A 134899-nucleotide genomic window follows, 5' to 3' on the forward strand; every position below is an offset into this window, starting at 1 on the left:
GATAACACTGAACTTGGATCACGTCGTACGTTATCGGATCGAGAATTAACGATCATGGCCTACATTCGCAAAAATCCCTACCCTCCTCCCCCTATTCTCCCCCGTCGCCTTTTATTTCTCACACGTTCGATAAAGCCTGCCACGTTCTCGCGCTTCGCGCGTTTACCCACGTCTACGTATGTCGAAACGCGTTGAAATGTGACGAACTGTGTGTGTCGATTCGACAGAAGAAGAGTATCGAAGACGGATTATATAAGCTGTCGAACGGGAGACGAACGGAGTACAGAGGGATAGTCTGAAATTCTATTTCCTCGATAGCAAGAGTTTCGCGTTTAGAAGGAATCTAGGCGAAAGCTCGAGGATAAAGGGAGCAGAGGATAGAAACGGAACGTCCTCGCGCGATAACGGTTCGCTCGGTCTAGAGCATACGTTACCGAAAGGTGCTGATTTTCGAGAAGGAACACGGCAAGAGTTCTTTCGTGGCTGGCTATCGATCGATCGATCCTGGATTATCGACGATTGATCCGTTTACATTGGTGCTCCATTATCGTCGGACCGACTTTGGAGGGTCAGGAGCCAGGGGGTAGACGGGGATGGGGAGGGGGAGGGGTGGGCAAGTCTAGGACGCTCCGAGATGTTCCCCGATAGCTTTGTGCGAAGAATCGGACGTATTATGTGCTCCTATCCGCAAACTCGTAAATCTCACCGAGTGACCGATGAATTCTTAAGAGACGATCCCTTTTCTAACGATCCTGCTACTCGAGAGGGGAAGCCTCCGATGGAATAAAGGAATTTGACCCGCTATAAACTTTGGCTAACGCTTCTCCGTCTACACGTGCATGTATATACATATATATTATCCTCGCATTCGATAATTGCTATCGGATATATTTATTTATTGCCTCGCGTGGTCAAAATCCTTGACGGATAGATTCTTTGAGAAGGAGACTTTTCCGATGCGGAAACGAAATGAGATACGCGTTCGAAAGTTCTAATATAACGACCACAGGATTAATTGTATAGTCACCCTCGCGCGATCTCGACGTGTGGTTTTTTTTTAGAACGATTTACGTCGTTCGACGTTACGCGTACGATCTTTTAAACTTTTTTATATGACATATTAATGTACACACACACGCATGCATATATATATATATACATATATATATATATATATATATATATATATATATATTTGATCCGGCCGCGTACGTAGGTATGTATGTAAAAATGTGTGTAAAAATGAGAAGGGACTCGTTCGAACGAGAAACGCCGGGATTATAAAATCGATCGATAGGTTTACATCGATGCTCCATTATCGCAAACGACTCGTCCCGAGGGTTCGATTCCATCTATTCGAGGATATCGAGGATGCGGCCAAAATTAACACTCTTATAGAAAGAAAAGCGTTTGCCGAAGGACGAGCGAGAAAGAGAGAAAGAGAAAGAGAGAGAGAGAGAGAGAAAGAGAGAGAGAGAGAGAGAGAGAGAGAGAGAGGTGGATAGAAAGAGTTAGAAGAGGCGATAGAGGGAGAAATTTTCTCCCTATAGGGCTCGAACTTTCAAGGCTTGAATTTAACTCAAGCATTCCACCGACGAGCGGTCGATCCGGGATTACCCGTCGGTTGATCCGTTTACATCGGTGCTCCATTATCTCCGATTCGACTCGCGCGATAAGGCGAATCGAATAGCCGAGAATAGAGGAGAGAGTTTGTCCGGGTTTCTGTTCTCTCTCTCTCTCTCTCTCTCTCACACGTCTCCTCCCACTCGTTACCCTCTGCTTGTTTCCTCTGTTCTTCGTTCTCGTTCGAACGTTTAGGCCTCGCTGAAAAATCGAGCGTGCATTCGTGCCTCGTGTACGTTGACGCGACCCGAGAATGCGATTACGTGCCAGCGCAAAGGAGATTTACATATCCGACCTTCTCTACTTAATGCCTCCGACGATTGACCGAGAAGAGTTTTCCTTTTTCTTTTTCTCTCTTTTTACTCTTTAGCTAAAGTCTCTAGAAATACCTTTTCTACGATAAGGAAGCACCTTGATTTTAATTGCATTTTTTCATTTCGATAATGGATTTAACTTTAATCCTCGCATCTTTACGTTCTTTTTGTTCGGTCAAACTTTTTCCAGCTACATTAATGGATCTTGCGAATGTCTCTTCATTTATGGGTTTACATGTACCGTTAATAGATATACCACCCTATTGTATTTCATTCTTTTTCCCTTTTATTAATTTTTATAGCGCGCCTGTAAATACGTATCTAAATTTTATGCGTTTCGATATCGCGTAACACGGATCAACATTACGAATCTAAATATCCTGGCACGTTCCACATGGCAAGAGACGGTAAAATTTTTAATTTATCGCAAGATTTTTAATTCCTCGCAGAACTTGGCAATAACGCAAAAATCCGAGAAGTTAACGCGAACCTACGAGTAAAGAAACCGAGAACGACGAGTTTAATGTAAATGAGAAAAAAAGCACTGCTCGTATTTACGTTGGATGGATCATGAATAGAAATTACGTTGTTACATCGTTCAAAGGTAAGCCGCCGCCGCCGCCACCGCCGCCGCTGTCGACGACGAGGACGAGGACGATATGAATTCGGAGCCGATCTCGAGTGTTTCGTCGGTACTTCTTTTTAATCATGATTTTTTAATTGTTCCTTTCTTCTTCTTCTTCTTCCTCTTTTTTCTTTTCCATCTTGGAGTAATAAGCGAACGCAAAAAGAAGAATGTGCTCTTGTTTTTCGAAGGGAAAAGAGGACAAAAATAGACGAACGAATGGATAGAAAAAAGAGATACTAAGAGAGTTGTGCCCGAAAAAAAGAAGAAACATGAAAACGGGGATCGTTTGTGGTTTTCGTTTTACATAACGACGAGGTAAAATCGCCGATTTAATCCCGATACGGATTTACATTCGTTTGAAAAGTATATAGGACTCGCTCAACCGCGTCTCGAGTCGTTTCGTTCGACTTTAACGTCATCGCGCTAGCAATAGAGTTCCGTTATTTCGACGGAAGAGAGTTTCGACGCTTCCAAGCTTCCATTCGATTATTCTCCCAGCGTGAAAAAAAAAGAAAAGAAAAAAAAACAGGAAAAAAGGTGAAAGAAAATCTACTTGAAAACATATCGAAAAAAAAGTCAAAGATAAATATTCTACAGAAGAAAAACGTTTCGATCCATTGGCAGGATCGTTCCAATTTTTGAGCCAATAGCAATAAGCATTCCACCCAAAGTGGCGGCTTTTCGGTAATATGATCTAGTTGCGACTTCAAATTATACGATCTATCGTTTGACGATTTTCAAGTGGATTTCCGAGTTTTTCGACAATCCCCGAGATAGGTCGCGGCAATTAAACGCGAATTCTAGCGAAAAAAGAGAGAGAGAGAGAAAGAGGGGGGGGGGGGAATGGTAAACCGTTAGTTTCCAACCCGTTTCTGATCGAACGCGTAGGATTTCTGGCGGAAAATTCGATCAGACAGGTGCGAGCGTACAACGCGCGTGCACGTCCCTCCGAAATGATCGAAATAAAAGGAAGGCGAGAAAAGGGGAAAATAGCGCAATAGCAAAATAGCGGAATAGCGGTACGGCTCGAAAGGGCGTTGTGCTACAAAGCAAAAGAAATTGAAAAATTTCGATACATTTTTTTCTCCGCCGTAGCAAGCTTATCCGTCAGGATAAGCGTACAAGCGCCGTCCCCTACTAATATATAGATATACTTCTGTTTTTTCCCCTATATACGTACACCTACGGTAAGATCGATAATCATCGCTCGTATGGGGTCTATCGTAGCAGCTAAAAATCCGTTCGATCGAGCAGTTAATCGACGCAGACGTCGTCATCCGACAGATATTTTCCGCGCGCACGAATTCAATTCGACGAATTTTTCCAGATAAATTCGGCTAATCCCTGGCGTTTTCCCTTCGAAAAGAAAAGACAAGCAAAGATCGATTACGTCGCGCGCACTCCCTCTCTCACACGTTAGAGCAGATGCGTACGCGTGGTATGAAAAAGCGATGATTTAAATTCCAAATTTTCTCCCGTTTCTCTATCCAGGACGCGCGCTTTCCACGCTCGAAAACGCACCGACACGAAAACTTGATTAGCCAAACGGACGAGGAAATAAACGCGATCTACATTCGCGAGAAGCACGGAGCTATACCGCCGGACCGGAGTAGTTCTTTCCAAAAAAAGGGAGGACCGGGTTGAGAACGGGAGAGAAAGACGAATGAGAGAGAGAGAGAGAGAGAGAGAGAGAGAGAACCGATCCGAAAAATATTGACGTTGGCTACCAAAAGTCCTTTGACAGTCGCAGAAATATGTATTATTTGCACGCGCCGACGCGACGACGGTGCATGCTCGAAACTTTCCAAACGAGATTCCGAGCTTCTCCTTGTCTCTTTAATCGCGCATATTTGTCCTCTGGCAAACCATCTGCCCCGTCGTAACAAAAGTATGACCCATAAGGGATTATTTGTAGCGTACTCCCGGCTGCCGGTTAATTTGTAAGCGTTGGCAGAAGTAAAAATGATCGACGACGTGCAAGGCACGGCACGTAATTTAAACGTCGCGAACGCGCGCTCGCTCGCTCGCTCGCTCTCATACAAATTTATGACCGTACTCGAATGATTACTCCTGTTAATGCGACGAGCTCGCTTTCACTGTGATTCATTTAACTCCTACCGTTCGATCCGCGTCTATCTCCGCGTTGCGAATCCTTTTATTTAAATTCTCTTTGTATTAAACTTTTTGCTCCGATACAAACGATTCCTTTGTAACGTCAAATTCAACGACACGAAAATAACTCTGAGATAAATACAATTCCGAAAGACGAAAGCGTATCGAATTCGAAAAATCCTACGGCTCGCTGATATTACACGTAATCCCGGAGAGTTGTTAGTTCGAAAGAAAAGGTACCCCGAGGCGCGGCGAAACGACGCGGCAAAACGAAACGGTAGGCGCAGATTTCTCGAACGAATTCTCGTGCCGCGACGGATGCCGTCAGCCCGATGCAATCTCTCGCTGGTGTCTCTTTAAACGCGTCATTTGTATGCGCGTCGGCTGCATAAGAAATTCGCGCGAGTGTTTGTCTCCGTCGTTATAGCGGCAAAGTAAGAGATGCAATCCTCCTAGAGGAAGCCAGAGATAAAGAGACGGAGGGAGGAGAGAGAAACGGGGCGAGAAAACTTCTTACACGTGGCTTTCTCTCTCCCCTACGTACGATCTACTACCCACCTACCTATCTATCTATATACCGCGATAACCAAGCGCCCAAACGCGGAGGGAAAGGATAACTCGCAGATAGGACGTGTATCTACACCTGCCGCCTACTATACATCGGAAAGACGCCGAAGCGAAGCGACGGGACGCCGAGATTAATGAAATTTCAATCCCTTGGGATCGGATACGTTCGGTATAGCGCGAGCTCCTTCGAATACATTCGACTCGATATACCTAGGTATTCCCGAACGATGCGTTAGGATTACCTACCACGCCGTATATATCTACGACGAAGAGCTCGCTCAACCGACCCCTTTACCTGAAATGCTCGTCGTAGAGAGATATATATATATATATATATATATATATATATATATGTATATATATATATATATTTTTCTTATTCTTCGAGGCAGCGCAAGCTATTTTCTAAAGGATAACGTAAAGTAACTATTCCAACTAAAATTCCAACTATATTTCCATTTCAAATGGATATTTCTAATAAAGACGTTAAAGGACTCGTCATATACCCACCTAAGTTTCCATTCCCGTGAACAACTGAACACAAAGTCTCGTATCTTTCTTCCGGATAAACAAAATTCTCTACGGATGTTTCTGAAAAAAAAAGATTATAAAAAGGAGAACGAATTAGGGTAGCGCGTTACATCGCGATAAGATATCAAAAAATTCCCTTGGATAAATTCTTAAGCCATGCCAAGGATTTTCCACGATTTACAATTTATTTGCGCGCAGAACGAGAGAGAGAGGAGCAAATTTCTTTGAATCAAAGATACTTATCCAACGCCTTCGTAACCATTCATGTGTATTCGGTCGGCTAGTATGTACCCTCCCGAAGAACGTTTCTCTTTGATCCCAAAAGAAGTAGAGTAAAGAAAATCAAAGAGATGAAGATCAAGAGAAAATATATTAATGGAAGTTAGTACCAAAAGTCCAGAATGAAATGATGTAGAAGATTTTCGTCCGTTGTTCCTCTCTCTCTCTCTCTCTCTCTCTCTCTCTCTCTCTCTCTCTCGCTCGCTCGCTCTGATAGACGATGGTGAATTTTGTTGGAATACCTATAGGTATGCCTCGAGGAAAGTCAGAGGAAATAAGAGAAAACGGAGAAAAAGAAGGAGAGTCATTATCGTGCGAAGTGAAACACCTGAACAGAGAGAAATTACCCCTAAAGAATCGAAATTGCTAGCGTACTCGCCCTTTGATTTCGTAGCTACTATCGCGTTGCTTCGTTCGCTAGACGTAACTCCCGAGGTTGGCCTGGAGTAGTAAGTGAAGAGGGATCGGACTCGAAACTTTTCATCGTGTCAAACGCTAGTGCTTCTTTGAATCGCTTTCCAAAGCGATTTCCAACTCTTTCCTTTGAGAAAAAAGAAAGAGAAATGCGGGGAAGAAGTGTGTGTGTGTGTGTGTGTGTGAGAGAGAGCGGTTAGATGGGGCGATAAAGAAGTGGGTGGAAAGAAAAAGAAGAGGAAGGGTGCGAGGGAATAGAGGCTAGCTCCGGTTCACTGTACATTTTACGTGCGAATGAACTTGGTTTGTACGCGTAACCGGACACACGTATGCTATGGAAAGAGCACGCGCTCGGACACACACACACGGGCGAGCTCACGTTCGCGACGTCCTGTGTGACAGGGTGAACGAGCAAATTCGAGCATTCCAAGCTCGTCTATGCTTGTGCAAGCTGCGAGAGAGAAGACAAAGGCAGGGACGTATCGTCGAGAGCTCGTGTCGTATACCCAATTTTCCTTTTGGTCGCTTCATTTTTATTCTAGCACTTTGATCGGGATTAACTTAATCTTTTGCTCTGCTACACCTAATAAAGGGTTGCAAAAGCTGGACCGTCCTACCTTTTATCACCACCGTTGAGAACTTTTCTCTCAAATTTTCCGAGGTTATGCCAAACTATTAAATTTGTCTTCGTTCGAGAATTCGAACGAGAATTCGAACGAGAATTCGTCGTAAATAAGATTGTACAAGTTGCGAGGAGAAGTTGCGAGATGAAAGTAGAATTCAATAGGCGATTCTCGCGTATCGGGTATCTACGGCCCTGAACGGTCGAACGATGAAAGCAAGGATGGGGCGACGGAAGCGAAGAGCCAGATAGAGAGCGAGTGAGAGAGAGAGAGAGAGAGAGAGAGAGAGAGAGAGAGATGGGGAAAGTGAGGGAAGGAGAAAGAGAAAGAGAAAGAGAGGAAATCTGCTGGAATATACGAGCGACGCGACGTTAAAGGAGAAGTAGAAGAGTAAGCAACCCCTCTCGTTGACGCGCAACGTTGCGATTAGACTCTTCCGAGCGACGATGATGCGTGAGAATGAGTGAGATACGGATAGAGAGAGAGAGAGAGAGAGAGAGACAGAGAGAGAGAGAGGGTGCCCAGCGTACAAACAAAGAAAGCTTCCAAGCAAAAAAGTCACGTTTCATCACCTTTGACGAAACATCTCGACACCGAGAACACGAATATGTCGTTAGTAAATTCGTCGTAGAAACTCGAAGGATCAATTTCCTTGATTGTATTTCTAAAGCACTTACTAAAGTGTGTACGATGATCGTTAAAGGAGAAAATGAAAGAGTTTCAAAGGAGTGCATTCTCTTCTCTCTCTCTCTCTCTCTCTTTCTCTCCCCCCCCCTCCCTTCCATTCTTTGTGTTCCACGGTAAAATTTGAGCTCAAAGCTTGGCTCGCTTGACCATCGATCACGCGCACGCTCGGCCGTTCTCTACTCTCTATACTCTTTCTCTCTCTCTCTTGCTCTCTACTCTTGCTACTATATTCTCGCTACTTTTCTCTTTGTTACCTCGAAGGAAAAGTTTGAGCGAAACTTTTTAACCGTCCTGAGATTTCAAAGTTGTAGGACAAGAAGACTCGGTCTGGCAAACGACTCGGTACTCAAACGCAAAAGTGCGAAGTAACGGTCGAACGTGAATATCGGCGTGTTTTTTCGCGAAGCTGCGAGCTCTAAGGGGAACGCTCCGTTCCATTCCCGTTATATTATGGTTTTTCTCTATTATCGAAACTAGAAAAAGATTTGCCGAGAGATGAAGTTTTCGAACGGAGCGTGCCGATGGCCAGGAACGACTATCGATTCGTCCACCATAGTTTCTTTAGATCCCAGAGACACTTGAAATTTACTTTTGCCTTTTTCCTTTGTCCTTTCGTGTTACAGGCTTCGCGATTCTCCTTCGAGGATCACTGATTTAATCGATCAGTTTAGAAATAGCGATTTTCGATTGGTGCCGGCGAAGGAAAGCTAGATAAAACGAGATGTACCTTTCCGTTATCAGAATTACCGCGTAATTGAATTTCCTTGGAACGTACTTTAAAAGAAGGAGACAAAGTTTTGCGCGTGACTCGTTCATGATTTTACCAAGAATATTATTTTTACCTCGAGAGCACGGAGAAAAAAGCGAGGCTAGGAAGAGGAAGAAGAAGAAGAAGAAGGAGAAGGAGGAGGAGGAGAAGAAAAAGACGAAGAAGAATGAAGGAGAAAGAAGGAGAAACAAGTACCGCTACCTCTTATTTCGAACTAAGAAAGATCTTAAGCTGGAAAAGAGCAAAGTATAGGAGGACGAAGAAAAGATACGGAGCGTCGTTTGATCCTATCGGAACAGTACCCGAAGCTAGCTGACGCGATCGGTTCTAAAACGCTCGATTGGCTCTAAACAATCAGTTTTTTTCTTTTCTCAAAGTACGAGAGCGCACTCGACGCGATACGAGCTCGTTAGCAATAAGTTAAGAATTTCCTTTCGAAATCTTTATTTTAAAATTGGTCTGATCTTTTTCGAAAAAGGAAAAGAAAGAAATCCGAATTTTCAAGAGCAGATCGAAACGAAAAGAAGATATTTCCTTCGTACTCGAGAAACACCCGTCTCCCGATAATTGCCAGTTTTTTTTCTAACGGCTGAAGGAAAACAATTGACGCTAATTATCATGACGACGGCAAGTAACATCTAATTACCAACGTCGGTTTCTCGCCTCGCCCCCGCCTCGGCTCCCTCCCCCTCACTTCTCTCCGGCACTTACTCTTCTTTCTTCCTACCTCTCCGGACGCCTACTCTTTCTCCCTCTCTCTCTCTCTCTCTCTCTCTCAACGGACGACCAACTCGGTGTCTTTTTTTGTGGACCAAGAGATGATTTATCGAACGCTCGAGCTGCGCGTGGCTGAATACCGTCGTTTTTTCGATGTCTACGAGAGAAACGAAACTGGACGAAGATAAGAGCCGTAGTCGTCGTAGCCATGGACGTCCTCGACTCTGCGCTTGCTTTTCTTTCGCGTTAATTTCTTCTACCCTTTTCTCTCTGTCTCTCTCTCTCTCTCTCTCTCTCTCTCTCTCTTTCTCTCTCTATCTCGCCCCCTCCAACGCTATGTCCTTAAACCAAAGAAAGGTCTGTTCGAAATTGTTTCGCCACATTTTTTTCGACCCTCCGCACGTCGCCGTTCCTCTTTCATTTATTTTCTCCTCGCGAGCTCTCTTTCTTCGATCAAAAGGAAGAGCGCGCACGCGCTTGTATTATGTACGTGTGTTCGCGCATGAGAAAAAGAAAGGAAGCGAGAGAAGTTGATAGAGCCGAGACCAAGAATGAGCGCTCTCTCTCTCTCTCTCTCTCTCTCTCTCTCTCTCTCTCTCTCTCTCTCTCGAGGCGCCCCTTTGTACGATGGAATTCAGAGAATACACGGACTCGAGTAATTCGCGCTCGTTTAACGTGAAATTTGAGAAAAATAGTAGACGGAGAAAAAGGAAAAAAAAATAGAAAAGAAGCTTTACATTTTTTCCTCGATGTGTAATTTGAAAAAAGGAATGGTTACCTTGAAACAAAATAGGCGAGGAATAGCGAGAGGGATGGGACTATTAAGGTCTCCGTATGATGACCCTTAAGGATGCAACCGTTAAGATCTTAAAATCGTTCCAAGTGCATTTAAAAAGGGATAATCCTATATTTACGAGGAAACACGTAGGTATCATTCGTTGCTTCGTATTAACGAACGATTTCGTTCGATCGGCTAAAGGGAGGGAGGGAAAGAGAGAGAGAGAGAGAGAGAGAGAGAGAGAGAGAGAGAGAGAGAGAGAGAGAGAGAGAGAGCTAAAGAATGATTCCTTCGGAGTCGTATTGAAAAAAGAAAACAAAAACTATTTATTAAAGCACTCGCGTGCGGTATAATTGCCTGGAGTATATCCAGTTTTTTCCTCTTTTCTTTTTCGAAAAATAATCGCAAATACTGGATGAGAGCTGATTCAGAATTAGTCGAATGGGAACAACGAACGGACAACGAACGTACAACGAACGGACAGCGAACGAACAACGAATGGACAACGAACGAACGTGGAGGAGGAAGATGAGTGGATAAAGTGTGGGTTGCTCGACGTAATTAATTAAAACGCGAATCACTTTGTCGGTGGATATCCTATGGGCGCTCGCCGTGCGCGATAGGTACGTTGAAACGATTATTGCGACCGAATGAAATACAATATTCTTCATTCGACATCGATTAACCGATACTGCCCGCATAGAGACACGTCCTCCCCAGTCGTCATCACCCCATATCTTGTCTTTTGCGACGAATTATTCGCGCTGTATTATTTTATCAAGTTGGAAAATCGCATTAGAACGTCTCAAGCACGTTACCCTTCTGCGTTGAGCGTCCTTTGTGCGACGACCAGCTTCCGCGGTGGTGTCCTTCATAAAGGAGGCGCCGAAGCGAACGCGCTGTAATTTACAGTCGCTAAGAGGAGGTTTATAACGTTGTCTCGGGAAAACTGGAAATAGAAAGGGTCGATTAAGGGATCGACCACACGATGGGAGGGAGAAAGAGTTTAAAACGATCTTAATCATGCATGTAGGTAGATAGGACGCGGTGAAAGGTGTACGTACATTGGATGGAGGAGAAAGATGCACTTGCACTCGGGATACTCGGGAGAATGGGAACGATAGACAGAGAATTGGATATCGGAGAGGGAGGGACGGTTATCAATTAATTTTTTCAAAGCGCGATCGATGGAGTCGTCCTATATGTCACCGAATGCATAAATGTATGAGTGGTGTAGATTCGCTTCGGCAACGCCACGTCGACTTTAAAGAGCAATATGTCTCCTCCGTAGAAGGAGTACGATTCGTCGCAGTAGTATCGATGGGAAGCTGGACTACTCTTTTGCTCGGGCGCCGGGGAAAGGGGAGGGAAGGAGAGCTTGGAAACAAGGTGGATCTCTCGACGCTGGTGCAATGAAAATTTCAAGGAGAGGGCTCTTGGAAGGCTTTGCCCTCGATGAGTGCCGTCGACCGCGGTAGTTCCTAGTGCGACACGAGTACGACGATACATCCCGATACTTTTTCCTCTATTTTCCATCTCGAACACGTTCCTAACCTATCCTATTATGTCTAAGAAAAGCGTCTAAAGGGAGACCGAGAGAGAGAGAGAGAGAGAATTTTGCAGCAATAGCAGTTTCGACAATAACGGATCGCAGCTTGAAAAATAATGGCACGAGTAATAGGACCTCCGTTCCCGATAATGCGATCAATCGTAAGAATAAATTGCCAGGGTACAAAATAAGGGACTTGCAACGAACGGAATATATAGTTTGATGAATAGAAATTTAATAAGGGCGGGTAATCGGACGGGTGTCGCGAGTACGTTATTTTCCTTGACTTTTGCACTGCAGAACATACGGATGGATCTTTAACGATCGACGAAAAGAGACTGAGGAAGAGGAATACGAAGAAGAAGAAGAAGAAGAAGAAGAAGAAGAAGAAGAAGAAGATAACGTTGGTGAGAAGGGAGACCATTAGGAAATATAGGCTCGTTAGGAAAATAAGAGAGACGAAAAAGAGTATCGCGGCTCTATCTACCTTCCTGCTATACATCGATTTATTCTTTTCTTTCTCGAGAAACGTCATTCCTATTTTCTTTGCTAGTTGATCTAATAACGATGCCAAAGGAAGAATAAAGAAAGGTAAAAGAGAAACGTATGCTCGTCCTTGCCTCCCGAAACTCCATTTAATTGGTATTACGAGCAGCACTCACGGAGATATAGAGCCCGCCAGCAAATGGTATTATATCAATATCGATACTTTTCCATGCATCCCATAGATTTAGATCCCTATCCTCTCCTGGCTCCTCGAATATAATTTCACGAATTAATTCGCGTTCGAGATTACCAACAGATTTTACGTCTAAGCTCGTTTATCCGCTTATAAGCTCCTATTTGACAAGAAATATCACGAGGATGTGGTATCTGGCCGTTAAAATATCTATATACCACCGCTTTTATACCTACGGGCCATTTCGAATACCTTCGTCGTTTTCTTTCCTTCCCTCTCTTCCCTTATGCTTTCGCGCGAGACGCAAAGAACTTTTATTTTCTTCTTCATATACTGACCCGCTCGCGAATACAAGTGTATATTTTATCGCGATGTCGGAAGTATCTTTGCCTATTCGAACGTGGTAAAATATTTCTCTTCGTAGACGGGTAGCAACGGGGACCGACGTTCGAGAAAAATTCTCGGTAAGCCTGGACACACGCTACGGAGAACTCTGCGTAGAAAATATCGGACATTATCTACGTGCGACGAATAAAAAAGAATGACCGGTGAAATAGAGGAACGGGACAATAGTAGCGTGCAAACAAAGCTTCGAACGGAGGAAGCGTAACGTTAAAAAAAGAAAAAAAAAACCCGCACACACGGCGCAAAAGAGCAAACTAAATAAATCGTGGAAACGATAGCCGAGATGAAACGTCGAAATGGTATTCGCGGTTATTATTATAAACCATCTCCTTTTTATTTTCATTTTTGCCTTTTCCACCGTGGGTCAAAATCTAACATATCAATGAAACGTTAATAGCGTGTATATAAAAAATGAGATGCGGGACGTGCCGGGAAAATCTCATTAAGCTATCGACCCAGCGCCATCAAATTGAGATTGCAAAGCGCCCAAAATTCTATTCCATTTCGTTAATGGAACTTGATTGGTCTCATGCCCAATTATGAATGATTGTCACGGCAAACGCGTAACGATGCACAATGCTTTCGATATTTTTACCCTTCTCCTCTATTCCCCATTCTCTCCAAGGGCTTTAGGTGCTGGTTAATTTCCATCGTCATATACACCTAAATCTGTGTATGTTTTAAAATAGTGCTGATCAAACGAATTTCTAACTCGTTACTCCTTCCGATAAGATAAGAATTTAAAATGTGGTGTCGTATCTAGAAGAAACACTTTCTCCCGCGAATACATTTCTAGCACTAAATTTTTCCAAACGTTTCTGCTACACGTTCATGCAAAATAAAAGTACTCGAATGACGGAAGACGAGAGACGTTGGGTGATATCCAAGTGGATCGACTTAAACGGATTAACCGAGAGAGGTCGGAAAGTATATGAGAGGAGTCGTGGGAGGGAGAGAGAGAGAGAGAGAGAGAGAGAGAGAGAGAGAGAGAGAGAGCCCGTGAGATTCGAAGGGAAAAGAGTAAAGAAAAAGTAGGCCGCGTAAAACTGGAACACCGATTGTTGCTATTCTTTCCTTTGCGCTTTATACTCTCTGTCACTCTCTCTCTCTCTCTCTCTCTCTCTCCCTATCTGTGTCTCCTGTATAAAATAAGAAAAAACAAATATATAAATCAGAAAATCAGCCAGTTATGGATTCTCGACTCTTCGCACCCTTAAGATCCAAAGTGTTAACCCAAGTTAAGTGTTATATTAGCCTTCGATGAGCCGAATGAAACTTAACTTTAAGAATTTTAACGTGCCATCGGAAAAATTATGGAAACGAACCAGCTGTTCTTTTCGGTTCGTTTCTGTTTTTCCTGGAATCGGCATGGTCGCAAAAGAAAGAGATAGATAGATAGATAGATAGAGAGAGAGAGAGAGAGAGAGAGAGAGAGAGAGAGAGAGAGAGAGAGAGAGAAAGAGAAGAGAGAGAGAGAGAGAGAGAAAAGATTCGATGGAAAAGGAACGCAGTCAAGGGTGCGTTCGTCCGTAAAAGATTGTCGTTTTCTACGATGATATTTGTCGCCACGAAAGACTTTGAAACTTTATTCTTCCTCTCTTTTCCAGGCCTCTCTATTCATGTAAGAGAAAAAGAAAGAAAGAGAGTGAGAAATAGAGCGAACCGATTCGACGGTAGGTGTCGAGTAAAAGGATAAAACCGTGGGATACTTGCTTTTTCTTTCTTCTTTCTTCTTTCTCTTCTTTTAGGGAAACGCAATGGAATTGAAAGAGCCGCATGCCTTTACAGCACTTTACTCGCACTTGCTTCAAGCTCAATATTTACCATAAATTTATCTTTTAGGCATCGTCGATCCAATTTTTCCAAAGTAGATCGAAACAAGAGAGAGAGAGAAATTTGTTTCGACGCGCAGAAGATAGGACTGCACCTCGTTAAATTTCATTCCGTCTATCCGTCTATCGCCCTGTTATATTTAGCCATAAAAGTGGCGTTATTATTCTCACTTTAGCGGAACGTACGACAGAGAGTGGCGGCGAGAGAGCGAGCGACGGACGGAAGGTGCCTTTAAGCTGTCCGATATCCGGTTCAACATAGATACTGGCACGTGGCACGTGTCACGAGTATGTACGAGCGAAAAGAAAGGCAAAGACGAAGCGAGGTAGAATCATTCTCTATGTTCGCGTCTTCATAAATTTAAAGACACGTCAAATATAAAATGTAACGATTTCGGAAATTTATTCCTTTCGATGGCACGTGCTCCCTCGGGTTTCCGCGATATTACATCTGCCAGTGATATTTATCGAGAGTCGGTTTTCTATTTACGTACAACGAAATAAACGAGCTCCTCTTCCTCTCTCTCTCTCTCTCTCTCTCTCTCTCTCTCTCTCTCTCGTTCTCATTTCTTTCATCAAATGGATACTGTGGTGGGTGCAAACTTTAGCGGTCATCTTCTTACGGCAAATCGTTGCTAAAGTTCTTTCCCTGTCCAAAGTATAAAATAAGTACTTTGTTCTTGCGATTCTCGCTGCAGTCATTCTGTAGCGCAAATATAAGCAGCTTTTTCATTTTCAAGCGTTATAAATATTTCATCGAATTTTTTGTTTCGTAAGAGAGGTGGATAAACTTATAAAATATTAGAAAAGCGGGCCAAGAGATAAACGTGCACGCGCGCGTGCGAGATAAAGCAGGCCGTTGTGAAAAATGTTAAAACGACCGAAAGATCTCTCGTACGAGTAGGATTCCCTTGGAAATATATATACACACATACACACACATACACACATACGCGCGCGCGCATATTTTTTCTGGTTCTCTTAGAGCGAGTTTGAATAATGCGACTGGCTAATAGTTGCAGCATCGAAGCTTATTTTTTGGCGTTTATTCGTGGATCAAAATCCCTTGGCACCTTGGCTTTCGACCTACCCCTTAAAGATATCGACCCCAAGTCGAACGTTATAGAATACGCGTAGAATCGGGAAGAAGAAGATGCGACCTTGTCGAAAAATTTAGACGATTTAGGAGAGAAAAAATGTTAAGGACCGAATTACCCGCCCGCCCATTTCAAGTCCCTTTCATATTTCTAGATAAGAAATGAGCTATTCTCTCATTTTTCTTCCTCGATCGTCGTTAAGGACGGAAAGATTAGCATCGGTCCGTAAGTATCGCACGTACGATCGAGTCGTAGATCTTGTACGCTGCTTACGGTTATCGCCTTACCCAGCCGAGCACAGGTAGGCGTGTACCGTCGCACCCTCTTCGCTCTTATGAATAATGCCTAGGATATATCTCCGTCGTGGAACGTAGGAAGCTCGCGTTAACTTTGATATTTTTCCCAAACACGAATTTATCACGAAGCATAAAAGGACAGCGAGCTATCCCTTTGAATAACGGAAAACTCGAGTTCGACTCGTGTCCGAGTTGACGCGCGAGCCGTCCAACTGGCGAATGGCCAGATCTTCTTTTTCTCTTACGTCCGTGCTTCATCCATCGTTTATCGAACGATTAACGAACTTTCGTTCGTACGGAGGAGTGGGCAGGTGCGTGCCTCTTCTATCCCCGTTTCTTCGAAAGAACGAAAATATAGATTTTAAATCGAGTTACGATATGATATCGGGGAATGCCTGTATCTACAAATTTCTTTCTTCGAGAGAAAAAAATGGCCGATTTTCTTCTTTATATCCAACGCCCTATGAATACTTTCTAATACGATGCTTTCCTTGCCTCCTCTCTGATCCCTATTACTCCCGTTTACTCCCGTTTACAGATTCCTCTTCTTCCTCTCTTCTTCTTCTTCTTCTTCTTCTTCTTTTTATCAAAAAGTTCCTCTATCGGGATTTAGTAATAGAGGTTGCCATCGATTCGATGTAAATTTTACAAGAATGAAGAGAAAATTAGTCTCCGTGATAACACGCAGAACGCAATACTCGTGATAATTACGGCGTATATTCAATTTCTCGGTACTTCATCATTCTTGTAGCCGAGTTCTTCGTTCGCGAGGATTATTGGACGCGTTGATCGTTGTTATACGAGATTGCTCTGGAATATTTTCTGATTAACTCTTGTCCGGTCTCGTTTCTCTATCCTGACACGTGATACAACGATACTGACAAGAACAAGAAGAAAAGCGATGCGAAAAAAGGGCTCGAGAGGCAAAAGAGTTAATCTTCGAAAGAAGAATAAGCAAAATGGAAAAAAGAAGGAAAGTCCGAAAGAATCGATTCGAGAAGCGAAATAAAAAGAGGGAGATGTGATACTTTGTAAGATTCATCCAGTAGTACCTTTTTTTTCTTTTCGAAAAACAATCTAGCAACCTGCCCCCCCTCTCTCTCTCTCTCTCTCTCTCTCTCTCTCTCTCTCTTGCAAGAAGTGCACGCGTGACAAAGATATATCTATTCGAAATCGGTCGACTTTAACGCGGAAATGCGAAATAAACGAGCCTGTAAAAATCTCAATTCGGAAAAGAAATATATAAACGGTGGATGAGTGAGAGAGAACAGCTTTCATATCGTGCCGTCGATTTTGCGTAAAATTGCATTCCTACAGGCGACGACTCGACTCTAACGTTGCCAGACGTGCATTCGACCGCGAGTCACACGAGTATTTACTTTTAATATGAGAAACAATGTCTCTCGAATTTTCGATAATGAAAACGTACTCCTACTCGATCAAATCAAGTACGATCCTTCTTGGAGTTTTCGATAAATGAGGAAAGAAGAAGAGGGGGAAGAATGCTTTGTTTCGCCGGACGCGTGTAAGAAGTTGGTCGGAGGCACGTTACGCGAGAAAAACCGTAGAGGTCGAGTATGAAGAGGAAGAAAGACACACGGGGGGGGAGAGAGAGAGAGAGAACAAGGGTCGTTCGTCGCGTTCAATACGCATGCGAGGTAAAGCGTGTGCGCGGGCGCGTACAACGCGGGAGGCCACTTTTCGATCGACGTAGCTCGCCACGTCGACGACGACGACGACGACGACGACGACGACGACGACGACGACGACGACGACGACGACGACGACGACGACGACGGCGACGACGGCGACGACGACGACGACAAACACGACGAGAAAGAGGACGACGTGGACGTCGAGGAATAAGAAGAAGAAAAAGAAGAAGAAGAAGAAGAAGAAGAAGAGGAAGAAGAAGAAGAAGAGAAGAAGAGAAGAAGAAGAAGACGAGAAGGAGAAGAAGGAGGTGGGAGAGAAGAAGAAGAAAGAGAAGGAGAAGGGGTAGAAGAAGAAAGAGGATCCACGAGGAGGACGCTGCTGATACTGCGGCCGGCGCCAGTGGCGTTAGTAGGGGTGCTGCTACCGGCGGTGGTGGTGGTGGTGGTGGTGGTAGTAGCGGTTAAACCGTTGGTGGGGGTGCCGGCGGCAGGTGAGCGCATCGCGGAGTGCGCCGTACACACGACTCCGTTCGTTTCAGACAATACGCTCTCGCGAAACGTGTACGTGCGCAGGAGGGTTTACGTATGTGTGCTTCGAGGGAGAGAGAGAGAGAGAGAAAGAGGGAGACAAGGAAATCTCGCCGACGGCGAGTGGCGCGCATTACGTCGTTGTCGTTCGAGTACCGCTACGTTTTCGCTCCATCGCTTGGCGGCTGCGTGCGAAAGAAAAGAGATAAATATAGCGGACTAGACTTGCGTGCGTAAAAAAGAAATTCGAGCGATCGGCTCTTTGGGTGAAAAGGAGGAGGGAGAGGATAGAGAGAGAGAGAGAGAGAGAGAGAGAGAGAGAGAGAGAGAGAGAGAGAGAGAGAGATAGGGGGGCGAACGAACGGGAGGGAGGGCGGGCGGGTGGGCGGGCGGGGAGGGAGAGGATAATAGTGCGTATCGTGCGTGTGCTTTTCGTTCCTCGAGAGAGCCGAGAGCAAAGGGAAAACGTGTCTAGGTCGGTGCAACGATGCAAGAATAAAGAAACTCGAAGACGTGTTCGCGAGTTATTTTCTCGTTTCCCCCTTGGAAAAGTGTCTCCCGTGAAAAGTTTTTCTATCGCGAAATGACCGAAAGGTGCGCGAGATCCACGCTGCTTCTCGGAGGTGATGGTGATTTCATTTGAAAGGAAAAACTAGAACGAGAAATGTGCGGTGAAACGTCGTTTTACGATTGCGATCGGTTGCTATGATCGAGCCGCGAAAGGTTAACGTCGAACGATCATGGTTTACCCGAGGCTGCACGTCGGGAGGAGTCTACGATCGAACGCAAACACGAGATATCTCCACGTCCTGATCGTGCCGCTCTTCCCGCTCTGGATTATCGGCGCGTTCTGCGTCAAAGATGGTAAGTGAATCCTCGTGTCGGTGTCGAAATAAGACTCTCTCCTTTACTCTTCTATCGTTCGTTCCCTTTTAAATCCTTGAACTTGCCTCCTTAAGAATTGAATTTGGATTTTTCGGAACGCGGAACGTTGTTCTAACGCGGCATCGAGCTCGCGTAAAAGAGTCCCCTATCGCTTCTCTATCGCTTTTCCCGCGAACGAAATGCCGCAAAATATACAGACTACAGACGGATACCGAATAGAGGCGAGTGCGCTCGGCAAGTTCTCGGATAGTAATATTTTTTAGCACCCACGGATCGAAGCCAATACTCCTGTCTTTTACGGACGCCTTCTACGGAGCTAACGCCGACGGTAGAAGTGCGTTTACACGCACTTCGATGAAACGTACCTCTAATCGGCTCTTTTTCCGTCGTACCACCACCATCACCACCACCGGCTGGCTACGTTCTCTCGTCGATCGCTATTCTCTACGTAAGATCATCTCTCCTTATCCTTTCAAATGGATCGCCGAGGCACGCGTTACCGTTGCTTATTTATTAACGAAATGGCTCGTCGCAAAAGGGAGCGATTTCTCTTCCTCTCTTTTCCTTCTTTTACCCTTCTTTGCGCCAGACGATTTTAAATCATCGGCGAAACGAGGAAAAAGAGTCGACCACGATGTAAGAAAGCCGTGGAAATAAATGCGCGATCGTTTATCCTTGTCGACTACGACGAGACCACCTTGATGTATAAAAGATAGTCGACGCTCGGTTTCGAAGTAAAAAGATCGTATGCAATGACGAGGACGCGTCGGTCGACGCGTAAAAGCGTCCTTTCTACGGGGAACTCGACCGAGAGTCTGTAATTTGTTCACGAAATTGCATAGACCGGAATATGGTCAACGGTGCTCTCTAATCTCCCAGGAACTGCATTAGCTCGACCAGCAAATCGATGGCAAATAGATCCAGAGAGAGAGAGAGAGAGAGAGAGAGAGAGAGACGCGATCCAGAACGACACTCGAGAAGTTTATTAAGCGGGCGTTACAACGGGAATTAACATTTTTCCCAATATTTTGGGATTAACGCTTCGGATTACTAATAACGTTCTTTAACGAAAAAACGTTAGTTTTCTCTAGACGCGAGCCGAAAGACGTAAAAGAAAAATTTTCGCGCTGTACTAAAATTACAATGATAATATTCGTTCCGGTTCGAGGCTTAATGGTTCTCACACAACGATGAAAACGTTAACGAATGGTTCCACCGTCGTTAGGATCGATCGAAAAATTCATTCCAAGTGGATTACACCAAAAGATTACGGCGGAAGAGATATATACTATGGACCGTCTTTGATTTTGTTCTCGCATTGAAACGCGAGATCAAAGAATAGAGTAAGAATGAGGGACGTCGAGAAGAAATAAAATGCAAAAAGAAAAAAAGAAAAAAAGAAAAAAAAATGTTCGAGAAACATTTATCGGCCGGGATATATGGGTTGTAAATGTTTCTCCAAAGTTACCCAAGTCCTCGTCTCGCTACATTTTAATAACCTTCGAAAAGTATCTTTACGAGTAAACTTTTTAAAAGGCTTAGAACTAGAGTTCGAGTTCCTAAATTCTTTTGGAAGTCGTCGAAGCTCTTGTCCCGAACTTGAAATCGAAGGAGAATGGAAAATGCTCGGCAAGAACGCAAAGCGGCGGCAAGTTCCTCCTTTCGAATGAAGTTGCACGAATGCTTCTTTAAAACGACGATATCGATCTTTTCTCGTCTACGACATTTCTTGGAGTCTTAAAAATAATTTTCTTGGTTTGTTCTCGCTTACAAATCTCGTTACAAATCCCGTTCCGGTGTATCAGGAAATAAGAGAGAGAGAGAGAGAGAGAGAGAGAGAGAAATCTATCGAGCCGATAACGAAATTGCCTTTGCAAAAAAGGAAGCGGCAGAGCGCTTTGATCGAATTAAGAAAGTTGGCAAAGTTATCGAGGTAAGAGCACTCGCGAACAATAGCGCAATTTTATTAAACAATCTAGCCGTAAGAAAAACTTGCTTCCAATCTCGAGGATGGCGGCCTGCTTAAGAAGCGATAATTCATTACAGGCAGTTGGCGGATAGAGGCGCGCGCACGCGGAGAAGATCGACGAGAAGATTAGACGGTCGGTTTATCAGGATGAAACTTGCCAGATCTCAGGAGATCGTTCCTTCGACAAACAGATTCCAATCTAGCGTACACCTATCTTCTCTCCGTCCATCCATCCGCTCGAGGTCCCTCCGCCTATCAAAGTCAAGTCTCGCGACTATATTCTATTAAATCGAATATGGTACGTCCGAGGAATGACCCTTGTAACGCTCCATCGGCCGTTGGCCCGCGACTCTTCCAATTTCCGATTCATGGAATTTTAAAAACCCGGCTCGTCGCCGTAGAGAGTAGACGCGTAAAGGTAAATATCGGGTTCGACGCGTTTTCCAAAGTCATCTCCGAGACAAAGTTCGATCGATCGAAGGCGGATACGCGCGAGCGTGCGCGTACCCACGCGATACGACTCTTCTCCAGTCGTACACGCGCACGTACAAACGTTCGGGCAAATTTCTAACGCTCGTATTATGCGTCCGAACGTCGCTCGACGCGTCCGCAACACGCAAGACAAGTTCGATTGATTTTTGAAAGTCGTTTAAGCGTCGCACCGTGAGTCTTCGCGCTTATTACCATGTTTCCTCGAAAAGAGAATTCGAGCACGTTCATCTTTTTTACCCCTCTCCATTTGCCCCTTCACGCGAGATGCTTATTCCTTGCAATTATACGGGGCTACGTTTTAATCGGCGATTTCGAAATTCATTCTCCTTTCTTTCTAATTCTACAACGATACTCGCGGCGTTGTACCGTGCGACCGTTTCATTAGTATGCTAATTTATGCGAGCGCGCAGTCCGTGCCCCCTTCCCGTTTACCGTACCTTCTATGCTCGTCTCCGACAACTGAATTTCTATTATATAGTAGTATCCACCTCGTGTCATTTAACCGCACGATATCTGTTCGTTCCCAATAGATTCTCATTGAGAAAATATTTTATTAGCTACCGTCATCGCTTTTATCGAAAGATCTCCTCTATCCTTATGCATCGAAATTGCGTTACGCGTGAATGCCCGTTAAGGAATGACTCGTTCACGCGAGGGCTGCATTCATTTTTTTATATGACCTAGAGATCCTGTCGAACGACTTTGCGAATAATAGTCCTTCTTCCATCCACGATCCGTTGTCTCGCGTGGCATCTTTGAAAAAAACCTTTTAGCTAAAAGTACTATTAACCGAGAGACACGAATAAAGACTTAAATTATTACCGCGACCACGACATCACCCTATTCTTAATTTAACGCGCCGAGTGCCGTCAAGCGTTGAATATTACAAGCCTGGCTGAGTTCCAAACCCTGTGGCTTTGCAGAATTAGTGCTACGTCTAACGGGATGGGCGGAGGGGGTAGATCGCGACGATGAGGTATCCATTTTCGATGAGACAGTTGCCACTGTCGTTGCGCGTATCTACCTAAACCCGACATCGCCATTATTAGAAGATGGAGGAAAGGTAGAAATGGAAAGGAAAGAAGTGCAAACGGTCGAGGGGAGAAAGGGGAAAAGTCATTGCGTTCTTACGGCTCTTTCATTCTTCCGTTCGTTCCTTCCTTCCTTCCTTCCTTCCTTCCTTCCTTCCTTCCTTCCTCCCTCCCGCCTCCCTCTCGCCCTTCCGTTCTTCCTTCCTTTGACACGAAAAAAAAAAAAATCTCTTTACGCTTGCACGCACACCTCTCTCGTCGTTATTTCTTCGTTATTATTCGTCCGCTCCAGTTACTTAAAGGCTCGAGAGTAGTACAAGGAACGCAAACTATCTCGCGTAACAATACCACCCCCGACAACCTACCCCTCGCCTCGATTTACCCCCTCGTTCCGATTTACCAATCCTCGAGAATCCTCGCGTTTGGCCATCCTCGTTCTCCTCTCGCGCGACCCATTACTCGCCTTATTTTTTTCAAGTTTAACACCGCTTGTACGAGCATTATTCATCCCTCTTATTTATCGTTCTTTACTACATTCTATACGATTTTACCTTTCGATCTTACTTTTCGATCTTATTTCGATTTTACTTTGAATAAGAAAATAAACAGGAAAGGGATTCGCTTGTTCCTCGAGGATTCTTGGAAGGTAGGTACGAAGAATATCCTATATCGTTTTCGTAGTTACACGCAGACAGGCGATAGGCCGATGGTAGAAGTAGTGCCATTCACCATGAAACGTCTCGAGATCTCGATCACGCAAATTGCTTCCTTCGGTTCCCCTTTCTTTCTCCATCCGCCGATAACGAGATTTCAAGATTTTCTCGGGTCAATGGCTAATAGCCGACGGAATAATTCACAATGGTCTTCTAACGAAGAACATTTCACGAATAGTGAGTCGCCGCGGGGGAGGGGGTGGGGGGGAATTCTATCGATGATGAGACCCCTTCTAAACGTTATTATACCCGGCGTTAATCCGGAATCTCATACTCGTTACGAGAGTTTTTAAGAACGAGAGACAGAGAGCGAGAGAGAGAGAGAGAGGACGTATACAACGCCCTACTTATTTCCATCGTGCAACTCGCTTTAGCAAGCGCTTCTCCGTCATCATCGTATCACGACGTTCCTCTATCCAGCTAAGTTTACCTATATCTCGCGCGCAACCAAACGAGTTATTCCCTCCTTTAGCGTGCCTTGGTAAGAAGAAACGGTCGAGAATTGATGGAGGACAATACGCCGAGGGCATCGATAATCTCTGTATTACTCTCTCAGAGACCTACTTGCGCTACGTACGCAACGTAATGACCCGGCCCATCAAGCGCTAATCTTGCCAATCTTCATATCCTATAAGTACTCTTGAACTCGGGCTAAGTACGAGAGGTGCTTACTCGGCTCCTGGCGATGCTATCCACGATCGCGTTACACGTCGCAGCGACAGCTAGTACCCGCTCGACGGTAATTTCTCGAGAGTCCTTTCGCGTATCTCACAAAGAGAGACAAAGACACCGACGTCTAAATTACGTTCAAGATGGATGACGCGATTCAAACGCTATCCGAGAAGACGAAAGATGGTCCGATGTCGTCGAGGCTACTTGAATTCTACGCGATTTCAACGACGGGTAAATTAGAGAGAACCATGTTGGCATTACAAACTCCTTTTCCACGAAAATCCGATAAATAATGAAAACGTTATCAGCGTAAATCGAGCCACGAAGAAGAAGGAATCCCTAACGAGCGTTTCACCACGAGTCAAACTCGCGAGCTAAATTCGCGAGCTTTAATGCCCTAAAGTGTCGGTCGACGTCGTAGCAAAAGTTAACGCCACGCGCGTAAGCAGTGCTAGCTTAAACCGCTGCCACCGTCCTTTTCCCAGAATTTCCTTCCTCTTTCCTTCCTTTCGTCCCTCGTACTCGTACGTTAATGAGCCAACCCTACTTTCGATGGAAACCGAATTACTCTACGCTCGGATGCTCCCATTCCCGTTCTCTCTTTCTCTCTTTCACATCGCTCGCTTTGTCGTAGACGGAGTTTCATTCGATGGCTAGTCGACGAGTTCTACGAGCGAATTTGCCCGATCGCAAAGTTAACTGCAGACTCCTACGTGGCAAAGGTCTCCGGCAAACTATATATATATATATATATATATATATATATATATATATATATATATGCGCAAGTATCATTAAGGAACGAACGAGGTATTCGTTACGTAATATCTAAAATTTATGATAAACTACAAGTCCATCGCGAATACGATGGAAACTCGTTGAAAAGTTATTTTTTAATCCAAACGATATATCGCACCCTACGCGGGAACATAAAGAAAAACGAGGGAGCGAAAGACGAAACGTCGATGGAACTTGGACTTTAAGCTAGCTCGTAAGTATTTCAAAGTGAAATGCAAACTGAAAGCAAACTACTCGGAGAAGATCGCTCGCACGCTCCTTGCGTACTCCCATGGTTATTGTTCGAAGCTTATCTTTGAAACATGCTACAACAGAATTCTAGCTTTTAAGGCGTCACGAGACGCTTCGTTATTTTTAATAAAAACAGTAATACTAACGTCACTGCTCGATACCAAAGTCCGCCGAAGCCTATTATTTCCATGTGCATCTCTTCGTCAAACTTTGCCAAGGCGAATAGAAAGTAATGGGATAACGAATAAACGATTTTGCCGAGCGGAAGATGGAATATAATTTCTAATTTGGTACGCGTCTCGAATGAGAGAGAGAGAGAGAGAGAGAGAGAGAGAGGGGAGAGGAAGAAGGAAGAAAGTAATTCTCTCATCGTACCTAACTCTTATATCCAGAGCAACGGATACGAGCAGGGGGTAAACGGCTTTTATCCTTCCACAGTTCGTTCCTTCGGCGAAATATTAGAAAGCCCGAGGAAAAAAGTCGTACCGGTACATATTCCCACGTAAAAAAGTACACGAACGCAGAGTTCCTTACTCCGTAGCTAAACGCATGATTTATTTCCCTAGACGTAGCCACGATTCATAGTGCAAATACCTTCGAGTTCCGCGCGCACCTACTCGGTTCGCTCCACGAAAAGGTCAAATACGATCGTAACTCAGAGGTAGGCGGGGAAGTGAAAAAGGGGCAAAAGGACGTCCGCGCGCTCGACTACGCCTGCCTGCCGTTTAATGTCGCGACAACACGGGACTTTAACCTATAAACGCTTCGCGAGTAAGTGCCGTTTATGTGTGCGTACTTACGACCCGTTAATGCGAACGTTCTATGACGGCAAAGCACGGAAACATATTCTCTCCACCCTTGACTGTTATCCACATCGTGTTACTAACTTTTTCCTCCCTTTACGCTAGTCTGTATCCAAAAAGATCCAACTACGATTCGTTTAATTCATTTCGCGGATCTCTCCCTCTTTTCGGTTTAATGAAAAACGTACGTATTTGCAGCGAGCGAAAAAATACCTAGGAGGTAACTTGAAAGGAAGGTGGATCGAAAAGAGAACGAGTCGCACAACTAATTAGGCGATTAGAACCGTCCCTCCTCAAATCCACTCTTCGGGCTCGCTGTGTCTTGGAAACTCCAGCATCAAACTTCGTCTTTACGGAGAACATTAATCTTAGTTTCGAGTAACGTGCCCTCGTATGTACAATCGTCCCGTCTCGTCTTCCATCTCGGACGTTCGCCTAGCGTCAATTACGTTTTATCGCTATAAATTCATTCCCGCGCGGAAAAGTACATATATACATAGAAAAGTATACATATATATATATATATATATATATATATATATATATATATATACATATATATACGTGAGAGAAAATCGATTCTTCGATTTCCAAGAGTTTGCACGCGAGTCGCGAGGAGAGCCTTTTATCGGAAGAGCAAACCAGACGATTTACATGCTTTTCACGAGGGATAACACGGAAGTAGGCGATGAAAGGAAAGGATACCAAACGAGCGGGTTTCCTCGTGGCTCGTAAAAGAGTCAAGCCTGTCGCTCTACTGATTCATCGTTCCTTCGTTATCGTATGCTGTGTCAGGTGAAACTGGCTCAGCGTAATAAAAAATTCTGCGTCGCCGAAAACTATTGGAGAGACGGACGGACGGACGGATGGACGGACGGACGGACGGACGGACAGACAGACAGACAGACAGACAGACAGACAGACAGAAAGAGAGAGAGAGGACAAGGTAAGAGGAGGTCAAGCTTCGTAAGGTTGAAAGAAAAAGGAGAGAAGAAAGTGCAGGCTACAGCAACCGTCGAGGACGCACTTGTGGCGTCGTAACGACGTTCTTCTTGAGCAAAAATGGGAAAAAAAGGCACGTTCTTCGACCATATCGCCATTTACACGTTAGTCGTCTTCTTCTTTTTCCTCTCTTTCTTTTTCTAATAGGCATTGTTAAATTTAGTTGTGCACCATGAATGAGATAAAGGTAGAGATAGAATAATACGCTGCAAAGATGTGCGCGCTTTGCTCCATTTTACGGCTCTACTCCGTATCTAATTGTAGATTGTATTATATTAACCATTGCACCCAACGTAATAATCCAGCGACGCATCGGGTTTACATATACTTGACGGCACTCCCCTCGTCTATCAATTACAAACCAACGGCACTTGTAATTCCGCTTAGTCGCAAGATCATAAACGTTTTACGGTGGACGAGCCAGAGCTCGGCTCGGATTGCACACCGGTGGCCCTTTCTACGTACATATGTATACCCGATGGTACGGCTCGGAGAAGGAATATTTATTATAAATACTTGTAAGAACGCCATTATACATTCATCCAACGATCTATATCAATCGAGATGAAAATTTATCGATTTCACATACTCGAGAATCTTGAAGCAATGTAATTTATTCGCGAGAAAGAATCTAACGCGAGACAGTGGCACGTTAGCGCGCGAGTTACCTCGACGATTAACCGGAAGTGACGGGTTGCGGTGTACGCGGCGAACCGCTCGCCGTCGCTAACAGCGCTCAGCGCAAATCGTTCTCGATGGAGAATATCGCGAATGCTTTGCAATGACATTCGAATATCTATATGGTATATTGACTTACGCTCTTACGCGAAAGAACGTACTAATTTCCTTTTGAACATTTTCCCAAAGAATCTTAACGAGTAGGGATCTTTCAGCAGAGAGCGATGAAAAAGAAAAAAGAAAAGAAAAGAAAAGGAAAGAGAAAAAAAAGGAAAAAAACTGAAAAAAGCTAAAGGAGAACGAAACGTCAAATTTCAATCGGATTTCTCTTCGTTTTCATTCAAATTTCTCCAATGGATAGGAGTTGCTCACGCTTTTACGAATGCCCGCGTTGATCTTTTGATACTATAGGACTCACCTCCATAGAACGTATTAGAAACGATATACGTATATGTAACCTATATATATATATATATATATATATATATATATATATATATATATATCGGTCGTGCGAAATTGTCCGTTTGCGCTATCCTTTTTCCCCGGTCAACGAGCTTTTAGCTTATTTGACTCTTTTACGAGGTACGAGGACGATGACGGCAACGACGAGGATGTCAAAACGAGCGCGTTCAAGGCATACCTCCCGTTCATTCGCAAAAGATGTTAAATAGAGGAACGAGCAACCAAATCGATACGCTCCGATTCCCATTCCACTTTTGTTTTACCGTTAATTCACATCAGGTCACTCTACTCGGGCTCGAATGCGATCGTAATCGTTTTGATTATAAACCGAACGACGATGCAAATCATTTCTTTCGTTTCCCGCATCACCGAACAACGATATATTTACGGAATTCTATTCTAAACGGTGTTAACGATTCGAGATTCGTTATTTCCTCTGACAAAAGTTGTCGGCGGTGTCGTGTATATCGATCTCTCCTTCGACGATTTGAATTTCGAAGCCGCATCCGAGAGAGTCTGACCTCTTCGACTCCATACCCACTAGGATAATATTGAGGTGTGTGTGTGTGTGTGTGTGAAATATACACACGTATATCTAACAGTTTCGTATTCGCCCCGGTTACCTGCTGCTGAATAAGAGGGAGGGAAAAGATATTCTATCTGAGCGCGCGTTAACTCGCGATTCTCCAGCCGCATCGGAGATGCTTGGGAATACTCGAATATTCCAATATACGTATAGCCTACATTCGGCCATTTCTGCCGAATGGAATTGCGTGTCACGCGCGCCTCGTCGAATCAATTTCGAGCTACGGCCGAAGCGTCGCTCGAAAAAACGATACTTTTTCATTTCGACTATATTTCTAGATTTGCCTCTATATTTTTCTCCCTGTCGAAGAAACGTGAAATCTGCCTTTGTAATTCTACGCGCTATTCGAGTGAAAAATTAGAAGCAAATTTCAAGAAATATCAGGTGCGATTTTCATAGAGAAAGTAGTAATTGAAAATTAAATCGACTCGTGATCCTTCCGATTCACGTCCAACGAACGACGACGAGTCCCCCAACTGTACAAACGATCCTACGTATCGCCTAAAGAACAATGCCAAGGAAACGATAAAGGACGGAACGGAATGGGGAGATATATCGACGTTCCCGAGATATTACTCCTCGAAGTAGTAGTCGAGAAATTCTTGTAAAATTAAAATAAAATTCATCCATTCGACTATTATTATCCATTTTCCCAGATTCCGAATAAGCGTTCGATGCGTCGGAGAAGAAGAGAAAAAGAAAAGAAAAGACGCATAATTTTATGTAAAATATGCCTGCGTACTTACCGATTGGCCGTTGAAAAGATCGATAAAAGAGCGATAGAAAATAACCATATATATATATATATATATATATATATATATATATATATATATTTCGAAATATTACGCCTAAATTACATCGCCGACTTTTTCGATCCGAACCTATCGGCGACATAATCGAAAATCCACGTGTCTCATCGTTCTCGTCCGAGACAACCCAATTTCTCCAAGATGAACTCGGCCCCGTGTCCTGGTATCCATCATCCGAAGTGTTCGAAGGAGACCAAGAAAAAGGATAAGAAAAAAAAAAGAAAAAACAAGAAAAAAAAGAAAGAAAAAGAAGAAAAGGAAAAGCTTCGAATGTCGATATCGGATCTACGAAGGCCTGCCTCCTACGAGGGTGCATAAACTTTTCTCTTAAAACTATTTACCAAGAGACGTAAGGGAGATGCGGTCGGCGAAGTAAAGGGGCTTACTAAGAAAGGAAGTAAGGAAGAAAAAAGGATAGAAAGAAAAATCTTCGAGCTGAAATTGTATCGCTTGTGATGCATTAAACCTTTATCGTTACAATAATAACGTCGTCATATCATATACGTTGGTACAACAAATTATATCGAATCGAAATGGTTTTTGGATATCGTGATTTTAAATAAAATCGAAATTATTTCGGTACGCGTTTAACAACGAAAACTGATATTTTTCGTTAACAGAAATATCATTTTCGATGTAATACTTTTCATTTCAATCCAAAAGAGACAGATCATTATCATAATTATAATATTAATATCGAAGATTTGAAATTTTTATCGTCATTCCAATTTCATATTATACGGATATTAATTATGAATATTAATTATCTATAATGTGAAAAGTAAAAATGTCAGTACCCAAATATCATTGGTGAGAGTTTCTGATCGAAAGTAAACGAAGATGGACAGCGGGAGATAGGAGGATGAAGACAGAGATAGAGAAAGAGAGATATAGGAGGCATCGAAACGAAATACACAATTTCACTAGAGGAGGTTATCCCCTGTGCAAGCGAATACGAGCTGGAAAGGTGGATGAAGCGCAGGGCTGAATAAAGGTGGAGTAAAAAGATCATACGGAAAGAATTATGGAAATAAAGCGTGGGCTCCAGAGTAGCTCGGGGCGCTTCCCGTCTCGCTCTCTCTCTCTCTCTCTCTCTCTCTCTCTCTCTCTCTCTCTCTCTTGCGGCCCAGCAGAAAGAACTGGATGATGCTGCAGTGCAAGTTGCAGACAGCTTGCACGAACCGCTAAGAACGTATCGACGCTTAGACGTTCGTCGTAGCCGCAACGAGGACGGCAACCACTGCTACCACCCATTTACACACCGCTCTTTTTATTCCTACCTTTCGTCGAACTTTGAAACTTTATAATTACTATGCGGTTACGTTACGCGAGGAATATGGGTATATCTATATTTTTTACCATTCGTGTCTATAAATAAGAGAAACGTAAACAGACAAGGACATTTGAGATATTTTAGCCAATTTCTGTCTGTTTCAAAGGAGACCTTATTTCTTCTAGTTTCGAGGAATCGTCGTCGACACCGTAATAAAATACGTTTCTCCTAATTACCTTCGTTATTTCTATCGAAACGCTTTTATCGCTTGGCATACTTTGAATTGAAAAATTCCGTGTATTATCGCTCCGATCTCGTTTATTTCGCTAGTCCAGGATCCAACTACCGATTGTTTAGACTTTATGGATAACTACGCAGTTACGAGGCTTTACATACATAAACAATCCCCGTGATATTATTCCATAGCTTTCCTATTCGCGTACTCTCGTAGCCGCGAAACGTTCGAATTTATCGACCACGGACGTCGACCAATGGGCGAAAAACGCATTCGAGAGAGTTCCACAGAATTCTCCACAGAATTCTCCACAAAAGCCACGGCTCGGCCGCCGCGCTCGTATCGGTTACCGGTGTTTCTCGAAAGCGAAATCTCGATTCGTCGAAATATCAAGAGTCGGAGGAAACGCATAGAAGGCGGAAACGTTCCTGAAAAATCCAAATCGCTAGGTTAGAAAAGTCGATGGCCGACGAAAAAACGTAGCGAGTGAATAAATTATGGAAATAAAGCACGGCTCGGTGGTCAGCGATTTTCGCTCGGAAAGAACTCGAACGATGCGCTTCCAAGCGTAGAGGAGAGAGAGAGAGAGAGATAGAGAGAGAGAGAGAGAGAGAGAGAGAGAGAGAGAGAGAGAGAGAGAGAGAGAGAGAGAAAGAGAGAAAGCTATTGTAACCAATGCAGGCAGAGTTCGACGTAGCACAGGCATAGGCCGTGTACCTCCACAATTAATATCGTCCGTGTTCTCTGTTCACCGCTACTACCACCGCGTCTATATCCACTATTTGATAACGCTCTGAATAATGGCTTTATTAAGCTTCGAAACGGAATGCGATTTATTCCAGTCGGTTTATCAATTAAATCCGTTCGATTGAAAAATACTGAATTAATTCGACGGAAAGAGACTGTCACGCGAGGAACGGAAATCGACAACCTGTAGATGTCGGCGTACCGGTAGGTGCACGCACCTCTTCCTCTTCGTGCGATTCCACGCTCGTTAAACGCATCCTGTTGACCTTTGAGATTCCCTATGTTACGCGGAGCACGATCACACGATCAAAAGGGAATTTACGTTCCTACAAATTTTTCACGAATCTCGGAAATGTTTCACAATCGTGTCATGGGATCGAAAGGCTCTCGTCTTTTTTTGTTTCTTTTTTCTTCTTTTTTCCTTCTTCACTTTCTTTTCAGCATCTTCTTATATAATATTTAGCGTCTTAGTTTCGACATAATTGGCTTTGCAAATCGTATTGGCATTCGGTGAGTAAAGTTATTAAAGCCTAAGTAAAATATAAGGCAAACGAGTAGAGTTGAAAACCGCGACGAGACCGACCAAAAGGTTCGGCGAAAGCCACCAACTAACTCGTCCATTAACGCGCTAATAGACTCGGACGTGGTTGTGGACGTGAACGCCAACTACGTATTTCAACTTACTTCTTAGTGGTTTGAAAATCAGTTCGAGAGTCGAGAATGCCTAATTTCCTTTAATTCAAACTGGAGAAACAAAGAAGGAAGAATAAGCAAACCCTAGAAATCGATACCTCGAACATTAGCCATCTTTTTCGTTTGGTGTTCTCCGCGACCAAAACTCACGTGTTCGTTCGCAATAAATCGAGGTTGCGCGCAAATACCAATAAAGAGAGAGAGAGAGAGAGAGAGAGAGAGAGAGAGAGAGAGAGAGAGCGGAGTCGAGCTCGTATATCACTCGAAGAACGAAGGTAAGAAGGTGTACTGCTCGAGGATCAAGGGGTGGCTGCCTCCTGACCAGCAGATACTCCGAATTCTAAATGCTACGGTAGAGCTTCGCGACGATAACCGAATCGAAAATACCTTGGAGAGGTGCGAATGGTAGAGAGAGAGAGAGAGAGAGAGAGAGAGAGAGAGAGAGAGAGAGAGAGAGAGAGAGAGAGAGAGAGAGAGAGATAGTAAGCGAGATGTAATAAATATACGATGCACATGCGGGTCTATGCATCCGGAGAAATTCAAAGTTGGGCTAACGATCTCTGAAAGCCATATTTCACGGTCCTTACTTATGTACTTTCGAAAAGTATCGAGTACCGATCGCACATCAGCCCGCCATAGATTTTCCCTTTAAACGGTCTAACCGTTTTGCGATAATTTCTCTTTTCGATGATTCGACATACGGGCGCCCATTGTGTTCGACTTAACCGATTATTTCGCGAATGTTTCCTTATGTAACGAATTGAACGAAACGTTATCAACGAATGAAACTTTTAACCGGCGAATTAAAAATTTCGATAAACAGAGTTTAGCTGCGTTCGACGATACGAAGACAATGTTCATCGAGCGAGTAAAAAGAGCTCTCGTCGTATTTTACAATTTTTATTATTAGCTATTTGAAAGCTTCCTTCTAACATCCCACGCTTATTCCCTTCCACCATTCTAAATTTACCTGCAAGATATACCTTTTCCAAGTGATCGTTTATACCTACATCTTATAAATAACAAAGAGCTACGTTCGATTTCACTCGGTAATACTGATGTAATATAACGAGTTGTGCGGGTCATAATCAGAAATTGTAGTAGCGCAAGTTTAACGAATAAAAGATAAAGATACGCGCGAATATACTTGATACGGGAAATGAAAGCGCGCGTTCCATCCCCATTCAAAATGCAACGCTTTACTCTCTTCTTCTTTTTTCCCCTTCGCGAGTCGCGTCGTTTTTTCATTGACGCAATGAAATAAGAAAAAGACAAAGGGAGAAATTCTCTCGGAGAGCGTTTTATTTCGTCCCGAATAAGTATTTGGTCAACAACAGCTTCGTTCCTTTACGGATATCAAATTTTCTCTACGAAAGATCTATTACCCCGGTCTTTTCGCTCTAACGCCTAATTCCGTAAATTCCTGAAAATCCCGTGAAGAGTACATGGATAACGACGTAAAGGAAATTATTTTCATATTTCCTTGGTTAACGATTAAACTTGAGCTTGCTTATAATAAAAATCCTCGCCTCTACCTACGTTCGGTCATTTAACTTTTTCCATTACATCGAGAGAACTCAACGGCGTGCTCTACGAATCCCTTTCTCTTTTCTATCCTCTAGTAGCCGGTGGTACTTTCCGTAACGCGCCTCTCCTTCCTTCCTTTCTTCCTTCATTTCTTTGGTTGCTATCTACACGCGTTCCTCATTCTACTTCTCGTGCTTTGCCAGAATCACTTCGAGGCTCCAATTACAGAGAAACATCGCGCGGCCGAGAGCAAACAACGACGGGTGGTGGATTAAGGATTTCCCAACGGCGAGAGTAACATTCTTCGATCCTACTACTACTACTACTATTGCCAGAGGAGTTCTCTCGTCGAATTTCATCCGTAAAGAAGGCCTGTTATAATCGAAAATCTTTCATATCTCCATCCATCTCTCCATCTCCTCTCGAAAGCGGGAGTAACGCGAATTGCAATGGCGTCGATGCGTTCTTGGTTACTCTCGATTATATATATACATATATATATATACATATATATATATATCTGCTTCTAATTATCTCCGGAGCACTTAAACGATCCATCATTCGCTGTGGCCCACTCTCTAATGATAATTACCGGCAAATTAGGCGATCGCAGATTTAACTCGAACGATCGATCGAACCACTTGCGCGTAACCGTCCGACGCAAAGTCAGTCAAACCTTCCACTTTTCAAAGATTCCTTTTTTCATTTTCGCGTTTTGTTTCGTTTCGATGCCGACGCGAGCACCAAAAGGACGAAACGTCCTAGCGATGAGAAAGGAGACTCGTTTACAAGCGCATTTTCGGAGTTAATTAGCCAACGATTTATAACTTTTTCGAGTCGGTTTTGCGCCCATCTTTCGTTTATAAACTTTTGATCTCGTCGTCTATCGTCGTTTTTCGTTAACCTAACTATCCGACGTTCCTGCTGAGTATTCGATGAATCCTTATTGGTTTAATCGTTTAATTGGCCAATTTTTTTTTGCCAAAGTCGAAAGTCGCTTTAATAAAATTGAAAAGTTCGTCGTACGAAGTACTACGACGTGGCTTTTCAAGCGGGAACGAACGTAAGATACGAGTTAACGAACGTTCATACAATCTTTCTCCCTGAAACTCTGAGGAGTATAGTACTGTCGCGATACTACGTCGTTAATTCTTCGACCGAGAAGAATGCTTCCTTTCGAGCTTCCCGAACGAGGGATAAAAAAGGGAGATGGGAAATGTGTTCGTTTCGATGGACGATCGCTTCATCGGTCGACTCTTTTCAATTTCGATTCGCGAGAATTACAATTAAAAGCTATTTTATCATCTTTACTTACTACTTAATTATTATTTAAGGTATTAGTCGTTTATTTAAACGTTTTAATGGTTCGGAAGCGGCCAAATACGTATAACGAATGTTCGGCGATAAGCGAGCATAAAAATCGTAAATTTTGTTTCGCAACATATATTATCTATGCGTTAATACGGTACGAACTGATAATGCAGTACTAACTGTTATCATAATGACGTATGCATATGTATACGCCGCATACCCCTTGTTGAGCCTGCTCGCGTCATCTCCTGTTTATGCACGCGAATATATACCTATGCGGACGGAATATTTCCAGAGCGTATGCGCCGTGTGCACGACGAATCGCAAACGAGGAGCGCTCGGTGCTGCTATTCGAGGAATATAACGAGTCGAGTCGATCGAACGAAAGAAAGTCGAAGAAATTCACCACGAAATCGTCCAAGTTTACCCCACTTGTCGGTACCTTGACGATTGAATGAAACGAAACAGATCTCTCCCTCTCTCTCTCTCTCTCTCTCTCTCTCTCTCTCTCTCTCTCTCTCTCGCTCTCTCGCTCTCTCGCTCTCTCGCTCTTTCACCTTGATTCGCCGGCGCCAAACGAAAAAAGCGAGCACCGAGCGAATTTCTCGAGAACGCCCGAGGATATTTCGTCGATGGCGTTTGCACGAATGAATCGCGTATCGCCAAAACGTTTTTGATTATTCCGAGCGACGCGACGCCTAAAAATTCTACTTCCGAAGCGTCGATTCGTTGGTGAATTCGTTAACTCGAAATAGAGCCGAGAGAGAGAGAGAGAGAGAGAGAGAGAGAGAGAAAGTCAGTTTTCCCATCCATCTCTATCACCTTCATTCTATAATATACCTTTCGAATGCATTTCGAATATCTGTCGAATACCCGTCGAAAATAAAACTTCGTAAAGCTTTATTAAAGCGGATCGTTCCTTGTTTCAAGGCATTATTCGTAAGCTCGTCACTTTGGAACGATCCAAAAAGTGAAGATCTGGAAAGATCCTGAACGAGACCCGTCGTTGCAACGTAAACGGAGTGGAGTGACAACGCGAAGATTCAGAATTGGGCAGAAACGTAGCGAAAGATGGTGAATAAAGTGCCGCGGCTGCAGGGAGGTCCGTTGCAACCATCAACCGTTATTCGCCAACGCAGCGCCTCGTCGAAATGACCTTTCCGCCTAATGAACAAATTCTATTAATGTCCGTATTAATATTCGTGTTCCGTGACCGAATGGATCGAGACTCGATTTTCATAGGATAGGATGGAAATAGGATGGAATAAGAGCGCGCACGCAATTCGATAATTTTGCGTTAATGCGCAAGTGGAAGGGTTCGCGAAAAAATGCATTGCAGTTGCGAGGAACAATCCTCTCGACGCACCTATTTGACAGCCCTTGGATATCGATTAAAGATCAGGTTAAACAGAAGATTGCTTTCGTTGGCGTAGAACGATCGATTAAGCCGAATCCAAGATTGTAGGATCGAAAACGCATCCGAAGGTCCTAACGTCAAGATAATTACGTATTGCGTGCTCTCTCTGTGAACGTTTGCCAATCTCCCTCTCGATAATCGCCCTTCGCGCGTAGCGACTGCGAATTCGATGAAAATCTTGATAGCGCTTAATTAATTGATTTTCCCACGCCACGTATCGGGCGAACGACGATAAGCTCCGCGCTACGAGAAGAAGCTCGACGGGAGGAGAGGGAGCCGGTAAACGGCTATTAAAATTTAACGTGCCCGATAACACGCGACAACGACGAGAAATATCTCACCGGCGAACGATACGGAATGGGAACGAGAGGTGAGAGCTAAAATTGCGTTTATATTCTCATTCGTTCAACGAGTATGCGCTTACAGCGTGGAAACTTTGACTCCGCGGAAACTGATCCAACGTGCACAAGCGTGCGTGTATTTTTCACGACTAATTTAACGAGCGAGCGAACGAACGAACGAACGAACGATATAAAAGAGGGTGTCGAGATGTAAAAGAAAGGAAGGCAAAGAAAAAAGAAAAAAAGGATATCTTCCGTGTTCGCGCAGTCTCGGCAAAAAAATATATTTTCCTTTCCTTCTTTTCGTATGAATTTTACATTCGCCATACCGATCTCTCCCGTGCTTCTCGTTAGTTTTTCATAAAGGAAATAAAAGAATTTATTTATAAACGACTGGAAACAACTAGAAAAGCACTATGAAGCGCAACGATCGAAGCTACTTTTGACGAATGCGAAATTGAAAGGCTCCTTTTTTTTCTTTTTTTTTTTTTTTTTCTTTTTTTTTCTTTTGGGTAATGAAGGCGCGCTTGTTTAATCTTTACTCTTGTCTCTCTTCGACCATATTATCCGGCTAAAAGATATTCTGAGCTAATCGTCGCAGAGTGGTCTTTTGGAAAAAAGGAAGAGAGAGAGGGAGAATACATAGAAGAACATAGCCGAGCGAGCCTTAATATTTTACTTCTCTCTACTCGTAAATATTATGAATTACTCTTCCACCGGCTAATTCCAACGAGTCCGCACATTTTTTTCATTCGCAAACGAGGAAAACTCGTTCACGGCCAATTTAGCGATACGACGAACCGGCCAGCTTTGCGGGTATAACGCATCAAGAACACTCTTAATCGTTTAATCCGCGAGAGCGTAGTAGTGGTTCGATATACAAAGAAGTTCGATATATTAGAGAAACTAATTACTTTTTATTTCTTTCTTTCTTTCTTTTCTCTTTCCTTTCCCTCCCAATTTATTGCCTATTATCGACGAGGTCCATTCGTCGTGCTACGAATCATAACTATGGAAATGAAAGACATACGTTATATGAAGAAATTTCAAGAAATTCAGAAAGAGCCGATTCAATAATGAAAACCAAGCGTCCAAATGAAACGTAGCTTGAGAAAGCAGGAACCGCACGGAGAATACAACGCGGAACAAAATTACACGCTATCCAGGTATTTACAATAGTTTCATTTTACGGACGCCGCCTATCGCTCATTCGGTTTAGTACGCAAGGGCGGCGAATAACGGGCACGTTGCCACGGCGAGTCCACCCCACACCTTTGCTCGTCGGCTCACCCGTGGTAACGCAGCATGAGCCAGCCGCATCGAACGGGCAAAATTTTGTTGCCCGGCTTAACAATTACGCGATCAGTTACACGATTCCTCCCGTGGGATCGGCTGTGCGGTGGACAACGAAATCCATTGGTAACTCGATCATTGATCGATTTTACGCATCGACCGTACCTACTACAGCTTTTATATACTTTTTCTCTCTTTCTCGCTCAGAAGCGTGATTGTCGGAACACAAACGGTGTTTAGAACGACGAACGGATTCTATACAATTTTATACGACATGGACGACATACGGACTCGAAGACGTTCTTTGCACCTCGAACGAACAAAACTAAGGCTAAAGCATGCGATAGATGTCCGAAATAAAACGAACATCGTCGAGATGCGATGTTCTTTCGCTAAAATTCCGCGATCGGCCGTCAAGTGGGAAAGAGCGCGAAATAAATGAATGTTGCAGTTAACTGGCGGCGGCACATGGAAAACGAAATTTCAAATTAATTACAAGGAGCGACTAACGAGATAAGTTCATTCTCGTCAATTCAATTCAATTCGACGCTAACTGTCTCCCAATGAGTTATCGAAACAGCGTCTACGACGTTGCTCTCTCTCTCTCTCTCTCTCTCTCTCTCTCTCAGACAAGGAATTTATTACCAACGATAAAACTCGCGCTTTGTTTCATCAACGAGGATATACAATTAGCGAAATTACGATGATCGATAAACTCTGTAAACACGGCTAAAGAAAGTACACCGTATATTATCGGCAGTTAGCGAGGCAACTCAAAGATTTACATTTCCTAGATTGCAGTCGCGTCGTATATACCTACGTTCCGAGCATGCACTCACGCAACGGCGGCAAGAAAAAAGGGACGCTAAAACGAAAGAAAGAAAACGAACGAGTTTACGAGCGTATCCTTACGAGCACCTTGTGCGCACACCTAAAGAGGTAATTTTCGAAGGGAAGACACATTGCTAATTAAAGTATAGAACAGTTCCGGACAGTTTAGTCGGCCCGGTACTTTTCGGTAACATCAGCAGAATATATTTAAGCTGGCCAAGAAAACCACGTTACGCTTCCGTTGCTTTTCAGTCTAATAGCTTATCTTCGTAATAGGTGGTAGTAGGTTTAATCAAAACCAAGGGCTAGGGAATGAGAGAGAGAGAGGGAGAGAGAGACTCGATGCATAAGGGATCGAAAGTTTTTCCAGAGTCTTATTCATAGAGGCTCGTATCTCGTCGACATATCCATTTGCTTGGAGAAACACCTAATCAAGATTCCAACGAGGCGCAACCATAGTCGTTTCAGGATGATGCGCACGAGACTGGAACGATAAGAAAAAGGAGAGGAATACTGCGCGCCAGAATTGTTGGAACGAGAGGAGAGAGAGAGAGAGAGAGAGAGAGAGAGAGAGAGAGAGAGAGAGAGAGAGAGAGCCGTTCGAATTACGTCTCATCAGTGCGAGTAACGTGCAATATTCAAATTATCCTGCCGAGTGCCGGCACCTAATGAGAATGTATGCAAATAACCACGGTATCCACCTTCGACGCTGATGCCAATCGACGCGCAGCATCTGCCGAGCGAGAGAAAGAGTATAACCCTCCGGTTATACCATTCTAGATCGTCCTCGATCAACGATTATTTGCTTTCGCTAATTATTATATAAGACTGCTCCCGATACGTCATCGTTGCGAGACTAACAAATATCGACCAGGGAAAATCTCGAACGATTCGTCCTCAATTCTTCTTCGTTATCTTTAATTACGTATCCAGACGAATAAGACCAACGAGATCTGCCGTATTCCCGAGTTATTAAGGGGATAGACAAATTTCCCACGTTGCGTCTGGATCGAATTGTTAGATTTCGTTGCTCGTCGTGAATATTTTAAATGAAATAGTTCGAGAAACTAACTCGGGTATCGTACAAAAGAAGAACATGGAAAGCTCGACGCGGCTCTAATGATAAAAACGTCAACGTCTCGTATTTCGTTCAACGAAGATTCTCCCTAGCATAGTTGTCGCATAATTATTTTTATTACCGTCGCGATACGACGCGGTAAAGTACGACACGAAGAGGTACAAAGTAAAACTTTAGTAAGAGATATAATATCGGCCGCGCTGCATTTACATCACGGACTATCATCCGTTGGAGCATATATGACAAACTCGTTCGAATTAATTCATTCACCGCGCCAAACTATTTATTAACGTGCCGACGCTCTAACGAACGCGCATCCATGTACGAGTACGTAAATAATGAACGTTCCTCTCGTAATAATACGAATATTTTATTTTGCTACGCGCAACGTTACAACGATACCTATTATTATTAGGTGGACCGAAAAGTAATGTCGTTTATGCGCATGTCGATATTTGATTGTGATTAAAAATAAAAACATGTTAAAAATTTATTCGTTTGAATTTATTTGAAGAAAGCGACATTACTTTCCGGTCAACCTAATATTAGCTCGTAGCAGAAATTTATCACAATATCGAAGAAATAGCAGGCCACGTAATTCCGATCGATTAGAAAAACGAGTCTTACGGAGAGAATCTAAGTTTTTAAGGTTAAGACGTGTTGTACTTACGCAAACGTAACGTAATATAATATTTAAGTGAACAAATCTTTGAAGAAAAACGCTACGCTATTTATCCGTCGCACCGGTCAACCAATCCCTGGATCCCGAGTGCGAAAAGGTTGCGAGTATTCTTCTCAGACGGTACGTCGAGCGTAGTTTTTCGTCGAAAAATCAATTTCTCCTTTAACGAGAACGTTGACGAGCGAAGGGACTCGTTAAATTGTCTTCGATCACGAATTTAGCTCGAGTCAAGCATTCGAGCTCGGTTATCGCATTCTTTTCGTTATATATCCCAAGTTCGAGGAAGGAAGACGACCGGCGCGTTAATACCAAAGGAAAATTCCGTTCTTATAGAAGCGTAAACGTTTAATGCGTCCGGGGTGTGCTATACTCGGGGCGAACCCGAACGTCGGGGGACTCGTTCAGCTTTCTTTAACCTTTTCGGCAACATCAACGACAACGACGACACGAGCTGTAACGTTCATAAATCATCGGAGCGTCCAAGTTGCTGCGAATAAAAACAATGGCCTTTCAATATCGCAACGTAACGGATTACTCGACAACGAGAAAACTATGAAGCAAGTCTCTAAGTAAACGGGTCGTCGACAGACGAAGCGAATCGCCGATAATAATTATTAGGGTTCTTCTTCTTCTTCTTCTTCTTCTTCCCTTATAGTTATTCTCCTTTGGTATTAAATTAACGAATTTAGTAGCTTCGCTCCGATCTTTGATCTCTCTTTATCTCCGATAATATCTTTCCGATACAGCGAAGCGTCGAGAGAAACGCATTATGTATCGAACGTTAAACTTCGATCCCTGCCGGCGAAGAACATTGGCGCAGAGTAATGCCATAGATGCAAGAAAGGTGAGACGTGTAGAGGGTGGTCCATTGTGCGCGCTGCTGTCCTCGCTGGAAACAAAAGTTCGACTCCGCTTCTCGTCTCTCCGAGCAACGATCTATTCTTGCCTCGTCCCTAGCATATCCTTGCGGTCCTTCCTTCCGGGGCTCCGTGCTCTACCTGTGGGGGGGTGGGGGACACAAAAAAATAAAAGAAAAAAGAATGCCCTTCGATCGAGAAAATGATCTTTCTTTTATGTTAATTCTCGAATAAAAACGTAAGAGCGCGACGTCTCGTTTCGTCTTTACGGTAGCTTCATTTCCTAGATAGACTCTCGGTGACGGGGAAACGATGACGTACGCAGGCACGTAGTCACTCGGCCCGCCCGCCTTTGGACACAATTGGACCGCTGAGAATCTCCGTTTCTTTCGTTCCGTTCGTTTCCCTTTGTTCGCCCTCTTTCTCTTTTCTATTCGCTCCGAACGCTCGCGCGAAATTGGCTACTTTGAAAGCCGCCGAAGGTGTTGCTAAAAGGTCCGTTTATATTTTACGCCCGCCCAACTCTCCTTTTTTCTCTTTTTGCCTTTTTTGCTTCTTCTCCTTTCTCTTTTTCTTTTTTTCCTTTTCGTTTTTTCGCCCTCCCGACGAGAGAACTAGAACACGTCGAAGCGAACCGAGCGCCATGTTTCGTACGGAACTCGCTCGTCGTTGGCATAAAAAAAAGTTTCTCGGTAAAAAAAAATCCAAAGAGAAAGATAAAATAAAGGAAAAAAAAATAGAGTAATTTTATCGGTCCGTCCGGACAAGCGATGCTTTAATTATTTGCTTATTAAGTCTCACGCTTCGCGCGTAATTTCGGTTCTAATGCCGTACCCATTTTCCGTTATTAATCACGTTTCTGGTGATTCACGAGCTTGTTACGCTTGTTACCGTCATTATTTCGACGGATAATTATCACCGAGGACATTCGGTGAAACGTTCTTCTCTCGTTAACGATAAAAAAAAAAAAAACAACAAAAAAGAAAAAGAAAAAGTGAAAAGAGAGAAAAACGTGCGAGAGAGAGAGAGAGAGAGACAGGGAGGAGGAAAGACGAAATCCAAGCTCTCGAATCGTCCTCTCCGTCGTTGCCTTCTTGTCCCTCGTAGACGTACGTATCCGCCGTAGCGTTAGGACCACGGGATAAAGCCTCGACAAAGCCTGGCAAGTTGTTAGAGCTTCCGTACGAGACTCCGGGGTCTATCCTCTTGAAAGTCGGTAATTAATCTTGGAACGTCGACTCGGTTTCCGTTTCGTGCGGCGTACTCGTCGTCGTCGTCGTCGTCGTCGTCGTCGTCGTCGTCGTCGTCGTCGTCGTCGTCGTCGTCGTCGTCGTCGTCGTCGTCGTAGTCGTAGTCGTCGTCGTTTTCCTCTTCGGGACCCTTTCGAACGTGACGTGGAGTCAGGCTCTTTTCAAAGTTTATAATCGATCCATGATTTTGTCATTTTCTTCGTCATCCATTGCACTTTTTCGCAAGAACTACGTGCAAATAGCACGAAACATGAAATATCGCTCCAACGTAGTTTCGTATAAAAAAATATTGATCGTAGTGGGCAGCCGGCAAGTTGACGCAAACGCGAGGAGAAAAAACCCTAGATGGAAGAGAGAGGAGAGAATAAAGGGTGCGTGCGGGTTCGCGCAACGGAGAAAGAGGGAGCAAATGCGAGTACGCTCGAAACTTGTCTCCGAGCCAACTTTTTCCACCTTAATTAACTGACCAAACACGGTAGGACGTTTACGACGCTTATGACGTTTATGACGCATCGTAGTACCTATCTCTTATCGGCACACGTTGAATCTCGGCGCCGAAGCTTTACGAGTCAAGCAGAGGAAGAGTAGGGCGTAGGAAGAGAAAGTCGTCGAAAAAGAATCCGCGATAGCAATGGACCGACGCGTAATAGAGGTCGGAAGATTCGGAAAGTTCGCAAAGTTCGGCGCCTTGGAGAATTCAACGATCGCGACATACCCGGAAAATCTCTCGGGTCGCGCTTCCCGTACGCGGAACAATAACAATTCCATTTAGCAAAGTTAGAATCGGGAAAGTCGAGAAGCGTGTAACTCGAACGTAGTTCGTGACGCGTACGATCCATAAGAAAACGACGCGACTGCTTTATCGCAGTTTCGTTGCCTCGCGCGGAACCTCCTACGAAAGCTCCTGCCAAAGCTTCTACGAACTTTCGTCCGCGGAAAGAACTCGCCTAGTCCGAGTGAAACATTTGACCGATAAAAAGAAAGAAAGAAAGAAAGAAAGGAAAAAAGATACGTCGCTGTCCGTTAGCGCTTCGAACGAATTATCCCCAGAGAGAGAGAGAGAGAGAGAGAGAGAGAGAGAGAAAGAGACGTTACGGGAAGGGCATCAGGATGGGGCCCGCGCGTGTCTTTCTCGCTCAACGAAAGTCCTAATACCGGTGTGCTAATACGCGCTTGCAAGCCCGTGGACGATGAGCTACATTAGCGAGAACAGGAGATTCCGTTTTCGAAAATATGCGAGTGCGACAACTTTTAAAATAAAAGTTGCCGAATGCGGGACAAATGCTCGGCCGTTTCGGTTACAAACAAGTAAGCAGGTGGATCGTCGAGTAAAACTTTCATTCGGTGTTCATTCGGTCCGACGATTTCGTGGGGGACGAAAATTTCTCACAGATGTCAGATCTCTTCTTATTATTTTTCTTCTCGTACGGCTGAAAAGCTTTGAAAACTCGAAAAGCCCCGCTAACCAATGGCTCTTACGTGTTATCCGACCGGCAAGAATCGCTTCCAAAGCGATGCATTCGGCTAGCAAACGTCAAAGCAAGGCATTCGCCTGGCGAACAAAGAGTGCCTCCATTTTAATATATACCGCAATTTGAATTATTGTTCCAGCTTTGTTACCTTTCGACCTCGTATAAAAATTTCGCAACAATGATTCTTTCTACATACTTTTTATTCCTACGTTTACGTCCTACGGATGTCAATTATCGTTCCTACGATATAAAGGGCTAAATAAAAAAGAGGAAAAAGAAAATTCGGACGGTACTTTGAATATTCTTTGTGACGTTATTACGTAACGAGGTCAATTGATAACGGTATCGTCGCGTTCCATCGACCGATGCATTCTCTCCGGTCGAAAAAATATCGAGTAAGTAAGTAATTACATCTCTTCGATAAAAAAAATTCGATGCGCACTCGTCTTTCGTTAAATCTTTTTAGCGAAGTTAGTTCCTTTGCCGAGGATTCGCTCTATTGACGGACCGAAGAGAAGAATCAAAGTTTGAAATCTCGCTCGCTACTTTGTATCGCTTTTTCGCGATAGTAGGTGCGAAAATGTATCCTTCCTACGAGTATTTTCTTTTTTTTTTTCCCCCTTTTTAACGATACTCCGACGATATTCGACGATGATAAGGGCATTTGTAGAGCAGAAATCGTCGATCGTCAAAGCAAAAATTCGTAGCTAGGTGAAATAAATTCGATCTCGTAAATAATTATCTCCCGGCCTAAGAATCAACGAATACGACGATTTAACGTTTCTAAATAACAGCTACGCTCGATCGTTCAGGCAAAGTACCGTCCGTGCACGTGCGAGCGAAGGAGTAATTAAACTTTTTGGTAGAAATTAATATACATCGTACACGGCAGAAGCACGATCATCATCGCATTTCCCTTTAACGTAAAGCCTCGCCCGGCCTAATCAGTATTCAGTTTAAGCGGCGTACCAGCCCATTTACGATCTACCTAAAGCTATCCTATTATTGGCGCTGAGATAATAACTATACGAAAATCCAGCTCCCAGTCTCTCTCTCTCTCTCTCTCTCTCTCTCTCTCTCTCTCTCTCTCTCTCTCTCTAGAGTGTTTCCTTCGCACGATCCAACGGAAACTTATTTCTCGCACGAGTGAAATTCATCGGGCGAACGTTATCCGACGAATGGTTGGAGTCAACCCATTTACGAGCTCGTCGATCGTCTCGCGTCTTAATTTCGACTAATGGTCCTCGAAGAAGGATCGTTAAAACGAATGGCTCGCGATTGCCGTTGCTCACGTCGACGCTTCGAAAAAAAGAAAAGGATCGGAAGGAGTAAGTAAAACGGAATGTCCGTAAAACGGCATTTGGCGAGGAAGAACGATCGTGGAAGAGAACGAGATTGCGCGCGCCTTGTATTTCTGGCAAAGTTTACCTAATCATCGGTAAATGGTTTATCCGCTCTCTCGTCCACACTATCCATCCGTTCGTCTCGCCTATCCTTTCCCTAATGTTATCCCAACTAGGACGTCGAGTGGAACAAGCTGGGATAGGGAATTTATTTCCCATGTGCGCTGCAAGGGTTGGAGTTAATCGTACCGTAGAATCGGAGACCTCTCGTCCAAGTAAATATCCAATTCTGCGGCCAATTGCCCGCCGTCGTTCGCCGACTGACTGGTCTAACCGAGGTGCATTCCGCGCTTGTAACGGTGCGCACTTCTTCTTCGTTAATAAAGGATATTAGGCGCAACCCGGACAATGGCCTAAGCTAACAAACTTTTTGCCCACGAATAAGTTTGCTCAAACTTACGGGTACTTTTTCGTCGAGCGGGGATATTATCGAAAGAAGCCCGAAGAGCGTATTTGCGGGTTCGACTCTTAAGAGTCAGAGCGTACTTTTGAAAAAGGAACCGAAGAAACTTTCTAACGACTTTCTTTCCTCGTAGCACCGGGGACGGCAGGGGGCGCCGAGGGAGGAGGTGGACGGGCTAGCTATCAGAGATTGTCGCGGGCAATCGTCCTTTTCGGGCCAAGCTCGTTCGCCGCGAGCTAAAGGTAACCAAGTAGAAATACTTGCTCGCGACTCCTTTCCTTCGCGGACGATACACCTCTAAATCCGATTGTCGCTACCATACGGAGGGAAAGAGGACGGAATAAAAAGTAAGGAGAAACGGAAGTATAGAAAAAGAGCCGGCTGCAAAGTCTCGGGGAAGACCGAACATAAGATTGGGAAGCTTCGAAACGCGACGAAGAGTAAGAAGTTACGAAAGGCGTTACTTTGCCAACTCGTCGTCCGTATCCATGAAAAAGGAACGTCGACGTGAACGCGAAAGGGAAGAAAAGCCAGCGTTTCTCAAATAGAGAAAAATAAGGAGAGAAAGAAAATGCTGCGATCGTTTGCGGTGACCTAAAAAAGCTCGAAACTAATTTATAGTGCCACTTAAATATCTCTACTCGAGGTGGATTGTGTCTCGCGTGTGTGACGGGGGGGAGAGAGAGAGAGAGCAAATGCGAAGGTAGTAGTCGACGAGAATAGAAGAAAAGTTAAGGACAGAAGAGGAAAATCGACTTGACGGAAGTTTAAGTTCTTTTGTAAACGGGGCGCCCTTTAGCCCTCATCCGCCACCACCCTTTATCACTTTCTCCTCTATCTCTCCTTTTTCTTAACGAGCAAATGGCTTTTGAAACGGAGGGAAGAGAAGAGGAGAGATGGGAAAAGCGAGAAAGGTACGCCCAACCGGAATGGTGGTGGGCTCCAACTACCGACAAGAGTGTAGCAACGCAGGAGCCATTCAACTAATCGTTTTCTTCCTCCTCCGCTTTCCTCCGAAAAACTTTCCATCCTCGAGTTTGACTCTCTCTCTCTCTCTCTCTCTCTCTCTCTCTCTCTCTCTCTCTCTCTCTCTCTACCGAATACCTAGCCGTTCTCTCGACAATGTCGGCGAGTCGCACGACTCCTACCATAGTTGCCTTTTAATTACAAGACATCGGCTATAGGATGCATTTGAGAAAAATGTCGGAGAAATAACAAAGACGAAGACGAGGACGATATGGAAAATGAGAAAATAAATCGTCTCTCGTTTAGAAAGAGGAGGCGCTCTCGCTCGACGTTTTACTGCCCTTTATAACGGCGTGCTTTAAAGTGTCTCAGCTGCCTCTAACGATTTTCAAAGGTATTCTCGAACGTTGGAGACGAAGCGGTGTTGTTCCTTTCCCTCTCCTGTCTCTCGCTCGCTCGAACGACAAAGCTGTCGTGGCAATTATCTCCAAACGCGTGCAATTACTTTGAGGCCAAAAGCAAACTCTCCGGTCTAGCACATTTACTCTCTCTCTCTCTCTCTCTCTCTCTCTCTCTCTCTCTCTCTCTCTCTCTCCCTCCATCGGAAGATTCGACGACCTTCCTTTCTAGACCATCTCGAGATCGTTGCCGTACGAGGTTAATTAATTACGCCCTGCGAAGCTACAAAAGACGCGGACAATAGGCGGCAACGTGACTTGCCTGTTTTCGATACAATGTTCTTACCTACGAGTGAACGCAAATGCATTGTTAGCGATTTCAGGATGCACTACAGTATCGAGTTTTATCGTAAAAAGAATTCTTATGAATCGAATGAAGAAAAAGGAATTGTATAACAGAGAGAAAAAGTCGAAAGCGTAGATACCTAAAACTTTAAACATACATATTAAGGTTCCCATGGCGTCTAGCATGGACGCTTTCGTTGTCAGCCTCATAGAATGAATTTAGTGGTTGAACTTTTACCAAAAGAATACAAAGGCGATTCATCGAGTGTTTTAATCCACGTAGCACGTTCGAAATTTCATTCAAACCACCGGACGGATCGTAATGAAATTTTCACTAGAGACTGTTTCCTGAATACAAATATGGAGGAAAGTTCAACTTCTTCTCGAGTCCTTCGACTTGTACGGTGGTTCTCCTTGTTACCACCGTCCGCACACGTACAGGATGATAATTATAAAGGACCAAAGGAAAAAATGGTAAATAAGTAAAATTGAACGATGATAAGGAAGGTTGGAGAAGAAGAAATTCGGGTAGATTTTTTCCCTCTTTTTTTTTTATTTCTCCTGGGTCGCGCATGCTTCTCGATAGACGAAGCATTCTCTTTCTCGGTTATTAAATTGAGCCGAGGTCGTAACATCCGCACTCACGAACAATGATCACGAATAAATTATGTCGTCCCGGAAGGGGACCCGAAATGTAGATAAATTTTCAGAGCATATTAATACTTTCCGCACAATCGGAAGCTCGTCTTGCGGCAGAGCTCGCAAAATAGAGTTCCGCTGATAGATTGCCACTCCGGGTGTGAAAATTGCCTTGAAATTGAAGCGTCCACTTTGTAAGAAGAAGAATCGTGGATACGTGGAACGTAATCTCTCCTCTCCTTTCTATCTTCGTTTCTCTTAACGACGTAAGAACACGTTGCACCGAATTTCAATGCGTACGCGATAGGGGAAATATTATTATCGATTTTGGTTTCTCTTTAACGAGAAGCAATAAAAAATTACTAAGATTTCTAAGATTTAGAAAGGGTCAAGGAGAGAGAGGAAGGAAGCTTCGTAAGGGCTAATAAAAACTGGATAGTTTTTATTAGCGGTGCTCACCGTCGAAGGATCAAAAGGAGTGACTTTGGAAGAAAGGAGAAGCGCCAACGTGGGGAAGAGAAAAGAAGAGGGGTTATCGCGGTGACCCGTGGCCGAGGGAATGGCTCGCGTGCGGATCATCGATTTTCAGCACCTCCGGTGCTGGCGGCGTTTGACGGACCGAGAGAAGGGGGCCAAAGGGGTCGGACGAAGGAACAAGGGCCTCCCGGGTGTATGGGGAGGCTCTGGCTCTCTTTCGCAAATTCTATCGGCCGCCTGCCGATAGGGAGCACGCCGGGGCATCGAGCGAGTTTTCGTCGTTACGATCGCGACTTTGACGCACGCGCGACGCCTCGATAAATTAATAGGAAGGATATCTTGGTCCTCTGTGCCAAAGTTATAGCGCTGTTAACGATACCGTTATTAACGTAGGTCATAGATGGAAACGTTCGCTCGTTCGAGTACACTCGATTCATCGGACACTGATTTCCTGCAATTGCGTAGCCGTCGTTAAACCGATCATTCATCGACGCATATCCAGGCGCAGGACCCTGATCCGTCCGTCGTATTCCAATGTATTTTATCGATCAAATCGTTTCTCGCTTAACAATTGTTACGGAAAGTCTTTAACGCGGGCGCGACCGAAAAACAAGCGTTACCCGGATACTTTCAATTCCGCGAGACGGTGATTTAGGAAATATGAGAGCAAGTTTGCGCGCCCTCGGCTTCCCTGGAGCGAGGCCAAAGTCAAAAAGCACTCGGTCCGCCCGAGGCGATACATATTTTTCACGGCCGTCTCTCGCGCATAAGCGCGAGTATATCTATCGCGTATACTTATCCACGTTGTACACATACTTACGTAACTACGGGGAAGGAGAATAGAGACAGAAAGAGGATGAAGATGGGTCAAACGTACGGAAAAGGAGAAACGGAATGTGTTATAGCTTCTTGCGCCTTACAAAATTTTCTTCTAGTTTTTCGATACCTGCTGTGGGAAGTTCTCCTTTTCCTTTCAAAAAAAAAAAAAAAAAGGTGAATCGCGCGAGTTCTCTCTAACTGATCTTACGAATCGAAATTCCGAAAAAAAACGAGGAAAACGTTAGAATGTAAGAATGATAAAGATAGGGGAATCCAATCTGGATCTTCGACGCTTTTCATTTGTTTCCATACGAAACCTACCATTTTCGATCGAACGAAGGCGACGCAATCGCTCCTAATCGCTAAGAAAGAGCAGTCCTTCTTAGCGGAAGAAAGGGAACGGAGACTTTAAAGTACTTTGCTCGAGAAAAATACTTATTATCCAAGAGAAACATCTCGAAGAAACTTTGTGTCCCTTTCAAGTCAATTCAATATTATAAGGGCGTTTATCCAAGAAATCATATCACCGATCAACGATCCATTGTAACACGTACGTTATAGGTTCGGAAGATGGAAAAAGAAAAAAGAAAAGAACGTTTAAGAAACGCGCTAAAGTATATCTTTTCCGGTAGTACTTGCGTTACATCATTTATAATATCGATAGATCGCAAGTAATACCGACCCACGCGGAGGTTAGCTCCAAGCATACGAGAGATCCAAGGGCTAAAATAATATTAACGACGCGAGTCGTTAGTCGCGTTTAACGAACCGCTCGACTATCCCATCTAATAATAAACTTACTATAATATTCAATTAATAAAGTTGAAATAAAAATATTTTATAACAAAATAGCCAAGCGGATACCTTCAATGGATGAATTAATCTTCCGTCTTCGAAGATGCGTACTCGCCTGAATACTCTATAGGAATGAAGATCTTCTTTCTGACCTTCTCCGAGAGAGAGAAAGAGAGAGCTCGAGCTCCGTTCTCTGTTTCGTGAAATTTCTCGGAAATACACGGCTCAATGTTTATTTACATGCCGAATGCTACCCATCTCTTTCTATCGAAACTAAATATTTACATACGTACGCCTAAATAATTGACGGTTGATCCCTACTCTCGTTCTCTATTCTTAAAAGTCTCAAAGATGTAAGATCGATTTCTAAAGAAGGATTATTGCGCGCTTGTGTAATCGAGTCGAATGTATAAAATGTCGATCGATCATACTTATTGGTAGAAAATTATAAATCAGTTTATTTTCGCGAATATCCTTTCAACGCGATCATGCGAAGGATACGCGATTAGAGAAGGAGTTCTGAGAGTATCGATCGGTACTCGATAGGAAGAGAATTTAAGTCAGGAAATATATACTGATTACCTAAAATTAGAAAATTTAATTATAGGATCGACGAAACACCGTACGGACATGCGTTGGCGTGTCCAAGATGGCGATCCAAATCACCAGCAAAAGGAAAGGAAAAGCGCCAATGCGGATACATCGCGAGTCAATGAAAATATTAATTTTTGCAATTATTATTAATAAGAGTATACGCTATAAAATAAGACGAATAGTTATTAATCGGAATGTTAAAAATAATAAGTTTCTTTTTTCTTTTGGATTGGAAAATAATTATGCTTTTGCAAAATAAATAAGTATGTACGTAAAATATAGATTTCCATTATAATAAATAATTTTCAAATTTATTTCTATTCATACATTTTCGCGAAGAAAATTCGGCGAGAAAAGAAAAATTTCGATATCTCCGAAGCGACAATCGTATTTCGATTCGCAATTCCGTAATGAGGAATATAAAAAGAAAAGATTTCCCGATCGGCAATCGAACTCGAAACGGCAAACGCTTATGCAAAGCACTTTATATACGAGTCTATTCGTTTCGACGCATAATATTTCTTACTCTATTGCATACGTATATATTTGCATGTACGCGTCGAAAAGGAAGGATAATTTTCTTTCGGACAAATATTCGGCCTTCATCCCGATTAAAGGGGCGCGGCTTTCAAGAGACGGAATTCGATCGGCACGCCTTCATGCTCGTAATCCGACGCGGATATTCGTTTAAAACTTTCTTGCATACCAGCTCGAACCGAAACTTTCTTAGAGTTTATAGAGGAAATTGGCAGAAAGGCCGGTTCATCGCGCACGCTCTTGAGAGAGAGAGAGAGAGAGAGAGAGAGAGAGAGAGAGCGAGGGCGAGCTTTAACGCGGACGATCGGTAAGCGAGCATCGTTACAAACTCTACGCGATTTCTGTCAGAATCATTCGTATTCCTAACGCGTATCTCCATCTGCATACGGCTCAGCCGAGTATCATAAATGTCAAAAATTATAACTATATTATTCGAATCGGAACGAACGCTTCGAAAATGTATTCGTAATTTCAATTTATGCTCGTTAATTTATATTCCAGGCAAACGTTGTGCAAACGATAAAACAGTGCTAGACCATTGGAAATATTTCGTTGAAATTGATCTCTCCCTTTCTCTTGCATATTTTTCTCGCCTGTGCACAACTCCGCTAGAAATCAATCTTGCCTTCTACCATTACGTTTCGTCATTACTTCATATAATACGGTTTCTATTATTGCCGATAATTGGCTTATTTATTAGCGGTAATTAAATTGACCTGCGGCCATCATCGACCAATAACGTGGTTTCTCTATTATTTTGGCAGCAACGAGATTTGTGGTCCTCCCCCCCCTCTCTTTCTCTCTCCATATCCCTCCCGCCCCCGATTTTCTCGGGAAGAGAGAGAGAGAAAGAGAGAGAGAGAGAGAGAGAGAGAGAGAGAGAGAGAGAGAGAGAGAGAGAGAGAGAGAGAGAGAGAGAAGGAAAGAAGCAGAAGAAGAAAAACGACGTTGCCGTGATCGATGCACGCTTGTCGGCACGCTCTGCGTGAGACGTAACACCCGCGAGCAATGCGCGATTATTGGAAGAAGAAAAGAAATGTCGAGAGCGACACTCGTCGAATCGAAATTAGACGAGATTTGTGCAATTTTAAAGGTTCTTTCTAATCCTTTCGTAATACGATTTTATTTTCGTATGTTTGCTAAGAGGTAAGCTAGGAAAGTATCTCTTTTCTTTCCTTTTTATTTGCTCTCTCTCTCTCTCTCTCTCTCTCTCTCTGCAAACGACACTCTTGGCCGTTGACTTTCTGGCGGTACTCGTTTTACCGAGCATTCTACGAAACAAAATATCTCGGTGCTCGCGTTGGCCCGTGTTGCCATCCGTATAGGAATAGGGCGCCCGCCGCGTGGATCGATAGCCGGCGCATGGCCGCAGGGACGTAGAACGCGCCACCGAAAAACTTTCCTCTCTCTCTCTCTCTCTTACTCTACTACTAGTTTTCCTCCTCCCCGGTATTCGTGGTCAACGAAAAGACGAAAGTTTTGGGTAAAACACGTTGCAAGATCATCCCGACACCCGTAACCGATCGTGTCACGTCTGTCAACCACTATCCCTACTATATTGGCCGAACCATACTTTTTCTTTCTCCACACTTTACCAAGACGTTCTCGCGAGTACCGAAATCGATATTAGAGATTTTTCTATACTCGATGTTTCTGAAACGGATGATAAACTAGAAAGTTGGTTGCTCGCTAAACGACCCTTTGAAAATCTCGTGTATGCGCGAAAGTAATTTGAAAATCTGACGTGTCATAAATAACGCGATTTTACGATAATTTAGCGTGCTTACGAAAGAAACGAAGAGAACTAAGAAAAATCGTAAAAAACCTTTGGTCGATCGCGAAAACCTCGTAAACGATATCGTAATGTTAAAAAGAGAGTAGAGTTTCTTGATCGGCGAACAAATGTCCTTCTCCCTTCCTAGAGTCTCTAAGAAAAACTCGAACGTTTCGTTGTTTCGTTTCGTAGATTGTGACGTTTATAACGTCGAAAGAAGAGAAAATATATTGCGTCACTGCCGTATCATTCCGGCTACGTATTCATTTATATTCGTTTCTAACCAAGTTTATACTTGGAAAAGTTTCTTCAAGTACGTTTTAGATTAACACGATTTCATTGTGAAATTAAACGAAAATGTGTATGTAAAAAAGAAGATATAAATTTTTTCGAAAAAATCAAGAAACGGATTAAAGCGATTGATGAAATCGGGTTAGGTAAAAAAGTAAAAGCTAACGTTTCCCATTTTAAAAGATCTCAACGAAGGAAAATGACGATTCGTTGATTCGAAACGCGTTGATAATAATTAATAAAGATGTATTCGTTCATTTCGTAATTTTATGAAATAAACGATATACGCTCGGCGAGGGAGAAAAAAACTTGATAAAGGCGAGAGTTTCGAGAGAGAAGGAGGAAAGAAAAGAGAGAGAGAGAGAGAGAGAGAGAGAGAGAGAGAGAGAGATTTCGAAATGCGAAGATTTATAAATGCGAAGAATTAATAAGAAATCTCAAATTCCTATTTCGAATCTGAGAATATGCCGAGGATCGAGCGAACCTGGCATATAGCGCCGCGTGCTTGGTATTTCCGACGACGGCACGTCACGTTACGACATAGTTATTCCGAAAATTTGCCGAACGTCGACAGGATCTCTCGCATACGCGCTTATATCACTAAATTACGTGCTGTTCGTCCTCTCGGCCGCGACCAGGAGGATAAGAATTTAAATATCGAGAAGATACCTTGGTCGTTATTAATTAGCTTGATTTATACGGTATTCGTAGAGACGTTAAAAAAAAAGAAGATAAGCAAACGTCTTGGTCAAAAAGAAAACGTAAAAACGTGCGAAAGTTAATTAACGATCGATGGCCGTCGTGCACCCGTCGGAGAAAATACGAAGTAAGGGAAGACAAGCGTTCCGAGACATTTCGCTAAAACTTTTGAAATGATCTCATTTGCCGTCCCTCGTAATCGTACAACTCCAAGCTGATAATTTGATGACTTTAAACTTTGGCAGAAAAACTTTTTAACGAGTTACTTCGAAGAACACCGAGCTTTCCTTTCCCTTTTCGGTTTTTACCATCTCCTTTTCCTAGAAAGAGAGAAAGAGAGAGAGAGATTTCTTAGGCATCCCCAACATCGTAAAAAATTCACTTATTCAACGAAGCTACGATTAATCCAAGATCCTAAATAATTCGTACGATTGTGACGCGATCGGAAAAGCCTCGAGGGAACGTACAAGCGGATTCGCTTAAAGTATCACCTGTTGGTCCTTTCGTTCGTTGATGCCATGGATGCGTAGGCAAAGGGATTATTTTTGAGCCGGAGGAAATTTGACGCGATCGGTCGCATCACGGAGTCCAACCCTTACTCGTACTCTTTCGTCCGATTTAGCCTTTCGCCATCGTTAACGCTTAGCGCAAGCGTTAACGACGCTAAACAAATATATTCTCCTCGTTCTCCGTCAGAAGAGAGAGTTTCTACGTGAGAGAATTTTTATCGTCGCACCTGTTGGTCCTATCGACTTATCGACAGATTCATAGACGTTGCCAATGTCGCCATAATTCTTCAATCTCTATCTGACATTAATTAATACCTAATAGATAGTACCGATAGAAACGAAGACGTGCGGAGAATTTGTCCTTTATCCGATCGAAGGATCCCTATCGGTAATAGCTTTTCCTGCAAGAAGTAAATACGTTTTGTTCGCAGCAAATTTATTCGGCAAGGAGCGCCCCGATATCGGCATAAAGACTCGAGCGTTGCCGTCCACATTCATCTAGGCAGAAGAAGTTTATCGTCGCACTTGTTGATAACGCGACGAATAGAGCATTGGCAGGTTTATCACGCGTGCCGCACCGGCGTACCAAACGACAGTCCCTTATCTGAATGGTCGAATTCCGATTAAGCCGCGACGGGAAGGAGAAAATGAAAAAGAAAAAGGAACGATAGTCTCGACTTGCCGGCACCTGTTGTTCGCGTTGACTCTTCGTCACATTTTTCATCGGCTCCAAGATATAATATACCCTGACCTCGAGGCATTATCTTTTCCCGTATTCGTTCGACTCCTCGCTTTTCGTCGTCTCGGCTTTTCCACATTTCGTTCAGTCGTAGCGAATGTTCTTGGGCCGATCGTACCGAAGAGAGCGAACCGATGGCACCTGTTGAACTCTCCGCGATACGTTCGATGAATTATTCCCACGTCCTAACGTCGCGCGTTTCGCGACTTTGAGCAGCCACGCGTACTCCGCGTTCGCATCCACTAAGCATTGTCTCGTGAATAGAAATTCCAAAGAAAATCCATCAATTCGAAAGCTCGAGTCAGAAGCGACGAAGAATTTGGCAAAGAGATCGATATTTTAGAAAACGCTCTCGCGAAGGAGAACTTACGCGTATCTACGAGAAGTATATCTACGTACGAGTATATACCCAAAGACAAGTACTCCGAGTAGTATACTTTGGTAGGTACGAATGAAGGAAAATAGAAGGACGTCTCGATGAGTCCATGATTTGCGCGCGCGCGCTCCGCAATCGAGACCAACCATTTTCTGTCCCTACGTTCTTTTCTACGTTCTTCGAGGCGTCGCATACGTGTAGGCGAATCATGTAGTCGTTCGAACGAAACCAAAGGTTCGAAGGTAATTCTCTTCGTAATTCCTATCGAGCGTTCTCCTAAACTTAAGAGAGAAAAGATTTCGCGCTATCGCGAGAGATAAGTCATTATAGTCAGTTACACGCTGCATCGTCTAATTTCACTTACGGGAGTAAGTCTAAGTATACATAGGGCAACTGTAAGCTCCTCGAAAAGCGATTAATGTTACGTTTGTATAAGAGAAATTCAAGACCAATTATGTCGTTGGATAAAGATGGAGAAACGTCTTTCCATCCTTATTCATTAAAATCCTCTAACCGACATTTAACATCGTAACAAACTATCTCCGAATTATTCGTTCGAGTAGTACGCGTTATATGATTGTTCCAACTGGTAAATAATGAAATGTTTCTCGTTTAAATTCTCAACGTTCCATGATTAAATATCATTGATAAAGTTCGAGTCGGTAATAAGGCTATTGGACAACTTTTAATGAATCCCCATTGTAGAAAGACTCAAAAGAGAAATGGACGTTTTTGTCGGGCCATTTGTCGTGCCGTTTTTGTCGGACCGAGAAAAAAAAAGAAAATGAGAAAAAAAATAAAGGCAATTAAGACGAGTAAGAAAGAACGCAACTCTCGTAAGAAAGATCATCGGATAATCGTTAAAGAGAACGAGCGGCTGCGTAGGCCGAGATAAGTCAAGACGGTCTAATCCCCCATTCTCTCGCTGTTCTCAAACAAATCCTGCAAAATTCTCTACGACGAACGTCGTGAGCCAATAGGAGAGAATTACTCTCTACCAGCAAAATTCTGACCACCGAAAAATATAAGCTCGTTCGCTCTCTCTAGTTGTTGATTTCTCTCGCTTACGGAGTATAAGCGGAGAAAAAAATGTATCTCATATCCAGAGCGTTCGCGAATCGAATGGAAACTAATATCTCTCAAATACATGTGAAATGTAAGGGCTCAGAAAGGTGAGGAGAACGCGATAGAGGGAGATGAAAGAGATAGGTGGTAGCGTGCAATCTTGCCACCTATAACCACCTACACGTCGTCGTTCTCATCGATCGGCCCGAGCAAAACCTTCCCCGGTAAGCCGCGCTATCCCCTTCGATCCACCTGCGAGGCTGTCCGCTTACCCTGTCGTGCGTTGGCGGTTCGACCGGCGGTTGGACCGACCGTCGTTTCCGTGCTCGGCCAACCACGTTTCATTTATTTTCATCGTGTTTCCTTTTCACTCGATTCTTCTAATTCGCGTTCGCCATCCTTCCTACTCTCTCTCTCTCCATCCCTCTCTCTCTCTCTCTCTCTCTCTCTCTCTCTCTCTCTCTCTCTCTCTCTCGCTCGCTCGCTCCCTCGTCAGGCAACCTGACACCAATGTGATTCGACGCGAGCATCTCGTGCTCTCTGGAATTTGCTCTCTCTTTTTCTCTGATGTTCTTTCTCGCCACCCACGGAATTATTATTCGCGCGTCACCGGCAAATTGAATGCAAGTATTCGAAGGAAGAACGAAAAAGAGAAGAAAGAGAAGATGGAAAGGTAGGTAAGGGTGGAAATGATGGAAGGGTAGAGATGAGACGTGACTGGAGAATCGCCGACGCGTTATCTCCTTTTGCCGGAGAAAACGCAGAACTTAATGGGTTTTGCCTTCTCTCGTAGACGTCTGAAAGGAAGAGTCCGAAAGAAAAAGGAAAAGGAAAAGAAATGGAGAGAGAGAGAGAGAGAGAGAGAGAGAGAGCGAAAGGGCGCGACGACGTCAACGAGGGAAAAAGTAAGGGAAAAGATAGTCCCCTCGCGAGAGTCCACCGTGATTTTTATCGCGATACGTGACCCGTGCCAGCTACGTTATTTTAGAGATTCGCTTGGAGAGAAGCAGAGTCGACCCGCCGAAATTACATTTGTGTCGAATTAAAGCTCCTACTTTGTCTCGTCTCGGCCGACTCGTCCACGTCGACGTGACGCGATACGAGAGAGGGATCACATATGCGGACTTTTAAATTGGATGGAGACGCCTCATTTCGAGTAACGAAATAACGTCCGAGCAAAGGACGTGCCAGGAGATTCTCTCATACGGTCAATGGGCTCGAACTTGAAAAAGTAAGCGCCGTCTGCGCCCTCGCTCTGAACAGAACAAAATGTGAAGCGTTCCTTCGTACAAGGGCCAAAAGAAGAATCCCTTTCAGTCTGAAACATATAAAGATAGCTAAGAAGGAACAGCCCCTCAACGGCAAAGTGTTTGAATTCGAGAGATTGAGAAGAAATCCAATTATGTCGCCAACTTCGAAAAGGTTCGGCCTGATTTTTTCAAGGATAATTTGTTTAACGATCGGTATTTCACGGGCCGGTCTCTGAATCGACCTTCTATCGAATTCGCTCGTTAGAAAATCGATGGCCTGCCGTCGCGTCGAATCGATGACTCTATCAAGAGAGTTACGTGAACTTTGGTTAATCCAAACGATTCTTTACCAAATCCGTAGTTACTTTCCGTAAGTTCGTTCAAACACGAGGACTACCGTACAGCTATCGACGCGAAACTTTATAAAAACGATCTGTATTTTTGATCGTAACGTTATCGGAAATAGGCCAAGCAAATGTCGGAATTACCTATATACTCGACGGCTGAAAAATATCCGTCTTTATTGGATTTCCTAACGGATCACCAAACTCGATCTACGATAACTTTCATACGCACGCTATTTCTTTGTGCGTTCACTAAGAAATATTTAGGTTCAAAAGCCATAAGAATCGCGGCCACATATAATAAACAAATAAAATTCTCCCCCATAGCTCTTGCTAATCGGTAATAGATAAGAATGATAATATGGCGCGAAAGGAGGATAAGTTTGAAGAAAACGCTTAAATTATCTTTTCTCGAAGGTCTATAACCTTCGAAGGTTACCGACGCCCCAATGCTAAAGGAGAAATTGCGAGAGATAGAGAGACCCTTGGATTTTCTTATAGTATAACCGTTATATATCGTCCGTTCCTGGGATGTGCTTACGAAAGCAAAAGACTCTTCGAGTGTCACCTGGAAGTAAACAAAAAGTGACGTCGTCCGAGGAATATAAAATACAATCTATCGGTACGAATATATCGCTACGAATCGAAGAGGTTTCGTAAACGTAGGGCATAGTTTTAACGCTCGCGCGAACATTGTGCCTCGCGATTTCTCGAATTGAATAGAGAGCAAAACTACATACTGGTAGATTTAACGCCATAGCAATGGAAGGCAAAAGAATAGGACGAAGAAAATGGTGGAAACGAAACCAATGGCGCGCGCTGCCAGCGTACACGTTGAAGCTCCGAATAAAGGGAGAGAGAGAGAGAGAGAGAGAGAGAGAGAGAGAGAGAGAGAGAGAGCATGCCTCTGGCTCCGGAATACAAATGGGAAGATGGCCATTGTTATAGGGCATCCGACTTGTGATCAAAGTTGCTGCGATTCTAGGCTATCTATGTTGCCATGGAAATGGAACGTCTTCGGCCGCTACCATCGACGATGAGCACAAGACGCAAGTCTGAATTGGGCTAAGACCGGCTTGGCAAATTCTACAAATGGAATTGTGGGCCGCCTTCGCTTCCGTTCGCGAATACATCGAGAATACGGTGCTGCGACAATGTGTCTGCACCGGACGCGAATACGCGTCCATGTAGTAGATACATACATATTATATACACATAGACACATGCTCGTGACAGTGCGATCGAGGAGAATTACCGAGAACCAACGTCAATATTTGAAGCGGCTAAAGCTCATACTATTTGCCAAGACGTCTTTCGTCGACGTTCACACCGTCGACGATAATCTCGATTCCATTTAACACCGTTCAAACGTCTCGCGGATATAGCGTTTAGCGAGCCTAGACGTACGCATATCGTACCTCTTTTTATCGTACCTTTTCATATTCGTCGGCTATTTAATCGACGTTGGATAAAAATTTATTGTCTTAACGAGAAGAATGATCGATTCTGAATCGTACCGTTAAACGTACAAACGTACTTTGATTTATATCTATTTTATACGAAGAAGCATAAAGGCTTATCCTAAAATCGATCGTCTATCTCATTAAGCGCAAAAAAAAGAACGGCTAAATGGGCCGCTTGCGGTATCGGCTCCGTTCTTTGCCATTGCTAATTACTTAAACGACCTGTGGGGCCACTCGCATTTCTAAAAAACAGAGATAACGCTCTATTCTCTTATCTTTCCTTTCTCTAAAGAATAAGAGAATAAGAAAGTATGGGCTGAATTAGGAAAAAGATGAAAGATGATTGACAGCGTAACAAAAAAAAAAAAAAAAAAAAAAAAAAAAAACACCTTTACAAATAACACCTAGTCGTTCCGATCTATAAGTATAGATGCACTTTATGTACGAGAGCCGATTAATCCTTCGAGTCAATTCAAATAATTTGCGAGTCGCAATATTGACGCGAGGAAGTACATAATTTGGACAAATTAACGCGAGTAGGGGAAAATTAATGACAAGGTGTGGTTAATAACGTGATGTAACGGAAAATGAGCATGTTCGATGAACGTTATCGAATAAGAGTCTCGACAATGTTTGCAGGAATAATTCGCGAGTACGACTGCGCGTGCGAGTTTGGACAAGCACGACGTTACGTCGACGGGCGTGTATTTTCATCGATATTATTTTCTAATGGCAAGCAAACCCCTTTCCTATCCCCTTCTTTCTACCGTTAAATATAAAAAAAAAAAAAAAAAAAAAACTTTTGCCACTTCCAGCACCCCAATTCTCGCTCTCGGTCACGAGCCTCTCGAACAAAAGGCAACTTCAACAAGATTGTATGTATTCTTTATGCGCCTATCGATCGGCTCGTTCGAAGCCGACCATAACCTTAGGAAAACCGACCATAACCACGTCGAGTAGGTGTTACCAACGCGTCCCTCTTTATTTCAGCCGAATAAAAAAAAGCTACGAACGGCTTTTCACCGAATTTTCATGTACGTCGTGTGAAAGGCGTGAACGAACGAGGATACGACGAGGAGACGAGCGAGAAAAGTCATTGGAGAGAATTAAAATGACTTGAACGTCGTCGAAGATCGCGAGCAATTAGTCAGGATAGAAGGAAAGGAGACGCGCTATAGGAACGAGGAGATAGAAAGCGGTATCACCTATTACCCTCTCTTACCGATTCGATAATTAGACCTTCAATGTCGGCCCCTACCTATTTCTACGTCTATTCGTTATCGCTTGCGAAACAATCGCAAGTAAATAATTGGATCGTTCCCATTGGTACACGTGAAATTCTACGTGAGCCGCACGAAATCCTATTAATTCGAAACTGCGGTCTGCGCTTACAATAAGTGCGGAATCTGTACATGTGTCGATTCATCGTCTGTCGTCTGCCGTCTGTCGTTATTCCTCCGTTACTCTCTGCGGATACGTGAACTGCAATTAACTGACTAAATAATAACCGATATAATTTCCCTTTCCCACAAAAACCTACCCAGCCACCCTATCTGCACAATATACGTAGGAGAGAAATAGGAAAAACGTCTAAACGTTCGCGCTAAAGCTTCTATAAAGAGGTTCTCTAAAGAGAATATCGTTTTGTCCGTTTGGAACGATTGTATTTCGCGTTAATGCAAGACCGCGATGCAGAGGCGCGCGCGCGCCGACGCGTTTAAAATATACCAACGTTAGCTCATATACATATAGAGATGACAAAGCATTACTCGCACATATTACGAGCTAATCGTCCTCTAACGAGCCTCAGAGATCTCGTTTCTCCTCCCGTACGCTCCTTCTTCCTAATTTAGACGGCGAGAGGCTGTACCGACAATGCTGTACGCTTTAACGAGTAAACGATCGTTAATTACTGTTGAAAATTGTTGGGACGCACGTTAACAAGCCCCAGTACTAATTCGAAGGAAGAAAATTATCCAAAGGGCGGCACGTCTATCTCTTCTATCGTAGAAAAGGTTTCTTCTTTGAAGAAATTTGTAAAAATTTCTATTAATTTTGGATCGATCGACGTATACTATCGACGATTCTACATAATTATATCCATAGATTAGACGCCCGTACGTGTATATATATATATATATATATATATATATATATATATATATATATATATATAAGCGTATTTTGGTAATTGAACGATATATCTTTATCGATCGTTAGTCGGCCGACATTGGCTACGAGGGGAACTATAGGGATCCTACCCTTAAATTTATACCCTTAATGAGTTAAATCAGAAGGAGGACGGGCGACGGTTCGTCGAAAGCGATGTTCCTGCAACGAGGAATGCCATTCCCCTTTGATATTATCGATTTCTCCCCGTGGTCGGGTTCGATCGTTCGGTTCGACCGATCCGTGGCTGATTAGGCCGACCAATCGGCAACTGCTAACACCGTACCGCATCCGTACGATCGGCCCCGCTATATATATGACGATTACGACACAAAGGTATGACGTATAAACGATGTATATATACCTTTATAAAATACCAATGTAAACGTCAAACGGTGCAGCTGGACAGAAAAGGGAAGGTATCGTATCGATAACGTAGCTTTCTCTTGGCGCGATCCTTTCAGTAGATCGGTTCAGATTCGGCATCGACAAATCGTCGACAAATGGGGTGTAGTCGGGGGAGAAGAACGAGACACGTCTTATATAGAAATTTTTCGCCAAACCCTCGAACGGTCGATTTAGCTCGATCGCACCTGCGGCTCTCTTGCGTTTGTCCCCTCTCTCTATAGGCGCTTCAGGATAAATTTTCATGGAAAGTCAACGCGAATCTACATTCCTTTTTCCAACGTATAGAAAATAGACTTTTATCGTTTTAGCCTTTCGTCGCGTTCCTATTTCACCAATATTTTCTCAACTCCGGCCTCTGAGTAACGTTGGGAATTTGGTGAAAAATCTACGACGAGTCTCTCGTCGTAAGGACGAGAACGCGCGTATCGTATTTTTATCGCGTAATTTACGTTGACCCGGTGTCCGGCGAATACTTGATTATCGACCAAAGTCAGAGATATGATAAAATGGTCGCGGGGAAAGGATAAGGGTATGAGGATGGCTAATACATTTGTTCCGGTTAATATTTGTCCTCGACTCGCGCAAGTCTTTACGATAAAATAGGCCATTCGACTCGCGCGAGTCTCTCCTACCTCCATCGATAAACATTCCAGCAAGCGTATAACGCCACTTTGAATTTCATATCAACCGGCCTTGTTTCTCTCTGTTTAGTACCCATATCGCACATCGTGGCACTGGTCGGAGATCCCACCTATCTTCCCTGCGACATATCAACTACCCACGAAGGAGATTCGGTACATCTTGTGCTCTGGTATCGCGAGGATCTTGGAACATCGGTTTACAGGTGAGATGCAATCAGTGTATACATATACCAACATGTACATACAAATACGCGCATTCTCTCCTTACTGTATTCTCTCTTACACAAATACATATACACATACATACCCTATCTATCTATCCTTCTATCCATCTACGAATGTACAAACTGGCGTCGGTCGTTGTCTCTATCGGTCCGCACCAGGCTACATACATCTCGTCGACACAATGCGAGATTGGTGGTCGCTTTTAACCGAAAATTGCCTTCGAACTCGATTTTCGTCTCGCATCGGGGATACATACCTATTTATATACCTACATAAGCGTGCCCCATGTATACATTTTATATATAAAGTGTATATATATATATATATATACATATACACTTTATTTATATATATACTCGCACACACGCACATGTATCGCCAAGTCTTTCGGCGAACTAAACTATCTAGATGGTGTCTTCTACACCGTACAAAGCATTGAGAAATGAGTTTTCCAACTACTCATAATCGCGAACCTAAAAATAACTAGAGTCGCTCGGAGTAGCAACTTTTGGAAATAGTTGGAGAGTTTATGATATAAGCGCAAAGAGACACATACAAAGGTGGAGAGAACGCGAGAGAGCGAGTTCTTACAACATCCGCGATCGAGTAAGCACGTTAACTATGCGAAATATATAGTCATGGAATGCCGCAGTGTAATCGGTATCGCAAACTTGGCTCACGCTACCAAACAGTGAGTGTAATTGGTCCTAATTGATCCTATCTGAATAATGCCAAGACTGGAAACCTGTTACCATCGAATTAGCGATTAGGAGCGAGCGTTACGTCCAAAAATCCTCTTGAAAGCCAAGCTTTTCCTAGAATCTATAACGATATGTAGTAATAAATATAAAATTGAGCCTATTTCGAGATTGAAACATTTTCTATCTCGTAAAAAGAAAAATGAATTTTATAAGAGATGCTCTCTTTCAAATTTTTACATCCGTCAATACATGGCCATTCACCCGAACGAACAAAAATTCTCGATAATGAATATACTATTTTCACGCCTTATTAATTTCAATTTGAAGCTCTAGGAAAAGCTTTAAAACTCATATATGTAGAAACTACCCGATGGATTACGCGATTAAACGCGATTTCGTGCTTGCACGTCGCTAACACAGATATACTCGTACTTGTAATATACATATATAGTATAGATATAGGTACTCTCCCTCACACACACACACACACACACACACACACACACATCGCGTTGTGCCATCCTTTAGTAAATTATCTTTAAATATTCTCCGTTGAAATTATCAAAATTTATTTCTCGTTGCTCTTCCTTTCCCTCGACACATTCGCACGCAAGAAAGGAACTTCCAAATTTGAGAATAGAAGATTGTGTGTGTGTGTTCGTTCGAGGCAGCTGGTCACGAGCCGAGACTCATCGGTATAATAAAGCGATTCTGTCGCAGCGTCGACGCCAGAGATCGAGACTTTGGTATAGCCGAGAGATGGTCGGACGACACGGTGTTCTCGAGTCGAGCTTACTTCATGCCAGACAAGAAACCGGCCGAGCTGGGCGTGGATCACATAAGGGAGGAAGACGCTGGTATTTATCGGTGTCGGGTCGACTTCCAAATCGGCCAAACGCGAAACTCCAAAGTCAATTTAACGGTGATAGGTAAGAACGAAACGATCTTTTGACAAATCTCTTTCATTTGCCTTAATCGTAAGAATATTTTTCTACCGACCGAGGAAGGTAGCCTCGGAAAGTGGCTTCGATCGAATTCACTCTTTTTCGATCGAATGCACTTTCAACGATATATTCGCAAATCTTTCTTGAGTTTTTATTAAAAATTCGTATTCTTCCCCCGTCGTCGCCTTCTTTTTTTCTTTTTTTGTTTTTTTTGTCTTTTTATTTTTTTGTTTTTTGCACGCCGCGCGCGATATTACTACAGCTCTCTCCTTTTCCGGCTTTCTTCTTTCTTCCTTGAAATCTCTTAGGAACACGAAGGAAATACTCGGCTTCGTACCAAACGGATATTATTCGTCTGGTGTGAGATTTCAGTCTGAGATACATACTCCGAGAGCGTAACCGAAACGTTTGACATTTTTCCGCATTGGAAAGGTCGCGCGCGAGAGCTTCCAAGATGCAAAGGGGTTTTCAAAAGGGTTTTCCACGGTATAGTCGCACTGGATGTCTCCTACCTTCTTACAACGTTACAGTATGTTGCACGTTAGATATATGTGAACGGTCGTCCTCGCTCTCTCACGAGCCACTATAATCTAACAATACGTCTCTCGTCAGTAGACGCGGCAAACGGCAAAAGGCCAACGGTCTCGATTTATAGTCAACGTTCTGCAGTTGACATTTGTTGAACGTATGTATGCACGCATGGATCCGGTTATACGAGAACCTACCTCGGTATACGAAAAGAAAATATCTATCGCGTCTCTCGCGCACGTTTCTTCACGCGTTCGCATCACCTACCAGCGCATGCCTACTGCGTTTTTCCAGACGAAAGCTATGAAATATAAGCGATCGATGAATTATCTTTTTTATCGACAATCGAGGTCGGAGTCGCGTCGATATCTCGCATCCGAAACGTAAATCTCTCTTGAATTGAAGGAAAAATAACAGAAGAGAGAAGCCCGTACACTGGTTCCGTCTATCTTAAACGTTGAAACGTTTCTCGGATTTCTCTCGCGATCGAGACGTTGTAAAGGAACGAGATCTATACCGCGCATTGGTAAAAGAATGGCGGAGAACGTTGAGCGGGAGATGAACTACTCCGGCAAAAGAAAGGAAAGAAAGAAACATAAGAAGGGAAAAAGGGTACGGAAAAGGAAGAGGTTGTTATAACGCAATGGAGAGGGGGAGGAGAGTGAGTGAGAGAGAGAGAGAGAGAGAGAGAGAGAGAGAGAGAGAGAGAGAGAGAAGGGAAAAAAGAATCCAATTAACAATCCCGTTCAGAAGTTATGGAGATGCCCTGGCCGAGCGTGCCATGCCGGTCTCGTTGCTTTTTCTCCTCGGCATGTGCCGAGGAATTTTTCCCGCGGGATAATTAGCCCCTTCTACCGAACAACCCCCAACCTCACCCGGAGCATGCTCCGAACAGAAGCCCTCGTAAACGCGAATGTTGGTAAACCTTTTCCAGATGAACGGCAATTAACGTGCTTTCTCCGCTCTCCTCGGGTACCCTCCTACTCTTTCGTCGTACTTTGCTAAAATTGCTAGTTGCACATCGGTCTCTCTATCTTTTTCTTTCATTTCTCTTCCCCCCTCTCTCTCTCTCTCTCTCCCGCGTGTTCGCAAGGCGCGTGTCGTTTTCGAAACACGTACGCGCATAAACGCGAACGGAAGAGAGCGACCTTTCGTTAAAAGCGAAAAAGGAAACGGCGTTAAAGAGAGCACTCGAGGAATTTAAATCGCGCTTCTCGCAAGCCAGCAGCCGTCTGTGTCAAAGAGAAAAAGGAAAAAAGAAAAAAAAAAGGAACGAGAAGAGGGGGCACGAGTGCGAGCGGATAGCGATGTTTTCGAATACCTGACAAGACGCGTCCCTACTCTCTTTCTCTCTTCACTCATTTTTCAACCTCCAATAATCTCTCTTATTAAATATTTGTTCTTTTGTTGTGGCAAAGTCCATCGCAAGGAGTAACGAGGAGGTATAAATAAATGTATCTGCTGCGAGGGATCGACGACGTTACTCGTTATCAAATCGAATAGCCTATCTTCGAGTAATCCGATATTAATTCGATGATGTTCGCGTTTGGGCTCGAATAAACTATCGCTTCTTCGCTAAAGGCCCCATTTAATAATCCAACAATTGGTTCATGTTGGTCCATCCAAAGTAGCAATCATAAAAGTATATATCGACGTAAGGTGATACTAATAACGGTTAAATATATATTATAGAAAGCAAACGAGCGAAACAGAGTAATATGGTCTAACGACGGAATAAGGCCGGAAGAAGGTTCGAAAAATAAAAGGAAGAATCGAGGAGGCGAACCATCGAGAAAGTCTTTTACTTTTCAAGAGAAGAATAAGAACGAAGAGTCATAAATTGGATCGAAAAGAATTTATCAAGTTCGTTACTTCGAAAAACGACGCTTGCCACCGCGTACTTCTTGCGGCACGTCACGATATACGATAGACATCGATTCTTCGATTTTCAAGAAGCTTTACAAACTCCTTTCTCTGTGAAACGCGAGAACTCTTTCGTGGGAACGACTCGCGTTATAATCGTAAATCATGTTCGAACTTGAATATATAACGCACATCTTTTTCACAATCAACTGTCCCACGGATTTGTGAAATTTTACGTACTATAGACTTTGAAATTTACCTATTTCTCTTTTCTCGTGTTATAAAATGCGCTTGATCACCCGTCAAAGTTACGAACGAAATCGCCTTTCCGTAACAAACTTTTGGCGCTATCCGTTGACGTTAGGATGAGGGTTAGTTAGGACGCTGCCGAAGGAGGGAGTTGGGCCGCGCGCGCGATAGAGAGAAAAGAAGAAGAAGAAGAAGAAGAAAGGAAAAGAGGCGGTAACCTTTCGCTCGAATTGTTCTCTCGAAAGGTAATCGATCTGGATTTTCTCTCACTCGTCTTCTCGACCTCGAACTTTTAATAGTATTTTACTTTTAAGTACACTTCCGTCCGGATGATGCATCTGGTGCAGACGCGAAAGACGATCGAGTCGAAATTCCCTCGTAGAAAGTTAATAAGAAAAAAGTGGGGGACGAGAGAGAGAGAGAGAGAGAGAGCGAAAAAACGACACGTAAAACCATGTTCGACGAAGGGATTCAACGGGAACGACCTTGCTCCTTCTTTTTTTTCCTCTTTATTAAACGAGAGCTCTTTTTCTTTCGAACAATCAGAGCGACTCTCGATTCTCCTCATTTTTCTCCTTTGCTATGCCATCTCTCTCTCTCTCTCTCTCTCTCTCTCTCTCTCTTCCCTTCATTTTCTCTTTATCGATCATCCGCTTTGATGAGCGAAATTGACTGTGAAAATATATAATAGAAGAGACGTCGAGCCATTTGCAAAATTGGAAACACTCGATGGAAATGTACATTCCTGTTGAAGATGGAAGTAAATATGAGCTAGAATACGATCGAGTTCGTGCTTTCCAACTTGTCGACATTTCTATGAAGTGCTTGCGAATGAAGATCGAAAAAGTTAATTGTAAAGCGACAGGTGCCCGGCTAAAGAAATCTCGCGTAGAAGAACTGTCTCAGCAGTTAGAATCTTGAGGGATCTATTGGAAATGATTGGCCAAGATTTAGTGTATTAGATAAGATCGACTCGGTTTATGTGAAACAGAAAGAAACGGTTCTGCCGTTAATTCGCATTTAAAAAGTACTTTTACCGTTATAAATGCAATCACGTTCTAGAGAAATAAAAGGAAAAAGGATTTTGCTAACGAGAACGGGAAGAGCATCGTCGATGGACGTACGAAGTAGTTTGGAGAAGCGGACGTAGTTGAAACGCCGCTTGAAAATGTACTTGAATTCAATTGTTTGAAAGTAGCTCCGTAATCGGTTCGCTCTCGTCGTTACCGACGGTAAATAGAAAGGCCGCACCTGTTAGAAATCACGGAAGAAGGTCCTCGTTCGCGAAGCTAGGGAAGATCCGAGGACGTCACGTTGAGTTTTCGAGGAAGGAAATAATTACGCTGTTCGAGGTACACTCTGCCTCAGAATTCTCTCTCTCTCTCTCTCTCTCTCTCTCTCTCTAGGTCCTTACGTACGTACTTAGATACGTACTTAGATACGTACTTAGATACGTAGGTTGTTTAAATGGCCGAATATCTCGATCACATTTTGCGAGGAAAAGTAAGTCGTTCGAAGGAGGAAGTAGGTAGAAGGTAGGGTTTAGAAAGAGAACAAGGACGTTCTTTCGATTAGCCGTAACGTGCACGCGAATAAATTTCACGAACGGATAAAAATTTTACGAACGGATAAAAGTTATCGTTGATGAGTAGAACGCGATCCACCGGATGAAATTTGGGGGAAACATTGAGAATAGGAACGCGCGCAGCTATCCAAGCTGAATAATAAAAGCGCTTTCGGAGCTCTTGGGTATCTCGGTGATCAAATTTCGTGGCGGAAGGATGGGAAAAAAAAAAAACGAGATCGATCGATTTATCCGCTCGAAAAGGGAAGAGAGGAGAAGAGGTGAATTTGTCGAAATTCACGCGTGAACACGCAAGAGAGATGCGCGAACGAGTATCCTCTCCCTCCCTCCTCTCTCTATCCATTTATTGGTCCATCCAAACAAACTCTCGGAGGCGATAGCAAGAACGACGAATAACAAACGAGTGGTCCTTTGTGTATCGAATATATCGAAAGTTACTCGAGTTACTCGCTAGAAGAACCGATAAGTCTATCAATCATTTTTCAACGCGGATTAAAACGAACACGCGGACTTACTACTAATCGACGACATTCTTGAAATTCCTGATAGGAGCAGAGAACTAGCGGAGAGAACAAGCTCGCAAAGAGTCGAGTTACATGGCGCAAACGTCTGTTGCAAACAACCGCAAAGGGAAAGGTAAAAGTTGAGAAAATTCAAGCGCACGGACCTGATGGCTGCAGTTTCGCCCTTAAACACTTGCATTACGTCATTTCAAATCTATGCGAGGCAAAGTTTGTCAAAAGAACCCATACCCGTCGGCACTGCCTTTCGAGTTTGTCATTTCTCTTTTACTCAATGGCAGGTATAGCTACGCGGTATTTCTGGCACGTAATATGGTATGACGACGCGAGACTAGTCGAGAATAAATCTATTCTTATGTATCCTCATTTTCGAGAGGAAAATAATAAAGAAATCGAGGTCGAGGAAGGCCAAAGAACAGAAGAAAATGGAAATGAACGCGTTCGAGCTATCGCGAGTTTCGAATTATCGCGAACGTTAGACGTAAAGTATAACGTCGACGACGACGACGTTATCGATAGAAGCAAGTTGATATCCACTATTACTAGTGCTCTTGCTCGTTTCCTTAACGAGCGCTCTCGTGGCAGCTGAATTGGCAAAGAGAGTCGATGACGACTATTCGCGTATAAGCCGCGCTAACAAACGAGCAGCCGAGCTTACGCTGCTCCGAAAAAAAGAAAAAAAAAAAGAAAAAAAAACAAAGGCTTACGTCAGCCCGCTCGGACGGACAAACTTTAATAATTCGCAATAATTAATATGATGCATCCCCGCGAAAAAAAAAATTCTTTCTAATCCTTCTTATCCTAATATTCTCGGTATAATTCGGTAACCTCGAGGAAATATCAATTGCTATGTCGACGTTAAAATATCTCGGTGGTGATCGGGTTCTTAAAAGTGGTAGCGGTATCGATGATCCTCCGACGAATACTATCCTCAGGAATGCCAACTGACGTGCTGCATAAAATGCACAAATTGCGTGTCTGTCGAAATTAACGAGCCGCGATAGCGACGCCCGTCGAAATCATAAGAGCGAGAAATGCGCTTTAGCACGCTCGACTTCGTTATGGAAATTTGGATTTCATCTCACGGTGCATTCTTGTAATATTCCAATCATTATTAATAAAGCAGCCACGCACTTCGCACCCGGATGCGCGTAATTGCAAACAATTTTCCTGGATTAATCGCTTTGTTCGTGGGAATGCGGTCGGCGCGATTCGGTAATGCTATTAAAAAACGATGTATCAGCTTTCTTTCTTTATCACTTTTTCTCCTCTCGGTTCGGTGGAAAAGAAAAGTGAAATTGCTTAAACGTTTCCAAGTGAAATCAATTGCCGGACGGCACCGGCAATGACAAAAGGGGAGATAAAAGCGACCGAAAATGACCGAAGTTCCGATCGAAAGAGACCGATCTCGGATCGGTTTCGATTTACATAGAAGGAATAATCGCGTATCGATGTCTACAGAAGACGCACAGAAGCGCGTTAATTATTATTTCGCCGTTCCCTTTGTCGGCCTGTGTCTCTCTGTATTTCAAGTTTCGAGCTTCGCGAGACAATTACTTGGTCGTCGATTAATCGCCTCGTCCGAGAAGGGAGGGGAAAATTTCCCGAAATGAAAATATTTTTCTTAAAGCCATAAAGGATCAGATCCATTCGGTACGGTCTTCGGGACTAATGAGAAAGCGCTTCGAGGATACATCTCGTTTGCTCTTGAAATCTACCACGCTGGAAGGAATGAAATTTCGATCGTCTTTATCTCTCCTTCTCCATCCAATTCCGTTGTGGACGAATTTCATCTTCCATCCGTTTCCATCGGTCGGGGATTCGCGAATCTCGCCCTACATCTGAATCAACAACGTTGAAAGGTACTTTTCCCGAACACGATAGGACAATCTTATTTCATCGAATAGACTTCGATGGTAGAAACACACGGGAGATAAAGAATTGGAGAAAGTTGGAAGAGAGGAAGAAAAATGAAAGGGAAAAACACGTTCGGTGCTCTTCCACGTCCTTGTTCGTGCAAACGCTACGATGCTTACCGCGACATTAAATTCCATTCATAGATCCTTTCCAAAAGACTTGGAAATACTTGGCAAAATTCCACGACGCGGTAAACCACCGTCGTCTCTTTCCTTTTCCTACTCGTCCATTCGAGTGAAAAAGAGTGAGAAAGAGAGAAGATTCGATAACGGTTCTCACGATTCGCGACTTTTTACGCTCTCGGGAAAGGAGACACTTTTCTCTCTCTCTCTCTCTCTCTCGCATGTGCTTCGAGATCTTAACGGGAGAGTTAGGAAGGACGGTACGAAATAACGTGACAATTGCGGAAAGGAATAAAAGAAAATAAAAGAGACAAAGAACCACGAAAGAAACTCGATCATCTCGTTTCTTTTCTCGGTTCTCGAGCGCCTCGCTCCGAAAGGATAACAAGAGATTAGAAGGGGTTTAGAAGATACGATCGAGCGAGGTAGAGAGCGAGAAGGAAACAAAAGTATTAGTAAACGTGGCCTAAGAAAACCAAGAGTTTCCGAAGAGTGGATGGGAAACCGAAAGAAAAATAAAAAAATTAAGAGAGAGAGACAGAGAGAGAGAGATATGGAGCCGATTTCGACGTACGTTTAATAAGAGAAGACCTCCTCGCCAACCGATTCGGAAAGAAACGTAAAAGAAAAAGGGCATACCGTACAATCCCATAGTATGAAATTTTGCTACACAGAAAGAACTACGGACTAAGATCGGAGTAGTTTGCCTGTAGGGTGGTGAATCAGAATCTGGCAGGTACTCGTCTTCCTCTTCTACTAGCACAAAAGGAACCAGTACGAGACGACGATTCTCTTTGTGTCCGAGGAAATGCGCCAGAAATGGTTGTCCGTGCTAGCGAAGGAGAGAAAGTGCCGAAGCAATTATCGTAATGGCGGTCTTCAAACCGCGGAACGTCGCGAAATTATTACGACGTTGAACGAGGGGCGGTACGTCTCTCAAGAAGCAGGAGCAAAAGATAGAAGAATGATCTTTGATATTCAGCTCCTTCGTCGGAGATACGATCGCTGGAATCACATATGCGTTTCTCTAACGAAAACGAAGATGGCCGTCCTCCTCTCGTAACGTGAATTAGAGTATCGACTTTTTGCAATTGTAATTTCTCCATCGCATTACCAATAATACCAGCTCGATACCGCTCGATGCAGTTTTCTTTTCCATGCTATCGCGACGGCAGTAGGTACAGGTGGCTGGCTTCTATGAACTAGACGTGCGCGATATCGATTTCAGATTTCAATTTAATGCCGTCTCACGATATCCGAAGCATCCGAAGATCTTCCAATACCAATTTCGCGTTATCGGACTTTCGCTTGATGGCGAGCGACCGAGAGAGAGAGAGAGAGAGAGAGAGAGAGAGAGAGAGAGAGAGAGAGAGAGGGAGAGAGAGAGAGAAAGCGCCGAATGCAGAGGCCTTTTCATAGATGCACGACTGGCGCGACCGTGAATCTTTTCTTTTTTTTCTTTGCTAATACCACGTGCGAATATCTACGTTCTCGTATCCGTCACTTTTCAGTTCCACCTCACAGAATCGTGATCGTCGACGAAAGAGGCATCGCACGGGACAAGACGGCAGGACCCTATGCGGATGGCGACTCCTTGCGGCTCTACTGTGACGTGTATGGCGGTAAGTAAGAATACTTAGACACATAGGCAGAATAGATATGCGAGGACTCATCAATTTGTGATGTTTCCAACGAAGAAAAGAAAGAAATATTATATCTCGTATAATTTGAACGAATACAATTTCTATGATATGTTTCCTTCACAGGCAAGCCACCGCCCACTGTGACCTGGTACCGTAACAACAATTTCATGAATAACAAAACGATGAACGTACGTAGCGGCGTGACGCGCAGCGAGATCGTGATAAAAAATTTGGGACGAGACGACGTTCTCTCGGAGCTGACCTGCAACGCGACGAATAATAACAGATCGCTCCCGCTGTCCTCGACCATTCGACTGGATATGAATTGTAAGTATCTATCCGCTCGAAGCAATAAAACAAAGCGAACAAAAGAGTCGCGACGCGACGCTTCGCTCAAGTAGATACGCTGAATGGACGACTATAAATATTCTCTCGGCGATTCAAAGAGTCTTTTCGCCTCTACCGATCGACTCTAGTTCCGACTCTAGTTCGATGTATTATCGAAAAATCAACCTTATATTGTGTCTTATATTTTATTCATTTCAATCGAAACATTTTCTTCGAATATTTTTAATTATAAGCAGAATTTTCAACTTTAGATTCCATCGGCCAAGAAGAAGAAGAAGGATAAAGTTTGGTAAGCAAAAATCAAAACTAAAAACGCATTTATGACGAATAGACAAGTGGATTACGCGATGGCAGATATCGTAGTGCGAACGAACAATCGTAGAAATACCATATCGCTTTTTCACAAGAGCGAGTTACGGTCGGTCGAAGAGCCGGGTATTTCGATGGTACTTTGTTATTGACATGCTATCGGTACGCTGGGTGATGTTTATCGGGATAACAGAAAAACCGATGGTCATTTTTCTAGCTTCACCTGCGAGCTCGGCGAGAAAAACACCGACAGACAGAGAGAGAGAGAGAGAGAGAGAGAGAGAGAGAGAGAGAGAGAGAGAGAGAGAGGGGGAGAGAAAGAGATATACGCCGCCGATCAAGATAGGAGATTTTTCGGCTGGCTATACGCCGTTCGTCAAGTTGCCTTTAGAGCGTCGAAAGCGAGTGGCTAAACGTGACCAAGCTCGAAAGCGCATTTAATCTCGACCGCAGCACGCTGCTATTATGAAAAGATACATCTACCTCGACCTGGTGTCCACATAAAAAGCTGTTATCGTACGATCGTGCTATAAACTTGCTCCCTTAATTTATGCAACGCGTTACAGTTTCTTCGTATAAGACGAGAATATCGTCCATTCGAAAGCGTTCCTACCGTTACAGTGACTATTACTACCATTGCTACTGCTGCTGCTGCTGCTGCTGCTATCGCCAATGGGGAGACAGAGAGAGAGAGAGAGAGAGAGAGAGAGAGAAAGAGAGATCGCGCAGATGTTATCCTGTAAATCTTCCTAACACTACACATACTGGAGATCAAATAGCTTGGTAGCGGTGTGATACGCACGTTATGTTACAAGTAAATCAAGATGGACGAGACACAATACATACCCGTAGGTGGAAAAGATAGACTCTTACGTATACTTGCTTCTACCCTCGCGCTTAGGAAAGCTTCGACGATTCCCCTTGGGTGCTTTGTATTCTTGAAGAGAAACGTGTCTTGTCCCTGGTTACAGTGCGTAAGAGCCGAGCGAGTAAAAGAAACAGACGAGTAAAAGAAAAACGGTGAAACCAAGGGAAGTGATGTTTCGTGCGATCATTAAAGGGCGAATAATATCTCTGCGACTGAAATTCACTCACCCCCTGCCCACTCACTCATTCACTCACTCACTCTCTTTCTCTCTCTCTCTCTCTCTCTCTCTCTCTCTCTCTCTCCCTCTCCCTGCAAAGTGAATTCCATTATCTCGCGCCACCAACCCTTACATCTTCGATAACGTTCGATAGCAAATACCACACCGCGTTTTATCACACCGCCAACGTTTTATCAGTGCCCACACGTTAATTCCGTTGCTCGAGAAAGGAACGTTTTACGATACCCATATTCGCCACGCTACCTTTCATCTTCTTCTTTTTCCTCTAAGCGAAACAACTTGATTATCATTATTATCATCATCATCGTTGTTGTTGTTGTTGTTGTTGTTGCCGCTACTGCTGCCGCTGCTGTTATTGCTATTGTTGTCATTATGTCGCTTTTTCATGGCGAATACATTAATGTTATCAATTCAATTGTCGTGCTCCGTTAGCTACATCAATGGAAAACGAATAAAAATGAGGATAATTGAAAAAAAAAAAAAATAAAGACAATGGACGAGATGAAGAATGTGCGACAAAGAACAAAAGTAAATATACCGTTTGCATGAGACCATTAAAAATGTGTGGACAAAGCGAGGAGTTGAATGGCGAAAGAAATAATCTGCTACATCCAACACGGCTTTCGCATTAACTAGCGATTAATTGAACGACCGCGACCGGAGGCTTTTACGCGATTTCGACGTGCGAGTAAAAGCGATCAAAGTTTATACGCTATTCGCGCAACATTGAAAGAAAACGATTTAATAACGTACGAGATAACCTTAAATACGCTCGATGCGTATTTTGCGAATAAGAAGAATATATGAAAATAAAGCCGTCCAAAAGATTTTCCGTTTACGCTACCTATTTGATTAAACGTTTATGTTTTTGCACCAAGATGCTTTTAGCAAAGTTTCGACACGAATCAAGAGTTAACGATAAGAAAAAGAAGATATGATAAAAATCGTAACATATTTATCGGCTTCTTCATATAAAACTTTATAAGAGATAATAATTTACAATTAGCCACGGTTCGAATAAGCGTCGTTTTATTTCGACGATTGATCGAGATAGCCTCGCTAATGAAATCTAGCTAAATGAAAACGCAGAGTGTTTGATGATGATTCGTTTAGGTCAGATTGTATAGGAACGTAGAGGAGGATTAAATACGCGAGTCTTTATTTTCGCGACGTCGGGAATGATGCTTTTCCGTTTTTCAAGAGTCATCGTTAAAGAGTCCGCAAAGCAGTAGTTTCTCCTTTAAACGTGCGATCCTTCGTGCTTTTTCAAAGTGCTTATTCGGGAGATCGAGATTGCATTGGTCGACAATGCCTACGCTAATTGGAGCGCGACTCCTACCGATGCGAGAAAAGGAAAGAGGGAAGCTATTAGAATAACGTACACAAATGATTTCTTTATAAATGACACTTCCCTCCTAGCAACACCTTGCTCGTCGACACGTTAAGTAGCTGCATTTAAAGGGAAAGACAAATTCAAAGAGAGCGACGATTCGACAGTAAAGGAAAAAATGTTAATTCAATAAAAGTAACGTTTCGTTCTGATATAGTTCGAGACGCGATAACATATTATCTCCCCAGAAGCAAACCTCCCTGTGATTTTGCGTTTCGACTCATTCGAAACATTTTCGCATGTACCATTTCGATATATTTTATAGAATATTGACCGACGATCGGAATACGTTTTACCGATCGAACGTTTACACGTTATCCATATGTATCCATGATCGATCTATGCGTCAGGTACAACGAACGATACGATAAAGAGAAAGAGAATTCATAGAGGATTATGGAATAAAGAGGAACCGTTGATAAGCCGCATCGTCGATGTGCATGTACGATGTGCATACGGTCTCCTCGTCTCCGGTTGAAAAGTAAAGTCAAAGACACGTGGCTGGATCTCGGCGATCTCTCGAATAAGAAGAAGAAGATCATCTGCCGGAGACTCAGGGAATCGCGACGATGCTTGAATTTCATTATCTCCTGGAAATTGAATTTCGCCGATCAATTACTCGATTCGAAAAGAGGAGCAAGGAAAGGCGCGTGCAAGATGAATGCGGGCATCGTTCCGAGCGCGGATTCTCGTCCGCAAAAAAATCTTAATGGCTGCGCTCAAACGGCTGATCCGTCTCCTATTTTTTAAGAAAATACACCTATCCTTTCACTCCCTCTCCACATATTATCATATTTAGGCTCTCTCGTATTTCCTAAAAATGTCTTTTTTCGAGCGAATTATTCTTCGCGAACGGTATCTACGATAAGAGAAATAAGCTCGCCGACTTACAAAAGCCAAATTTAGCTATAATAATAACGTCTACCTGAATTAGCGCGCGTTATTATTTAGAAACACGTGTACCGCGCTATTAATAGAAGAATTAATTATATCGCATCGAGGCTCCTCGTGTATCGTATAGAGGCCTTTCTGAACACTCCACTTTCCAGAGTAATTCTACGCATTATCTTTATTTATTATTGCCACCCAGCTTATATACGTAACAACGTATTACATAATATGCACGTACGTCCTTGGATATGCTTATATACTTGCCTTTGCAATGCGTATGCATACGTATGCAAATGCAAGGTTTATACGCTCGGTCGAATATACACGGAGGGTCGAAGCGTCGAAACGCAGGCCGCTTTTCATCGAAGGATCCTTATCCGCAAAGTTTGGCTTTCATTCGCTTTGCAATTCAATTCGTTGAATCTTCCAAGGATATATCCTTCTCCACGTTTCGCTATCATTTTCGACAATTTCGATCGAACGTAGATCGGTATTTTCCTTTCCTAGCATAGGAGGAAATGTAACGAAATCATTATTTCAACTTGCAATTTGTTATCTCTTTCTTACGCTACGTCGTGTCACCTCAAGGTGTTTGCGTGCACGGTATAATATCTCCAAGATTTAACGTCTCTCTCTCTCTCTCTCTCTCTCATACGCATACACGCATACACGCTCTCTCTTCATCCAACTCTCTGTGCCAACCGAGAGTTGTCCGACGGGACGATGAAACAATTACTTTGCTCGCTACTACGATATCATCGCGTTGGATTATCCGTACGACGTGTGCACGCATGAGATGATCGAGTTATGAATGATATCTCTCCACTCGCCCGAATATAACACTTTATATCAATTTCCTCGCGTTCATACTCGATACCATATTTTCCCTTGAGTTTCCTTCTCCGAATGAAATGGGAGAGAGAGAGAGAGAGAGAGAGAGGGACGAGCAATTATCATAGAAAAGCGAAGAGATAGACAGTATCTAATGTCATAAAATCAAAACCGTCGAGACAATAGAACATTGTCCATAGGGGATAGTCAATGTTGGAATTATCAGACCTTTTAGAATTTTCCTTAGACACGCTTCTTAGAATTTTTATATTATAAAATAAATATTAGCGATATAATGGGAATGCGGACGATAGAAAAATAATTTCACGGATTTTTGATCATTTCATCTCGCATTTATAATATTTATGCAAACTCGGAAGGTCCTGCACGAGTTTTCTCCTCGAAATCATCTCCGATCGTAATTCGTTAAGAAAAAGTAAGACGTCGAAATTGCCCTCGTCTCTTTTTCCTTTTAGAACGACCGAGACCAATGGTTGAATCAATTCCGTCGATTAATAACTTTCAATCGACAGAGAATCGCGTATTTGAAGAAAAGGAAAAAATCTTCAATATGAGCGATTTTAAAGATATTGCCATTCGGTTGCAATTCGGTAAAAGTAAATTGAACTTGAAAAAGTTTAAAGCAAAAGTTAAACTCTATGTTTCTGTTAAAAGCAGAATTTGAAGAACATTGTCTTGAAAGAATTAAATAGAAAGTTTAAGGCGACGATTTACGAGGAAACGTATAATATAATAATAATTCGCACGGAATAGAGACGTTTCCGAGCGAACGAAACACGTTGTATAAGTCGTGTATCGTTGGACAAGTCGAGGGAAGGTAAAGCTGACGCGTGTCAGTGGTAACCGGCGCCAGGTGGCAATAAATATTGCAACTACTCTCGTATTCCTAGAGAAAAAGTCTGATGCAAGGAGGAAAGGGAATGGAGCATCGGGAATATTTCTTGGTCGGCGTTGATCCATGGCGTCCTTTTAAAAACGTAACATCTTTCCAACTCTCTCTCTCTCATCCCCTCGGCCTCTCGCTCTCTGAATGGATATCCGGCATCGTTGAATAGACCTTCTCCCTCTTGCTCTCGCTCCTCGCTCTGTCAAGAGACTGGCCTGAATTTCTAAGCGAGGAAAATGTTACCGGTGTGCGACGGACATGAGGAACAGAAGCGCGAAAGCTTAGCCTTAGGCGGTAAGGATGACTGCCGAGTGCGAAGACGACTACCAAGACGTCTAGTAGGAGGGCGGAACGCGGATAAAAAGGCCGAAGAGGATCGACGTAGCGTTGGAAAAGAAAGGACGGACCCTACCATAGAGAAGCTTTTCAGCGTAAAGTCGCGCACTCACGAGCGAGATGTACTATGTATACTATATGGCAAGTACCTAGTTACATACGTCGGTAGGTAAGTACCGTATACACGGCTCAACGTCGCAACGAGAATAAATGTGTATCCCTTGCATTGGGATATCGGGGCGTGCTCGACGCGACGAGGGAACGAAGCTTTCTCTTTCCTTTCAAAAGAGCACATTTTGCGGTTTTATAAACGATACCGTCTATTCCAAACTCCTATAACAACATAGACCAAAATTATCGTCAGGCGAGGATGTGTGACTAGGGGATTTTCTTACTGCACGCTCGAGCAACGATTATAAATTTGTATGTGATTCAAGTTGAAGCGTATGAACAGCCGCATCCAATGCCTTTTTATCCATTCATTAAGTACTATAAGTTTCAAACAGTCAAGATAATTGCGTATTAAACGAACGTTCCGGCGAAACAAAGCGAATGACTCGATGAGTCGAGATAGTTACCGAATTACAAATGTCGTGGTGAAATTCTATCCGCTAATTCCACTTGGTTCTCTCCGAACCGAATACCGAAGGCACTCATCCTAATTTACAGTCAACAAAAGCGTCGATAAATCAATGAAAATGAATGCACTATGCCGCGGACACGGCGCGGCGACGAGATGAATTTCTCGATAAAGTATCTCGAGCGTACGAGAGAGAGAGAGAGAGAGAGAGAGAGAGAGAGAGAGAGAGAGAGAGAGAGAGAGAGAGAGAGAGAGAGAGAGAGAGAGGCGATAGAGAATGTAGAAAACTAGATGGCAAATCGACGTTGAAACGAGTTTTATTTCATACATCAAGTATAGGTGTACGCGTATGAGAGATATTCGAAATCCCTTTGTACGACTAACCCCAATTGTTTGGGAACGGCACACGTTCGATCCGTCTTCTCGTTAGACGACAAACCGCGCAGTTATAAGTCTTTCTGAGGCGGTATAAAGATTATATTAGAAACGAGCCCATGCAAGAGACGAAGGTAAAAAGAGAAATATACAAGCGATTCTCATAAAGCGCGAAAGGACGATTTAACTCGTAGCTACAGATTATCCTACGTTCCACGGTAATTCGAACAGCATAGAGAATTACCCGCGTGACCGTACGCTCCTGCTTATCTGCCAGAGTTTCCACAAGGGACGATAACATTCCTGCTCGATATCGATTTAAACACGCCAAATCCAAAATAATCTTTCGTTTATTTGTGGTCGCTTTCGACCATAAAATATGTATCCTATCCGGAATCGAACGATCCTGCGAACCCGAACAATGCTTGCCCTTAGAAAATTTCTATCTATACCTAACTAAGATCGTTAACCACGTGAGTAGGCAGTTTGGGAAAATAACGTTGCCAGTACCCTTAACGACGTTCACATATTTTTTTAAGAGCGCGCTCAGGTCTGGCATATCAGCAAAATTCGCTTCCACACACACACACAGAGAGACAGAGAGAGACCTTCGGAAAGCAATAGGAGCTAATCTCGTACAAAAGGTTTTTGCCACTTTTACAGGGCCGCTCTTACAGATACACTGTGGTAGACTGTCCTAAATTTTAAGCACGCTGCAGAGGCACGTACGAGGTAGAACAAGTGCTTCGGAACAAGGTTTCCTGCATATTCTCTCCCACACACGCACATAGGCACACTCTTCTCGTATCCCTTCTACCCCAATCTGTACTCGAACCAACCTACAGCTCAGGCAGACTCTCGAACGGGGTACGCGTACCGGCTGTTTGTATAATACGCGTGACAAATCCCGCGTTAGCCGGAATCGCGGATTAATGAACGGCCTCGTTATACGCGACGCGAACCGCGCTTGTTTATCGTCGACCGTTCTCTGTCGGCAGCACCGATGCAACGTACACTTGAAAATCGATAACCATTAGCCATGCATAGATTCGCTAGGTCGTACAGTCGCATTGTACACGACATAGAGCCGCTTTAACGAAAAACACGCGTAGTATCTCAAGGACGCGTAGTATCGGAAGGAGAATGATTTTTATCAATATTTCGTTTCCTCGAACATACCACATTCACTTTCTCTCTCTTCGTCTCGCATCGTCTTTCTTCATTTGCCGGTTTCCATCCAATATTCTCTTGTCCTCTTTCTAGAAACTTTTTTCTTCCTCGTAGATGGCACACGCCCTCGTGGCTCCTATAAAAATGGGAATCGTTCGACGCACTCTCACGGGACTCAATCTCGTTCCTTCGGAAAAGTACGTATCTGAAACGTACGACGGAATATGTACCTTGTCTCCTAACACATTTCTCTTTTTCATCGAAGCGTCTCTTTACGACGATAGACGATAGAGTTCTTTTGAAATATCCAACGGAGAACGGTTCTTTTTGTTCGAAGAACAAAATCACGTAAAAAAAATCACGTAATATTAACGGAGAGGTCGATCATTGGAATCATTCAATAATTCACGACCGCTCGAAAACACCTTTTTAATCAAGCTACGTCGGACGTTATACTCGAATTTTCTTCCTTTTCCTCATAGAGAGGAATATTCTAAGAGCATCCTCGTATATGCGCTTCTCATCTAAATTTTCAAAAATACCGACCGATCGTGGTCGAACATGCGCCCGTCAAAGGCCCGTCAAAGCGCAACCAGAGCACAGTGAAAAAGCCATCAAGGAGGACTACTTGTATACACGTCTTCGATCTTCGTTTTGCGCAAATAATAAAATAAGAACGACGTAAATAGAAGGGAATACGTGCGATACGTGTATCTAACGTATCGTACAATATATACATGCTAAACTTTATGAATGCCATCGAGCGAACGGTTCTTTCTTCTTCATTTCACTAACGAAAATTTGTCTTTTATCGGGCAAAGAATTTCAAGATTGTGACGAGGTGGGTTGGGGGTGGGAGTGAGAGAGAGAGAGAGAGAGAGAGAGAGAGAGAGAGAGACAGGCAGACGGACAGTGAGAACGAAGAGTGAGTGAGAGAGAGAGAGAGAGAGAGACAAAAGTGGACGTTTCAAAGACAAAGAGAAGTCGAGCAAAGACGGTGGACAATTTTCCGAATAACTCGATTCTCGTTCCTGGCGAAGGCTGCGACGCAGCAAGCACAAATGATGTATAGCTTTATAACAAAGAGAATTTATCAACGTCAATTTGTCGCAGTATAGCACGTCCTCTCGGTTACACCGGTGCTATCGCGAAAAGAGGAATTAGAAAGAGAGAACAATGAGAGAGGATTGATTATCCTGCGGGGAACGATTCTCTAAAAATACGAGACAAAACCAAGATCCGTAAGTTAATTGCAGGACTTATAATTCGTTTTAATTATTTTCATCTAGAAAATAATGACTCGTCTATCCAACGATAACTTATCCAACGCAGCGCGTAGCAAGACGCATAAAGAAATTACAAATGCTTTGACACTTTTTGCAGGAAATCATTAAGTAATTGAAAAAATATTTCTCGCTATTTAAATACGTTCATATCGAGAGTTTCAATATCATGAACGCTTATCATGGACCATATTCCATCCGCTCTGTTTATTGCAAAATACAAACGATCGCATTATACCGCAGCTTTATTTTCCAACGCGATATATTTTATCGCGTTAAGGTATCGTATAAAATGTTTTAATTACATGGTTCTCCGGTATACGAGATAGAATTTATCTTTTCATCGCAATTATAGAAATTTATTGCCACATCTCGACTCGGTAGGAAAAAAAAGAAAAAAGAAAAAAAATGAAACTGAAAAGGCCTTTATAAAGGCCTACCTACGCATTCTCGGTAAAAGGTACAAAGAAATTCGCGCGCGATGCTGTATTTTAAATGAGAAAAGAAAAAGAAAGTCCTTTAAAAGGAGGAAGAAGGAGGAAGAAGGAGATAAAAAATGAGAAAAGAATAAAATTGACAACTGTTTCAGTCAGCCCGCTGGAAGTGAAAATAAGGGATGCTAATCAGCCTCTATCGGCCGGCAAAAGGTACGAGCTCGTATGCAGGACTTCCGGTTCGCGACCACCGGCGATTGTGACATGGTGGAGGAACGGTCAACGTTTAGTGGATTCCAAGGAAACGGTGAGAAAACGGGAATCATAATTCCAATAGCTTCTTCTCGCGACTGACTCGAATCGAATTTAAAAATCAACGTAATAGTCAAGTAAAAGGTAAGAGGGAAAGAGGAAGAATGCCGTGCCGTGCCGTGCCGTGCCGCGCCGTGCCGCGCCGTGCCGCGCCGGCCCGATAATATAGGAAGATAGTGTCTAGGAAGTGTAGGAAGAAAGAAATTCGTTAAGAGTACTTCTCCAAGAATTGGATTATTGGTCCTTTTTATCGCACAAGTAGTAGGACAAAAAGACGTAACGAAAAATGCTTTCGATATTCGATTTGTACGATAGAACAATATATGTAATTTTGTGACTCTTTGGCGTCTGTGTTTTCTTCGGCGTTCCTTCAAGCGGTCCCATATACGCCTCGTACACGAGCCATAAAATAGAGCCAACCATGTGTGCGTATCCTGAAGGCTAGCTCGTGCTCGCGCACATTAACTTAGCGTGTATTCGTCGAAATGGCGTGTGAGATATCGTTATCATGAGCTCGTGCCGCGGCTTAAGCCGCCGGTAAAAGCGTCGTTAAGAGCCCGAGGTAATTTAAATCAAAGTAAGCCACTGACGCGATAACGCCGCACCGCGCCGTTCGCATCCTTCTCCCTTTAACCTTGCAACAACTAGCTCACTCGTGCGCGGACGTGCCAACCCATGGATACCGTCCTAGCGAGCACGTAATTAAGCTAAATTGATGCGTGACAGTCGGCTTGCCGGTGTTGCTTTTAATTAATTGATACGCCGCCACGAATTACTCCGTGTTTACGAATGATTAGTCGCAATTGCGAGTGCAATCAGCGTACCAAAAAAAAATACCTATTCTTTACGACTCGATTTCATCGAATATGCCACGGTAAAGAAAACAGAAAACTCACCGTTCAACTTTGCGCGTTGAAGAAGAAGAAGAGGAAGAAGAAAAACGAGTCCTACCCTCTCTGCGTTTTCCTATAGATTATAGTTCGCCGCTCGTATTTCTCTCGGCTGCTTCCCACTTTCACCCCTCACGCTCCATCGGTCCCTTGCTCTCTCTCTCTCTCTCTCTCTCTCTCTCTATATATATATATATATATATATATATATATATATATATATAAATATACATACACACACATACATATATGTATATTACATACATATATACATATATATATCCCCTTTTGTTTAAGTTTCTTATATAAGCAACAAAACAAAGTGTTACAGCACCAAGTGTATCGAGTCTGAAACAATATTTCCTTTGGGTAATTCTCCCTTCTTCGAAGAGTTGCATCTTTCCCTGTCCGTACGACAATTCAAATATTTACATCGTCGTCTTATCGGATTAAAAAAAAAAAAAAAAAAAAAAAAAAAAAAAAAAAAAAATAAGAAAAAGACTCCATAGATCGGAAGCACAGCAAAAATTCTTTCCTTCCGTGATATCTCAGGCCATATAAGAAAGAAGATCGAAATAAGAGGATGTAGAAATGAGCATACGCAGTAGAAGGTAGTCGTAGTTTAGGTCGATCGAAAATTCGTCGGCGAGAGATATACGCCGAGGGAAAAATAAGAGCTTCTGAAACGACTTCCTTCCATCCATCACTCGTAATCCCTTTCGCGTCCTTGCCACGTCTCGATGCAACGTAGTCCTTCGTGTTATCGGAGCAGCTTGCGACTTGCTATCGATTCGACTGAGACGCGACGATCGGAGCGGAAAAATGCACTTCCGCCACAATGAAATTGGCTGAAAAAGATTCAGCGTCTTTTCTTCCTCTTTACCCCCTCCTCCGCTCTCGCATCGATAATAAGAAAAAGTACAGATCGATCGAGGATTTTGACTCGAGTTCGAGCATTCTTTCCCTCTTTCCGATGATAGATAAGCTCTTGACGTATGTATAATTCATATAGTGGAAAAATGTAAGATAAAGGTAAGGAGATAAGAATGGAGGGAACGAGAGCAAATATAAGAAAATAACAAATAAAAAAGAAGAAGAAAAAATAGAAAAGGAATAAAAGTTGTGGGCGACGTTGTTACAGACCTCGAGCGATGGGAACACGACCAGCAGCGTCTTATCTTTCATGGCGACCAAAGCAGATGCCGGTAGACACTTGTCATGCCGAGCTGAAAATTCGATCATGGGAAGCGCGCCGATAGAGGACGACTGGATACTCGAGATACAATGTAAGAGTATTAACGACGCATTTTATCTTGCCCGAAGAACGTTGAAACACCGTTCGTCATTGACGTTACGGACGTAAATTCTTTTCGTTTTTCCTTTTCTTCTCTCTCTCTCTCTCTCTCTCTCTCTCTTCTCTTTCCTTTCCGGCCAGTAGAACCGCACAACCTTTTTCCCCGTTAGCGTTATTCAAGCGTTCGCTCGTCGATCGATCCGTATTTACAGACACGCCGGAGACGAAAATACAACTGGGAACATCCTTGGACCCTAGCACTATTCGAGAAGGTATGGACGTCTATTTCGATTGTCTGATACAAGCTGAGCCGCCAGTTACCAAAGTCGAGTGGCGTCATCAGGTATAACAAATTTTTCCCCTTTCACTCTTTCGATTCGTTTCGGTAATAATAAAAAAGCTAGAAAAGAGATATATCCTGTACATGTGTCTATATATATATATATATATATATATATATATATATATATAGATATATATCCGAATGTAATCTTTATAAGTAAGCTTACTTAAGTCGTCTTATTCAAATTTTATAAATTTCTCGATGATTAATCATGATACGAACGGCAAAGAGGTAGCTTCATCGCCGAATAGTGAGATTTTCTTTCATCATCTCTCCGTACCAATGAATTAAACATCGTGAAATTGTTCTTATAGGGCAAGGCACTTTATCACAACGTAACGCAAGGTATTATAATCAGTAACCAGAGTTTGGTACTCCAAGGAGTCGACCGCAAGAGCGCTGGCAATTACACGTGCGTGGGATACAACGTCGAGGGCGACGGGGAGAGCTCACCTTTCTATTTGAACGTCATGTGTGAGTATAGCGACCGCGCGAAGCGACGTTCACTTACGAGCTACGTAGGGTAATAGAGGCGAGTTGCGCGTCGGTTCTGCGCGTCTGCGGGCAGACTGCATCGGCTCGGTGGTATATTACGGATGGAGATATATATATATATATATATATATATATATATAATTACATACACTCGTACGTTATTATCTTTTACGCGAGAAGAGGAAGAAGAAGAAGCAGCGCGGAAAATTATTGCCATGAAACCCTGACATTCCACTTTCATAAACGCGACAACGTTATATAATCTGTATTATGTATATCAGCGACAACGGTGATGAAATAAAAGCGATTTCGAAGGGAATTTGACCGGAAAGCGAATCGTCGCGCGTCGCCTCGTTCGTCATTAATCTTTCGACTTTCCATCGATTATAAATATGAAAATTAAATCCCACGGTTTAATAATCCTGCCAATATATAATACATATACCTACATAAGTACGTATCTATTCGTTATAAATTTATAACAAACATGTCCGCTTATTTGGTTTGAATTATTATTAAATCCTCCTATAAAAGCGTACACGGAAAGGATATGACGGCGTCGACAAGGATATTGGAATTCCGCCCTATCAATTTTGCTTATTAAATTATTAATGGCGTACGTTAGCACATAATTTTGGTAAAATCTATTTCCCATTACTTTCTCGCGTTAATTTGCATTTGGCGAAAGCCGACTCGATCGAATCCTCTATATGTTTAAATATTTTTACAGTCGCTCCAACTTGCAAGCCGAACCAAACAAAGTTCCACGGTGTTGCTAAACAAGAAAAGGCCAACATATCCTGTCAAGTGGAAGCGAATCCCGCGGAAGTACAGTTCCGGTGGACGTTCAACAATTCTGCGGAGAGTATCGACGTTGCCGCGGGTCATATCGCCAGAGCAGGCACATCCTCGATCGTTTCGTACACGCCAATGACGGAATTGGATTACGGAACGTTGCTATGTTGGGCCACGAATCGTATAGGGCATCAACAAGTGCCTTGCGTCTATCACATTATACCCGCCGGTGAGTTATCCTTATGCAGCAACGATCACGAAAATCGAAAGACCTCGATAATCGAATATCGAATGTCGCCGCTGGCATTGGCAAGCACAAAGGTAATATCCGGCCGTTTTCCTTTTGTCGTCGGGACTTTCGAGTCTACTCAAAGTTTTCCAAGATAGGCTATACGTATATATACCTATGATAAATCCATGCTCGCTTGTCGAACTTGAGAGATATGCGTACACATACATATGTATATATATATATATATTTCGTCATCCGTGCGAATCTTTCTTGCAACGCAAATTCCTTGAAAATCAAACTAAATTGCTATCATCATTTTTCCGCTAAAGATAAAAGCCCTAGTGGACTTGGAGTCGCAAAAATTCATCGCGCGCGATTTTTCACGGAGAACGAAAGTATTCTCTCTCTCTCTCTCTCTCTCTGGTTTTTGTTATCTGGAACAACCGTGCTTCCGGCGCGTCGCGCCACGCGATATTCTTTGAAAAAGAAAGAGAGAGAGAAAAAAAGAAAAAAAAAAAAAACTACAAGAAAAGAGAAAATATTTTCCCTCTCTCTCGGCCACGCGACACATCCTACCTTTCCCCCTTACCGCGGCTATATTTTCAAAAGGTAAGGTTGGAAAAATAGCGCGAAAGAGGTACCTATAGAGGTACTTACCTATAGAGGTATCCCCACGAAGGAACAATGGGCATTTGCATCCCTTTTGTCGGCTTCGTTAAGCCACCTAAGATATTGCGCTCCTTTCTAAAGGCTCATCGATCGCGCGCGTTTTATCCAAACGTACTTTTATATAAACTCGTTTTATCTGGGTTAAAAAAAAAAAAAGAAAAAAAAGAAAAAAAAAGACGAACGAATCGAACGAATTTGGAGGTTGAGAGGAACTTGATTTATCGTAACTATCTCTTTCGCCCTCCCTATACTGACACAGGTCGTCCGGATATGGTACACAATTGTACAACCTCTAACACATCGACCAACTCGTTTTCGGTGCGATGCACCGAGGGCTTCAACGGCGGCTTACCGCAATCCTTTCTTCTCGAGGTGAGGGAGAGCAACAGCCAGGAATTGCGTGCAAATTTAACGTCGCCGGTGCCGCGTTTCAGCGTCGCTCAACTCGAGTCCGGTGCTCTTTATCAGGCGTGCATTTACGCGTACAACGATAAAGGACGCAGCGAGGCAATGGTCGTGCAAGCAGGAACGTTGAGGCTCCCTGAAAAACAATTAACATCCGAGTCAGGTAAACGACCAGTCTTTTTTCTCGCAACGATCTTTTTATAGCCACAAATTAATCTCGAGATATCGGAGGGAAAGTATGTCGTTGGGATTGCAAAAGTAACAATCGTACTCTCTTATCTTTTCTCCGTCCTAAAAGGACGAATTAGATGGACGGAATAAATATGGAAAATAAGATCAGTCGTTGGTTATTTCAGAAAGGCCACGGCAAAACGTTAGATTAACGCCGATGTTCAGTGTCATGATCGGCGTGGTAACGGCCTTGATAATCGTCGCGGTAATAGTCATGATCGTTTTGAGGATCCAACACACGAACGTCGAGGAACGTGGCAAGTCGCAAATGGAGGAACATGGGAAGCAAACGAAATCGGTCCCGATACAGCGCGAACTGAGATTCCGCGAAGGTAGCAGCCTTCTCAACGACGAAAAACATCCAGGTAGTCCATTCAGGAAATTGGAAACAAGCGGTGACTTGAGTGAGAGCGACGAGAAGAATCCGGACATCATACCTCAACAAATTACCGGTTCGTATCGTATTGCATGCACAGATGAGACGATCGAAAAATGTTTTTTCATTTTTCTAATATCAATCGTTAATTATCCGTTCGTGCGTGTTTTCTCAGGAGACGAGCCCTCGGAATACTTGAGAAAAAGACGATTGGTATCGACGATAGAAACCTCTCCGTCTAGAAGTCTCTTGGAACACTCTACCATCACTTCTTTAACCGGGCACGGCAGCTACGTTGGCTACTGCACCATTCGCAACGGGATGCCCCTGCACGAATTTTCAAATTTATCTACCAAACACAAAAGTGTAAGAAAAAACGCCGTTGTCTCTTTCCCTTAAGAGAGAAAGAGAGAAAAAAAGAGAGAGGGGGGGGGAGGTTCAGACTGAGAGGGCGGTAGGGGGGGGAGGGTTAATGAGACGACTGAGAGGGAAAGATAGAAATCAAAAAGATCCTTCAGTTTCAGCCCATCATCGGGAGCGTGTACGACGATGGAGTATGCACCCTACCGAGACAGCACTGGCCGACTCAGAACGTTCAATCGATGACGATGAGTCCACCGATGTTGTACGCAGGGTTAGGAGTCGTCGGCAGGACCTGTCCAAGTACATGCACGCTCTTGTCGAAGGACATCGAAACGAGAGTTCCTGCTCAGTGCTGCGTCCAGTCGCAGAAAGAGGCGACCGTGACTACGCCCGTTGTGATGGCCAAAAGAGAAAGCTCGGTGTGACGCTGTAATTGACGAATCCTTGAGAACTACACCATGTATTAGAAAAGAAAAAAAGGAGTTTCATTGTTATCTTATCGCTTGCGAAAGAAGTACGAAAGAGAGAGAAAAAGTATGTGACGCACGTCGTATGTGAGTTCAACAACAACACAAGCCTCTTTTATTTTAACAAATTTATTTCCTACCCCATAAATGATATCGTCATTTTACGAACTTATGTTGAATCAAGTGCCCTTTTTATATTAAAGGAAGACTTTGAAACTGATACTGCGTCGATGAATGTGTATGGACGTGAATCGAGAGAGAGAGAGAGAGAGAGAGAGAGAGAGAGAGAGAGAGAGAGAGAGAGAGAGAGAGAGAGAGAAAGAGAGAGCGAGCCGTGTGTACGAACGCGTGACATTTAGTACGAATGCCTACACATACACGTGTGTAGTACGTGCCTGCGTGTGCTTGTACATATATAAATATACATATGTACAGTTGAGAATGAGAAAGTGTGTATATATACAGGCACACGCATGTACTCCATGCATACACTTGAGAATACACAAAGGAACACATACACACAGCGTCGCGTAATTTATGTACTGTACATACCTTTGGAACATGGAAGATATTTTATACAAATCAATAGCATAAAGTTTATTCAACTTTTACTACGGTACACACTGTACAATTTGTCTAGTCGATGTAAGTAAAAAATACGTAGACGAAATTCAAAAATCGATCGTGCAACCAGAATAACGTATACTGAAAAGGGTTAATTCGTTGGTGCGATATCGTGTGAAAAATCGATCGCACGGCGCGGCGTGCCGGAGCCGGCAAAAGTTAAAAACGTAGACTGCTGGGAAAGGGGATCGAAAGCGAGGAAACGCGATAGAAACATATCGTTTGGTTTTTCACCACGAAAATCGAACAAAACGTTTGAAGAGGGGGGGAGGGGAGGGGAGAGAGAGAATGTGTGTGTGTGTATGTGTGTGTAAAGGAATAACGCGTTCGAACCAAAAAAAAAAAAAAAAAAAAAAAACGAACGACGACGACGAAAACAGTCAAAGCAAGTCCCCTGGTTTCTTTCAGTCTACAATATTCTGGATTTTATTGTAACGTTAACTATCTGTATGATAATGTCTTTAAAAGAAAATAACATTTTCCCCCTTTTGCGAGTAATCGTACTAACGATGACACAAATATGAGCGTTGTTTTATAAAAAAAAAGGGGAAAAAAAAGAAGAATGAATCTTTATCTTAACTCTTCAAATTAGATGAATGCCGATTTAATTAAGTTAAGTCTGTCACTCGTGGTACGTAATTGCGATAGTCCTAAAAATTACTGCCTGTTTCGATGCTTAAGAAAATCTTGTTGGAAATCTAATGTATCACCGGAGGTCATTTCTCGTTGCCTCTCCCATGTATTATAACTGAACGTATCGTTAATCGTTATAAGGACGAATATGCCCGGCCGTGCGAATACACACCCTCTGAGTCATGCAGCGAGGAGGGCTGCCGCGTTTCAGCCGCGTTTCAACCGTGGTTCCTTCCTGTAGATCTGCAAATTTGTATAAAAGAGCAAAATGTGCGAGTGTATGGCTTTCGTCGATTATCGATTTCGTTACCGGCGCCGGCGATACGACGACGGTACGTTACCTATGTTCTAACGTAGAAAGAAAATAAATCGATTTCCATTTCCGCGATTTAAGATTAAGGGGATGCATAGAAAGTGGATGACATTTTGCTTCGTCTTGTAAATACCAACTTTGAATGACGAAGCGAATAACAGAAAAATACTTGAAGCAGTGAAAAGGATAAAAAAGAAAAAGAGGAGAGAGAGAGAGAAAAGTTGAAGCTGAAAGGTCCGAATAAAGTTTATACGGCGTTTAGGTACATAGCTGAGAAAGCATCTGTCTTTCCGCCAGAGTCATTTGTTAATAAAATAACGTCGAAACTGAACTTTTCTCTAAACTTCTACGTGAATGTGTTCTTTCGATCGCTAGACATTAAGTTATATCTCTGAGAAATCTGACTATATAATGTTTACTAAATGAATTGTTAATTATTATTGCCATTGATGGAATTGATGTTGGTACATAATCGAATGTACTATCGACATATGTACACGTTAGTGATTGATAAATTGGAAAATGCGTAATTTATCCTTGTAAGAAATTTTACACGAAATCAAAGAAAACACACAGAGATACGCACCAAATAAAAGGACGACTTTGTTCGTCCTTTCGCATGTTCGAGTTCGGTCATAAATGTTGACGATACGATGAATAATAACTCTGATCGTTTATTTTCAACTCGTAAATGTTAACGCAAAATATTTCACAAGGCTCGAAAAGTCTCCTACTTACGTTTCTCGTCGTGATATAACTAACATAATAGAAAATAAAACACGTTCGATGATAATTCGTTATAAATTGAACATTTCGCAAGTCTATGTTTTCTTTCTCATTGGATCTTCGCCTTTTTCTCGATCGACGCATTTCTTCAACGCGCCATAACGAGGCATATTGTCCGACGTAGCTGGCCAAATAGTATCTGTAAAATGATCGTATCAATGATTGACAAATGTGTCTCACGTTGCCATTTCATGGATATCCACTTAAACCAATGCCTATCGGAATGGCTAAAAGAATGATCGCGTATAGAATTCTCGGCCGACCAATTATACGGATATAACAAGCAATATATAACATTGGCTACGAGGGCCAATCAAGTTCTTCTGTAGAATATACCGTTTGAAGAATTGAGATCTAGCGTAACGCAATGAAATTATTTGAATTTGTGAGCGCAACTTTCTAACTGAAAACGTAAGTCACTATTATCCGTCTCAGACGCGTTCATTAGATCCTATTAAATACGTCAAAAGAGATGATAATTACGTCGGTTTGTATAAGTTATTAAATTTCCATCAGCACTTCTGAAAGAGACATAGCAGGCCATAAGTATACGCGATATGTATGAAAGTTTCGTTTTCGATAGGAGTCGGCATCGCTGACATACAATTGTACTTTTGCTGGAAATACAATACCTTGGAAAATGTTCAGACTTCTTAGGAAAATAATTTACATGCTTAACGGTATAAAGAGAATATAGATACGCGTGTTCTATATTTATGCTCTTAGCAAGAGCGAAAAATTTATGAGGTATCGTGTATCCGCTCGTAAGATACAACCCAGACCTTCTTCCGTCGCGATAAATTACACATAAAGGTAGTACTTATTCTCTCAGACATTCTTCCTGATACCAAAGTATTGAAATGAGAAAAAAGAAATATTTTAAAGAAGCAACGAAAAAAGAAAAAAAAAAAAGAAAAAACAAAAAACAAAAACAAAAAAACAAAAAAACGAAACAAATCAACGGAGGATAAGTAAGTTTATCAAATGAACGTACGTGACGGCTAGAACGTGCCGAGACGCGAATCCAAATGCTTTTTCTTTTTTCTTCTATCGCGAACGATAGCAAGTTTGAACGACGTAATGGCACGACCACCAGACACGAATCATATTTCTCGCATATACTGTACGATTCGTGGATTAATTCGATATGATTGAAATGAAAGGATTCGTTAGAATAAGAATATCGTCGAGGCACCGACTGCTCGAACCGTACTGCCTGACCGGGGCTGCTTTCTGCCAGAAACACTGACATTTGTATGTATATGTACTTATCGTTAGTTTAGTATCATCTTTGTGTATCCTCATAAAAAGAAGAAAAAAAAAAAAAAAAAAGAAAAAAAAAAAAAAAAAAAGAAAATCGTTTTTTTTGATATTGTAAATATTCTCTAATAAATAAATAATCGTTTTTATTCAAGGCCAGAATCTGTCAAATTCTTTGGCCCGAATCGCGCCTTTTCGTGCGCGTGAATAATGTAAAAGTAAAATAAAGAATGTAAATTCGATTACCATCGTAAAATTCTATAAATGGTACTTCGGTGTAAACTCGTAAATAATCTTCGACGGTCTTCAATACGCTTGACTTTGCGTTTAATAAAAATTCCAAGACGGTACTTTCGGGAAGATATTGCGGTACTTTCTCATTTAAATTAAATAAAATTTCTACAACGTCGTTCGCCTATTAAAAAGGACGATGAACATAGACTATTGTCGTTTTTATACAGATACGTATATCTACATATTTGTCGATCTCTACTCACATCGTCGCGCATTACTCTTGATATATAATCACACAGATGATATAATTTCATGCAGCAATTTGAAATTTGTCTTTTAATATCCTCTAGCGTTTGCTTTTCTATCCTTTCCAATAAGCTAGGTGCCAGCGTGTAAACGTGAAACCAATCGATGAAAAATCTCTATGAGAACAATGGAAGGAAAATAATAACAAAGCTATACAGACGCCTTGCCTTTTACGTTGATAACTCACGTGATTAACGTGATGATACGTCGGTAAAACAATAGCCTTACCAAATTTTTCTTCTCCGTTCTTATTCTCACAGATGCCTTTGACATGCATGTAAATTACGTCTTCCGGGGCCTATTTACATACATAAACTTATCGAATTAAGTTACTCGGAATGAGTGCGCATCTCCTTATGTCATCTCCTTATCTCTCCCATCATTCCTGTCATTTCATCTCTCATCTCCTTTCACAAGTCTTTTTTTAATAACCTTCACACACGCCAAACTTATGGCGATTTTATTGTGCTGTTCCTTTTGTTTTTCTTTTTTTTTTCTTTTTTCTTTTTTTTTTTTTTTTGTTCAGTTTTGTTTAACACAACTTTACAATTTTACGTACCTCCAACAGATGTATGTAAAATCTTGGATAAATGAGTAACAAACCGGTTACGAGATTTTCGTTCAAATTACCGTGCAGTCCTTTGACGATCCTTTTCATTACCTGTAGGAAATGCAGGGTAAAAAAAGTTCTTCAAAGTTTGACGAGTCTTTATGAGCAATGTATATCGGGCCAAATAATCATTTAAGGCAACCTCTTGGAATTCTTCCGAACTATGAAAATATTCTCCAAAATATGAGAATCGTGTTATGTATGTACTCTGAAAATGACATAATTGTGCGTTATCGAATTATTTTGTGAGCATACATGGATAAAGCGAATAATATAATCATATTTACATAGTTAATAATCCTTAAATTTTTTTCCACCACATCCAATAAACTTTTTCTCGTTGTCCCTGCCATCTTGGCCGTTCCTAGTGCTATAATCCAATAATGTATGTGCCATGTGCTATATGCTATACGCTGAAAACAAAAAGTGATCGTCCAACGACGATGATGCAAATTCACACTGCACATTTGAGAATAAAAGCCTTAAGAATAGACCTTTTAATTGATCTATTCTTTGCTTTATCTTTACCAATCATTAAGGACCCTAAGGACACGTGAGAAAATATCTCTGCAAAACGATGACGATATACTTCGGGAATAAAGGCGAATAGAAATGCACAGGAAAAGTACGAGTTCCATTTAAGTAAATTCCACAATCGGTTTAACGATAAATTTCATTTAATATTGATTATAATTTTACTTCGTCTGTATTATTCGTTTTACAAATCTTTGAAAAATATCCATAGGTTTCCTTAAACTAGTCTCGTGATAATCACTTGCATAACCTACGTCTCCTTCGATCGACCGATTTCTCCTTAGAATATTAATTTCGGTAATCAACTGTTTTGTCGTAGGAGTGGCCGACGGATCAAACTTTTCTACTTCGGCTAAATCGAACGGTATAACGACTTTGCCAGTTTCATTGTGCACAGAAAATGGGCATCTCAACAAATGCGTCGTACCCTCTGTTACATTCCTATCAAATCTTGGACCGCAATAGTGCAACTTTACATGATCTGGATATTCCTCCAGTCCCTTCCAATAATGTATGCCCTACGTAAAGAATCGAGTATTTATAAAAATTTATATATTATAGCGCCAGGAATTTGATTATTAAAATACTTAGAAGTAAGTTTCAATCGTACGGAATTAATCATATTTTTATGATATTCGATAAATGAGTTCCACCTATCGATACTGCTTATGCGATCATTAAATAACTGCTTAACGTCTGTCTGTGCCTCGTTATCGGGAAGTAGAGCCAGAAAATAATCGACTCCCTCCTCCGTACCAAGTAGATTTTGATCTACGATGCATAAAGGTATAAATTCAGGCTCTATGATCGCAAGAACGCGCCTGAAATATTTCATTGTTTATATTTATGTTCTGTTGAAATGATTATCAAACGTGATGAACGAAGGAAATGACTGAGAGAACCTGTCGTAATAATTCAACTTTCTTATTTCGAAATGGTCCTCCTTGATGAAACACTTTAACGTTTGATGTTGCATATAGTTCAATATCCCATTGCGTTTATTTTGATTCAATATTCTAGCAGCTTTATCGCAAACCCAACAATGTATTCCTCTTCTTCCAGAAAAGATCCACAGTATATGATCGTAACCAAAATCATCTAGACAGAAAGAGATTCATATTAATAAATATAGTCTAATAATGGCCTAAATACTTACGTCTTAAACATATATTTAATATTTTGCAGGCGATAACAATGTACTTCCAACATCTTGTACAAATATCAGATCCCTTGCAGCACGTCCTCACGTCGTCATAATCAGAAATATCTACATCAAAGACCAGTTCCTTCTCGACAAAGAACTTTGCTATACTTTTGCAGCGCGGACTGAAATTTTTCTTCATTTTACTTCTATCTTCTTGAATACTCTTTCTCTTTCTCTCTCTCTCTCTCTCTCTCTCTCTCTCTCTCTCTCTCTCTCTCTCTCTCTCTCTCTCTCTCTCTCTCTCTCTCTCTCTCTCTCTCTCTCTCTCTCTCTCTCTCTCTCTCTCTCTCTCTCTCTCTCTCTCTCTCTCTCTCTCTCTCTCTCGTTAACTCTATTCACTTACGGCGTGTTGTATATCGCTCCAATATTTATTGCTATTGGAAGTTCCTTAAGAATAGTTGCCTTCATCTGACTAGGAATTGGAAAAGATTTATTTCTAATGAACAATTGATTTAATAGTCTCAATGAAAATTCTCTAAATGATATGGTGGCGACTGAAAGAGAAAAAAAAACTGTTAGATATTATTTGTTGTACGAGATATAACATGAGATAGATCTTATAATTCGATACCGTCTCCATAACCTAACCAAGTACATAGCTCTTCGTATGGAAATAATATTTGATAATAAATATCAAGATATTTGTAAATATTTTCGTTGCACGTACTCATTAACGCTAATTGTCAAAGCGTTATTTTTTTAACAAAATGACACTTTACAGTTTACACGGCAAAAAGTAAAAACCCTATATTTGCCACTGACGGCAATTAGGTTAGGTTTCGTTGCTGTGACAACGAGAACGTAAACATCGCTCCGAACGAATCAGAAATATTTTCTATACTACCTCCGTTCACTTTAGTACCGCGCGTCGAAGAGAAAAGCAAGGCTGGCGGGATAGAGTGAGTGAGAGAGAGAGAGAGAGAGAGAAGAAAGCAATAAAGAGAAAAAAAATCATTCAACTGTCAGTTTTGGCATAGTGCCCTCCGATGAATCTCGAAGGCGAAGCGGGTAAGGAAAAGCAAATGGAAAGACCGGTGACCCGTTGGCGCCGCGAGATGCTCGACAAGACCGTAAAAAAGATCGAAAGTAATGAAATCGAAAGACCGACGTCTAGAAGAGGAATCAAAGAGGAAATCGAAGAGTACGGTAGTAGTTTTCGATCCGCGACTCCTGCGGCTAGAAATGCGCCATTAGCCGTTAGGGCACCTTCGGCTTCTATTTCGGGTTTGTCTCGTTTAAATACGGGACTATCGATGTCCGGTCTGGAAAGACCCATCACTCAGCACGGAATCGCCTCTATCCGTCCTGGAACTGCTGGCAGAGGCACATCGATGACGAGGTTCATTATCATTCCTTTCTTTTACGAATCAATACCTTACTTACTTACCTACTTACTTTTAGTTAACGATTAGTTAATTTATAATTTCCTTTTTTTTTTTTTCTTTTTTTCTTTTTTATCATACAGACAAGTTCAGGATAAAAGATATTACGAGGGACTCGTACAATTAAAAATGCGAGAATTGTCGCAAGAGATGGCGACTATCGTACGGGACATCGACATGCAGAACAAGGAAAGGGCCACTATATTGCATTACGATAAAAGGGCGAAGGATTTGGCAGGGGAATTAACGGCGTTACAGGGAGAACTCGCCGATTATAATATCGTCGTCGATAAAATGAGCTCGAACATTGAAAAGGAATCGATGGACCAGGAAACGAAAGAACTATTATCGAGAAACGAACGGTCCATGGCCGAGATAGAGGATATGTTCGAGCGTAGGCAAGAAATGGAACAACGATTGCGCAGAACGGAGAAGGAAATGGGAACGGTGAGGGAACGTACGGAAAAATTGATCGACATGATGGATCCAGGTACGAGAGAAAGGTACGAGATATTGCGCAAGGAAAGGGTTAAGGTCGAGGAAACGATCGCCCTTATGCAGGAGGAACTCGAGGTGTTGTCGAAGGAACAGGGCCACTTCGAGGAACAAATGGCATTGTCCCCTTTTAAACAGGAGGCCGTTAAGTTGCACGTTAAGATTATGGACGGCGAATATAAGAGGGATAAACTGAGGGAGGAAGAGGGTAACAGATTGTCGCCTGAAAAAGAAAGGGAAGAATTATTGGTGAAGATAAAACAGGACAATATGGAGATGGCGGCCGCGGAGGCTCAACTCGCGGGTAAAAAGAAACGTCTGGCCGAGGTGGAGGTGGAATTGGAACGGTTGGAGACAGATTTGGAGGATGGCAATGCCGATAAACAAACGAAATATAAAGAGTTACGAAAGCGGGAGGAAGTTATGGAGCAATTCGCTGCCACCTTCGACGACAATAAAGCCGAAGAAATGGAAAGGATAAAGAAATTGGAAATATCGATAGTCGAGTATTTGGAAAGAATATCGAACGGCGGCGGAATGGACGGTGATGGAAATAATTTAACGAGGAACGAGGAGATTTTATTGATTCTAAATAAGTCCAAGCATGACGATTATTACGACACCGCCGAGCGTACTAAGACAAATAATATTAATAATAATCGAAGTTTCGAAGTGCTAAGAAACGATTATATCGATTTAAAAGAGACATTGCGCAAATTGGAAATATTGGAGGATAAATTGAGATTAGAAATCGGCGATATTAATGAACAAACGCACGGCAGGGAATATGAATTAATTCAATTGGAAGATTTCAATGGTTTCAAAGCGAAAGATCAAATGAAACGCGAGGATGCGAATGTCGAGCATAAAAGGCTGATGGACGAGCGAACGATCGGCGAGGTAGAATTGAAAACTGTCAACGATGATTATAAACGAATCAAGGAGCGTTTCAACGATAATAGAATTTTTCTCGAGATTGAGGCGCTTGAAAAGAAATTAATCGATCTAAGGGAAGAAAATAAAAAGAGCAATGATTTAATCGTACGACAAAAGGAACAAGTTGATTATTTACCGCGTAAACAACAGGCCTTGAAATTGATGAAAGAATACAGTACGATACTCGAAGAAAATTCCAAAACTCTTTATTGAATGAATTCTTTGAATTTCTTACCATTTTCCTTATCTTCATTCGAAAATTATCCAAATAAGGCTCAATGTCGTTAAATAATTACATTTCATAATCGTTCTTTCCTCGTTTTATTGGACCGCGCGGAACTTACTTATATACTTTTCAGTCGGCCTTATCGATGCCCTTTCCATTTCTCTGAGTAACCGGTCAGCTCCCTTGCAATCATTAATTTGATCTGTCGATGATATTAGAATAAACGTATCTTAAATAAATGTACTTTTAAATTATATATTATCATACCATACCATAGATCGAAAGTATGTAATCGCACAAAAGATTTACATTTATGTTTTTGGTATACTTGATGACTTCGAATATGGTTAACGATATATTCAGTTTACTGTCGTTATCGTAATTGCGAATATCGTTAATCAATAATTTCATTCGCACGTTTCGCATCTGAGGGAAGAAAAAGATAAATAACACAATATGACATATATGTATATATATACATATATATATACATATACATATATATATATATATATATATATATATATACACATATATATAATATTGTATATGATGGTGGTGAAAAAAGAAAACAAACCTGAAATATCTTTCGTAATTGTTCGATTTCACCGAATTCCACCAATGCCAGGATCAACTTTACCACAGCCACTGGCTCTCCGTGAACATCTCTTATACTGTTTAAAACCTTCTTCAATTTATTCTTAACATCCGGTATCGACGAATCATCCATATGCCTAACCAATATTCCTAATAATATTTGTTTCGCCGGGGTTTGCTTATATTTATTCGCACAGCGTAGAAAAGTATCCACGGCAGATTCTATGTCGTTTCTCTCAATATGACCTTTTACCAAAGGATTGAGTAAACTATTTTCCAATTTACAATAATTATTCTTAACGAGAGTTATTAACATTTTTTCGGCATCGCCATGACTTTCGTCATTCATTATCGCAGATAACAACTGCAAACATTTGCCCGTAACATTCATAAGAGCATTAATATTTTTAATATCGTTTATCACATTAAAGGCATCGTCCAATCTATTGTTTTTCACCAAACAAATAGCATACGATAATATTTTATTATTATCTAACATAAAATGACTGTAATTACTTCGAATTTCATTTAACTCAGCTTCGGCTTTATCCAATAGATTATTTTTTACATACAAATCAAATAACATCGCTCTCATTCCTGGTGTCCAATCGATATTATTCGAAATAATTTCTTCCTTTATAGCCTCGGCACCCTTTAAATCGTTGTATTTACAATATCGTTCGAGTAATCTCTTAATCGTCCCACGAGTGTTCATATTTTTAGATTTAAGTTCTATAATATGATTACGCAGTCCTTCGGTGTCCATCTTACTTGGATGCGGATTCAATGATAATATTAAATCTGACGAGTCACCTTTCATACTCATATCTATTTGCTTGTCGTTCATGTCTTTCAATAAATCCTCGATAGTTTTCCATTCGTCCGCATCCGATAAATTTATGTCAACAATGCGTTTCTTCATGACATCGATCTCTGCCATTGGCAATGTTACCTTATATTTTTTTAATATTCGTAAAAATTCAATAAGCCGGTGCAACTTTTTAAACTCGGCTGCGTCATTTAGTAATCCATTTAAAATATACAAATACGGTGGTTTCATACTATAGAGAATTTTTAACATCAACGACGTGAAAGCCAACTTGTCGGTTGCTTTTTCATATCCCTGGATAAGAGACTTTTCTAAGCAAGTATCACAAAAATTAATTTTCGCATTGAATTTAGATTGCAATAAAACTAGATCCTTTAATTTGTTTTCACGCAAGAGAAACGCACTGACGCTTTCTATCACGGTCATATAATTAATTTCAATATCGATCAATGTTTTCGTCATCTCAATGGGATCAACGAAATTAGGATTCACGAAAGGTAATAGGTAGTCAATGAGCGTATCTTTACTTATCTCGACGTTCAAGGATATCATGTGCGAAATGAGAGAGTAAAATTTGTTTCTGTCTGCGCGGCGCTCATGCGCCTCTATTAACAAAGGCCAATAATAATGAGAACGTACCGGTATGTCGTTCTTTCTCATTTCCTCGAATAAACTAAGAGCCAAAGATATCCTGCCTTTGGACAAAACAACTTCGGTAGCTTCGTTTATGACAAACGGAGAATATTTATGATCTGTGATTTCGTGTATCATTTTTAAAATATCCTCGTCCGATTTATTCAATTGTATTCCCTCGTTTACAAAGTGTCTGACATATTCCACGCAAATATTTGTAACCGTTGATTCCGTAGGAAGATTAATTATTATCTTGAGTGCATTTTTCCTTTGACCGGCATATATGAGCTCGATAATGGCATTAGTAATTAAAGATAAATCATTTAATTTCAACGATACAGGTAGAAATTTTAAAATCCTCTCTACGTGCTCCTCGTATCCATAACGATTGAGAATTTTTATTACGTCGATTATATTCGTAACACTAGGATGGTACTCTTGAAAAATGTCTATAATCTTGGAAATAACGCCGGTCCTTGCATAACCGTACGCTAAGTAAACGTAAGTTTCAATAGATGGGACGATCTCATGGAATTTCATTTCTTCGATTACTTTATAAGCCTCCTCGATATTGCCCTGCATCGCATTTGCTTTGACAATCATATCGAACGTTTCCTTGCTCCAACGATGATTTATTACCTCTTTCATCTTCTTTATCATATTGACAGTTAATTCAGAATCATCAGTATTTGATATTACATTCAATAAAGAACAATATATCCTCTGATCGGGTTCTAACGTCATATTATCTAAGAATTTATGCGGATTTATTAATTCCAAATTTTGCGCGTAAACTTCAAGAAGGACATTATAATGTTTCAACGTTATTTCACAGCCTTTCCTTTCGAGTAAATTCCATACCTTATTAGTTAACTTTCGTCTTGTTAGGAGATCGACACTGGATAACAATTCGCCGCAACACTTGAGCAATATCAAATCAATATTGTCCAATAGTAGATTGTTCGTTTTCTCATAAATTTGAATAATTTCCTCTAAATCATTTAGATAGACCCTACCATTTCGAAGATTTATACAAAAATTTAAAACTTTATTTTCTAACGTGTTGAACGTTAACGAAGGAGAACAATTAGAAATCGTCGAATTATGGAAATCAAGGTGTTGCCCTTTGTATTTCTCGAAATCAATGGAATCATTCTTCTCAACAAAGTGTTTCTCAAAACTACAAAATCTTTGATAACTGCTCACGTACGTCTTTTTGTAATATTTCAATAGTCGAGAACACCTATTGTACAATGCCATATCGATAAGAATTTGGTCCTTCTGATATGCATATTACGAGAGAGAAATTTTTCTCCCCGTATTCCACATAATCTTTCTAACCTTAAAATTATAGTTTCATCTTAGTCCGCTACCGTTACTGATACGATTCGTTGACAAATTTCTTTTTCGTAGAATTAAATATACATTTTTATCTACACTACTGCATACGACTAATTAATACGAGAAGATTAAAGACTTAAGAGAAAAACTTGAGCGAAACTTAATGCGTGATCTAACTTAACCATTTGATAAAACGCGACGTATGCGATGATGGTATATAGCTAACTTATACTTTGCCTCGCTTTCTCAAGATGGCACCAGTGGTCCTATCGAGGATTTTTCCATTTGATCAACGTAGTAGGAAAACAAAGTAAAGTCAAAGTGGCAATGTTATTAACTGTATTGTATCAATTTGAAAATAAATCTTGCGGATAACAATAATAGAAAGATTCACCGATTCATTTAGAAATAATTCTTTCTTGCGAATTGCATTGACGGAGAAAAAGAAAAGAAAAATAAATAAATTTGTGAAATGACATTTTTATGGAAAATATGGAAGTGCGGAAAGAAAAACCATTTGTATGCCGGTCGTACCTGATTTTTTATTTCTTTTTTTGCTTTATTTTGCGCATGAGGTATTGAAAATCATGAATTACCAGAGATATCATTCGTTCTGACCGATACATTTTTCATTGGGTGAAAAAAATGAGAAAATTGAAAAAGGAGTCACACTCAACACGCTATTAAATTACATACATCGATTACATCGTACAAGAAAAGTACACGCATAAACACACGGTGATTATAGATGAATAAATAAGCGATTAAATAAGCACTACATTTGTAAAAGCTCAAACTTGATGACTACGAGTAAAATATGAAACGTTAATTACCTAATGACAATATCTGATTATATCTATATATACATATATATATATATGTATATATATATATATATATATATATATATACATATATAATAGCGCGTACATATTGCGCGCTTGTTCTATATTTAAAATATTATATATATATATATATATATATATATATATATATATATATATATATATAGATGTACACATAATTATTACAGTGGAAAGTTATATAAAAATTAAAAGATACACACGCAATTCCAATTTTCCAGGGAGAAAAGTTGAGAAGCTTAGAATGAGAGAATCTTGGAATAAAAAGACGTCCACTTAATTCAATTACTTATTAAGAACGCACGCATAATGATTTTCTTTCTTACACAAGTAGTCTCGACGAAAGAACATACAAGTACTTATTTATTGTCTTAATGACCTAGCTCTAGGTGTCCTAGGACTGAGATCGAGTACCCTACTTGTATCTTCAAGAGAAGATCGCGTATCGATCTACTGCGTCGAATACTTTCGGGTTTGTGTCCAGGAATTTCTTGACTAGATTCCACTCATGATAATATATCTTCGTATATTAATCTTTTATTTACAAATAAAATTTTACTAGACTAGATTTTACGATTAGATATTTTATTATCAGCCACTGATTCATTACCGATTTGCAAAATCAACTCTGATCTGATCGCTTTGAAATATGTCTAATCAGTCTCTATGGATTTGCAAGGATATAAATTTTCCTTTCCTTTCTATTTTCTTTCCCTTTCTTCCTTTGCTTTTTCTTTTCTTTTTCTTTTTACCATTTTTCTTTTTTTTCCCTTTTTTTTTCTTTTTTTTTCTTTTTTCTTTTTCTCGTTTGCTACGAGCATACTTAATTTACAATTTTACTCGCGATAAGTATTACATTACATTAAATTTCGTGTCGTATTTTATCTTATTACGAATTACTTATTAGAATAAGCACAGCCGCGTAAATACTCTTTCACTTGTGTATTTTCAAACGATACAAATCCGTAGAGAAAGGTGGACGATCTAATTTAATCGTGAAATTAGATTTACTTTCTTCTTTAAAGTACGATACACGTTCGTACGATAAGTTCGATTATGATATACCTGTCTTATAGTTAATCTTAATCTATCTTAGATCGCGCACTATGGTATTATATTAAACTAATCTAGTACCTTATTACTAATCTAGTACCTTATAGTAGCTGCCATAACGGACATCAACGGATTATCGAACGATTATCATTAAATATAAAAGACGAATAATATATGCGATAGTAAATGGATAATATGCGATAAGGAGGATGTTTTACCGATTGGGAGTGCCAAAAGAGGAAAAAGGAAAAAATCGATGCAACGTAATAAAAAGGATTGGGCATAGGATGAAATTTTGATTGAAATTGATATTGCGTTCCTTGAACGTAAATTCGATGAGATAAAGCAACCTAGCGCGAGAGGAAAAATATTACTAATTCCTGAGACGTCGATTCCTTTCATCAATGTGAAAATGATTCGAATTTCACCTTTGTTTTGGCATAAAGACGGTGTTTATGGCATCGCATCCACGGGCAGTGATACGGTTTTGGCGGTGCATTGCGTACGCGACATACGATATGCGATATGCGATATACGACGTACGATTTACTTACATAAATATACATGATCCAGTAAAGATGTCGTAAAGAAATAGTACTTAAACATCTCGTATCTCGTATAGGATCGAAGCCGAAACGATTTATTATACGTTTCATCGAGAATTGCATTTATGGTTGGCCTGCATATTCGCTTTATATAATATATAATAAATTAACTTTATCTTTGATTTTGGCCCAATAATTATCTTGATTCGTGACTATCAATTTCAAATGACTAGAACATAATACGAAAAGACTAGATTCAAAAGGGGCAAACGAGGAAAATTTCTCAAAAGTTCTTCCTCGTCGAATTACTACGATATTCTAAAAGGAAATAAATCATTTTCCTTCGTCCGATAGAATGTGCTGATTAAAGTGATTTAAATTGATTGGAACTAATGAGACATTATTTACGATTACCCGATCAAACGTTATCTCAGCTTTGCGACTAGAATAAGTTAGATTGGAGAATGATTTAGACTAGAATCATAAGGATTTGCTCAAATCTTACTAATTAAAAGTAGACTTTGGACTAGTTCATGACTAGAGACGATCTGGAGCATGACTAGAGGTTGACTAGAGCATAAGCTACACGCATATATATGTATATATATATATATATATATATATATATATATATATATATATATATATGTATATATTTTAGATAGACACAAATCTGTGGCGATCCTAATATATTTTCTTTCAAACACTTTTTTGTCATTTATCCTATACTTTTGGTATCGGCTCGTTGTACACCTTTCATATTCATCATAGTAATATAGATAAGTAGGGAAAGAAAAGAAGGAAAGAAATTCTACGATACTTATTTCCAAGTCTCACTGTATGCGTGTGCGTGTGTGTGTGTGCGTGTGTGTGTGCGCACGCGTATATATATATGCGCACACACACGCGTGCGCGCGATCTCTTTGAATTAAAATAGACTTAGTGGTCGGTATTAAATATAGATACTTAAGGACTCGTTAAGTTTACTAAAACTTATGTTAAATTCGAATATAAATATCAGCTGCGCATCAAGAACAAAAAATAGAATCTTACATCCGCGTAAAACGTAGATCCTTTTGGCGCCTGAACGTCGCCCGTTCGGTAGGTGATAGGTTGATTCGGCAGAAGTCCCTTGATTTCCACGAGAATGTGACAGAGATATATGATAGAGAAAGGGCCAGATATATCTTAAGTAAGTTGGAAATCTTTCTTTCGTTATGTATCCAGAGGATTGCGTCAGTTTAATCTTTTCTCTTTGTCAGTTTTCATCCTTTCTCGTTAGATTTAATTAGATTATGAGCGACTTTCGAGGCCAACGGTCGTCGTATTCGTGAGACGAAAGAGTCCATTTTTGTACTCGAATGAACGTATCAAAATCAATTTTGATAACGAGCGAGCCATTAACTAATAATTGTACTCTTGGCATCAGTACTCTGCGTTTCTCCCAATCCTGCTTCTTCTTCTTCTTCTTCTTCTTCGTCGTTAACCCTCATCGCTAAGCGATAAATTTACAAATTCAATTTATGTACAATCTTTTCTCCTTTTCGGATAATAAGAAATAAAAGTTTTCCTCAGTCTTTTCTCTTTCGTTGGTCATGCGAGCCATGTTATCAGATAATCCAGTACTCTATTTACCTTGGATGTTCGATCGGCACGCTCGTCGCGCTTTTAACCTCGGCGTTAAGTTATTGCTCTTCTTCCAAGGATTTCTCTCTCTCTCTCTCTCTCTCTCTCTCTCTCTCTCTCTCTCTCTCTCTCTCTCGTCCAATCCACTCCAGATGTTTCCTCCTATCCAGAATCCTGGCGAGTGGAAGAGCGGTGACGAGCGCACGTCCGTTCGGTGATTTCAATCCAGTAGCTCGTTCCGGGAAAGCGGGATGGAAGGTCGCATGACCCCCGGAGGATGGATCGACTGCGTTTTCGTGATAGATAAAGAGAGATGATAGAGGAAAGAGAGAGGGATAGGAGGGAGGAAGCAGGGAACAGAGTCCTCCGAGGGTCACGCAAGCGCACACTCGCTCGCCTGCTCGCAGACTAACCCTAACTCGGCTTGGTATCGGGCTCGCACGCGTCTCCACCCCACCATCGGACTGCCATTATCCCCACCAGGCCAGCTTCGTTTCCCCTCCACCGAGCTTGTTCCCCTTTCCCCTCCGTACCCCCCGTCGAAGAATTTAGCCCGTTTTCGCTCCCTTTACCCTCACCCTCGAAACCCTGGATCCTCCCACTAACTGCGCGTACGCCGTCACGTCGATCTTTCCCCTTCGGAAGGCGTCATTGGTGCCGCCAAGATATACACGGACACGTCTCCCTTCCATCGACTACCGTCCGCGCGATCTCTTTCGCTTTTATCCTAAACCGTCACCATCCTGTCACCTTCTGGGCAATGTCTTATATCCTAAACCCCGATCGAGACCGACCGAAACCGGTCGCTAACACCAGCCTACGAGGAAATAATCGCTATATCAATTTCTTAAGCATTTCTCCCATTTCCGTAACCCAGACATGTCTAAGGCGTATAGCCGAAATACACCTTGAAATATAATAGACATGCGCCCGGGCAACATCTGTCTCCAAGCGAAAGGTTTCGATGTAGCCTTCGGCGTGCATGGTGCAGCTTGCGTCGGTGGTCCTCCCCCGAGGACCGGGGTTTGACGGATAAAGACCGGCGGAGTTTTGCGAAACGATTCAGCGTCAGGATTGTCGTCGAAGGAACCAAAAGCTATATTGTTCTGGATAATGGACCGCGACGCGACGGATCGAAGGGAGCTAAAGGTCCTGTCAGTTCGACCAAAATATGCTTGCGTGGCACGCGTCGAGATTTTCTAACGGAAAGGGTGCGAAACGTCCCTCGATGAGCTCCCACAAAGATTCAAGCTACTACATTCATGGGTTGCAACGGGGATTAGGTTGCAGGCACGCGACATAAGGCGCGCTGTTTTTTTACCATGGGAGTGCTGACTCGCGCTTAAGTATTCCCCATACTTTTTATTCGATATCTCGATTGTTTCAGTAGTATTTTCAAGTGGAAAAACGAAAGTTAACCCGAGGCTTTATATCGTCGTCGACATTTGGACGTGGTCCGGCGTCGTTTATGAACAAGTCGACGTCGATGTTCAAAGAAGAGGGCGATCCCCTTCCCGAATTTGATACGGAACAAAGAAATTCTATGACTCGTTGTCCCTATAACACGTTGGCACGCGTCTAAATCTATCCTCCTTTCCTACGTCGCAAATGGATTGCGCCCAGCCTCGCGCAATGGCTCGCTCCTCTATGCCTATATATAAAATACATAGCCCATAGAGATAGCCATAGAAATTTTCACATGGGGAATATATCTCGAGTATCTCATTGGATTGCCACTGGACGATGCCTCTATCTTCTTTTTTTCCGACTCATCGACGTTGATCGTTCCAAGCCTTTCTTCTCGTCAGAAACACCTGTAACTTGATTCCGTGACATCGTCGTTCCGACAATCGACGTGTACAATCGCGCAACTCGTCGTAGATGCGGGTGGTTACATTGGCATTCGTGGCCTATTCATCGAGTTTCAAGGTTCGCGCACAATGTCAAGCCCTCATTAAGCCCTCTTTAACGAGAACGATTACTGCACGCCGAACGTCGCTCGTCATTGTCGCATTGGCATATAGGTACCTACTTACTATTAGTAACCAATTATACTCGTTCGCTCGAGAGTATAGAACGATGACGTTCTATAATCATCAAAGCCTAATCGCCTATTAAATGGTCACGTTTGAATCGTTTTATGATTTCCCGAGAGATAGATCGATAGGGATGGGTGGGTATGGGCGGGGGAGGGGGTGGGGCGTCGGGAGGAATGATATTTAGAACGCTGACCAGTGTATCCGCGATGCGTAAAATAGGCACAATCGATCAGGATAATCCCAATCTCCTTATCTCCGCGAACGTCGACAGATGTGCTCGTCCTGTGCTCGACAAATGCTGTTACGTGCCAAGTACGTGGCTATATCTTTTATCTATCATCACCCCTAACTCCATTCGCGTTCCTCCTCCTTCGTATCCCATTTATATGCAAACAGTACTCGCGATAGAGTAAAATTAAAGAAAAGAATAAAAACTATAGACGATAGATAGTAAAAATTTGTAAAAGTAAGCAAAGGATCGAATTGGAAAATTTTTCAATCAAAGTCACGTGCCGGAAATGCATTAAACAGAGACATCGTATAGAATGCAGAAACTAAATGGTCGCTTCGCAGCTGCGAAACGATATCGCGTGTTTCGAGCCCGAAAGGAATATCAAGGATATGGTTCAATTAACCGAGTATGCCTGCGGTGGGACATCACTATAGCGCACTTCGTTATTACCAACGGTATAATATACCGTAAGCATCAATATAAATCGTCCATTCTTTACCGAGCCGTCTTACCGAATCGTGGACTCCGTCCACGAGTTTGTTAGAAATAACAAACTCGACTTTTGGTGTCGAACTTATCCAAGATCTCCCAGTCACGCTAACGATTAAAGCGAATAATAAACTCGTGGAAATCGAGACGCGTTAAGGGCACTCAACCTTATCGAAATTCGAATACGATGCCAGTCATGTCAACATCTGTTTCTACGTCTTCGAGAGTCTTTTATTCGTTAGAAAATAAAATGTTATTTCAGCGAGGCGCTATCTCACGCCGGCTGCTCGAATTATCGAATCGATTTCTCCGTTCGAAAACCAAATCCCAAATTTCTCTCGCTAAGAGATCTATATACTATTTTCTAATCTAATTTATAAACAAACAATTAGAATAAATCTCCTTTCAATTATCAGAAATCAAATTATGTCCTTCGGATGCAATCGAAGTGTATTAGGCATGCGATAATGACGTGCGATGATTTCTTTCTACGAACAGGTGGGCCAGTCATCAAAATAGAAACCATTGGTATAGTTCATCGAGCGAAATATGCCCTTTTTGTTCGACGAGTGGCACGATCGAACAATAGCGTTCGTCCGAGAACACGACACTCGTGATAGAAAGAACAAAGGTGCTTCGCCGCTGAGAGCTTTCGAATCCTTTTATTGTTCCTTCCATGTATCGCGTCCAACCGTTGGACTCGTAACAATTTCCCCCATTCGATCAGTCGACGTCGGCGTCGGCCTCGCGAAACGATGAGCCGTGAAACGATTTGATCGTTCGTTGGAAATCCATAGAACGCGAGTATGCTGATCGGCACGCTCGCGTGGTTGGGGGCAGAGGGGAGGGGTAGAAGCTGCAACAGGTGGGCCCTTTCAAGGACTCGCCAATCCCTTTCGCACCCTCTTACGTTGCATAATGACGAATGCGGCCGTTCTCTCTGAAGAGAAAAAAGAAGAAGAAGAAGAAGAAGAAGAAGAAGAAGAAGAAGAAGAAGAAGAAGAAGAAGAGAAAACAAAGAAAGAACTTTTCCATTCGACGGAAAGGACGCGTAACGATAACGAGAATAATATACGCCATTCTTCGTATATTCAAATGACTTTTCATTGAATTGCGACGTCAAATAAAACGTATCTATCCAGATAGGTATGCTGAGCTACGTAAGAATCATTGGCCATCGTAGATACAGAAAAGCAATATATTTATCTCGCGGACGAAACGAGGAAGATATTCTTGGCGCGTTTCAACAAAGCCCGGCCTGCCTTTGAACATATGTCGTATCGTCGACACGATAGACGAAACGAATAAATGCAGGGAGAAGGCTGAGAGATAGTTAATGACCGTAATACATAGGTTCGACGCGGGGTCTATCTTTTTTTTTCCACGGGAAGCCGTAAACACGTAAATGCGTTGTATATGTGCGTTTCACTTTGGAACGTGGGCCGTGAGAATGTACTAAACGTAACGGTTTAACCGTTACGTCGGCCGTGAAAATTCGACCAATTATACGTATCACGAGGATCGGTCATGTGCGTTTTACCTGAAAGGTGGAGGTCTTTTCTCTTCGTGTATCTTTATTTTCTACCCCTTCGCTGGGCAAAGTGTAGTTTGGCTGACGTTACATAGCTGTAGAATTGAAAGAGAATAAGAGAAGTGTTGGTGGTTTTACAGCCGCCAATCGTTATACGACGACTATATAATGTTAGCGTTTGCCTGTTCCGCTCCTTCTCCGTGCCTACGCTTTCAAGGCAGTAATTATGTGCGCGACGATATGACGTTAGATTCGCGATATCCCTTTCGTAGCCACGAAATGTTTGCACATCGTGAAAGCGATCGTCTATGTGAAAGTGCGCAATCGAATAGCTTTTGTCGCCTTGAAAGACGTTGTTACGTGTGCGCCATAGATCTAGTCGAACCATCTAGATAAATAGAGGTGGCCTTATGATAATATATTTAATATTCGTAAGAGAGGACGAATCTTTCGTTCGTTTACGCGCGTTTATGCGCAACCCTGACAATGAAAGCAAACTCGTCAACGAATCCGTATATACTTCAACGTGCGAGTGGGGGGATTGCGTCTCTTACGCTTGACACTTACGAATGACAGCTTGCTAGGGACTCCGGTGACATCGTAATGCCATCGTGCAATTGTCCAGATTCCCATCAAGTCGATTACTTACTTTTTTTCTATTGCTATAGGACCTCGCGATAGCACCAAACAACAATTAGATTCGCAAAGTAGTTGAAAAGTGTTCGGTTATGCGTTACCGTTTCGTTTAACGATCCAGATATCTAAGAATATCCTGCAGCGAAAGCTCGCTTGAATTATTACTTACTTTCGGAGGTTCGAACGGATGGATAACGTTGATTTAAAATGTATTACTTTAAAAAGACGTTATATACACGAGTTACTCGATCGTTCCGATGTAATCCAAGTACTTGGGAGAGTCGATATAGGTATTACCGTTCGTACTCTCTATTTCTGTTCGCATATTGACCTCGCTTAATTATTACTCGACTATAAGATTCCCAATTTTGGCTTGCACAGAGTCAGATCGACGCGGGATAAAGCAAGCGAGTTCTCACGAAGCAATCATAGTGGAGAGCCTTCGTGTTGGACGACAATATACGTGCGCGGTTCTAACCGCAGGAGATCTATATCGAACGCCTTCCACGCTGCTAATTTTCATCTCGGACTCGTTTAATTGTAAGCCCTTACGGCGTCGTGAGGTAACCGCATTAGAGGAACTAATCTCGCGGATTGCCCGCTAAGATACTGCCCCTTTTGAAACAGCGAACTGACCCCCTCCCTCCACCCCCTCCTTTCTTTTCAACGATTCGAATATAACATTTCCATTCGCGACGCTCGAGAAATACGTTCTCGTTCTCGTTCTCGTTCTCGTTCTCGTTCTCGTTCTCGTTCTCGTTCTTACTTTTAAAGCGAAGAATTTTTTGAAAAATTTACCCACCATTATATCGCGTCACGCTCCATGAGGAGGGCTATCGTTAAAGAAACAAGAAAAACGATGCTTTTAATCTAGCGTGATTCTCACGTCAACCGATAATATTGACCGGAACACGTTCCGCGTCTGAGTTCCTTATTTAATCTTTATGGGCCGGACGCTTAGTTCGTGGCCTCTCGTGGTAATATAATTCTCTCAGGACGCGCGTGTAAAAGAGGAAGGGAGCTATAGCAGGGGAAGGATATCAGAAGCCGGCCGTCTCCTGGAAATATTATAGCCTTAGCATATATGTACCTGGTGTAAAATTATGTAGTACCTATTCCTCCCTTCCTAGTGGACCCGTGGCCCCGTGCACGCGGTATCGAATATACCTCGTTATATTACGTGGCCGTTCTTTTTTCTTTCTTTTTTTCTTACTTTTTTTTTTTTTGTCTCTTTAAACGAGTAAGAGGATCCTCCTTGGCACGTGCCAGGATGCGAATATACGTCTTGGCGAGTGCGCGTCTCATAGATATCGTAAATGGATATGATAAAAAAGAAATCTCCCAGCTTCGCTCGGTATCGATCCATCCTCCTTCTTTCGATCGTTTGAATGACGACGAAGCGTTTTCATAAAACGATACGACGTCATCTTGCGTACATTCACGAGTTTTTTTCACGGGAAACTTGGTTCTATCGAATACCGATATCTATCGCGTCGATCATTACCAAATCGATATCATTGGAGGTGTATAAAGTCACGAATCTCGGATCTTTCGGAGAAGAACCGACTATCGTTTCTCCAATTACGAATATAGTAAGCTCGGAAAAGATGCTGGGATATTGGCATAAAAGCGATAATTGGCATTAAAGAAGAGAAAAAGAAAAGGGAAGAAAGCATTGCTGCCAGACTATTACAATCGTAGATCTTATTTTAAATTCTTTTTTAAATCTTGGAATTTCGAAAGGAAAGCTTTCGAACAAAGAACATATTTCATCCCTATCGCTCGGTGCAACGACATCGATATCTAATTCACGAAGAGCAAAAAAGTCAGGGAAAGAGACGTAAGCGCCGGTGAATTAGAAGAATCGAATCGAAAGGGCTCGACATCGTCTATTCCCTTTGTGCCACCGACAGTGGTGTCGCGATGACATACTGCGAGTCTCCTCGGGGGGTGCTTCACGAAGGAGGATTATGAAAAGACCAAGAAATAGACTCCCTTGTTACCTTATTTTCTTCCTATTGTTAGTTCCTTTATCCATTCGATATCGAGGCGTACATAAGAGAATCAGACATAGGTCGACGACACGAAATCCAATCTTTGGATCTCCCCGTCTACCTACGATCCTTCCAAGGATCCACCAAGGACGATAAATTTTTTTCTTTAGCCCTCAACTTATCGATAATTACTCCTTTTTGCGTTTTCGATTACTACGCTCGCTCGTTGCGTCGATCCATTTTGATACAGTGATGCACGCATGGCGGTACGCGGCATAAGGTGCATAATCTCGTCGTAGGACGATTTCGAACGGTCGGTCATGCATTTACGTCCGTCACCAGTCAGATGAGAACGGCGTTTCCGCAGATTTCTTTCAGAACGAACGTTACAAACTTTCATTTCTAAGTCTATTTCTTTCGTTCTCCTTTTCTTTCTTCATCACGTACTACTTGGCTGCAGTTTGTTCGAACGAACGAGATCGTTTTTCGTATTACTTTTCGAGACCGTTTTTAATATTATTAAGGAGTTTTTTGGCTTTACCAGAAGGAAGCCCCGCTTGGCCGACGCATTAATTCCACCTGGTATTCCTCCTTTTCTTTCGGCGACGGATGCGGGCGCGCGGGCTTTCTTAATCGCGAGATCGTTTGGAGAAACCCTCCGGTAGAGGATAGAACGCATCGGATGGAACGATCATAAAAGCAAAGCGGGCATCTTCGCGAGGCGACGACGAGAAGCCCTTGAGAAAATCCCCACGACGTATGGTTTCCGAATATTTTTACGTTATACCTACTCGCGCGCGTATCGAATCAATCGATTCGAGGCTCGATTGTGTACCCTTCCCACGCGATCGCAACCGGTGAAAGGTTGCATCCTCGGTACAGGTGAAGAAGAGAGGGAGTCGAAAAGGCGACTCGTTTACCGAGCCAGAGCTATTCTATGGGAACGCGTTGTCCCTACGAAGAGGGAGTTTACCTCCCGACTTCCGTTCATATCTCCTACCTCTCTTCCCTTCGATCATTTTATGCGCCTATATCGAACGAAGTCGAGAGACTGGAAGACTTCCGCTGCGCTCTTTCCCTGTGGAATCCTATTAAAAAAAAAAAAAAATTGATATATTTGCCAGCCATGCTATATGCTCTATGCTCTATGCTATATACCTACAGGAGACATTTACGTAGGTGGAGAAGAGTCGCAAGAGAAACACCGTAAAAGGCAATAGTCGCACATAGAGAGAATGTATACAGGAAGGAAGTGTCGTGGTCGTTCTTCCGGGCAGCTGCTCTGGATATCGGAATATAGGCACTACGGTAAAGTAATCCACTATAGGACACCGTACAAGTGCCATTACCGTAGGGAGGGCATCAAGGGCTTCATTTGATACTCGGCGGTTCATAATTAGGATCCGGATAAATATAATATTTGAGAACCCTCCGCCGAGAGCACCCCAAGGGGGTCATTTCTCTCTCTCTCTCTCTCTCTCTCTCTCTCTCTCTCTCTCTCTCTCTCTCTTCATCGGTATAACAAACTCCTTTTCGAGAATCATCGCGCGATATCAGATATCGATCGACGATAAAATTGAGAAATTTTGGGAAAAGAAAAGAAAAAAATAAACGTCAGCGACATTCGATAAAATGCCGAAAATTGGAAAAAATAATTAAGGCCGCGCCAGTTTTGCTGCCTCTGTGCTAATAAACTTCAATTAAAAGTTCATTGACGTTAAGAATTTTAATTGCAATAAAGGCGGCATGCCCGTCGGTTATCTAATTATCAAAGGAACTCGAGATCCATATCTTTTGACGAGATTGATCGGCACGTAGCAATTCGCAATATTCTTAACAGAGTGCTTGAGCGTTCAAGAAAACCTTGATAAGGTTCAATTTCCGAGAGAGAGAGAGAGAGAGAGAGAGAGAGAGAGAGAGAGAGAGAGAGAGAAGGGAAGAAGGTACGAAGCGAGGGAGGTAATTTTTCATAGCCGTCTTGAGAGTGAAGTTGACGCTAATAACTAGTCATTTATCGGAACGGATCCTTCTCTCTTTCCTTCTCTTCTTCGTATAACAATTATGAAATATTACATTACCGACTTTCTTTACAGCTACCTTTCCACTATTCCGAATAACCAATTTTGATACGATAATTTCTGACGTATCTTTTTCCAAGAAAAGATACCCTTTCGTACATAGATATTATAGAATACGATCGATAATTCGAGCGATTGATTTTCTTACTCGTTGAATTACGATGAGAGCGATAATTTAATAGGTCGGATAGACTTATCAATTATTTGACTTATCAATTATAGATACTATTAACGTCTAAGGATCGTAATTGGACAAAAAGGAGCGTGTCCTTTCTCTTGTGAAAATAAAACAAGTTACCAGGGTGAACGGAGAAGAAGGTAATCTCGATTCGATTGAGATCGCTCGAGAAGCTTATATTTAAATGAAAATATAATCTACCCGCAGATACGATCCCTCAGGCGCACTCCAAGAGAATCCATATTCGAAAGCTTACAGGTAAATCGTGGAGCCCGTATAGATGGCAAACGGTTACCTACACGGCCACTTTAAAGTCTCTCACGAGAGTTTCGAAGAAGTTTTTGATCGGTCCGCCCGCTTTTAGAACGTCCTACCCCTATGCCCATCGATATATGTATTTCAATGATCCGGTTGTGAACGACGTACGAAGTTATCGTTCGATCGATTCGATCGAAATGAAAAAATATTTTGATGTCGTCGACTCCGAGATCCTTCGACATTTTCCATTCGGATTTCATTTTAATATCCATTGCCCGTCTCAGAAAGAAAAAGCAATATCGGTCTTTGAGGCGTGACAACGGTTTCCACCGACTCCGATAACTCCCGAGGGTTGTTCCAATCCGATGATTAAGATCTCAGACGGAGTCTTTTCCTGCGGTCGTCGTCGGCGATAGCGGTGACCAGACACGCTCGGCATGTGGCCAATGGTGTGACGGGGAACCTCGGCGGTGCTCCCGCTGCGCGCTCTACGCACTATTTACGAAGGGATGCTGGTGGACAGATGCGTAAGTGGACGCAACCCCCCTTCTCGATAAAAAGAAAGAAAGAAAAAAAAAAAAAAGGGGACGGACTCGTATACTTACGCATCGCCGAAGGTCGAAGGAAGAAGCATCGCGAGAGTAGGAGCGCGCAATCATTTTTATCGGTTGCACGAAAGGGCCGGAAACACTAGATCTATTCGGCACCAACGAATTTTTCCTATTCAATACTTTTTTTTTTGTTTTATTCGACGACTTTTACGTGCCGCAGCGGGATAAAGAGCAAGCACTGAAATCGAATCGAAAAAGTGACAATGTTCCTCCGACAGGCTTTTATCCTTTGGCCGAACAAGCGGTACGCGCCAAGAGTCTCTTTTATTTTTGGTCGATTGACTTGACCGTCGAGACGACGTGCTCGAGGTGAATTCGCCGTTCGATTTTATTTGCCGCACGATTTGCTACGCACGACTCGTCCTCGAACGGACGACCTACCTTTTCCATCGTCTCTTCGACGTTGCCCTACTACTCTTTCCTTTTTATTCTATTGCTCTGTCTTGCCCGCATCATCGAGAGCTTACGCACAGATGCGTCTTGTTGGAAATAGGCCAGCTCGATATCGTTGGAAGAAACGCCAGGGAACTTATTGCCGAACAGATCGTACCAGCTGTTTCACTAATTTCTATATTATCAATAAAATGGACGTTTCCTCGTAATTCAGAAAAAAAAATTCACCTTTATCATGTGTCCGGTCCTTTTAACGTCCATACGAGGCGATTCCGTGATAACGGAAATTCTTCTTAGATACGCACATAGTAGAGCCAATCGAATTTATTTTCTAACCGCGATACCCATGTCAAATACAATTTATCAAAGCGTCATATGACGCGTGGCATCGTTCGCCTGCGACGACGAAAAGTTCGTCGTTTGATAAGAACAGAGACTATATTGGTTAACTAGTTTTCAACAATGCGATAAAGTCGATAGGTAAGATAACTTTGGTTTTAACTTTGGTTTTAGCTTTCGACAGAGAACATTATCGCTTGCCGTACCGTGACGAGAGCTTCGAGCTAAAATGGGAAGAACATTTTTATCTCAAAATACACATATCTCTATTACCCACCTATGTGCTTTGGATTAACTTACACCTGCATCGAATCATTTCCATCGTCGTATCTTATTTTTTCCTACGACGCGTACTAGGGCTAAGAATTTTTAATACGCTATCTGACGTCGTCAGCTAAGAATATCTCACAAATTTATATTTAAGGAAAGCCAATAAAAATGACTCGGTCAAGGAACGAGCGCGTGTCGCGACCCTTTTTGCTTGCTCTCCCAAATCCATCGGATTATACTGTTGTCGGCAATAACGCACGCGCGTTTCGCCACGTGCTTTCAAGATCTTATCTATGAAAATGCATGGAAATAAAAGATACGCACGGTTATCTTGGATGCACATAGATATTGTATACTCGCTGTATATTAGCTGTATATTAAAATATCCAAAGATGGGTTCCTCCATCTCCGTTCCAAAGAAATTTTTCAGCCTGGCACCGCGCTTAGTTAGTCGTATATACTTTTTCGTTCTTGTCTAAATATACGCGTACACAAGCGTATCTTGTCTATGACCACAGGGGCGCTCTTGTGTGAAAATGCACACGTGCCGAAGAGGATACGCGATCGGATACGATGGAATACGAACGTAAAGAACGTAGTGTGCGTGCGTGCGTGCGTGCGTGCGTAAGTGCGTGCCCGCTGCGTTCGTAGGTGCGTGCGTGCGTAGCCCGGTGCAAGTAGAAGCTTCGAGCTTCCTATAAACGGTAGTAGTGCTCGCCTTTCCCCTCTTCCCTCCTACGGTACACACATGCAGATAGGGCCAGGTGGTGTGACGTGGCTCTCTTATGGGGGTATATGTGGAGGGACGGGGGGGGCCCTTTGGACAGCTGCAGTCGTAGATCCATACAATGCAGGAATATAAAAAAGGATGAAAGTAAGGGGCAGGAGGAAGGGTAGCCTCGTGGCTTCGAAACAGGAGTACTGCGATTGGAAGAGGGAAGAGAGAGAGAGAGAGAGAGAGAGAGATAGAGGGAGACGGCTGCCCCGACCATAGGCTTAACTACGTCCTTTCGTTCTTTACTTAGTCCTTCGTCAACTAAGATCATCCAAAATTTTAATTGGGCTGACGAATTTCTTTTTTCTTACGTGCCATTTCAAGCTACGACATAATTTTTGCAATTTTCAAAGACTATTTTCTTCTCTCCATTTCTCTTTCACAATCAAGCAATATAACTTGAACATTTCTTCTTTCATGTCTTACGCCAATGAAAGAACTCTTAGAGAACGTCATAAGTCTTTGGAGGTACGCATTCGACCGTCTTTCAAGACTACGTGGTTTTGGTAAGTAGCATGACGTCATCGTAAGAGTACGTCATAAGACGGGACGGAAAGCAGGTTGTATTGAGAGAGAGAGAGAGAGAGAAAGAGTCGCACACCAGGCTCAAGGTGGATCGTTCGTGTAAAATCTTTACAACTCCTACGGTGTTTACAAAGCGTCGTCACCTTCCACCTTGGGGTGGTTTTCCTTCGAGGGAACGTAACGTACACAAAGAATCGACCTCTTCGAAGTCGTCGAGAAGCCATCGAGATTATGAATCACGATGTAAAAAGGAGATGCAAGGTGCAAAGTTTATTCTTCATTTCCGCCCTACAACTCGTCTCCAAACGCTTTCTTCATTGCCTTTTAACTTTCGCTTGGTGTTTCTACGAGGTAAATAAATGAACCTCTCGCGATAGCGATTCGAACATTCTGACACGCGAGAACGGAGCTCGCGGTAAAAGTAATAGCGCAAGAACAATGTCCGGTTAGAATTTAGGAAATGTTGCTTTTTCACGTGTGACACGGCCAAGCGCTCGCCGAAAAAGATTCGTCTCTATATTTTCATATGATGATTCTACAACATAATTTCTCCCTTCTTAATTGGGTTTCTCCTTTCGATCGAAAGTCACACGCATATGTCGTTTCTTTCGTTCGAAATAATACAGTAGTCTCGCGCATATGGGAAACGTAGACCGTTATCTATCGATAAAATCGCATAAACTCGCTTTACGCGTGTACACCGAATGGTATACGGATTTGCTGTATGTTCTAAGAGAACGAATACATTTCCGCGAGTAAACACGCGCACGTTTCTCATTAAGTTAATTGCGTTTATACTAATTACACGAACGAGCCAGCGACGTCTGGATATCGTGAATTCTATCGGCGATGCTATCGGGGATTCTATCAGGAGATTCCTGAACGAACGTTCAAATAGCGTCTCTAAATTAAAGAGGGATGAAGCTTTAATAAATGTAAACTCATCGAATAATGATCCTACTCTCGTTTGTTATCTCGTCGACTAAAAAAAGACCGTCAAGTTATGAAAATGCGCTCTAACGATCGGCATCTACGTACATCTGCGTATGTAGATCATATGTCCCATATGGTGCAATGTTTACAAGCGCGTATAGCGTTACGATGCTTAGCTATTAATTAATTAGCTCGACGGATCGGTATTGAAGATAAACCTACCTATCTTTCCTCGGCCGTCGGTTTTCGCTCTATATATACATAGCTGTATGAGTATATGCGTAGCTATATAAGTGTACGACCGATTGTCTCATTGTTTCCATACGTACGTGAAGCAGGCACGCGCATAGACTTAATTTCTTTTAGATCGAACGAAATGGAATCTTAAAAGAATACATTTTAGTTTTCCTTATCTATAATATAGAAGGGAAGAATGAATGGGAAAAGGAAAAAAGATATTTTTTTTAAAGGAAAATAGATTTCTCTAAGGTTTCAAAATTTGTATAAACGTGTACCTACGTTTTATTCGGCTTCCCTAAAACTGTAATTAATTCTCTCGGACGTTATCTAAACAAGGTATCCTTAAAACGGCGCGTATGAGAGAAAAAAGATGAAAGGTAAGAGGGGGAGGCAAAGAGAAAGAAGGAAAGCCCTGCCTCGTGGCAGGGTCCCGTAGGACATAGGCACACGCCACAAGCTCTGGGAAGGCAGTCATTCGTATAGGACGCGTGCGGCACTAGTAGGAGCGCGAGCGAACAAACAAAGGCGAAAATCGTGCATTGTGGCGGTGCTTATTGTTAGGCAGAAAGCTGTGCAGCATCGAGTCCGGGCAGCTGCACAGCTCTCTCTCTCTCTCTCTCTCTCTCTCTCTCTCTCTCTCTCGCCCCCCACTCCCCTAGTCGATCTCTTTTTTTCTCTACCGCGACCTCGAGGGTTGTCGTAGAGGGGTGGTATGGACGGGTGGTGCAGACGGCTGGTACGTACAAACGAGTGATTTTAGCTGTCTGTCGTATCGCTGCTGGATACGCGAGAAAATTCGATTCGTCGTATATATAATGCCACCGTAACACGATGAAATCGCTCCATGACTATCTAAGAAATCTCTTTCCGTTCGAGATCCCATTAGAAGATCTAATTATGACAATTACTTGTCTTGACTGCGTAAGAGAAAAAAAAACTTTACTTTAGGACATTGCACACGTGTTTCATATTTATATTTACATCCTTTCCCAATGCTTCCGGTAAAGACTAACGTTTCTCTGTTTGGTCGAGCGAAAGTATGGTTGCGTCCGTGAAAGTGGTTTCGCCGAACGAGGGGTTGGCAAGCACCTCTAAAGGGGCGCAGCGAGGTGAAACGGCAAGCTGAAATCTGAAGGTCTGTGCGGCCACCTGGACAATCCTTTCGGGACGCGTGAGCACGCGTCGAACAGATGTGCGTGTGTGCATGCGTGTACGTGAAAATGTCCCGAGAGCGACAACAATTGTTCCTTTTAATCGTCAATTTCGTTCGGGCCAACTCCATCGAAGATTCAAACTCCTTCGACGTAATTTTACACCGGCAGATACATACATACATATATATATATATATATATATATATATATATATATATATATAGCTCAAGCGAGTGATACATATATATAGCTCACTCACATAAGGATGTTAAGTCGAATGTTAAGTTGATAAAGTGTCGTCAAAAACTAATCGTCATGGCTGTCGTCGATAACAATTCGAAACATAGCGGAATGCGTTCGCGATCTTTTCAACGTTGAATTCCTCGGTCTTAATCGAACTTCGTTCCGCACTTCGTTTCGTTCGCCCTTCTTCTTGGCACATCGAAGCACGAGGGAGCATCTTTATGGTTTCTTGACGCAGGTCGTATTACGTCCGCTTCATTCATGACGCGGGATCCACGTGGACGATGCCACGCATGTGCGCGTCCTCGTTGTATCTCTTTCTCCTTCGTATCTTTTTTTTAACCATTAATACGAAACCAATACCGCTTCTCAATGACAGAGAATGAAAAAAGAAGACAAACAAACAAACAAACAAAGAGACTACGCTCGACGTCTTCTCAAACAACTCCTTGTTCTACATTCATACCCTTTTCGACACCTTTTCACTTAACCTGCTTCCTTCCCCTTTCGGCAAGTGCCGGCGCCCATTCATTCTTTCTTTTTTTCTACTTCTTCTTCTTCTTCTTCTTCTTCTTCTTCTTTCAAGGTTCCGCCGAAACGCCCGCAATAAACGACCGCAGACACGCGTGGACGCGTGTCGTAAATGCGTGTAAGTTACAAGGAGTAGGCACGAAAGCACAGCGGCAACTTCCGGTCTTCTAGTCAACACCAAACTAAAGTTCCCTTCTTACACGGGCTTCTAAGGGTGAGCGTTCTTTCTAAGGACGTGAGCCCTTGAATGGAAGAAAGATTACGTCTCCCTTCCTTAGGGCCGGGACCTCTTCGCCGAGGGTCGTTGCGCAAATAAAACGCGCTCGTTAGGTGTTACACGGAGGCACGCGACGGACAGGTCTTATTCTCTTTCTCTCCCTTCTCTTTCTCCGCCTTCTCCTCCTTCTTTCCTCTTCGAAGTTGAAAACGAAATGCTGACACCAATCGAGATACCAATACCTCTCATCGAAAAGCATTGGATTTGAAACTATGTTGCTTATAAGAGGAGTACTCGCTGTTCGTGCGACAGTGAAGAAGGATCGATCGAGAATACATCGGATGAGAGAATGAGAGCAATAGGTGCTTTATTCAAGATCAAGGTTAAAGATTACAAACACGTGTTTCGTCAACAAACGTTCGCTTCGAGTTCGAGAACAATCGGATCAATAGGAGCGCCAATATTTATTTCCATCATATGCATATGTACATAATGTAGAGGTTACTCTCTTATCGTTCACGTTATAGACCAAGTCAGACCGAAATATCTTTAGGACGAGCGTCGCGTCTAAATGCGGAATGAGCAAGCTCGGATACGCGTTCAAGGAATGACTCGCACTAACTGACTCGCAATTATGAAATGTTTGTCCATTTTCGTTATTCTCTTGCCCTTTGAACCTATTTCCGTTATTGCGACAGCAATTTCGAATCGATCGAAAGAAAAGAAATTTTTGATAGAGGAATGCACGTCTCACTCGCGAAATTATCGCCCGAGGCGTTCCTTCGATGAATCAAGAAAGCTTCGATATGGCGTATAAATCAAATAGAATCGCAAATTGCGGCACGTGAAGGTGCCGAATCGGAATATCCCCCTATCGTTTTTTTTTTTAGAAAGGAGTCACGGGGTGAGTCATCACCTGGTTCGAGGGGATTGTCCGTCGGTCGGTCGGTCGGTCGGTCGGTTTGTCGGTCGCAGTTCGAAAGGGCAGGTGAGGCCAGGAGCTCGTCCTCGTGGGGTGCCTCGCAGCTCGGCAACCTATGAGAAGGGAGAGGAGAAGGCCTACCGAATGAGAGAAGGAAGGCGAGTGTGCTCGCGCGAGCCCGTTTAAGTATGCGTACGTTCGCGCAGAGATTACTTTGCGACTCATCGGAAGATATCGACTTTCATCATAGTTACCTGAACGGGCGAAAACGAGCGACGCTCGATTCTTCGATCCGACCCTTTCCTTCCTTCCTTCCTTCCTTCCTTCCTTCCTTCCTTCCTTCCTTCCTTCCTTCCTTCCTTCCTTCCTTCCTTCCTTCCTTCCTTCCTTTCACGTTCCCGTACGATTATATTCCTAAAAGCTCTAATTGAAACTATATCCGTGGAATTTAAGGAGTATAATACGTAGAGAGCGTCGAACGGCGCGTGCAATGAATTTCATTTTAAGACGACTGTCTCGTCACGGCATTAATTATTTCATTGGAAAATCGAACTTGTTTGAAATTTAAAATTCTGCTTCAGAGCTGCTCGTCCCCTTCTGCGGATGCGCGAACCTTCCTCTTCGAAATACTTACTCGCATATCCATCTATTATAACTACTTATGACGTTGCGCGAGAAAGGAAAAATGCTTGTAAAGAAAAAAAAAAGAAAAAAAAAAGAAAAAACAAAAGAAGAAAAAATCTCAAATTATAAATCCAATCTCCATTAATCTGTTCGATTAACTTTTCAAATTTATTCGCTGACTTTACACTTTCGTTGTACATCATCTCGATGTATCAACGTTCCCATTCCCATTGGTCGTTCTATGTCCGTAGGCGCGCAATTACATCGATCGAATTCGATGAGACAGGTGAAGGCAGGAGGTATTTTTCGCTGCCGGAGGGGGATAGTTCGGCCGCGCGATTCAAACTTTCTCTTTCCCCATGAACGATAATAGATTAAACTAATTTTTTGAAATTCAAACAACGAAGATAATGCAGAGTAACCCTCGCGCAACTTTGCCGATAGAATAATTCAAACCGAGGCCGAAAAACGTTATGAAAATTACATGCTCTTTCTGTCTCTACTACTTGGTATACTATAGTCGTGGCAACTGAGAAACGAAACATTTTTTATTTTTCAACTAACTTTCTTTTTCCATCCCTTCTGCTCGTCTTCCCCTCGCGCTTCCATCTGCGTTTTCCCTCGTTCTCTCTCTCTCTCTCTCTCTCTCTCTCTCTCTCTCTCTCTCTCTCTCTCTCCCCCTCTTCCTCCCGTCCTTTTCTGCGAAATCGGATATTTCGTTAGGAATCACTTTCCGTTGGAAAGTTCAAAGGGTAGAAATTCGACATAAGCATTCGAATATCGCTGAGGTAACGCCCGTGAACGTCGCTATGGACACCCATCGTAGATTAGTGCGCGCGTTCTAGCGGAGCCTTTGAACATCGACCATATGGTATGTTGGCGGTACACAGGCTATGATTTGTACGGACCCCAGCGACGCGACTCGTAGGTACGCGCCCGTAAGATTTCATTAATTACCATTGTCACACTCTGGGCTCGACCCCGAACAAAAAGAGAAAAACCGATCGGAGCATATTAACGTCGCGCGCCGTAGAACGAGCTATGATATTTAGAACGCAATTAAATCGAAACTTGGTCGAGAGACCGTCTGCTCATACTCGATCAGATATAGATAATAATAAAAAGTCAATTTGCCCGTTCGACGGAGACAATCGATTATCGAGCAAATTGAAACGTTACGTGTGCGTCCGTGTTGCGTCGACGATGCGATTTCCTTGTCAGGCGATGATATAGATCGTTATTTTGGTGTATGACATTTCGTGTATGACACCGTATTAAAGATATTTTCGGATTCGATCGGTCCTAACGATGTTCGAGAGTAAAAATAATTAATCGATCTTATTGTCCTTCAGACGTAACAATATGATTTATTTTTTTTCTTTTGTTTTGTTCTTTCTCATCTAGAGCGAAAGAAACTGTGACTGTTTGATGAAATGACAACTGCAGTTGAATTAAAGTACATCTATTACTATTGTATTTATTCGATTATTCACGATGCTACGGTGCTGAACACATCGAGCGATTTAATATCAAATTTATAGCAAATTTGCTCAACAATCTGTTCTCGACTTTAACGCTATATCGAGGTTGCAGGAGGACGGGTGGTACTCTCGAAGAAAACGTTTAAGAGGCACTTTCTATGCAAATTCATTGCATCCGTGTGCGACTTTTCCCGCGCCTCTTGTTCCCTTCTTCCATCTCGGACTCTTGGGCAGCATTCAATTTACTTATATATTGTATTACAATTTCGCGTACAGTTCCGAGCTGAAAATTGGCATAAAAATTGACTACTCCGACGACACCTTTCCTTTTCTATTATGACTTTCGCTTTTCACAGAATACGAAATAAGGAGTGCGCCTCGGTGTCAATTATAATAATAATAATAATAATAATAATAATAATAATAATAATAATAATAATAATAATAATAATAATTCATCCGAGGGAAGTAGCATTTATCTAAGTAACGAAAAAAAAAAAAAAGAAAAAAGAAGAAAAAAGAGAGAAAGAAAAATAATAATCGCAAAAATTGCCGTACGACTAGGTATAGATTATTAATATACCCGCATATAGATGAAAGTACATACGTGGATGGAAAAAATGTGTAATTTCAAGGAAAACTTTTCTCCCGTTGGTAGGATGAGAAAACGTTCCTTGGAAAATCCATAACGTTTCCGACACGCTGTTGCGCGGCGGCTTTTTAACTTATTCATAGACCTGTTGAAGCGTCCTGAAGATGCGTTTAGGGCGCGAGGAGATGCCGAATCCCTCCTGTCGCGAGAGCAGATACAAGGGAGGTAGTTAACGCCCTTCCGTCGTTCATGGGGATGAAATCACTACAGTGGCCAAGGACTCGTGAAATTGCCCGTTTTAAATACAACGTATTCTCCTTCCGTCTCGGCTCTCTTTCTCAATTCCCTTTTTCCTCTTTCATTTCCGACGTAGCTTATTCCTGGCACTTCTTGGCGACCAACGCAACCAAGCACCGATTTTCCAACGAATCGCGTACACGCATTCGCCAAGCTTGTCGCCTGCTATACCGCGATCGTCGCGCGTATTTCGATCGAGTCGAATAGAAGAGGTAGCAGTACGTACGTACGTACGTACGTACGCGTGAATCATCAGACCGTGCCTCTCCACGAATCTCTTATTTTTATCAAAAACTACTTCAACGCTGAAAGACTATACGGTAGAAATAAATGTAATTCTCGATAAAGAAAATCGCGATCGATTTCCTTATGCAGGTAGGAGTTTGTTGCGAAGGGATTACGCGACGTATCGGAAAAGAACACGTCGATTAAGTTTCGAAAACTCGACGTTTAACGGAATCGATCGCGGAATACCTCGCATGACGAGGCATGCGTCGCCATAATAATTGGCCGGGGATGCGTTACGCACCGTATAAAACCAAGTAAAAGAGGGCTCCGAGTTCTCTTCGAGGGTGCTACACGCGAACCTACAAGCCCGGTCATGATTCACCTGGCCCATTACGTTACTATAGTTACTCGAGTACATCCTTGGGGGCTTGAATTCCGTGCATTACTTTCCAACCTTCCCAACTCCGATTCATTAGCTCTATCCTAAAAAGACGATAGATGCTGTTACCGAACAAAAAACAATATTTTTCCTGATATTCAGAAACGAGACTCGACATTATCGTCCAGTACACTAAGACCTGTAAAATCGTCGACTTTTATGCAGCGTCCCAATAAAATCGTTGCATATTTGACAATCGACAAATTCTCTTAATTGGCAAATTAGTGCGCTTATGCGTTGCAGTGTCCTTAACTTAATAAAAGATACTTTTTATTTGACTTTGTTCTGCGAGCCAAACTGACTTTTCAGAGCCGAGAATGACTTTACTCGTCTCATTTGATAGCAAAAGCACGACGAAGGAAAAGACCGAGAAAATCAGTGGATGACTCGAGGTGTGCTGGTGTCTAGACTGTATAGTCGTCCTCTTTCTCGTCGTCATCATCGTCGTTGTCCCCGTCGTTCTCGTCGTTCTCGTCGTCGTTCCCGTCGTCGTCGTCCCCGTCGTCGTCGTCGTCCCCGTCGTCGTCGTCGTCTCGTCGTCGTCGTCGTCGTCGCACTGACTCACTCGACACCAGACATCCGACGCGGGACTGCCGTTAGGGGTACTGGCTAAATATTGCGTGCACGCAATGACACACGCTGCTTTGAAATAGTTCCACAACTCCGCCACGCGCGTTGATTCAACCCAAGCTTTCGACGTTCCCGACTTTCTTCCTCGGCCAGGGTCAACCGACTTATAGGCCGAGCGAAACGTTTTCGAATCGAATCGAATTAAGGAAAAAAACAATTACTTCGATTACGTATCGTGTCACTTTTCAAGGTAATTTAACGAACGCAGCAAGGAGAAAAAGTAAAATAGACGATTAAAAGAGAAAGATTAAGTGCCGGGTAATAATTTACAGAGAAGAACTCTATAATTGGAGCTTTAATCTTGTTTACGGCAAAGGGATCAAGAGTTCTCTGTCAGGGTCGCGTGTACCCGGCGAGGCGCAGCGCAGCGCGAGCATTCCTACGCGGCCGGCGTTACCGAAAATAGATTTTCTTTGGTATAATGCCGAGGACTCCCGCCGTTTCTGGGACATCGACTAAAAGAAAATCGATGAAAACGCGTATTTCTGCCTTTTCTACATTATTTTTGGCTCGCGTACCAACAAGTCATCCTGATCGCGAATTCATCCCGAGTTAATCCTCCTCACTTTTCGAGCTAATCCTAAATTTCTAACGAAGAACTATAACGGGGAAAGAGGAGATTTCTAAGCCTAATCGTCGAACGGGGATCGCGTCTTATACATTCTCGTTTTAATCGCGTTACCCGAATCGCGATGGCTGATTCACCGAACATAACATGGCATAGCTTCTCTCGTCGATGCTGGCTTTTGAGTCATAAAACGGGAACGGCATCACGTGTGATACATTGAGCTCGGTTCACCGGTGGCAGTGTGTCACGCGAGCGGGTGGACGAGCGTGCCGGCGCGCCGCGCGACGCGTCCGCGGCAGCGGCGTCGCGACGTTCTCACGTCTCCCAAAAGGTTGGCGCGGCGCGGCGCGGCGCCCAGCAGGTCGTCGCCGGCGAACAAACGACGCGACGCTCGAAACGCCAAGAGCAACGCTTTTTCTTCTTCTCACCAAGTTCAATGACCTCTGACGATCCCATCTCTTTCGCCGTTCGCCTTCGCCTCGTTCCCGCCTTGTTCCGATTGTATCATTTTACCAATTTCTATCTCAGCCTCAAGGGCACCTTTCCTTTTCCAAAATATGCGATCGTCCTATCGACGAAAATTCCTTCTCGAAGATATATTCAATAGTTTAGAAATTCTCGATTTCGATCAGGCTGATCGGAAGAAACTGATTGAACTCGTCGTTATCCTAGGATCGCGACACGTGTGCGCGAAAAATGCTTTACCAGTTCGTGCGGGAGAATTATGGCCGTTTAATTGCTGCTACGGTGACCCGAAGGCATCAGTGGGCGAAGGGGCCTCGAACCCTTCGAAAAGAAACCGACGGTTGACTGTTGGGTGAATCATGCCAACGACCAACAACGCCGATGCGTGCAGGTTGGTACGCACCTGCGTTACTTCTCTAATACCCCATCGATCTTCAACGATCGATTCGAGAAAAGAGAAAGAGCTATGAAATTCAAATAATAACCTCTACCATTACGACTACTTTTCATTATCAAAAAGTATAAGAATATTTTCAAACGCCCTATGCGCCGCCTATAAATATCTATTGATAACGAAAAGCGAGACTAATGGTCGCGAAGAGATAATAACAGCTTATATACCTATCTACTTCTTCTGTCAGCGGCACGCGCTCATTAAAGGGCAGTTGCTTGAGTCGCGCGCTACCGTTGCCATTGTGAGCCCTTCGCTAGGGCATGTCTTCAATACTGAAGATTGGAGAAAAAAAGCAAAGAATAAAGAAACAGCCGGTTCGTATTCGGTCCGTGTCATGAATGGCAAAAGCTGCAATCTGCTAGCAAACTCTCTTCTACTAATAGGGCCTTGACTTTACGCGCTTTTCGTTTCTGAAAAGTGAATAGAAGCGGACAAAACTAATGGGACGCGTCTTCCACGAATGGATTTTAAGTATCTCGAGGTTGCTGAAATTCTATGAACGCTAACGATAACACACAGTGCTAACAATAACATCGCAGCTTTGTCAACGGTGAGCATATGCCAAGGTGGATGCAGGAGAATCGTGCTATTTTCTACCGACTCCTCGAGGATGTCCTCGTCCAAGTTTCTTTATCCTCATCGCAGACTCTCCCGTTCGTCCTCGATAACGACGTTAAAGATTAAGAAGGGTGGGTGGGACGCATGAGAGAGAGAGAGAGAGAGAGAGAGAGAGAGAGAGAGAGACAGAGAGAGAAAGAGACGGAGGAAAGGTTGTCGGGCTTCACGCCTATAAATGCTCGCTAGCGTTTCGCGACACGTCGGAGAGTGAGCACAGCTTTGTTGACTTTTCTTGGTGGGATAGTCGGTGCACTTCCTGTTTCCCTTTAAACGGATTACGTCGCAGTATTAGCTTCGCTATTCAGAAGTAGACAGGCAACGGGGAACCCTTTCGAGCGCCACGTGAATACGGCAATTAACGCGTACACCTCGAATTACCGAAAGCTCCTACTGGCGTTACTGCTGGTGTAGGTGGAACTGGAGATAAAGGAGAGGAGAGAAGCGTCGTGCGAAGCTTGATGCTGCAAATAAGCTCGTCGCGCGCTCTCGCTCGCTCGCGTTAATAGGGTTAAACGGAAGCTTCGTTCGCTTCGCGGAGAGTGCTTTACCAAGTAACGAAGTTATTCGAAGTAACTGACGGCCCAAGAGAGAGAGAGAGAGAGAGAGAGAGAGAGAGAGAGAGAGAAAAGCACGCGAATACGTTACGTCGCAAACGAGTACCGTGCGTTGCGTTATCGTCCAATAATTTATTCCACACGGATTTTCTCGCTTCCATCTAGTACATAGACCATCTCGTTAAATAATTTCCATTGCAATCTTCGATTTTGGATTTCCTCGTGAAACTTGGGAATCTCCGGTCGATTCGTATACTAATCATAAGATAGTATATTTGCGATAAATATCTAATCGATAATAAGGTAATAGTGAACGGGGGGGGGGGTGATAGGGAAAGTAGAACGAGTCGTCGTTCGCCGAGGAATTTACAAAACTAGTCCGACAAGTCGTTTGTAAAAAAAAGTTACTTTATCCGAACAACGGCGTACGTCACGACAACGACTTAATCGATCGCATGCAACGACCACATACAGCTGTCCTATTACGAGTTCGTGTTTACACGCAGCGCGACACGCACGAGTGTATGCGGATCGGTGAGAAAGTAAATCAGACACGTGCCGCACGTAATTGCTCACAGCGACGATTTTTAATAAACTACCAACTAACCCTGCTACGGTCGACTCTAGCCGTCTAACCATCCGTTATAACCATCCCCTCCATAGAAGCAACGAAATTATGTAGCTATTTTATTCCCATACGTACCGATAGAACTTCACCAATCAAACGAAGTAGAAAAAAATTCTTGACTCTCGTCAAAAATCCTTTATTACTACTCGGTCTTTCGGCTTAATAGTAGAACAAAGGTCTGGTATTAAATCAATGTACCCATTTCTTCAGCTTCTCCAATCCCCTTGCGGCGGACGAGGTTGCAAAAGAGTCGTCCCCTCTTCAAATTCTAACGATGACTCACACGACGCACCGTCGCGACGGCAGGGCAGGTACCACGTATTTTATCGTCGCGTTATCTTCACCCTCGGCGTTGGCGAGCCATCGTGGTCCTCCACCATGTATTACCTGTGCCGTGCGTGCGCGCGCGCCCACGTGTCCGTAACTATACGTATACGGATACGTACGCGAAGGAGTCGCGATTGTTAGGGATCGCGTATCGCGTGCGTAAGTACGTCCGACCCTCTAGACTCTAGACCGCCTCTAATCCGGCTCGTCTTTCTTGCTTCCGTTTCTACGAAAATCCGATTCTCACGATTTTCCTATTAAAATATCACCCACAAAAATATCTCAAAGACGAAAGATCCAATCGTCGCGAATAAACGTCTTCGAGGAGAAAACTAAAAGTTTGCATTAGAATGCCACGCGACCACTCAATTTGCCCTCGAATTCGATTTGTCCACTGCTCGGGCCATTGTCGAGTCTCGAGAATTCACAACGTAGGTCGCGTGTCGAAGTCCAGAGCGATTCAACTTGATCGTTTTCTCAACGCTACTCATTGTCGTTTACGTTTTACCGCCCGGTTAGCTCTCTCTTTCCCTCTTGTCGCTCGTGGCCCGTGTTGCCAAAAAAAAAGAAAAAAAAGAAAAAAAAGAAAAAAAAGAAAAAAAGAAAAAAAAAGAAGAAGAAGAAAAAACGGCAACTCTCGGAAGATATCGAAGAATTATTCGAAAAGCTTGCGACAATATTGATCGAAGCTATCGAACCAAAGAGAGGATGAAAGGCGAAAGGTCGTTAATCGAGTCCAAGTCCGAGCTCGAGCGCTAGGGCTAATCAAATCGAGCTTGGCCCCTTTTTAATTAACCCTCGGTATCATCGTTCGAATCGGCGGAGCAGCACGGTCAATCCGATCAAATACCCGAAGGCCCCAAATAGGTGGAAGAAGCAAAGTGGGAGGAGGAAGAGGAAGAGACACGGTACCTATCGGTGTTGTCTCTTTTTTGTTGTAAATTCTCGTCCTGCTGTTTACCGACGGGATCCAACGTCAAAAGCCACCGACGGTAGAAGGAATCTATTCGATGTTGCACGACCTTCCAACATCCGCAAATCCTCCCTATAACCACGCATATACTCGCCATAATGCGCCAAAAGAGAGTTCTCAATTTTAAAGCGAGGATTCTACCACGCTTCTAAACGTACATAGTATCCATTTATCTAGTCCTTTGCGAACCAGCCCTTACTCCAGTCCTCTTTCGATCCTTTTCGCATACGCCCCCCCGTAGAACGCGCCGAGCAGGGTTATTTCCTTTGACGGCGGCTTGTTGATTTTCTCTCGCATCTCGCTACGAGCAATCGAAAACGCTTGAAAGAGCTCGAGAAGTTGTACGGTAGAAAAAAAAACAAAGAAAATATCACGCGCTTCGTCGAACGGGTATGATCGAAAGTAGGAAGTACATGTAAACGACAAATCTTTTCGTTAAAATTATCGCCGATCGAATAATATTTGAGATTGTCTTGGACGGCGAACGTTTTTCCTAAACCAAAAGAAAGAAAATGATGGAGGGAGAGAGAGAGAGAGGGAGAGAGAGAGAGAGAGAGAGAGAGAGAGAGAGAGAGAGAGAGAGAGAGAGACGAGGAATTAATTCACTCCAAGGTTGAATCGAGGCTGGATCGAAGTTGGCATTGGAGTAGCACGTGCCGGTGCACGCGTCGGCACGAGATCGCAAATTTTCTACTTTCCCTTGGTCATCGTCTCTACCCTCCGTCATTTCGACGTCGGTCTCTACAAGTCTTTCCCATCGTACCCAAATCGTCCGGTCAAAGAGCGCGTTAAAGGAAATATTACTTTCGCAACAAGTACCTTTAACATTACGCAGGATCTCCACGTTTTTGATCGTTTCTTTGAAAATTATAACCAATTTGTAAAAGTGTTTATAATACTTAAGTAGATTTGATATTTTTCCTTTTTTTCGTGTAAAGAGACAGGAGAACAATGACGATTTTAAAAATGATAAGGGCCATCGTGATGAAGCATCAAACTGTTACTACGATGACTACAGTATCCCCGAGCCGTGAAAGAGACCCAAGGGAGGAAGGGTTTAGTCACTCGAGAAAAGAGGGGATCGCTGTGGTTTTATAATGTGTTACTCGACGAGTATGATAATGTAATATCGTTGATGGTCCGTTTTGAGGCGGTCGCGTGCCGGCTCGCTTCTCGGTATCGGGGCCATAATCAAATTTCGAAAAATGCATTTTAGACCGTCGGAAATGGTATCCGACTTGTAGTTCATTTCGACGAATTATCGACGACTAATCGTGTGGGTTCCTTTGACCATGGCGAAACCATACTCGTGGTAATAATCTCGAAAGATACGCGACTTGAACGCGAATTGTTTTCATGTTTTGTGAACATTGCAGATACACGCTCGAACAGATAGCGCACGCAATTTTGCACGACATTAATATTCTTAAAAGTACGTCCGAAGAGGAATCCGCAGGGTATTTAATTTACGCTCGAGTAGTAAGGCGTAATTCGTAAACGCGTCGAGCTTAGGCGTCGACTTCGAATTCGTTTATCCATTTCGCTCGGATTACGGCGCGTTTCACGGAGAAACACGACACGGTGCGGCACGTCGAGAGACCGACCATGTAAACCAATTTGCACGCCATGAAACGAACGGCTAAGAGACCGAACCCCTCGGACCGTACGATCTATCCGGGGGACAGTGACGGAGATACGGGGCCGCAGTTATTTCCCACAGGAATTGGTGCCAGTGTGCATCCTCGAGGAGCACGTTCCCACAGGAACTCCAAGCAGGATTCTATGGGAACTCGAAGAGGAGCATAGAAAGGACCGTTGCCTACCGAGAATGCCTGAACGAGCCTAGCTAAAACAATAGAAGGAGGATCCTCGTTATCCGTAACCGGTCCCTCCGATGACATTCTTTTCATCTCTCCGATAAACGAACGCTCACCTTACCGTA

At 42.7% G+C, this 134899-nt stretch overlaps 4 protein-coding genes across 6 annotated transcripts; 2 read left to right on the top strand and 2 right to left on the bottom strand.

Moving 5' to 3' along the window:
- The first annotated feature begins 18491 nt into the window (after nucleotides 1–18491).
- Nucleotides 18492–92272, top strand: LOC118445428 (neural cell adhesion molecule 2). Of its 3 annotated transcripts, none has more exons than XM_035874890.2 (14): nucleotides 18492–18947; nucleotides 63402–63534; nucleotides 64978–65186; nucleotides 73498–73608; nucleotides 73753–73956; nucleotides 83745–83896; nucleotides 85933–86077; nucleotides 86298–86428; nucleotides 86743–86902; nucleotides 87654–87947; nucleotides 88879–89187; nucleotides 89381–89707; nucleotides 89807–89997; nucleotides 90150–92272. In XM_035874890.2, exons 1-14 carry the CDS (start codon nucleotides 18824–18826, stop codon nucleotides 90417–90419), a joined length of 2760 nt encoding a protein of 919 aa, XP_035730783.1. In that variant the 5' UTR covers nucleotides 18492–18823; the 3' UTR covers nucleotides 90420–92272. The 3 variants fall into 3 exon arrangements, with proteins under 3 accessions (XP_035730783.1, XP_035730784.1, XP_035730786.1); XM_035874891.2 differs by having other exon boundaries at nucleotides 90156–92272; XM_035874893.2 differs by lacking the exon at nucleotides 64978–65186 and having other exon boundaries at nucleotides 18806–18947.
- Nucleotides 92272–97678, bottom strand: LOC118445558 (DNA primase small subunit). The gene is made up of 13 exons (XM_085664463.1): nucleotides 97537–97678; nucleotides 97309–97459; nucleotides 96918–97087; nucleotides 96664–96859; nucleotides 96372–96582; nucleotides 96016–96279; nucleotides 95515–95640; nucleotides 95370–95435; nucleotides 95177–95278; nucleotides 94805–94915; nucleotides 94575–94733; nucleotides 94324–94492; nucleotides 92272–92956 (listed from the first exon to the last, which is right to left on the bottom strand). The coding sequence occupies exons 1-13, from the start codon at nucleotides 97634–97636 to the stop codon at nucleotides 92853–92855; spliced, it is 1929 nt and encodes a 642-aa protein (XP_085520589.1). The 5' UTR covers nucleotides 97637–97678; the 3' UTR covers nucleotides 92272–92852.
- A 21-nt stretch (nucleotides 97679–97699) lies between these two features.
- On the top strand, nucleotides 97700–99991 carry LOC118445434 (intraflagellar transport protein 74 homolog). Its single transcript, XM_035874919.2, has 2 exons — nucleotides 97700–98304; nucleotides 98431–99991. The coding sequence occupies exons 1-2, from the start codon at nucleotides 97952–97954 to the stop codon at nucleotides 99989–99991; spliced, it is 1914 nt and encodes a 637-aa protein (XP_035730812.2). The 5' UTR covers nucleotides 97700–97951.
- Nucleotides 99963–103626, bottom strand: LOC118445426 (leucine-rich PPR motif-containing protein, mitochondrial-like). Its single transcript, XM_035874886.2, has 3 exons — nucleotides 100582–103626; nucleotides 100277–100430; nucleotides 99963–100206 (listed from the first exon to the last, which is right to left on the bottom strand). Exons 1-3 carry the CDS (start codon nucleotides 103321–103323, stop codon nucleotides 100100–100102), a joined length of 3003 nt encoding a protein of 1000 aa, XP_035730779.2. The 5' UTR covers nucleotides 103324–103626; the 3' UTR covers nucleotides 99963–100099.
- Nucleotides 103627–134899: the final 31273 nt, after the last annotated feature.

Source organism: Vespa mandarinia, unplaced genomic scaffold (genome assembly GCF_050613455.1).
Source record: "Vespa mandarinia isolate Hongniang unplaced genomic scaffold, ASM5061345v1 scaffold_59, whole genome shotgun sequence".
In the NCBI taxonomy this organism is placed as follows: domain Eukaryota; kingdom Metazoa; phylum Arthropoda; class Insecta; order Hymenoptera; family Vespidae; genus Vespa; species Vespa mandarinia.

Bases quoted from the DNA above. Each gene is read 5' to 3' on its own strand.
- LOC118445428 (XM_035874890.2), top strand. From the start codon at position 18,824: ATGGTTTACCCGAGGCTGCACGTCGGGAGGAGTCTACGATCGAACGCA. The intron at 86,903-87,653 runs GTGAGTATAGCG...ATATTTTTACAG, and splicing joins TTTCTATTTGAACGTCATGT to TCGCTCCAACTTGCAAGCCG. The intron at 87,948-88,878 runs GTGAGTTATCCT...ATACTGACACAG, and splicing joins CTATCACATTATACCCGCCG to GTCGTCCGGATATGGTACAC.
- LOC118445558 (XM_085664463.1), bottom strand. From the start codon at position 97,636: ATGAGTACGTGCAACGAAAATATTTACAAATATCTTGATATTTATTAT. The intron at 96,583-96,663 runs GTTCTCTCAGTC...GAAATATTTCAG, and splicing joins AAGTTGAATTATTACGACAG to GCGCGTTCTTGCGATCATAG. The intron at 94,734-94,804 runs GTGAGTTATCAA...TTGTTCTCATAG, and splicing joins CGTATCATCACGTTAATCAC to AGATTTTTCATCGATTGGTT.
- LOC118445434 (XM_035874919.2), top strand. From the start codon at position 97,952: ATGAATCTCGAAGGCGAAGCGGGTAAGGAAAAGCAAATGGAAAGACCG. The intron at 98,305-98,430 runs GTTCATTATCAT...TTTATCATACAG, and splicing joins AGAGGCACATCGATGACGAG to ACAAGTTCAGGATAAAAGAT.
- LOC118445426 (XM_035874886.2), bottom strand. From the start codon at position 103,323: ATGGCATTGTACAATAGGTGTTCTCGACTATTGAAATATTACAAAAAG. The intron at 100,431-100,581 runs GTTTGTTTTCTT...TTCTTCCCTCAG, and splicing joins AATTACGAAAGATATTTCAG to ATGCGAAACGTGCGAATGAA. The intron at 100,207-100,276 runs GTATGGTATGAT...TATCATCGACAG, and splicing joins TTACATACTTTCGATCTATG to ATCAAATTAATGATTGCAAG.